General features: G+C 43.5%; 1 protein-coding gene across 1 annotated transcript; it reads right to left on the bottom strand.

The window, feature by feature from the left end:
• Nucleotides 1–4,814: 4,814 nt before the first annotated feature.
• LOC129343883 (neural-cadherin-like) lies at nt 4,815–100,657 on the bottom strand. The gene is made up of 33 exons (XM_055000266.1): nt 100,618–100,657; nt 79,927–80,124; nt 77,403–77,628; nt 74,906–75,110; nt 72,799–72,910; nt 71,776–72,025; nt 71,105–71,247; nt 66,972–67,144; nt 64,868–65,036; nt 63,114–63,284; nt 60,413–60,585; nt 58,583–58,750; nt 56,764–57,013; nt 53,132–53,259; nt 51,679–51,865; nt 50,618–50,761; nt 47,249–47,532; nt 43,731–45,345; nt 42,870–42,963; nt 39,379–39,563; nt 35,891–36,120; nt 34,515–34,792; nt 34,109–34,323; nt 30,895–31,022; nt 29,146–29,273; nt 27,502–27,625; nt 26,870–27,050; nt 26,080–26,246; nt 23,832–24,096; nt 22,037–22,211; nt 19,117–19,361; nt 13,133–13,287; nt 4,815–5,234 (listed from the first exon to the last, which is right to left on the bottom strand). The coding sequence occupies exons 1-33, from the start codon at nt 100,655–100,657 to the stop codon at nt 4,815–4,817; spliced, it is 7,626 nt and encodes a 2,541-aa protein (XP_054856241.1).
• Between the last annotated feature and the right edge of the window lie 1,932 nt (nt 100,658–102,589).

Raw genomic sequence — 102,589 nt, 5'->3', positions numbered from 1 at the left:
CCCCTTGCCTCTGTCTGCTGCACTTAGCTTGAGTAAGGTCAGCAGCTTGTCTTAAAAAGTTATTCAGAGGGCGCTAAACAGAAGATGCTTTTTTGATCCACCGGGATCAGCTGCTAGTCTTCCTAATGGTGATTTTTTTTTCACCCACTATTTTGGAAATTTTGTCTGATAGGGGAGAAAAGCCAGCCAAAAGTAGTTAATTGCACACGGTGTGCACTTTGGAAGTCAAAAGCGGATGGATGTAGGTCATGCTTTTAAAGATACCGCTGATACTTCACAAAGAGCCATAAAGTTTTCAGTCATACCCACTTCCCTGATTGGGCCCTGAAGTATAACATGGTAAAAACTATAGTATAGTGTAGGCCTACAGTCTAGGACAAATGCAAACTAAGAGCCCTGAGAATGTCAGTGAGTATATAGACACGTTTTCAGGTAACGTATTTTAGAAATACTGACTAGTCTAGACAGAGCAGGTCTGAATCAACATTTGGTTTCTCTAAAGAGAGCCAATTTGGTGTAGTGGTTAAGAGCAGCAGGACTCTAATCTGGAGAGGTGGGTTTAATTCCCAACTCCTCCGCTTGAAGCCAGCTGGGTGACCCTGGGTCAGTCACAGTTTCTCGGAGCTCTCTCAGCACCACCCACCTCACAGGGTGATTGTTGTGAGGATAAAAATAACACACTTTGAAAAATGCTCTGAGTGTGGCATTAAGTTGTCAGGAAGGCTGGTATATAAATGGAATGTAATTATTAATGTTATCATTACTATTAAAGGCAGAGACTCTCCAATACAAAGCAGCACGCCACAAGAGAAATTGCAGAAACCTGCTGATTTAAGAACACTGGTGACTAAAGGGGACCTCTGCATTCAGAGGCGGCAAACTTCTGACTACTGGTTCCAGGAAGCAACTTCAGGAGAAGGCCTCAGTTTCTACGCCTTGTTGTTGGCCCTGTATGGCAACTGGCTGGCCACTGTACGAGGCAGGATGCCAGACTAGATGGACCTCTGGCCTCATCCGGCAGGGCTTTTATCTTCTTAAACACTGCAAAATGCAAAAACTTCAAAACTCAGGCAACTCCAGGCTTCATCCAAAACTAAAGACTACGAGACTCAAAAGCCCCAACTTGTTTTTAGTCACTGCAATATCTTTGCTTAAAGCCTGATAAAGCTCACACTCCAATCCTGGGAAGATGTTTTGAGGTCCCTCAGCATCCCACGCCTGAGCTCCATTTCATTTCTGGCCTGTCATTTTTATAATGTGGAAAAGCCCCTGTGAAAAAACGAGTAGAGCTGACAAGCTGGCAGATTAAATCCGAACATATACAAGATTATTTAAATGTCAGACCCATAACACAATTTGGTATAGGAAATCAGAGTTGTTGTTACTAAATGTTAGCCTTTAAAGAGCTTGGAAGGAGATTAGTTCAAGTACCAGATTACTGAAAATCCAACTATCTAGGGACACGCTGATTATTTTTTCCTTCCCTCTCTCTCTTCAGCCGTAGGACTTTTAATCAAGCCCAATGTCCTCATTCTCGGCAGTACCAACCAGTGCAGCAACTTTCTCATGCAAGCCCTCTAGTGAAGAAATAGGCAAGGCCAGAAATAGAAAATGGGCAAGCCCTAAAACAAGGTTTGGGGGAGGAGGATTGCCTAGAACAAGCAACATGTTGATGGTGGTCTACAACGTGGCTGGAGGAAGGAGGAGGAGATCAACCTCCGCCCAGTGATATTTCATATCTGATATTTCAGATATCTGAAGAAGTGAACTGTGGCTCACGAAAGCTCATACCCTACCACTAATTTTGTTAGTCTTATAGGTGCTACTGGACTCTTGCTCTTTTCCACTGTATTTATTTAAAGTATTTAAAGCCTGCCTTTCCACTCTAAAGCAACAAAAGAAACAGACCCAGCCTGGACCTTCTTGGCAAGGCTGCCTCAAGCTAAGAGCCCTTTGCGTGGCTCTGCCTCCACCCAGCTTTAAGGACCTGCAAGGAAAAGACAAAAAGTTATCCCGGATGGAACTGGGTATGGGCTCTTTGTCACTAAGCTGTGGCGCTTTCTTATAAATCCACTTGAATATCACCAGACCATTGGCCTATCTGGGTTTAGGCTGCAATCGGAAGAATGCTTCCTCGAGAGTAATCCACACTGAATAAAATGGGACTTACTTCTGAGTAGACCTGCTTCGGCTTGCTGTGTGAGCATTGCCCACTCGGTGTGGTCTCAAGAAAATCCAATTCTTTCTTGCTATCTCTGAGATCTAACTGCTATCTCGGAGATCTTGCTATCTTGGAGATCTAACTGGGGATGCTAGGAATGGAACCTGGAATCTTCTGCATGTAGATGTTCTACTCCTGAGCCTCCTCACTTCATGCCCAACAGTCTCAGCAGTTTCCCAGTGTTCTGGCAGTTGTTCGGGGGGCTGGTTCTTGCCTCTCCCCTTTGTCCACGAGCCACTGAAGTAATTCATCGCCACAGTGGCCAATTCTCACATTCAGCTGTATGCAACAGAACGTGGGCCAAATGAGAGAGGCAGGGCTATATGTCGAGAACAGAATTTTATTCCATATGGGACACAAAGGGAGTACAAGGCATGTTACAGGCGACAAAGAATGCAAGCGCTCTCCATGAGTTCGAAAATGCAACCAAAATAATGGCGAATGGGATTTTTGGTAAGAAGCCATAATAATTAACACAGAGTAACCTCTTTCTGCATTTCAAAGGGCAGGCGCTTTGGGGGGTCATAATGGCAGCCAAGTCCTACAGCTTGTTTGTCACACTCACACTAACAAAACGTGCAACAATTGGCAGCACAACACAGCCTGCTTGGTCCAGAGTTAAAATCTATTTTGCTTTTGGCTTCCTGGAACTGGATTGTGTTTAGACAAGCTTCCTGCCTGCATAAATTAAAAACATTGATGAATATTCAATACCGACGAGCTTTACAGGTAGGCAAACCATGGGCTGTTGTGCCAGAGATTTCTGTAAGGCTTTTTCATATTATATCCTGATGAACAGTTATCCAGTGAGGACTCCCTCTCCACAAAAATGCATATATATTTGACACTCTGAGGAACTGATAATTGTCACAAGTGTATTTCCATTTAGCCCAGTCATAATGGTTCTGTACTAGCGCTGAACTCAATATATAACAAAACAGAATTCCCACTGTTTCTTTAAAAAAAACCATCAAGCTTTGAAGGGCATGCTCAATTTTAGAGTTCTTGTAAACAAGATCTGGAAATTTACCTCATACAGACTCACTCCGTAATGGCCATAAATACATCAATATTGTTATAAAATACGTGGGGAACTATTTTCAGTATGCATTCCTATATAGGAAATCCAAACGCTCTCCCAGAAACAGATGACTGTTTTTGGTCAACTTTCCTCGTACACTACTGTAGTAAATATAACCCACGTTTCTCAGCCAAAGCCGCCTCCACTCTCCAAACGTCAATAGAAAAATAGCCCACAGTTCAAGAAGGTAAACTGATTTGCATACCCAGCAAAACACCATCAGCTCTCAGAGAGACGCGTTTCCTCTCACCTATGCCCCATGATTCCAAACTGGGGATCGACTCTTCCAGAAGCAAGACAGTTGCATAGCTAAATAGTTCCCAAGTCTAAGAAAGGCGATTTTAAAAGGCTAGCTCCATGAAAAGTGTGCAATCCGGCCCCCCGTTTCATTTTCAAAGGCATGCAGAACTGCTAGTTTTGTAGAAGCCGTACCAAATGCTGGGGGATTATGCGCTGTGATAGCTTGTCAGGCAGCACCTGAACTCTTGATATTTACGTCCCCAACAATTCTAAGTAAAGGTGCAGGTTGCAGACAAGGTGCTTTTTAGATTCTATTCCCAGCATTGCATCTTTTTTTCAAGTTGTGGGCCAACTTTAGCCCATGCAATTGAAAATCAGTTAAAGAGCATTTATTGGTGGGGGCATGGAATATAATGTACTGATGGAAGTAGGGGGTTGTTTTATTCCAGACAACAGAAGCAATTCCAAACCACAATAATTGCAATGCCTCTGTGTTCAGCAATGCTGGATCGCCCAAGTATGCTGTCTCCTGCCAATCAAGATTGTTCGGGGTCTTGCTTTCCCTTCAATTGATTCCAAAATTAGGAACTCTTTGAAGCAGTCACCAGCATAAACCATTTCAATGGGAAACCTGCTTCTTTAGAAGCTGATTTCAAAGTTTTGTGACCAAAGCAAGTTCTGACTTCTAAAGGAATTTTAACCAAACAATAACCACAGGTTTCTTTTCAAGAGTACTGAAAGCCTGACAAGTCCAAGTTTAGACACTGGCAAGCCTGTAGGATGGGACTTTAAAATTCAAAATTAATTTCAGCTGTACGTTTAGTGATCGAAACGGCACACAACACATTTGACAATATGGCAGAAACTGTGCAAAAGACATAGGCCAGGTTTATGGAGCTGCTGTGAAACAAACAAATGCAGTTGGCCTAGCACTACCATTTCCTTCCTTCCAAATATGTGCACGGAAAAATTCCAATGGAAAAGGCATCCCTGCTGGCCTCCGATACATAGAATGTTGTCTTCCTGCAACCATTATGTCCATTTCAAATCCCATCTCTTTCATTTCCTTTCTTCAAACCAAAACTCATCAAAGGCATTCAGAGCTTTTCATCCTCCATTTTGCATTAGCCGCTTTCCTCAATACACCTAAGCCCTTGATGTGCCTCTGGGTTTCCTACCATTGTCTCTTAAACACCTTGGGATGTACAAGTTTATCAAAAGTCACAATTAAAAAAAAAACCCTAAGAATTATGCCAAGACAGATTCCGTAGTCTAGACGTCATCAGGCTCAGCATGAGAATAGAGTTCACTTAGTTTTTCAAACTTTGGCCCCCACTCCTTCATATTCCCGTACACCGCATCTTCATCCCATCCGCAGGACCCGAGGGAGCTTAGACTGCTGGCCTCCGAACACTCACCTTCCGTGTAAAACACTTGCAAAGAATCACAGGGCAAAGCCTGGTGCTGTCGATCAACATTTCTTACAATGCCCGATAAGTAAGACTCAAAATCTAGGCTTGAGAAGGAGTTCCCCTTTCCAGCCACAGCGGCTTCCGGTTGCTCCTTTGGACTGAGACGAAACTCGCAGCCCAACGGACTGTGGAGGTCTGTCCGTTTCCCTTTCTTCTTATAGAGGGAGTAGGCGGGGCTGGTTTGAAGAGACATCTGGAGCTCGGCCATGTTATATGCATCCTGGAAAAAGAAAATCACACGAACACGTAACGTTGCCTTGTACTAAATCGGGCCCTTGGTCTATTAAGGAGAGTATTCTCTGCTCAGACTGGCAGCGCCTAGCCAAGGTCTCAGGCATGGGTTTTCATGTCACCTATTACCTGATCCCTTTAAATGGAGATTCTAGAACATGGGACTGTGCACACAATGCAGATGTTATACCTTGGAGCCACAGCCCTCTGCACGTAAACGAACTCAGAAGCCATACATATGAAACTGCCTTATATTAAATCAAGATTAAAACAAGCCCATCAAGAGAGCCAGCATGGTGTAGTGGTGAAGAGTGTCAGACCTAGGTTCAAATCCCCATCTGCCACAAAAGCTTGCACAGTGACCTTGAGGCAATCGCATACTCACAACCTAAACGATAAAATGGAGGTACGGAAGAAGATGTAAGCCACTATGGATCCCCGTTGGGTAAATAAATATATAAATATATTTTACAAGGTTCCACGCTGTTAAATCTTCCTGGCTTGCACCAAATATACATACGGTGCATTCAATAAACAATACGAGAGGGGGGTCTTGTATTGGATGATGCCAGGTTACAACAGTTGGGGCTCACAAACGAAGACATTCTTGTGCTGGGTAAGGCAAAGACCCTATCTACTCTTAATCTTTGTCCTCTTGACCTTGATTACAATAGTATGCTGAAATGGGCTGGTAGAGTTTGTTCAACCCGATTTCTTGGTACTTTACTTCCACGTTCCTTACCATCCTACATGAGCTATTTAATGGCTTTTCATTACGTTCAGGCATTTGCCCTAGCTCGATTGAATGCTAATTCCTCTGAAGTACTGAATGGCAGAGTTTATCATATTCCATATGCAGATCGCCTTCGTTCTTGTGGTCAGGGTAAAATTGACACCTCATCTCATAAAATATTGGAATGTCTTCCTTTTACTGTTTTTAGGAATCATTGGATTTTACCTCTTTTAATTTGTGCTCTGGTTAATAATTTCCAAGGGAAGATTCTTCCCCTACCTGATGTTAGATAGTGATCCAAATAACATTGTTGGTTGCTAAATTTCTGTCTAGCATATTTATTTTCCATTGGAAATTAATTTATTATTCTATTCATCATTGCTCAAGATCATTTGATCGTAGGAGCTCCGAAAAGGAAAGGACAAGAGGCGGGTCATCTGAACTCACAGAATGTTGCCACTGAAGGCTACTACATAATATGTGACACAAGCTGGGTCAGACATCCCCCAGCCCAACTTATGTCATACGTATCATGTAGTGTGCCACCTCCGTGAACATGGAGATCCTTTGATCTAAACACTGAGGCAACCTCTATGTGAACCACGTGGACTTATTTTGCTATTTTACAAAATCAAGGGACATGAAGTGACTGGTGTGACAAACAAACAGTCAGTGTTTCTAACCCCCACCCCACCCCTCATAATTGTAGAGGGAGTTAATCTTATTAAACACTAATAGGATTTGAATGTTTAGCTCTCTGTGTTCCACCTTGAAGTTTAATATCCCTTTAAGTGCATAAAACACATTTACGGAAATTCATCAAAGTCTTCATCCAAGTGTGAGAAGTTACGGGTATAAAATGCAAACGAGTGTAGCGGTTATATTTGAACATTTTTAACCCCTGGGAACTGAAACATTAGGGATTTGTATATTTTCCTTTAGTTCTGCTAACAGTTGAGTTAGAGGCAAGCTTTCAAATACTGTCATACCATCTGGTGATAAAAATGATTAATCTGTAAGAATATTATTTTGTTACTGATGAACTAACATTCCAAGAATTGCTGCTGAAATTCATATTCTCTAGGCGTGGAATACAAACCCCAGCATTATTTATTTATTTTATTCGATTTATACCCCGCCCTCCCCTCAAATGGGCTCAGGGCGGCTAACAACATTAAAAAAGACATAAAAATCACAAAAATGTAAAATCAACAATAATTTTTAAAGAATCATTAAAATAGTCCAGGAGCAGTAGCTTGAATACGAGCATTATGACTCTGAGGTTTTTTGCACAATTTTTTTGCCAGAGAACACCTTCGCCTCTCCCTCCCAAATCCTCCAACCCAGCATACCACCAGCAGGTACCACAGTGTGCGCTCCCACTCAGCGCAGTGATGTCACTTCTGTAAGTGATGTTATCTCACCGGCCACAAAAGCATCCCCGCGCTCTGTTTGGGGCCAATTTGAACCCCAAATTGGAGACATGCGGAGCTCGGGAGCGCTCCCATGGCCAGTATGATGACGTCACTTACAGAAGTGATGCTGCTGCGTGCATGGCGTGGTAACGTCACTTCTGGAAATGATGTCATCACACTGCCACCAGAGCGCATATGCACTTTGCATGAATGAAGATTTAAACTGGACCAAAGACAGGAAAGTGCCAGGTCCCAACCCTCCCGGTGGGAGGCTAGAGGGACCTGGCAACCCTGTCCCCAAGGTGGCAAACATTAAAGTGCTAAAAACAATTTAAAAGAACCTGTGATCATTTTAAATGTGTGTGTGTGTTTAAATGCTTGGTGTGGTACATATGAAGAGTGGGAGTGCAAGGGAGTGAGTGTCACATGTATGACTATCTGCCTTCTGGTCAGAAGTCCTGGATGTGTGCTCGCTGCAAGGAGCTCCTGGTTCTCAGGGAACGAGTACGTACCCTTGAGGCCAAGGTGGCTGACCTGGAGAAGCGGAGACAGTTAGATAGGCACGAGGACAAGATTCTCAGGGACAGGATAGATGTGTCCCACTCTAAAAATGGCAGCGTTCTTGTTGTCAAGGAGAATGAGGATCTTGTGGAATCAGGGCACCGTACTGAGGATAAGGGGAACATGCCCTCAGAAGGGACCTCTTCTTCAGTTGGTGAGCAGGTTTCCTTTCGCATCAAGGAACCATCCCTGGGTGGGGCGGGAGGGAGGCTCTTGGTAGTTGGTGATTCGATCCTTAGACAAGTAGATAGCTGGGTGGCACAACCGCGTTCTGACCGTATGGTGACTTGCCTGCCTGGTGCGAAGGTAGCGGACATTACGCGTGTTATAGATAGGCTGGTAGATAGTGCTGGGGAAGAGTCAGCGGTCGTGGTCCATGTTGGAACCAACGATGTTGGGAAATGCAGTCGTGAGGTCTTGGAACAAAAATTTAGGCTGTTAGGCAGGAGACTCAAGGCCAGGACCTCCAAGGTAGCCTTCTCAGAAGTGCTACCTGTTCCACGCGCAGGGCCAGAGAGACAAACGCAGATCAGGAGTCTCAATGCGTGGATGAGACGATGGTGTAGGGAGGAAGGGTTCAAGTTTGTTAGGCACTGGGATTCTTTTTGGGACAAGCGGGAGCTGTACAAGAGAGACGGTCTCCACTTGTCCCGAGAAGGAACCCGGCTGCTGGCACTTAAAATCAAAAAGGTGGCAGAGCAGTTTTTAAACTAAATGCTAGGGGAAAGCCGACAAGAGATAAAGTGTCTCTGGTTCAGGATGGTTCATCTCAGAGAGATGAAGGGCTAGGTATAACACTTCTACAGGGAGATAGATTAGAGTTGTCAACTGAGATGGAGACAAACAGTGCAGATGACCTAACTACGTCTCGAGGCAAAGTGTGCCGGGGAAGTTACAGGTGTTTATATACAAATGCTAGAAGTGTCCGAGGTAAAATTGGGGAGCTGGAATGTTTAGTGTTGGGCGAATCCATAGACATTGTGGGCATATCAGAAACTTGGTGGGATGAGGAAAATCAGTGGGACACGGTGATTCCTGGATATAAATTATATCGGAAGGATAGGGAGGGAAGGGTTGGTGGTGGGGTGGCTCTATATGTCAGAGAAGGTATACATTCCAGTAAGATTGAGAAGGTAACTGAATTAGATTCGCTTCTGGAAATGCTATGGGTTGAAATTACGGGCCCAAATGGAAACTTAACTGTGGGAGTTTGTTATCGCCCTCCAGATCAGAAAATAGAGGAGGATTATAAAATGATGACAGGATTAAAGATGGCTGCTAAACAAAAAAACTGTGTTGTAATGGGTGATTTTAACTACCCACACATTGACTGGGCCAATGGGTGTTCGAATCGGGGGAGAGAAAGTGAGTTTCTAGACTGTCTCAATGACTGTGCTATGGAACAGATGGTTACAGAACCTACTAGGGGAGAGGTGATCCTGGATTTGGTCCTCAGTAATGCTGAAGACCTGGTGAGAGATGTAAATGTGATTGCACCACTTGGGAACAGTGACCATAATGTTATTGAGTACAACATATGTATAAATAGGAAATTGCCAAATAAGACCAACACAGCCATGTTTAACTTCAAAAGGGGTAACTTTTCTGAGATGAGGGGGTACGTGAAGAAGAAACTGAAAGGGAAAGTAAAAAAGGTCAAAACACTTGGGGAATCTTGGAGTCTATTTAAAACTACAATCCTGGAAGCTCAAATTAAATATATACCGCTGGTTAGGAAAGGCACAAATAGGTTTAGGAAAAGGCCAGCATGGTTAACAAGCAATGTAATAGAAGCTGTAAAAGGTAAAAAGGATTCTTTTAGGCAGTGGAAAACTAGTCGGAGTGAGGTTGATAAAAAGGAGCATAAGCTGTGGCAAAAAAAGTGCAAGTCTGTGATCAGACAGGCAAAAAGGGAATATGAGGAGCATATTGCAAAGAACATAAAGAAAAACAATAAACAATTCTTTAAATATATTAGAAGTAGGAAACCAGCTAGGGAGGCAGTGGGGCCCTTGGATGACCAAGGCGTAAAAGGATTACTAAAGGGTGATAGGGAAATGGCCGAGAAGCTGAATGCGTTCTTTGCTTCTGTCTTCACTGTGGAAGATAAGAAGTGCATGCCCACTCCGGAAGCACTGACTTTGGGAGGGGTTTTGAAAGACCTGAGTCACACTGAGGTGACGAGAGAGGAGGTTATGCGACTGCTAGATAATTTAAAAACTGATAAATCACCGGGCCCAGATGGCATACATCCAAGAGTTCTGAAAGAACTCAAGTGTGAACTTGTAGATCTCCTCACAAAAATATGTAATCTGTCATTAAACTCTGCATCTGTTCCTGAGGACTGGAAGGTAGCTAATGTTGTCCCCATCTTTAAAAAAGGTTCCAGGGGAGATCCGGGAAATTACAGGCCAGTCAGCCTGACGTCAATACCGGGTAAGTTGGTGGAAACTATTATCAAAAATAAAATTAGTGGGCACATTGATGACCAAAAGCTGATGAGGAAAACTCAGCATGGGTTCTGTAAGGGAAGATCTTGTCTCACCAATCTGTTAGAGTTCTTTGAGGGAGTGAACAAACAAGTGGACAAGGGAGACCCGATAGATATTGTTTATCTTGACTTCCAGAAAGCTTTTGACAAAGTTCCTCATCAAAGGCTCCTAAGTAAGCTCAGTAGCTATGGGATAAAGGGCCAAGTCCTCTTGTGGATCGAAAACTGGCTAATTAATAGGAAACAGAGAGTGAGTATAAACGGGCACTTCTCACAGTGGAGGGTGGTGAGCAGTGGGGTGCCACAGGGGTCGGTATTGGGTCCAATGCTTTTTAACTTGTTTATTAATGATTTGGAATTGGGATTAAGCAGTGAAGTGGCTAAATTTGCAGATGACACGAAATTGTTCAGGGTGGTGAAAGCCAGAGAGGATTGTGAGGCACTCCAAAGGGATCTGTCGAGGCTAGAAGAGTGGGCATCCATGTGGCAAATGAGGTTCAATGTAGCCAAGTGCAAAGTAATGCACATTGGAACCAAAAATCCAAAATATAAATACAAGTTGATGGGGTCTGAACTGGCGGAGACTGACCAAGAGAGAGATCTTGGAGTCATGATAGATAACTCACTAAAAACGTCAGCACAGTGTGCGACTGCCATAAAAAAAGCTAATGCTATGCTAGGGGTTATTAGGAAAGGGATTGAAAACAAATCAGCCGGTATCATAATGCCTCTGTATAAATCGATGGTGAGGCCTCATTTGGAGTACTGTGTACAGTTCTGGTCGCCACACCTTAAAAAAGATATCATAGCACTGGAAAAAGTACAGAGAAGGGCAACTAAAATGATTAAAGGGTTGGAACACTTTCCCTATGAGGAAAGATTGAGGCGCTTGGGGCTCTTTAGCCTGGAGAAAAGACGACTGAGGGGAGACATGATAGAGGTTTACAAGATAATGCACGGGTTAGAGAAGGTAGAGAAAGATGTGTTTTTCTCCCTTTCTCACAATACAAGAACTCGTGGGCACTCTATGAAATTATTGAGCAGTCGGGTTAGAACAGATAGAAGAAAATACTACTTTACACAAAGGGTGATAAACACATGGAATTCGTTGCCACAGGAGGTGGTGGCAGCTACAAGCATTGCCAGCTTCAAGAGGGGACTGGACAAATATATGGAGCAGAGGTCCATCAGTGGCTATTAGCCACAGGAGATAGATGGTATTCTCTTTGTGGGGAGGTGGTGCTCTGTTGTCTTGGTGCTGGAAGGAAGGCAGTGGGAGGGCATCTGGTGTCCTGGCCTCACTGACAGTCCTTTAGATGGCACTGGATTTCTAGCCACTGTGTGTGACAGAATGTTGGACTGGATGGGCCACTGGCCTGATCCAACATGGCTTTGCTTATGTTGCTTATGTTCTTATGAGATGATTGGTTGATGACTCAGAGTGTGGGCGGAGTGAACTGAGCAGAGAGAGAACATTCAGTCTGGGCGATGCAGGCATGCTGTGTGCAGCCTGAGGGTGTCTATGTATTTCTGAGAGAAACATTCAGTCTGGGCAAAGCAGGCAACCTGTGTGGAAGCCTGAGGGGATTCTCATTCTAGTTCAGTTAGGCAACCTGTGTGGAAGCCTGAGGGGATTCTCATTCTAGTTCAGTTAGGCAACCTGTGTGGAAGCCTGAGAGGATTCTCATTCTAGTTCAGTTAGGCAACCTGTGTGGAAGCCTGAGAGGATTCTCATTCTAGTTCAGTTAGGCAACCTGTGTGGAAGCCTGAGAGGATTCTCATTCTAGTTCAGTTAGGCAACCTGTGTGGAAGCCTGGGATTCTCATTCTAGTTCAGTTAGGCAACCTGTGTGGAAGCCTGAGAGGATTCTCATTCAAGTTCATTTAGGCAACCTGTGTGGAAGCCTGAGGGGATTCTCATTCTAGTTCAGTTAGGCAACCTGTGTAGAAGCCTGAACTGTGTGTGTCTGAAAGAACATTCATCCTACTTTCTGGTTTTGACAAGCAAACTGTGTGTGCACCTGAGAGAGGAAGTTTGTTTATATCTGTGTGACTGAGCCTATGAAGAGAAACTTTAAGAACTGATAACTATCTTTGAAACTATCAGGCTTAATTAACAGTATGAAACCGATATGCTTAAGTTTTGTTTTGTTTTTAATCCCAGAGTACTTGTCATTCCTCTATATCCCATTCCTATCCTCAGGGCCACATAGCCCCATGAAGGAGCCTGATGCTTGGGCATGTTATTAAAGAGGAAATTTAAATTTACTATTTTGGAATATAATTCCTGGTGGCAGCAACCTACCCAGTGGGTGTAAGAGAAAGGTTAAAGGAAAAATCTAACTGTGAAAGAAAGGGGATCATAACAGAACCATTTAAAACAACTTTCATTTAAAGCAACACTTAAGGAAGTGTAAAAAAAAATAAACACACACAAATATACAACGCAAAAAACAGGGAGCCAATGACAGCTATTGGAGATATATCAGGAGTTATGGCACCATGCCTTTAAGACAAAGCAACACTATTTTAGGCACTTTTCTGCTTTCCCTCTGAAGAAATACAATCAGTGTCTAGCAGTAGGGTCAAAGCACACAAGAACATAAGCAGACTGTTGTCTGTCTAGCCTACAGGTTCCGGCCACCACCTACCCTTGCACACTCCGCACTGGTGAAAGGAGGTTCTTACCTGATCCTGTTCTCCACCCCCTTCTTCGTTATAGTTGAGAATGTTTTCTCGAATGTCCTCCAGGTCATCGTGGCAGGTGGTGACGTGGTAGACTCCCCCATTCATACTTTTGTGGCTCTTCCATCGAGTCCACAGGAAAACACCACTGAACAGAACTGCATAAAATCATGGACAGAAGCAAGACTGACATTTGGAAAACACCCTACATGTAATGATTGACACATACAGTACGCTCTCGGCTTCCCTGTTGGCATATCACCATGTGCAAAGCAGCCCCTAATGTCCACCTATTGAATGACTCAGGTACGTTCACATGGAGGCTCTAATGTTTGAATTGATTCCCAAGTGTTTTCAAAAGCTACATTTTTCGTCCTTAGATAGTTTTAAGACCCAAATCAGTACTATCTCAGTCAAACCAATGGAATCCCACCACTTTAAGTGTGCACAGATTCAGATCTTAAGACAACTGAATAAATGCAGCAACTGTTTTTGCAGTGCCTTAAGCTTTCCTTTTGTTGGTCCTATTAATAACAGTAAATCAGCTAGAAGGGTAGTATTAATCCAAAGAAGGGAGAAGATGGATGAAGCCTTTTCTCAGTCACATTTTGCAATCCTAAAACCACTTCCTTGGAAGAAAAATTCCATTAAATCATTAGCACTTACTTAAATACATGTTTAAGGTCAGCATGTTACGAGCCAGTATTTATTTGTTATATTTTTATCTTGCCACAGCTGGCTCCTGAAGTGGCTTATAGGAATTTAAAACAAAATATAAATGAAAATTTAAATAGTATTTTTTTAAAAAATCTACCAGTCATGTACCTTGACCTGGATAGTCCAGGTGAGCCTGATCTTGTCAGATCTCAGAAGCTAAGCAGGGTCTGCCTTGGTTAGTAATTGGATGGGAGACCTCCAGTGAAGACCAGGGTTGCAGAGGCAGGCAATGGCAAACTACCTCTCTTAGTCTCTTGCCATGAAAACCCCACCAGGGGTTGCCATAAGTCAGCTATGACTTGAGGGCACTCTCCACTACCAGCAGCCTTGTATAAACTTACTGGAGGGTCTGTGCACATCACCTCCCACCCTGGTTCCCTTTTGGATAAAATAGCAATTGTGATGACCTACCTCGCATGGTTGTCATGGGAGATCAATGGCATGAAGATGGCAAAGCACTTTACCAGCTAAAAATGATACACAGTTGAAAGATGGCACAAATGGAGAAAAAAAATAAGGACACTGATTCTATAAAATCTCTATCAGCCACGTTTAGCTCACAATAGCAATACACTATATTATAATGCATTGTCCTTGTAGGGATGAAACTTGCCACGAATCGCAAATGTGTAGGAGAGGGGTGCAAAAATGGTGATAAAAGGGGTTGGGGAAACTCTGACACACAAACTGGCATGCCTGTTCTCCATCTTTCTTTCCTGAAAACTTCGAACCAGATCGTCCTGCACAATGATGTCAGCTCACAGGACCCCAACAGATGCAATCACTCGCTCGCTTGCTCGATCTCAAGGGAGGGAGAAATCAAACAAACATGAGTTCTATGCAAGGGGTACCTTTGCTGAGTGCCCACATAATTCAGTGAGATGCACAGGGAAGGGAAACAGAGACAACATACATCAGGAACAAAAGGAGAGGGAAGATTCATTCCCCCATGGTCTACTCAAAGGAGGAAGGAAAGGTATGCATAGGAATTAGCCAGGAAGAATTAACCCATCATTTACCAGTCTTAATTCAAGGTTCTGAGCCTTTTGTGGCAGTGGCCCCTATCTCCACCTCTCTGCTTATGGCTCCCCCATCTGGTCAGGGCCTTCTGCAGTGGCCCCCGACATTATGGAATCACCTGCCTGAAGAGGTCAGGAAAGCTCCCACTCTCCTGGCTTTCCACAAATGATGCAACTGAAATTATTCAGGAAGGTTTTTTCCACTCGGGTAATAGGGCTGTGCTGAAGGAACTGGTGCTGAGAGATGGATGGTTTGATAAAGGGACGGGGACTGTAGGCTATACTACTGGATAATGTCTGTGGATGCAGCTATGATCTTACTAGGTAAGGTTTCCATGTCGTTTAATAGCTCACGTCAGATTACTTGTTTTGTTCAGTAATCTTACATTGCTGTATTCCTGTAGTTGAGCTGTATGCGTCTTTTCAAATTTCTGCCATGCATACCTGATTGTACCATTCATTGATTGTCCCCAGCTGTTGATGGCACGGACTTACACTGTGTAATCCACCTTGGGTCTCAGTGAGAAAAGCATACTACAAATAAATAAATAAGTATGAAGAGTACAAAGAGACAAGGGAAATCAAGAGGAGCGACTTCAGATTATTCCAAAAGGACTTTCAGGTGCGAAGTTCTGATCTAAGTTCATGATTTTGCATATGGCTGGGAGGATGTGATCTTCTATACAGTGGCTGTTTAACTTAGAGGGAAATTTCCCACCAGGCCACTGCCCTGGGGGGGGGGGGGGTCGGCACTGCTTGGCGGGAGCAGGGTAACCCAAACTCTAGCAATTTCAGAGCCCCTCTATAGGTCACCTGGCTTACATCCATCAGCAGCCTCTCCATGCACTGCCATCAACGTGTAGTATCATACAAAGGGTGAGTTGATTCTGACTCTTCTTGGTGCCTTTTCAGTACTGTCTTTTTCCAATGCAGAGGTTACACGGCTTGGCCTCCCCTGGGGCTATTTCTACTTCCCAGCCCACTCCTCCTTGTGGAGAGGCCCCTGCTTTGGTGTGGATAGTGCCCCAAACATAGCCTTCGTTTGTTTTACACGAAACGGATATCACAAGGAACGAACAAATCATGAAAAATAAGAGAAGCTATGAACATAATATTAACAGGAGAAGAAAGTGGTGCATGACACATTTTAATAGAAAAATTAATCAGGCACAGGGTTTTATTGTTGCTTTTTTAACTACGTGGCTTCCATAATGGAGCTGAAGTTTAAGCGATGGCAACAATCAACTATCCGCTGCAACAGAGAACAAACTTCGGAGCTCACTGCAATGTGTCACCTTCACTGGTTAAGATTTTTTTTTAAAGTTGCCTTGGAATCCATTCTTACAAAATTGTATCAATAAAATCAGCAGAAAATGAGCTGTTTTTTCCCACAAAGCCTTCGTTCTTAAGTAAATGAGCATTTTCCTGATCCTTCTTCCCAGAAACTATAATCCAGAATTATTCTCGGTCCACTCTCAATCAAAATGCAATCATGCTGTGCAATCAGTTGACTCACAAAAATAAATCCCGCAGAGCACAATAAGACTTATTCCCAAGAAGAAGCACTTGAGTCAAAGCTTCAGGCTATGATCCTAAGCACTCTTGCTGAATTCCAAAAGGAACCTTTGGTAACTAGACCAAAGTATGTTTAAAGGATGCAATCCTATGCACTCTTATTTGGCAGTAAGTTCTCCCGAACTCAGCATGAGTTATTTTCAGCCAAACATGCGGAGAGAATCAAGTAGTAAGACTGAAATCCCATCTTGGGACCCCGCCAATGGAATGACCTGAGGAATCCCTTTTGTAGAAAAAACATTGAAATAGAATATCTGGTTCTGAGATACATGTTTCTAAAAGAAATATCCTGTATAAAATTTCTCTATACCCCTATCTAGAGCACTGGAGCACAACCAAACTGCTAGTTTGCTCACCCATAACAGGAATATCTATTAAGGGTACCTTCAGTTGAGGCAGATGTCCATTTGTGAGAGGGTCTTTTCAGTGGTGGCCCTGAGTCTGTGAAACGCACCTTCCCAGCTCTCTGCCTGGCACTCGAACTTTTCAGTTTCGGCACCAGACCACTACGTTTCTGGTCTTTGGTTCATTTTCTTCCATTGCTGTGAACTTCCTATTACTGTTGTTACATATTATATACTGACCTTGCTTGTCTTTTTAAAGTATTCTCTGACTTTATTTACTGAATTGCAATTTTATCCATTTTGTCCTTAACCCAGCGGCTGAGAGGCACAGTATAAATCTTAGAAACGAATAAATAAAATCAGAAGATCTAGTTGCCCTTCAGATGCTCTCCCAGCTGGGAGTCTCCTCTGGAGGAGTATCTATCTGCCACATGGATGGGAAAAAATTTAGATAACTCAGCCACAGCGATGAGGCCAACTGTGTCTTTTCCGTGCAGCTAAAACGACATCTAAAAAGCACCACGTTCAGGGTTTAAAGTCTCCAAGGGTAGAGAGTTTTGTTTCACGTACACTGCTCCTGGCACGAAAGCAGCACTCTGCAGATTACTAAAATCACCTCTTTGAAACAAGAGAAACACGGTGCTGGATATAGCTTTGCTTTTCTGGCCAAGGACAATTCTCACTAGAGGGACTCTTCTGATACCGCCCATCAGAAAGAGCTGGTGGATACAGGCTCTGCATCTAGATGCATACTTTAATGTGCATCAAACCAAACAGAGACTTAAATCAAACGTTCACAAGTTTTATCAGAAGAAAGCACATCAACATACCAGCCTCTAGGTACGGATGGGACCATTCATGACCCAGTTAAAAACAGTCTTTTTCTTGCCTCTTACTGTATCCTAAATGTCATGCCCAGAATTAGAAACTTGGGGAAGCAAAGCTTAGTTCCCCCATAATCTAACTGCAGCATAGTTTAATCTCATGTTTAATATTTAGAACTGAAACATTTACCAAACTGCCTACAAACTCTGTTCTGAAAGTAATTCTGACCTAGTTAGATGTATCTGTTGTCTCATGTTTGCACAGCAAACATACTCGTGCAACAGACTTTCAAACGCTAGGATGATTGATACCATACTCTTCCTACCCCCCAACCAACCAATTAATTCCCCAAGCCTTCTTGCAAAATCACTAGTAGACTGACTTCAAAAGAGCACAGTAAAAAAAAAGATCAGAATAGAGATGAGATACGTTAAAGGAGGTCTTGATTTTACAGAACCTTTTCAGCTCCAGGTGTGGAATTTAATTAAAGGTTCCAAATGAATGAAAACTTTAAATATTAAGTGAAAATGGAAGAGTTGGCTAAGACCTAACCTGAGGTTTTTAAAGACAAAACCATCAAACAGGGTTCATGCTTGCATTAGCAAGCATGTTGATGCATGCTTTCCCAGCAATCTCCCTAGCAGATAAGAGAAACCACTGTGATCCAGGGGGGGAAATCTGGATTTCAGACAATCTAAAGTAGTGTCGTGGCTGGCGTGCCAGACTGGGAAAACCTGAGTTCATCCTCCTTGAAGCTCACTGTTGTCATCTTGGGACAATCACTGTCTCAGACCAAACTGCCTTACTCAATGTGAAGATAAACGAGGGAGGAAGAACCCATGTATGTGTCCCTGAGTTTAGTAGGAAAAAAACAGGATTTAGAAAACAGAGAAACCTGGACTCTATCCCTTATGCTCTCTCAGTTTTCTCATCTGTACAATGGGAACAATACATTTCATAGGACTGATGTGAAGATAAAGCAGACTGTAAAGCACCTTGCAAACTAAACGTGCTATATAATAAATACAAGCAATAATGAATTTGCTGTAAAGAACTGATTCATGATAAACAAACCAGAAACAGTACACTAGAGAAAGGAGAGAATTTTTTGTCTTCCTCCAAATTGTTTTGTTTAGGGTGAGAAATCTATTTCGTGGACGGAATGCACTCTGAGAGCCAGGTCTCTCTGTACCGCTTTCTCCCTTTCTGCTGTCACAGAGAAGGCACACTCAACTTTTGCATCCTGAACCAGCTCTCGGCAAGGGAATGTAAAACGCCAGCGAACGCAAAACCCCAAAAGGGTCTTCCTTCCAGGATGAATTGAATGCGGATGGCAGACAAAAGATTGAAGTGATGAGAAAACAAAGACTGAAGGAGAAAACAATGAAGGCAACATTCAGCAGAAGATTTCACAGCAAGGTGACATGGTATGGACCAAGGACCACGTACTAGGATTTGCTTATGTCTCATCACCAAAGATAGAACAAAACGTAGTTGCCGTAACTACCTAGGAGGGCCAGAAAACAAATGCAGATGGCAAACATGGAACTAAAGCTCAGCCCAGCATCCTTGGTGAAGATCGCCAACGTGATTTCACAGTTGCGGCCGGTGTAGCCATCGGGGCAGTGGCATCGGAACTTGCTTGCAGACTGGGAGACACAGGTGCCGAAGTTGCAGGGTCTCTGAGCGCATGCGGTATAAATGCAATGCCGGCCAGTGGCGTTCTCCACCAACATGTGTCCTGGTGGGCAACTGAGACAGAAAGGCAAAAGAAACAACTCAGCATTCACCATCACGCTGTCGGCCCGTTCGAAATTTTGGGGTATCACAAACCCAAACAAATTTCTATCTTCATTTCGCTACAAGCAAGAGCCAATTCCAGCAGAACGCTGTTTGCTCAAAGATTATCTTCCTGAGGCCAGACTAGATTCTTGGAAAAGATTTCACCGGCAGTATTCTAATCCAGCAAATTTGAGTGCATCGCCCACAAAACAGTGTCCTGTGGTACCTTAAGACTTATTGTGGAACAAGATGTCACAAGCAAGGCTACTTCATCAGATGTTTGGAGTAAGAAGTGGAAATGTCGGGTATGAACATGGGTCAGGGATGGAAAGGAAACCATGGGACTCCCCCCGCCCCCTTCCCTGTTATGAAAAATAATCTGAATGTCATGGACAATCAGTTGCTGATCTAATGGTAGCCGTTAACCTGCAGAGGAATTTCAAAGGGAGATTAGAAAGAGAGGGTGCTGAACTGCAACTAATAACGAAGCTCAGGACAATGCATCCACCTGGATTGAATCAAGATATAGTCTTCCTTTTCACATTACCAATGCTGAATTCTCTACACCTACTATCCTCTCCGTACCCCACCCAATCCAATCATGCCTGCTATTGTCATTTACCTGCTATTGTAATTCAGCGTTTGAAACCATTCTACTCTCCAAGATATAAGGATAGATGGACTGACATTCTAGCTGTATATGAAGAAGTGAGCTGTGACTCACGCAAGCTCATCTCCTACCACAGGTGCTGCTGGACTCTTGCTCTTCTCTACTGCTACAGACAAACATGGCTACCCATCTTGATCTATCTTCATGGGAGGCCCCATAAACAGGTTATTCTCCCAGAGAAGGCCCTTCCAGCACTTCCTTCCACACAGAGGTGACAGAAGAGGAGGAAGGATTTGCCTTGGCTAGCAGAAAGGAAAGTGGGCCAGCCTGACTTTGCCTTCTCTTTGTGTGTGGTATTGGGGGTGGGGCAGAGGAAGTCTATAGAGGGGGTCACCTCCACCCCATCTGCCCTCCCTTTATTTCAGAGTAGGTGCAAGCTGGTCACCCATTGGGGGGCCAAGCAAGACTTTTTTGCCTCTGTGACTGGCACTATGTGTGTGTGGGGGAGGTCACTTACTAAACTCTGAAATGGTACCAGGAAATCCACCGGTTTCATATTATCCCATGACAGCAGTAGCACTGTGGGAAAAGTTGCTTGCGCGGTATGCAGTACAGCTCAAATGAGCATCCTGAGGTGTTATTCTGTACGCTGAAGGGACATCAGTCCCTGCATTGTCCTGGGACAGAAACACCTTGAGAAGTGACCTTAATCTTGACTCAACCACCCCACCGCTAGGGAGAAAGGACATGGCACACTCCCTCAAGCACTACAAAGGCTTTGCAAGAAGAAGCCTGAGCCATATGATGGCTAAAGGATTGGAGCCAGGGCAGCCTTGCCTGTAAAATCAAGGACGCACAAACTCTTCTGCATCCCACCAATTGCCAGCACCACAACTAGGTCTGGAAAGGCGTTGGCCTGCTGGTGCCTCCTTGACCAACATAAATAAATAAACCTGGCCCTTTAATTATCCCATCTGAAGGTTAAAAAAAGGTAAAGGTAGTCCCCTGTGCAAGCACTGAGTCATTACTGACCCATGGGGGACGTCACATCACAACGTTTTCTTGGCCAACTTAAATTTAAAGATTTGTCCGAGGTTCTCGACTTGCTCTCCGCCCCTGAGCTGAAAATCTTAGCAAAGACCTTCCACCTGAAAAACCCAAGTGCTCAAAAGCAGCAGCTCCTGGAAGAGCTCCTGAGGCTGGCAAAGCAGCGCTCCATCTTCAGCAGCAAGGCGTCGGGCATCAGAAGCATGATTCTGAAAAGGTGAAGTCCAGGCAGGGCAAGGCTGGGTGTGCGCTGACCTAACCAGCAGCCTCCAGATCAGCCACATTCCACGTCAAAATCAGATGCTGCTAATGAAACGCGTGTGTAAAGTGTAAAGTTTTAAAATTTGCACCATTTATTCTGTTTCTGGGTTTTTTTCCCCCACTCTAACCATACAGGAATTTCACTAGCATGAATTAACCCCACGCTTCCCACACATCAGTGCTTGTGGCCCCTTCCTACATGTCCAGGGTAATGCCAATCGCCACATTGGGGTCAGGAAGCAATTTTCCCCAGGCGAGTTCGGCTAGGGATCCTGACAATGTTTTGCCATCTTCTGGGCATGGAGCACTGGGTGTGTGGGAGGGAAGGGGAGGTAGTTGTGAATTTCCTGCATTGTGCAGGGGGTTGGACTAGATGACCCTGGAGGTCCCTTCCACCCCTATGATTCTCTGATTCCCAAACATCATCGGCTTAACCTTTGGTTGGGGGAAAAGACAGTGGAGAGTTCAGGGTAAAGCACAGGCTGTATGTGCAGAATGTCCCCGATACAGTCCTTAGTGTAGCAAGCTGCTTTGCTCAACTGCCAATCAGAGCAGAAAATACTAAGCTAGAATGACAGATGTTACAACTCTGTAAGACAAAATTGTACAAAGGTGTAAAGACTGGACCAGAATACAGATGCTTTAGGTATAACCTCTCATAGGCTGGGAGAAGAGTGGGTGTGGTTGAAGAGGATCCCTGCATAATGGGGGGGGGGTGAGAGTTTACCTGCACTCATACATCATCCACAAGTCAATACATATAAACTGCTGGCTGCAGGGATTGCTCTTGCAAGCACTGGAAAGGCAGTCTTTTTCCACTCCTTGGGCACTCAATACCAGCTCCTTAGGGGAAGCATCAAGCGGCAGCTCGTAGTTATTGAATCTGACATCTTTCATGCATCCTAAAGCAGAACACGCATAAAAAAAAGGCTCCGTCATGAAAAAGGTCTAGATGACGAGTTATTTTTGAAACAGATGCCACAGTGCTGCACGAGTTACGTTTTGCAGTAGATGTAAACCAGATAACTTCAGACCCAGGTTAGAATTAGTTCCTGGCACCCACAAAACACATGTGCATACACACACACAGAATGTGAGGGGTTTGATTAAGTGCTGGGGAGGAAAAGAATTTCAAGATTTGGATCTGAACTTCTTTACAGGCAAGTGATTTTTGTCGCAGATTCTGTAGAGACTGAAGACAGACATAATTCTTTAAGAGCAGCCACAGCAGTGTCTTCACACAGTGCATGAACAACGCAACGCAACTTGCTTTGTTGACGGGTGCACCAGAAACTCGGAAACGAAGCCTTTTCTGTCCTCCCCTGCTAACAGTCCCCTTTTTCTCTTAAGCAGTGCCTGTGCTTTAAAAAGAATTCCTTCACCTTACACCTCCCTCCAAAAATATTTTACAAATATGGGCCACGAATGTAGTGGGGTTTGTTGACATCCCAAGTACTAACCAATAGCCACCCTCCACCACCCGAGAACAATTTTTCCCTAACCTCCTTCCAGGTGAGAAAAAATGAGTATTTGTTTACAAAGAAAATGAAGACTCTATTAAACTAACACTACCACTCTCAAAACATCACATCTCTCTTCACTCACAATTTACAAGGTGTCCCAATTGCCTAACATTTGTAATGAAGAAGTTAGAATAACCAAAAACAGGGGAGGTGTGTGTGGGGGGGGGGGAGCTGTTGCTAGAATGAGCTAAGCTACAAGAGACGAATTACACAAGGAGGAGCACATGAAGGGGTCGCAATGTTAGCCGGGAAACTGAGTTTTAAAAGAGATCAGAAGGTTTTGTCAATTTCCCCTCTCTACAGAGCTAGGTTGATCCCTGGTCAGAGGGTTTGTTAATTTCCAATTTGTCTCCAGAAGGCTCTGTCAGTTTCACCTCCCCTTCTAGGAGGCAAAGAAGAAATTAACAAATCTTCTGAGGAGGGATCTCCCCAGCTCTGCAGAGAGGGGAAATTGACAAAGCCTTCTGGTCTCCTTTAAAATTCAGCTTCCCAACTAACATTGTGACTCCCTTCACGTGCTCCTCCTCGTGTAATTCATCTCTTGTAGCTTGGCTCAATGTCTCTTCAGTGTGGCAAGCTATGACTGTGTGAGAGCAACACAGCAAGAGCAGTGGATGCACCATCATAGCACACAAGACATCTTGCCCATTTGCTCCCTCTTTGTATCTTGAAAAACTAACACGTGAAGGAAGGAAAATGATGTGACAGAACTGAGAGAGGCACCACTTCTGGTTGCGAATTTCTGCTTATAACATTCCTCAGCATAAAATAGTTCATGCGAGTGTCTTTGCTGGCTCTACTGGTTTCTCCATTTGCAGGAAGTTTTAAACCCAGGTGTGCATCCCAAAGTGTGATCCTCCATCTGCTATCTGAAATGGTTTGATCCATTCTGCCACTTCAGCATTCCAGCATTCTCATTCCCCTGCATGTGTGAACGGGGCCTAAGGCACCAGGCTGGACATTTATTAGAAACAGTGGTGAAAAGGAGCCCTTTCTTACCTTGGAAACTGTGGTTTTGACTGGCAGGGTACGTGTTGCCAACCACCAAGCTGCTGGGGTCAACGTTGATCTCTTTATAGACGCCTTCCGCCTTCAGGATTTCTCTCTTCCCGCCTCCTCCATCCAGGCGAAGAATGAACTCGTTTTCATTTCTCTCCAGGGAGATATGATGCCATTCACCATTATCAATCCGGTAGGAAGGAAGGCTAAGAGCAACCACTCCGTCTCCCAGGTTGTAAGATACTGTTAACAACCCGTGGACCACCTTGAAGAAATCCAGGCATCTGCATTAATCATTTTGTACAGCCCACAATAATCTGGGTATGGCCAGAGAGGAAAAAGAGGGCTGAGTAACAACTTGACACATGGAACCATGAGGTCCAGACTGCCTATGTGTGCAGACGAATCAAACTTCAGCTGATTAGAAAAATAATAACATTTGATTTATATACCACCCTTCTGGACAACTTAACACCCACTCAGAGAGGTTTACAAAGTATGCTATTATTATCCCCACAACAATCACCCTGTGAGGTGGGTGGGGCTGAGAGAGCTCTGAGAGAGCTGTGACTGACCCAAGGTCACCCAGCTGGTTTCAAGCGGAGGAGTGGGGAATGAAACTTGGCTCTCCAGATTAGAGTCCTGCCGCTCATAACCACTACACCAAACTGGCATTAAATGACTATGAAGTGACCAATGAATGTGCATAAACACCAGTAGTTTGTTTATTTGATGTTTAGCCTATTTATATCCCACAACAGGGTCCAAGTATCCCTCACGGCAGCTTACAACAACAAAAATTAAAGGTCTCAGGAGGGCATACAGAATGTCAAACTGAAAGCATTAACAGAGAATTATGGACTCCACCTAGGTCAGTACTGGCAGTCACCAATAGAGGTCAGTAAATGCAATCCGACATTCTGCAAATTGTCCAAGTTAAAAATGCACAACCGTTATGTACTGCCCAAGCCACCTGCATGGTCCCCAAGCTGAAAACAGAGACATTGACCAACCACTTGTTAACAAATGAAGCTGCCTTATACAGAATCAAACCACTGGCCCATCACAGGTAGTCCTGTCTCTTCAGATGGCAGCAGCTCCCCAGGGCCTCAGGCAGAGGTCTTTCACATCATCTACTGCCTGGTCCTTTTAACTGGAGATGGTGGGAATTGAACCTGCGGCCTACATACAAAGCAGATGCTCTGCCACTGAACCACATCCTTCTCCACATCCCTTTCACCCCAGCCTTTGCAGACCATGTATGTCGACCAGATTATATGCAAAATTTACTGTTCATGCTATTTGTTTATGCGCATACCTCCTCCAGCTATCGCTGAGGGCCAAGCCACAAATGACACTTGAACGGCAAGTGAACAGACTCACATGTATTCCTCCCTGTTCACTTGCACTCCGCTTGCACTCCACTTGATCAAGTGGAGCACAAGTGAACAGGGAGGAATATATGCGAGTCTATTCACTTGCTGTTCAAGTGTAATTCGTCACTTCTAGCTTGGCCCTGAGGCTTATGAACAACATTCACTGAATTCACATTAGGCACAACAAATGCAATTCGCATGCACTTCCACAAGAAAATAAAGTGATGTCTCCATGGAACAATTCCAGTGTTGCAGAAAAATCTGAGTGTTGGACTAGCATCTGGGAGACCCAGGTTTGAGTCCCCACCCTGCCAGAAGCTTCCTGGGTGATTTTGGGCCCGCCACTCCCTCCCTTTGCCCAGCCTACCTCACTGGATTGTCAAGAGGCTAAAATGGAGGAGGGGGGGATGTTGTTTGGTCCCCCATTGGGGAGAAAAGCAGGGTATAAATATCTAAATATAAATATCTAAATCTAAAGTCTAAATAAGTCTAAATAAAATCTAAGTCTAAATCTCTATTGAATGGGTAACAAATTTCTTCCCTCCCACTGGACAATCAGTTTCCAACCTTACACGAATCTCTCTTTGCACGGTATGCCCTTGCATGCAGGAACATAGGAATGTGCAACTGCCCTTGACGCTTGGATAACAAAGACTCTTCCCTACTCCCTGGAAATTTTTATATGCTCTTTCGTTAGACTGTCATACTTAATTGTGTTAGGGTAGGGAGAGGAGGAGAAAAGAGGAAAGAGCAAGTCCAGGACAAAGATCAATCCCAAGCAACGAAGACAAATACACTGCGCTGGGAGACAGGCAACGTCTCTCTGCACAGAATGAATCTGGGATTGTCACCGATCATCACTCCTCATTCACCTGCAGAATGATGTGCTCATCCTTGTTCCGGGAAGACATGCTCATGACAACCCCGTTGGGCTGTCGCATCCTCACCATCGCCTCTATCAGGGTTTGGCGAGCCGATATGGCGACGGGAAGCTGGTAGCGAATGTAACTCCCTGGCCCAAAGGAATATTCTTCTGCAACTAGGACAATCAGACAAGAAAAGAGTTTTTAAAAAGTACTCTCTGCAGGGGAAAAAAATTAAGACACTGAGGTATATATATACAGAAGACTCCACCAGGACTACACTTTCATGCACTCTGTAGCTGCAGATACAATCCTACTGGGTAGTTTCCACATCGTTTTCATAGGTCACGTCAAATTACTTATGTTTTTGTTTCAGCAATCTTTCCCTCTCTGTATTCTTGTATTTGAATTTTCTGCGTCTTTTCAAATTTCTGCCGTGCACGCCCGGTTGTATTGTTTACTGAATGTAAATAAATCACCTAGATTTATACAGTGTAATCCACCTCGGGTCTCAGCAAGAAAGGAAGGCAATAAATAATGTAAATAAATAAAACTTTTATGATCAGGAGCTGGCCTGGTTGCCTTTGGCACCACTGCCAGGGAACCGGTCACAGCACTCTCACGAAAGCCCAAACTGGAGCCAGCCACAGCATACCAATCTCGCTCTGCAGGCTATGGTCGCTGCCTGAATGATCTCTGTCCCCGGTCCCTGCAACATTCATTTTCAAGGCTGCAGTTGAAGCTCAGCAAAATATAAAAAGCACTTAGGAGCCCAACGATGCATGAGGGTCCACTTCACCTTTGTCACACGTATGACCGTAGTACCCTGGCCAGCAAAGGCAGGTAAAGGAGTCCCACTCGCCGAGGCATCGGCCGTGAGCGCCGCAGGGAGAGGAGCCCCTCTTCTCACAGCTGCCATCTGTCAAGGAACAGCCAGGAGAGCTATTCGCAGACTCTGCTGGAGATCCAAGGTCATACACCTTCGAAGGAGGAGGGGAAAGAAAAATCAAAGTATTTATTTATTTTTTATTTATTTATTTTATCGTATTTATATTTCACCCTCCCCGCAAGCAGGCTCAGGGCAGATAACAACATTAAAACATTTAAAACATTCCATTAAACATTAAACATAAAACATTAAAAACATTGTATAAAGATTAAAAATAGCAGCACTCTTTTCTTGGTGGCGGCAATATCGTTGAGCACAGAAAGTGCAACAGTGCAATTGAACATGGCAGCAGCTTCAGAACAGCGGGGCGAGGAAAGCTTGAAAAGAGATCTGTAGTGATTGACTTTGTGGGAGAGGGAGGGTAATATTTAGGTCCATGTCACCATCTTATCACTTCCCCTATTTAAAAAATAAACAAACCCAGCCCCTAAAGTGATGCACGGGCACATTTCCAATGCACAATGCGACAATTTGTCACTTACTTGAGTATCCAAAATGAGATTGCGGATGCAGCCGGTAAAATGCTTATGCTTTAACTGGGGGTATGGATAGGGAATCGATTCTTTCACACCGCCCAACTGGAGAACCTGGTTCGTGTTCAAATACCTTCAAAACACAGAGGTGAAGGAAGGAATGAACGAACGAACGAATGAACGAACGAATGAGGTGCTAAATAAGAGATGAACATTAGAACACCACGCTACTACAAACAACACTGGGCTGGTAAAGCAGCCGCCGCTGCAAAATCTTCAAAAGCAACTCCCCCTCTGGGGTAAGCCATGGTCTCAAGCCACTTGAAATATTATTTGTTTCAGTATAACCTTTGTGGACTACAGCCTACTTGTCGTATACAAAAATTGCATACTTGTAGTATAATATGAAAGCCATCCTAAGCAGACCTACTCGGAAGTAAGTCCTCAGTTATTCAATGGGGCTTCCTCCCAGGAAATTTAGGACTGAAGCCTACGAGTGGCCTGTAGCTCACAAAAGCTTATGCCCAAAATAAAGTTCTGTTAGACGTTCGGGAGTTACAAGACTCCTGTTTTACTTCTCCCAGGGAAGGTGTTCTCCCATTGCAAGGATGGGCCAGATTCTATGACAGCATAACTCCATTAGAACAGCACTAAGAAATGAGAGCCATTATGAGAAGACATCTCAATGGTACTCGGCAATGACCCAATGCATAGCCTCAGCAGGAAGAAAGAACAGACAAAAATGCACATTCTATAGCACATGCAGCTTGGTCTATTCATGCCATCCGTGAGGCTCAATTCTTTGCTCATCTGCTCAGAACTAATAGCGCAATCCTAAACACCCTTCTGAATCCACAAAACCCACTGGGCTTAAGACTCTATAGGTTCAGAAGGGTGTAACCCTCCATAGGACTGCAGTGCCGGTCGCGCTTCACTGCATGGAACTCACTTCCAAACAAGTGTGCGTCAGACTGCAGTTGCGCAGTCCATTTCTGTGCACGGCTAGGCAAGGCTAACCCACTGGGATTATTGTGGCAAGGAGCGCATAGGTTGTTAAACCTATGTTAAAGGAAGGTGTTTACACATCTTAACTGAGAGCCTAACCAGATGTAACATTGCACACACGTACGTTTACAGGGTCGTGTGTGTTTGTTTTTGCCCCTGCCTTTTGGTTTAGGATCATTGAGAGCCGCAATAACAGTTCAGTCTAAGAAAGGGACAGGACTGGTGCTGCTACTGGCTGTAGCCATACTTCCAACTCTATCAAATTTCCATCTCAGACCCGGAATTACCAACCATTCCTTTTGTTTCATGGATAGTTTTTATGCTGCTTATGTCCGATCATGTGTTTTTAATGGCTTGTTTTACTGACTTGCTTTTAATGGCTTGTTTTACTGACTTGTTTTTAATGGCTTGTTTTACTGACTTGCTTTTAATGGCTTGTTTTACTGACTTGCTTTTAATGGCTTGTTTTACTGACTTGCTTTTAATGGCTTGTTTTACTGACTTGCTTTTAATGGCTTGTTTTACTGACTTGCTTTTAATGGCTTGTTCTGTCTGAGATAACAAAATGCTGCCCACGCACGCATGCCTGTATATAGAAATGTATTTCCAGCCACCCACCCGAATTCTGGAAGATAATTCGCATCTTACCTATTTGCTTGTGGGACGAAACTTACGACCTCACAGTTGGTTCGATCGTCACTTGACAGCCACTTCCCTACTCCCTCCACTTCCGACACGATCGCAGCCTTGCACTGGTCCAAAGTGAATCGAACATCCTGGAGAAACGCACCAAGGCATGAGCTGAGACAACCACTCCAGGGCGGCCACAGTGAAAAAAAGGCAGCCTGTGTTGACACCCAGCTCCTCCCAACGGCGGTGAGACGGTTGCGTGCGCCTGTTACACGAAGCACGTTTGGTTTGGGCCGCTTGCTACTATCCCACATTCATTTACTCGAAAACATTTTTATGCTGCCTTTCCACCCGACTTAGTGCCCTCCAGAGAGCAAACATTTCAAGGTACATATGCACAAAGCAATTCAAAGCGACAATTACAACGCAGATGGGAAGGAGGGTCAGGGAAGGAACACCAAACAAAAGAAACACCTTTTCCACCAGCAGAAGGCAACAGCCCTGTTCCCAAGCAGCCGTGAACACACTCTGAACAGTGTATACTTGATTTTTCTTACAGGGACATTAAGTAATTCTCATGTTACATTCAATACATGTACAGCTGAACGTGTGATGGAAATGGCACGTTTATCCAGGCATTGGTTTCAGGTATTTTATCCAGGTATTGGGGAATGTACATGGGCTCTTACAAACAGATGCGTCTTTGTACATACAGGATGTACAAGCACTCACTGTTACATGTGAACAGTGCTACTGATGAGGGGGCAACTGATGAATCTTCCTGGGGAGGGGCATGTTTCTCCTTCATTTTATGTATTTTCTATATTTCTGTACTGTTTTTCCTCATTCAAAAAGGTTTACAACCAACAGATTTTGGCTTCATTGCAGAAAGTTAAGATAGAATTTTAAAAAGATAACTAGTTTACAGATATATCATTAGCATATTCAGTTAATCCCCAAGTGATATCAGGCCCCTCACTGCCACGTTCCCGCACCTTCCCCCCACCCTGCCCCACCCCCGCCGCCAGCCACATGAGACCGACTGGGGGGGCTGGCAAGCCTAACCTACCTCATAGGTTGGTTGTGAGCAGGGGTCATTTCGTAGAAAAAGAGCTGGAGGGACTCATTAGCATAACTCATTAGCATATGCCACACCCCTTGCCAGCACCAGAAGTGTGTCGTTAGCATAATTGATTTGCATAAGCCACACCCCCTGACATCACCTATCCTGGCTGTTTTGGACCCAATCCTGGCCATTCAGGGCCGAAATTGGGCCCAAAATGACAAAAAGGGGCTGAAAATGGCTGAAAAGGGGCCCAAAACGGTCAGGATCAGGCCGCTGCTGAGTGGGAGAGTGATCTACCAGCTGTCAGAAGCCCGATTCGGGCCATTTCGGCCCCAATCCAGGCCGAAACGGGCCCAAAATGGCTGAGGGTCAGGTGGGCAGGGCCACCTGACATGTGACCTCTTTGGGGAACTGCTGGAACTGCATTCCTGTGCGTTCCCCCTCAAAATGAGCCCTGGTTGTGAGGATTTTTAAAAATGCAATAATAAAATGAGCATAATACATAGAATAAGCATAGTAGTAAAACTGGAAAACAGAATTTGAAAGTAATGCAATAAAAACAATTAGTAAAATACAACAAACAATACAATTAACAAATTACACAATATTTCATCACCTCTTCTTCGTCCCAATAATCATATGTAAACCATAAGTAAGAAAGCAATCATTTGTGTAAAAAAAACTACTCTGGAATAACCGACCTGCCCGTTATTTCTCACTTCAAGGCGATGCCACTTCTTGTCTGTAATGTTCACATAGCTAGGCAAGCGCAACTCCGCCGGGCCCAAGCCATGGTTTAGTTTCAGGACTGGAATGCCACTGGAAAGTTCTAAAGGCAATTGAGAAACCCAACACATACAGTTAGCCTTTGTTTTATGACTACCTTTCGCCCAAACACGAGCTTATCTCTCTGGTTTTGCAAAAATAGAGAGTGAACGTTCAGTGTCAAATGATACAACTGGCCAGAGAGGAATTGGGGGAAAGGCTGCTAGTTAGCAGCAGCTGAAAAACATCTCACATTTGTTCTCTCTGCACAAAGGTCCATACAAGGCCTGTGTGTGCCCAGAGGTGCAAGCCAAAGGGCTCTGCCTAATTTCCCACAGGAAGCCTTCACTGAGAGCCAAACTACAAGTGACGCCTGACACTAGATGGACACTTGTCAGCTTCCCTCAAGTTTCGATGGGAAATGTAGGCATCCTGGTCTTGCAGCTTGGCTCTCCAACTGCAGTCCAATGGACTTTTCAACTGTCACTTGTCCAACATTCCGCCAAGCTGCCTACATTTCCCATCAAAACTTGAGGGAAGCTGACAAGTGTCCAACTAGCGTCAGGCGTCACTTGTAGTTTGGCTCTGATTGGTCTCAAAGCTCATACGTACATATGTATGTGCCGTCAAGCCACAATCCACTTACGGAAATCCGAGCAAGGGGCTTTCAAGACAATTAAGAAGCAGAGGTGGTCTGCCATTGCCCTCCTCTGCAGTCTTCCTTGGTGGTCTATATTTAAGCAGCGACTGTGTTTGGCTTCGGAGATCTGACGAGATCAGGCAATACCATGCCGCCCTCCCTCCCTCCCTCCCTCCCTCCCTCCAAGCTCATACAAGTAGGTGATTTGAACCAATATAAAGATTAAATTTCATCACAACTGACCTGTTTTATATCACAATGCGTGGAAAATAATTACTGCAGCAGTAATTTTTCATTTGATTTCAGAAGATATATTTATACAATTGAGTTACATTTAATTCAACAAATAAAGAAAGGTTTTTTTAAAGCACTTTCGGGGAGTAGGAAGGGGGAAAGGAGAGCCTGGGGACAGAAAAGCTTTTTAGAAGAGGGCTTTTGGGTTCCACTGAGTCACATAAAAATAACAGCCAAGTCGGACTTCATTAATCATGTAGTACCTGCCTCCAAAGTAAAACTCAAAGCAGTACATGCTGTGCAGGGGGTTCCTTTAGATACAACTGTCTTGCTTGGTTTCTCTTTGATTAGATCAACTCTGAAAAGGACTCAAAAATGCTCCAAATGGGAGGTACCAAAGGATATTCGGCACATTCAAAAAAATCACTAGCATTGCAGTGAAAACGGTGACTTTACCCTGGTAACATCCCATGTTAACAATGCCCAGTTTGGCCCTAAGAAAAAAATCCAAATTCTGTGTCAAGGAAATCACAGCAGTAAGAGTACATTATGTAAATCCATGACTGATGAGAATGCAAATTTTTCACAACTCTGTCCACGGGCATTAAAAAAAATGTTTAGCTCTTCAGAAACAGCCCAAGAGAACGCAGCGCACATAAAAATGCATTTAATTACACAGAACTTAGACAGCATGGATTCTATACGCCAAAAAAATGCTTCAACATACATCCACATTTTAAAGAACTGTGAAAGCACAGTGGCTAAAAATGCATATAGTACTGTAGCCTTGGAAGTCCAAAAGTTCAGTTCTGCCGTGAACTCGCTATGTGGTCTTAGGCAAACTATTATATTCTCTACCCCATATCCCAGGGAGCCTAGAAGCAAAGATGACATTAACAAGCCTTCTGAGGAGCGATCTCCACTGGCTCTGTCTTTTTAAACTACCCTCCTATAGAGAGGTGAAATTGACAGAGCCTTCCAGGAGGAGAAGATGAAATTAACAAACCCTCTGAGGAGCAATCTCTGCCGCTCTTTCCGACTAACATTGCATCTGCCTGCCCTTGAGTGTCCTCATGTAAGATGTCTTGTGTAGAGAGACTCCAGCACTTCCAGATCCCAAGTACCAGATCCTTCTCTGCCTGAGATCTGGCAGAGTTTATGCCAATCTGTGTAAATACAGGATTAGAAGTGCCAGTAGTCTGGCACAATATAAAGTGGCTTCATTTGTTCATTTTCTTTTTTTTTGTGCAACTAAGCAAAGAGAAGTCTGCATTTAGAAGAAATTGTGCAACAGGTAGGAAGATTAACATTAGTTCTCACTTTATTCTGAACCTGGAAAATGTAATTTATTTCTGACCGGGAGCAGTGCTGAGACAGAAGAGTAACTGAATCTAAAAACAGGGGAAGATGTAGTCATGTAGCCTATACCGGAGGAGGGATGTGTAGACTAAAACCATTCTGGCTTCCTAAATACTGAAATATTTTGCAAACGTACTTCCCCAGAGTTCCATCCCTACAGAAGTGTTCCCATTCATTTAAGAAGTACTGTTGTTAAGTAAATAATTATATGGACAAAAAGAAGAACAAGTGTTCCCATTCATTTCAGTGAAGGGATCCAAGCCTTATACACTTAATGAAACACACGTAGGTCAAGTCCCTCGACTGGAATGAATGAACACCTTGGCATACACAACTTTTCAAAATATATTTGAAAGAAATATAAAGAAATGCAATATATTTGCTCTGTTTCTTCCTTTCTTATATGGAAGCTGATGTACTGAGCAACGTATGATAGTTTTCCAATCCTGGAGGAACAATGGCTGCACCAGTAGGCAGAAAAGACAAAAAAAGATGCAGGGTGCAAGAATTTATTGAGATCCCTAGGCGTTTTGCTTTAAGGCTTCGTCAGGGGATCTTCTATACAACATTTCAAGTCTCATCTTCAGCAATGGAATCTACTCGATTGCACTTGGGCTTTTTTCTTTTCAATTTTCCAATCCCTCAATTCTTCCCCCCCCCCAAAAAAAATTCCAGACAGGCAGAGGAGTGGTGCAGAGCTACCAACTCCAAGGTTTGCTTCCGACACCCTGTATGATTTCACCCTGCAGGTTATCACTGTCTATGCAATAATATCTTGGTAACGTGCCACCATAAACAGTGATACCTAGCTGCTTGATTAGGCTAAATAGCTGCAACAGGGGACAACATCGTTTGACCAGTCCCCTGTCCACTCTAATAAAAAAAGCTGGTGATATGGTGTTCTTCATATAAAATACCTATCACAAGGAAGTTCTCTGAATTCTCAGGCCCAGACTCTGACAGAGGGCCACTGTACAGCAAAAGCCCATCTGGAACACTGGTAATGAACTCCAGTGAAAGGAAGCTCTCGAAACAAGGCCTGATGGGACGGAACCACGCATAGCCATTTCCATGGAAACTGTGTTTAGTTTGCTGACAATCCGGTCCATGGAATGAAGCCAAACACTGGCACCTAAATCAAAACATGCATGAGAGAGAGAAGAAAACAGTGTTAAAACAAGCTTTTAGATGCAAAGAAAACTGAACCTCTTAAAGAGGCGCATGTATCACTTTACTGGATGGCGTGACGGTCTTGCAACATGTGACTTTAGAGTTGGCATTAAAACTTAAAGAGAAAACTTATGAAGCGTAGGTCTTTCTCACCTGTAGCCATGCAGCATGTCAGTGCAAGTCCCTCCATTGAGGCAAGGGTTGTGGGCGTAGGAGCTGCATGACCGATGGACTCTGTCTCTGGCTGCACATGTGCAGATAGCATTGACGCCAGTTGTAATGGAGACAAGCGACACACTTCCTGTGTCCGTCACTGTGGGGATGTCGCTCACCGTGATGTAGGCTGCACAGCCAGCGCTCCCGCTACAGTCTGTCCTGTGGCATTCATCTACATCGATCTGAGAAACGTTGACTCCTAAAGCCAACTGGATCTAAAGAGAAAACGTAGTTGGGCAAAACATCTCGTATGTTCTTTAGCCAAGAGCTTTCAGCTTCCCAACCAGTTCTCTACATCTGTGAGTTTTCATTAAGACTGAGGTCTATTTTAATGACCAATGTGAATGCTTGTTTAATATCTTAACCATATTACTTGGCATGGTGTGGGAGAGAAAAAGATGCAAGAAACCCCAGTACAGTTTTCACTTAAAACTCGACATGGTTTACCATGAACTTATATTTATACCAGGCAAAAGTATCCAATTATTCTCCAAAAAGGTGCAAAGATGAATGATGCTACAGTGATCATTTGCAATTGGATTGTCTTGTCTACACTGGAAAATCCCTTTGGGAATGATTGCTACAGCATAAAGATAGCACAATATCCAGTGATGTTATGAATGTAGCCAACAGTAGCAAATCAGATGACAGCATTTCCAATAGCATCACATAAAGGCAGAAAAAGTTGTAGAGCCATATTGCTCCACGCAAAATTCCCAAACAGTAACAGTATCAGCATTAATACCTTTTATTAGGACCAAAATGACATACAACTGACAGCTTGCGCAAAGTTTTGTGTCAATCTGATTGGTCTTAATAAAAGGTATTAAATGGATTTCGATCATATTAAGGTATCGGACATTTCATGCTTTGAACTGTCCTGCAAATGTAAAAGATGCCGGCCTACATAATTCAGTATACTCCAAACTGGCCTCTGATCTTTGGGTTGTGTGTACAACTTGTGAGTTGCACATGTAGCATGCCACAAAGCAAAGAGCAAGCCTCCAGTCATTGGGAGGCATTCTGTCCTGATGCCAAATTTGATGCTTAATCAGACCCACTCACGTCATTCCATACTACAAAACATCCGGTCTCAAATACTAGTCCCAGAGGAAAGCAAAATACTGTACCGTCCTTAAAATTGTATTTCCTGTGGTTCTCAAGACTGCAGCCCAGAGACTACCTGCCCTGCCTAAACAATACACTTACTCAATTTCTCTGGATAAAATTGCTGTGTGTTCTGCACTCTTAAAAGTACTTGTATGCAACCAATATCACACCAACCAAATTCGACAGCAAAGCTGTATCCTCACCTTATTTTTAAAAGCAGCCATCTGGCCGTGCAATTTCTCTGGCCTGTAATACGAAGAGCCATTGTGAACTGCAAGCCGCACGTCGGCCTGTCTCCCATGCACATTCGTCACACTGAAAACAAGGACATTGTCACGAGGGACGGAGAGGACTCCTGCTAGCAGGTCCTTCAACTTGTCGCATCTGCTTTCTTCAGGCTCATCTTTCCTTATGAACTCTTCTGCAGTTGTGTCTGATATGGAAAAATATTTTAACAGCAAAACCAAGGAAAGGCATGTAATTAACCCGTTCCATTCAAACTTAGCTAAAGAGGTCATTTCACATTTTCATGCCATTTACCACCAACAATGTACTCAGCAAGGAGCCACAGCCAACAGCAATGATTCCAGTTTGGGGGGAGGGGGGCTGGAAAGAGAACTACAGTGGCTTTCCTCTACAAAGCACACCATCCTCGTGTCCATGTGTACACACAACTAGGGCTTTTTTTCAATGGGAACATGGTGGAACGGAGTTCCGGCACCTCTTGAAAATGGTCACATGGCTGGTGGACCCGCCCCCTGATCTCCAGACAGAGGGGAGTTTAGATTGCCTTCTGCGCAGTGGCACGGAGGGCAATCTAAACTCCCCTCTGTCTGGAGATCAGGGGGCGGGGCCACTGGCCATGTGACCATTTTTGCCAAGGGCGATTTAAACTTTAAAAAACGCCCCCCTTGTTCCAGCTGACCCAAAGTGACGTCATTGTGCAGCCCTGGGTTCCACCACCTCTTTACCGAGAAAAAAAGCCCTGCACACAACCCCTTCGGCAGGAGGAAGGGAGCATCTCTTTTCTGTATCCCTTTAAGCCCTAGCAACACTGGCAAAGTTGAATGTGGCAAAGCAGCCATCGAGCGGCACCTCAAAGACGAACGACATTTATTCCAGTATGAGCTTTTCTGAGCTGCAGCTTTCTTCTTCAGATACGTGAAAGAAAATCACACTGGAAGTCCTACTTAAAGGAAGATTACAACGGGTGAGAAGGCAGAGGGTGGATTCTGCCATGAATCTTTCAAGGGTAGATGGGAGCGGGGAGATAGGTGTGACTCTCGTGAAGAAGTTAAACGTAACCTGCAAGAGGAGATACTCTGCCCAGCAGGCACCTCTCCCAGCAAGAAACAGGAGAACATACCAGAGGCCCCAGCCAGGGTGGATAAAAATCAATGATATTTTTTAATAAATCCAAAAAATCGAATTTTGTCATTTAAATCGGATGTTTTAATTTAAATTGGCTTTAATAAAATCTATCTAAGGATAGATAGAGGAAAAAATCTATCTAAAGATAGTTTTCTATTTAAGATACATTATAGACCAAAGGTTATCATCATGAAATAAGGATTAGTTTTTAATTATGTAGCATGAGGCTCTATATTCATGCAATGTTTAAATTTTTTGGTAAACGAATTCCATTAATCCACTCACAATGTCATGCTCTTCCAGAGGTTTCTGTAAGATGATTGGGCAATTTTTCTATCTAGGAAATAGCAGTTTTACAATTCTCAAAACCGTGAATTTGTGTCTGCAGAGATCGCGTCTCTTTTTCCCAGCAAAAAGGTTATAAAATAAACATACACAGTTGAGAAAAAGGCCTTAATCCCATTGATCCTTTGCAAATCTTTGTACACAGAACCAACCCCTTACCTCTTAAGTGCTAAGTTTCAAAAATTCAATGAATAGAAGATTGTTGGGAGTAGAATAGACCTGCCCAAGAACCTAAGTGTGAGGAGTCTTTATGTAGGAAAGAATGAGTCTGTCATGTCTGTGTATAGCCATGCCATGATTGTTTGGTTGTTATGTCACTGATGTCACAGTATGCTGAAGTTACACTGCCTTAATGCTAACCTGATGTTTTCTCTCTTTAGCCATGTTCTCTCCATATTGTAATTGTTACTTTCCCAGACCCAGACCAGGCCTCATATTACCTCACAGAAATATGCATCTCCTAGTTAGAAATGACCTTGGGTTGTCTAGATACCAGCTTTGCTACTTTGCCCAGATGCTAGGAACGCATTATTGTGTACTGGATGTTTAGCTATAACTTAGAAGGGTTCTCACAGGATCCATGCTGAGTAGCAAACCAAAATCCTGACAGTTGTTTGAGAGCAGGAAAATCAAGTATAACAACACTTATCTGCTTTGCCTTGTCACTTCTACCAAGCTCCGTGATGGAGTTCAGACCTGAACTGCAAAGATCCTAATAAAAGCTTTTCTTCTGGAATCAATGTGTGTTCACTGAATTGGGGCTGAGGGACCTACCTGGCAGGAACTGACAGAGTCTTTATGTAGAAAACCATGATTTAAATTTAGTCTTACTGACTAGTGATTTAAATCATGATTTAAATCAATTCGATTTAAATCAAATCCACCCTGGCCCAACAACACTGCAGTTGCCTCTGAGGAAATCTCCACTTACTCACAGGAGCAGAAGGGTAGTCTCTAGAAGATGACAGGTAGTAGACTTTGGAAGATTCACCATCATGCCAACACCTGATATCAGCCTTGACTGTTCAATCTGTGGTTCCCTGTCAAGCATCCTTGCGCAATACACTTCTTTGCAAACATGGTCCCATTCATAATACTTTTTTAGAGTAGGTAAAAAGGTAAAGTCTTATATAATCTTAGGTGGTGGTGGTGGAGAGTACACTCAAGTCATAGCTGTCTTATGGCGACCCCTGGTGGGGTTTTCAAGGCAAGAGACTACCAGAGGTGGTTTGCCATTGCCTGCCTCTGGAACCCTGGTCTTTGTTGGGGGTCTCCCATCCAATTACTAACCAAGGCTGACCCTGCTTAGCTTCTGAGATCTGACGAGATCAGGCTTACCTGGGCTATCCAGGTCAGAGCATAATCTTAGGTATATATACCTTTTAAAAAATAACATATGAAATGGCCCAACAATACAAGGAAACCACTTCTATGACATTTTTCAATGTTGAGAAACCTCTGTTCCTTGAAGCTGTTTTCTGAAGCCAGTCACAGAAATAAGATCTCTAAAGACTCTCTTAAACATTTCAGCATTTTAAAAAACATCTTTTGTAAAGTTCACAGTTACAAAGCTAAAAACAAACAAAAACAATGCATGTGTCGGTAAATACTGCTAATTGCTGGGAATTCAGAAGAACTATGAATAGTAGATGCTGCAGTGAGCGCAAATGGATGAATGGGTGTGCGTGCACAAAGGTATTGACCCTACAAAAAGACTGCTTCCTACTTGCTCTCTGTTAACCTCCCCCCATATTCCTTTTCATATCTTGATTAAAAAAAAACCCAAATGATAACTACTTACAAATTCAGCAAAACCAAAAAACCCCACACTAGAAAAGGCAAAACGAAGCAATTTGAAGAAATCTTATGGTGAATAGCATAGCTACACAGAGTTTGGCCTCTTGATAATACCTCTTACATATAAGAGTTTTTCAAGTATCGTAGCAATCAGGCAGAACTGATAGATGAAACTAACCTGCCAGGCGTAGCGTTGCTGAATTCCGAACGGCTTCATGTCCCAGTTCTTCGACATGTATCTGCACAGTGGCTGTAACATCAGGCCAGACTCCATCTGACACCCTGATTTTCATCTCATATGTTCCCTGAGGAGCATTATCCACCATTACCAGGGAGCCAGTCCTTTGATTCAGCCTGAAAGATCTAAAAGCGTAATGCACACACGCACACACACATATACACACCAAATCAATACAAACCTCATGAACGCTTCACCTCAAAAAAAAAAAAAGAGGCTATTCTAGCATGTTCAAATCTTTTGGTTAAAGCATCTTAGGATAATGTTTTCGAGAGCCACTGTGTTGTGCTGGTTTATGGCATTGGATTAGGATCTGGGTTCGAATAGCCACATTTCCATGAAGTTCATTGGGTGACCTTGCTTGGACCAATCATTCTCTACACAGTCTAGTCAAATTCTACAGAGCTGTTTTGAGGAGAAAATGAGAGTGATCCACGTACACTTAATCTGGTGTAGTGGTCAACAGCAGAGGGACTCTAATCTGGAGAACTGGGTTTGATTTCCCGCTCCTCCGCTGGAAGCCAGCTGAGTGACCTTGGGTCAGTCACAGCTCTCTCAGAGCTCTCTCAGCCACACCCACTTCACAGGGTGATTGTCGTGGGGATAATAATGGCATACTTCGTAAACCAGGGCAATTTATAAATCAAATGTTGTTGTTGTTATTAAGCTCCTCAGAAAAAGGGAGAGGTTAAAACAGTCACTTTTTGAGCCACAAGTTCTCATTAAGACACAAGGAAGATTAAAATAGAAAGAAATGTTCTTTGCATTCTATTTTGCTTCCATTTTCTCTCCACAGCTTACTAAGGGTCAACTAGCATTGTCAAGATAAATTCTCTTAATTCCTCTTTCTTCATTTTCTCCATGAAATCCAATAATCTGTTTCTTTTCCTCATTTAAGGAATAGGGAGTTATTTTCTAATTAATCCCATTTTGATCAAAGAAAAGGAGAAGAGGGGCAGGTTCTGCATAATTTTAGAATTTTGCTCTGCAGGTGCTCAGAGGCAGGAAATGTCTTCCCAAATCTTCCCTTGCTCCTGCTAGAACACCACCCTGTGGTGTGTAACAGAAAACAACTGCAACAACTGAAGTTACAAAAGGGAGCACTGATTTCTCTACAAAGGGAAATCAAAGAGAAATTAAAGTTAAAGAAATTAAAATTAAAGAAATTAAATTAGAGAAACAATTGCCTGTATCTAAAAACTGAATTTCAGAAAAAGAAATTCTCCTTCCCATAAGAACGCTAGGGCCAACTCTGATGTCTTCTCAAGGAAGATCACACTACCAGGGAAGAAAATATCCTCTTGATGAATCCAGGTGGGATGCATGTATAGGAATAATACATGAAGATGAGCCAGCAGGATCTACATGATATTATTCTCTGGAAAAGGGCTCATTTCGAGGGGGAACGCACAGGAATGCAGTTCCGGCAGTTCTCCAAAGAGGTCCCATGTCAGGTGGCCCTGCCCACCTGACTCTCGGCCATTTTGGGCCTGGAATGGGGCCAAACCAGCCTGGATTGGATGGGTGACAGGCAGGGGAACCCTCCCCTGCCCAGCACTGACCCAATTTGGGCCATTTTGGCCCCAAACCAGGCCAAAAAGAGCCCAAAAGGGCCACTTTCAGTCATTTAGGGCCCCTTTTGCCATTTTGAGCCCAATTTCAGCCCTGAATGGCCAGGATTGGCTCCAAAACAGCCAGGATAGGTGAATCCTGCCACAGGGGGTGTGGCAGATGCAAATCAGTCATGGTAATGACACACTTCTGGTGATGTCAAGGGGTGTGGCATATGCTAGTGAGTTACGCTAATGAGTTCTTCCCGCTCTTTTTCTACGAAATGACCCCTGCTTCAGAAAAGCCACAATAAATTTTGCATTTCCAGTCCCTCACATATAACCCAACCACCTTCAGGATGTTTTACTCACACACATCCCATCATTCTTGTTTATGACAGGGGCTTTGGGCTTTGTGGTGCAACAGTATCTGCCATGCCCACATGGTGCTACATGGGCAGGCACTCCGAAGTACAAATGATGGACCAAGGATCCTGGCCTCAGTTTGGAACTGGGCTAGGTTAAACAAGAGTTTGTCCAAAAACACAAAATCCCAAACCCTAACAAATCACTTTTTTATTTCCACGCTCAATTCTGAGCTTTCCAGTTCTGAAATTGTCACCAGGTGTATCATAGGCTATACAAAATGGATATCCAGCATCCTGTGAGGACTACATTCCCCAGGGTGCACTGCTATCCTGATGCTGTCAAAGCAGCAGGGAGGGACAGGCAGGGAGAGGAGACTCTTTTGTCCTGCTTTTCAACTACTTCTGCCACCAGCCGGAGCAGAGAAAGTAACAGCACTAGTCAGATAAACTGGGGATGGAGAAAGAAGAGGAGGAGTTGGTTCTTCACTTTGGAGATGTCATTTGAGCCTTCAACCCCATAAGAGTTCTGATGGGACTGGGGAGCATTTCAATGAGATTCTTATTCTAAGCCTATAGAATACAAAACAATATCCCTAGGAACCACATCTCTTAAACACCTGAATACCTGTGACTGCTATGCTCGATTGGGCTTTGGCAAAAGTCCTCAACCTTGATGACCTAGGGGGCACTACCGGAATTTTGAGCACGAGCAGTGGTTTTAGGACCAATAAAAACGGCTGCCATGAGCCCAACCACAAAGACACTGGGAGAACCCACCGAATGTCAAGAGATTCCAAGCTGAGCATCCCATCGCAGACGCAGCTGTTTGCAAATGGGTACTCCCTGCAGATGCAAAGGTGATGTATTCCGGTCTCTTCTGAAGCTGCTCCAATGAAATGGAGAAAAACCACAAATGGCTCTTTGCTTTAAGGAGATGCTTTGGGGAAGAAGCACGTGGGCACTAAGAAACACAACGGCAGGCACCACAATGTCCAATGGGCACTGCATTGGAGATCAGTCGCAGAGCAATCCTAAGGAGAGTTACTCCAACCTAAGACTACTGAAATCAATGGGCTTAGATTGGAGTAACTCTTCTTAAAATTGTACTGTCGATTATGGCTCCTCAAGCCATGTACTCATATGTTTAAGGACATTCATGCATCCGATGCACATTATCAATGGGAAACACTCATACGAAATGAGAAGCCATTGCGAGACCGGAATCCTATATTAGGCCCTCTTCATAGCTTTGGTAACAGCAAGGTAGATCTTTGGCTTCACTCCCAAGTGTTTATCAGCAAAAAAAAAAAATGTTTGTGGTAGAATAGCAATGGAACAAAACCATTCCCAGCCAACGACAAATGCAAAATACAAGCTTAGGAGACTGTCGTTTCTGTGTAAAACAATAATACCAGCTTTACGCATCTAACATGTGCACAAAAAAGCATAAGAAAATAATTACAGGAGCATAAATATTAAATATTACTGAGCTTGACACAAATACAATCCTCACTTGTGCATTTTTCCTTCCAAGACAAATGTTTTATTGTCCCAGTCATCCCGGTCTGGTGCAAACACTTCCCCGAGCCCTGTTGTTGACCATTTTCCTGTTGAGATAAATTATAATAAATCTGCATTAATTTTTACCCCCACCCTCAACGAACTTTCTATTCCTCAGCATTTATTGCCTCATTTTATCATTTTTATTGCTGCCTAGCTTTCAAGAAGGTTATGATCCAAGACATTTCAAGTAATGCAATTGCATATAGCCTGATCTTTCATGTAAGTGCAGCAACAAGGGTAGACTGCAAATGTGACACGCAAGGACCAAGCAAACTCTTTAAAACATAGATTTTTGTATCAAGTTAGCCCCAACATGTTGAATAAATGCAGATAATAATAAGATAATAATATAAAAATAACAACTATTACTACTGCTGGCTTCATACCTAGTCCCTCCTCTAGTGGATGAAGGCCCTTCCCAGTTCTGGACAAAGCCTGTTTCCACACAGAAGTTTCACTCTGGTTTGGTATCCAAGCCATAGCAAGTCTTTTTTGGAGCATCCACACAACATTGTCCCTAATCATCCCACTTCTGTGTTTTCCCCCTCTGCTGCCATCTTTCCCAAACTTGATTTGGTACGATCTTTTGGGAAAGACTGTAGCCGAAGCTCCTTTGCAAGCTGTGTGGATGGGAAGGTCTCATTTCTGTAGGTCCTAACCACACCAGCACCATGCCACCACTCCCTGCAACACCAGGGGGCTTTTTCAGTCTTCGCACAGTGGGGATTCTAACCTGGGTCTGACACTCAAACCACTCCACTGCACTGTATTTCTATAGTGCCAATACACCCAAAGTCTATGTGATACCTACCTCTGTGTGTGTAAACAAGGATTTCTTTATGGCCAGCTTCATGACTGTTATCGTTTTCATCACCAATAGTAATAGTCAAAGTGTTCGTAGAACTCATTGATGGGTTCCCACTATCAGTTATAATAACGGGCAGGTGGAATACCTTTTGTTTCTCTCTATCAAAAGACCTCAAAGCAGTAACCGTTGCTGTATTATTTCCATTGTCGGTAACAGAGAAATCCAAATTGTACCGATAATCCGGTGGCACAGAAAACATAAACGGTGGCCCGTTGCCATCACTGTCTGGATCAAAAGCCCATAGCAGATTGGATGTAGGGGTCATATAAACCAGCTGAGGTCCTGGCGTATTTTCCCAGATCACAGGCATGTACAGTGCCTCAAACCTTGGCCCATTGTCATTAACATCTAGCAAGTCAATCAATATTGTAACACTTCCAGTTTGGGCCGGAAGACCCTGATCTGAGGCCTGTACAATTAAACTATATTCCTCGGTGACCTCCCGATCCAATTCTTTCGCCACTGCCACATGACCTTCTTGGTCTATTGCAAACTGCCCATCAGGATCCGACTCCAACTTGATGGAATACCGAACGTCCCCATTCAACCCTGAATCCTCATCGACCGCTGTTACCGTGGCAATGGTAGTGCCCACAGGTGTGCTTTCAAAGAAAGGGCTCAACTGGACAACCTGAGAACTAAAAACAGGGCTGTGGTCATTACAGTCTTCAACTTCGATCAAGCAAAAGGCAATACTGTAAAAATCCAGATCCTCCACCTTAATCGTGAGATTATAGTATCTTTCCTGAGATTGTTCATAATCCAGACTCTTTTTCAGCCTGATACTGGCACGCTGCCCTTCTTTATGGCTTTCAATGTAAAATTTCTCTTCTGGGTCTCCACCAATAATGCTGAATGTTAAATCGGCATTTTCCCCACTGTCTCCATCAAACGCCACCACTTCCAGAACCTCCGAGTTGATGGCGCTGGTTTCAGGGATTACAGCATGCCAGATTTCTTGTGTGAAACTAGGGATGTGATCGTTGACATCTGCAACCCAGATGGTGGCCGTACCTGTTCCAGTCAGTCCTCCTCCATCTTTGGCTTCAACACTAAGGAAGTATTTCTCGGCCTTCTCTCTGTCCAACATTCCTCCTGCTACATAGATGTTGCCAGTTGCGGGATTGATTTCGAAGAAGTCTTCCTCAAGCTCGTTTTTCACATTCTCAATTATACGGTAACTCAAAATAGCATTGAGACCTACTTTGGAGTCATCCATGTCTACAGCTGGCATCTCCATGACCAAAGTATTGTCGGGGGAATTCTCAAAGACGCTCCCATTGCAGTCACTGGGCATACACGTGAACCTTGGGGCATTATCGTTTATATCCCAGACATTTATAACTACATCTGCAAATCCAGTGAGCCCTTCTCCCCCTTCATCAGTTGCCAACACAACGAATCTCCAAAGGGCTCGCTCTTCCCGATCTAGCATCTTCTGGGAATAGATGCTGCCAGTGTTCTCATCTATTGCGAAGACATCATCTGCCCCATGTCCATGTAAGGAATATCTTATATCGCCTCCGTCCAGGCTACTATCAGGATCATTTGCTGCAACCTAGAGAGTGAAATTAAAAACAAATCAATCTAATAACCACAGAATATAAATATTTGGCATATGTTCAACAATACGGGGATATATACATTAAACTACAGAGAGGCAGAGCAGATAGCACCTTTATGAAGAGGTGACACCAGCATCTTTCAGATGGGATCTGCCAACCCTGATATACTCCCACAAATGCATTATGCGCAGAACACATCGACGAATATATCCAAGAGGACAACCATCAGTGAGACAGTGCCTCCACAAAACAGCCTGAATTTACTTTTCATCCAAAAAACACCTTCACAAAAATTGAACCCTGTAGGTCCCTGGAATCCTTGCCGTGACTAGTAACCTGTGCAGCTAACGTAATCAAGATTGCTTATTACGGAAAAAAATGAAAACTTTGCATAATCTTGATGTCCCTCATAGGGAACTGAAAAGATACATGTGCAGATAAGCGTGCCTGTCAAGTCCCCATTCACCAGCAGCCTTATTTAGGAACTGCTTCATTTATGAGTACCTGCAATATGAAAGAGGGGGTCCCCACAGCGTCCTTTGCATCCAGCATAATCACGAGATGTGGAAGCTACTGGTGCCACTGCAAGGTAGCCTATACTTTCCCTCCACTATGCCACAGCTGCTGACAAGTGAAGAAGCATTGCCACCTCAGTCCCCTACCATCAGTGCTGGGGACAGATCAGGTCTCTCCAGGGGTCATTTCATAGAAAAAGAGCTGGAGGAACTCATTAGCATAACTCATTAGCATATGCCACACCCCTTGCCAGCACCAGAAGTGTCATTAGCATAACTGATTTTCATATGCCACACCTCCTGATATCACCTATCCTGGCTGCTTTGGACCCAATTCTGGCCATTCAGGGCCGAAATTGGGCCCAAAATGGCAAAAGGGAGCTGAAAATGGCCGAAAAGGGACCCAAAATGGTCAGGATCAGGTTGCTGCTGAGTGGGAGAGTGATCCACCACCCGTCAGAGGCTCAATCTGGGCTGTTTCAGCCCCAATCCAGGCTGAAACAGGCCCAAAATGGCCGAGAGTCAGGTGGGCGGGGCCATCTGACATGTGACCTCTTTGGGGAACTGCCAGAACTGCGTTCCTGTGCGTTCCCCGTTGAAATGAGCCCTGGGTCTCTCTTTCACCAGCATGGGGCTGCAAGCTTGCAGATCCTCCGCCCCTTCCAGAGACGAGCAGCAATGGGCAGAGGTAGACGGGAAGCCAAATTGACAATTTCCCCCTTCCTCCCATCAATGGGAGAATGTAAGAATATAAGAGACCTGCTGCACCAAGTCCATCTAATCAGTATCTTGTCTCACACGCAAACCAATTCATTCATTCATTTGCTTGCAGTCAACGACCACTGACATATATTTACAACACGAAACTTGGCTATTAGCCTGAAGATAATTGAGTTTTCATCTATTAAAAGTTTCTCCAAACAGGCCTTATCCGCAAGAACTGCACAGGTAAAACAACGGGGCATAGAGGCCAAGGCCTTCCCCTGAAGTTGCCTCCTGGCACGGGCAGTCAGAAGTGTACTGCCTCTGAATGTGGAGGCTCTCTTTAGTCACCATGGCTACTAGCTACTCCTAGACCCATTCTTCATGAATCTAATCCCATTACAGCTGTCTATGCCTGAGACAGTGAATTCCACATCTTCATCATTCACTGTGTAAAGAAGTATTTCCTTTTGTCTGTTCTGTATCTACTGCCCTTTGGATACCCTGGAGTTCTAGTATTTTGGGAGTGGGAGAAATGTTCTCTCATGGGTGGCTTGTGTTCCTTCCTTGGCTTGACCTGTTGCAGCTGGAATGGCAGCAGGGACTAAGGCTATCTTTAACAGGCCTTGTTGTGTTGGATCACGCTCAATCTATTTTTGGTGAGCATACCCAAACGTACCTGAAGAACAAAGACTGGGAGACCATCTAGTTCCTCGATCACACTTCCATAATATTCACTGAGAGCAAACACAGGCGCTTCATCGTTTTTATTGATGATGTTAATGATCGCAATGGCATAATCCTCCCACTTCCCGTCGGAAGCCAAGAGGTGAAGTTCATACAGCTGCAATTCTTCGTAATCCAGCGGTTGCGCAATGAAGACGACGCCTGTTTCTGGTTTGATGTCAAACACTCCTCCAGCATTCCCAGCTGTTATCTGATACCTTAATTTTGCATTGGCACCTGAAAATGCAACAACAGTGTTTTTATATAAGGCAAGGTTACATCAATTAGGCACTCGTATGAATTCCTTAAGAGCATTCAAATCCAGATTTCGTATCACTTATGCAAAAAAACTATCATTATTAATCATAATTATTGCTTCTAACCACAGTCCTCTGACTTAATCACACCAATGTATTTCATTCTTTATTAATATCTGCTTGTATTATTAAAGTTCCATTTCACTGTCAAAGGTTTTTTTGGCAACTGCATATAATTAACGAATAAGAGCAGGGCATTAATGCAAGGTTGCATCTTTTAAATAATGCACATGCAATATAAAAATTGAATAACACCTGCTCCCTGCTTTCCACATACATCCCGACCCACTTCAAGCCGCTCTGCTGGCACATAACGGTCACAAACATTCTAGAACTTTCAGGGACAGAATGTTCAGGGACCAATAGAACGTTGACACACAGTACAGCTTCCCATGCCTTGGTACAAGGTAGAGAAACAATGCGCTGTCCTAACTACCTTTTGAAGCAAATCTTTTTTCAAGGTGTGCATCTTGTCTTACCTGTTCAGGGTCAGCTTTGAAAATGGGGCCACGGCTGTTGGGATTTTAGCAAGTGTCCTACGTTCAGTCATGAAAGAGTTAAATTGTTGATCTGTTTGTTTCGTTCGATAGTTAGTTAACACAGGACCACTTTTGGCCTCGGAGTAAAAGTTCCCACCAGAAAAGGGGGAAGTATTATACTTAATGAAGAGATCTAGGATCCACCATTGGGTAACCAGTTTATTGGGGGGCAATTAACTAGCAGCATATACTAAGTTTTTATTGCTCACTGTTCATTCTCAGTCTTTGTCCAGTCTCTCTTCTCTGCTACAGAGAACTGCTGTAGCACAGTGGTTCGGCTGTGACTCAGCACTGGTTCAAATCCAACTACTGCCCTGAGTATTGTCGAAGGCTTTCATGGCCGGAGAACGATGGTTGTTGTGGGTTTTCCGGGCTGTATTGCCGTGGTCTTGGCATTGTAGTTCCTGACGTTTTGCCAGCAGCTGTGGCTGGCATCTTCAGAGGTGTAGCACCAAAAGACAGAGATCTCTCAGTGTCACAGTGTGGAAAAGATGTTGGCAGGTCATTTATATCTACTCAGGAGGGGTGGGGTTGAGATGAGTCATCCTGTAAGAGTTTCCCAGGGTGTGGAATGCTAATGGCAGGAGGCTTCACTGTATCCTGAGGAGGTTCTTTTGCATATGGATTGGTGCTTGATGTGCTAATCTTCTCTGTAGGGCTATTGTCGAGTATAGAGTGTTTTGTTAGCCTGGTGTTTTTCAGAACTGGAAACCATGCTCTGTTCATTCTTAAGGTTTCTTCTTTCCTGTTGAAGTTTTGCTTATGCTTGTGAATTTCAATGGCTTCCCGGTGCAGTCTGACAAAGTAGTTGGAAGTGTTGTCCAGTATTTTGGTGTCCTGGAATAAGATACTGTGCCCTGTTTGAGTTAGGCTATGTTCAGCCACTGCTGATTTTTCAGGTTGTCCAAGTCTGCAGTGTCTTTCATGTTCTTTTATTCTTGTCTGGATGCTACGCTTTGTATACCGAAGGCCTGATCCTGATCAGACCCATGGGGGTGGGGGGAGAGGTAGGTGATCTTCTCTCCCTCCCCCATGCTTTTTCAAGTGTTCAAACAGCCTGTTTCTGTACCTGAAAAGGTGAGGGGGGGAAACAAGATCGCCTGGGGGGGCCCTGCACCGCAGATCCATTCAGGATTGGGCCCTTGCTGCATTTTTTAACTCTGTCAAACTCTTCTATAAAATGGTGACAGCAACCATGGATAAAACCCGATCTGATACTAAGTCCCAGTGAATTCAATATTACTAACTTCTAGATAAGGTTTTACAATAGAAGCTTTTGCGAGACACAAAGCAAAGCAATATGAGGAATTACCAAAGCTTCTAAACCTGTACAAACAAGTACATTTATGGCTGAAAGAGAAAATTTCAGCTTGCTGTTTTATCCCTATGTTGATTCTTTTTATTTGCTTGTCCTCGTAGCGGCAGAAAAAAGTCCAAAATGCAGACAAAACACAAGAGGCTCCAAATCAATGCTTACAGCAGTGTTTTTCCTCCCCGTATTCAAGTCAAGACACAAAAAGGAATACCATCAACAATGATCCCCAACATATAGCCCGTGGGCACCATGGCACCGACCAGTAGGTGTCCTGTCTCACCCATTAGCTTCTTTGACAAACCACCTCTTCCCAGAGCAGACCACCAATCCTGGCTTTCCTCCATCTCACTGAAGCAAGAGATACTTCGGAAGAATCTGGGATGTACCATCTTCATGTCTGCAGGGAGCACTCATTTGAAAACAGTTGCCTCCATCATTTTGGGGATGCGAAACTCCTAATAATGTGTGGAGCCTTTCAACATAGCCATTTTGTGACTGGTTCCACCCACCCCGTGGCAGCCATTTTCTTGTGCTACCCACTCTGCCTAATGACTAACAGGTATATTGTGGCAGCAACTTTTTCATTATCTTACTAATTCTTACTATCATTGTGTAAAGCAGGCCCATATTATTATTACAGGCAGGAAGGATAACGGAACAGCATCTTGCCTAAAGCTACTTGTGGTCTTAACTAAAGTGAGATTTAAAGAAGGAAACTATAGGCTCATGGCGAATCCTCTTTCCACTCCATCAGCTCTTATTCTTTCGATTTAGAAAGATGTTTACTCTGTTAATGTTACAGAATCCTGTTGTCTTTAGAAATAATTTTCGTAACTCTACATCCAGCTTCTCCTCTGTTTTGAGAGGGATATACTGAATAATGAACATGACATTGCCCCCCCACCCCACTGAACTGAACCTAATGCATGGTCTGCCATAAATAGAGTTATTTGGCATAAGTCTCACAGGCCTTTTATAATGCTCAGAACCTGTCATGCTCAGACAGACTGAAGACTGTTTTTTTAAAAAAAAGCAGAGAGACATATGAGACATTTTCTTTCCTGCTGCTGCTCAAATATATCTCCCCACTCCTGAAAAAAAATTACTCATTAATATTTCAGATGCCGCTACTGGGAATTCCAGAGATTTACCTTCGTCTTCATCATTAGCGCCAACAGTAATGACAGTCGATCCCACGTCTCGGTCTTCATCTATGTTAACTTCATAGACACTCTGGGTGAAGACGGGTTTGTTATCGTTCACGTCACTGATAAAAACACGCACGTAGGCCGTGTCTACAGAGACGGGGAAACAAGAGATTAAAACACTCAGCTGTGCTCCTTCTGTCAGCTGCAATTCCTTAAACTGTCTAGCCAAACGTTAAATGAAGACGAATAACGCAGATGATACAGAAAAACGAAAAACCCTTAGGGTTGTGGACGATTTATAATACCTACATTATTCCAAAAAAGAAGAAGAGGAAAAGCACTTGGGTATCAAATGAATGTCACATCCAATTTGTTTAAGCAGATAACATGTGTGTTAACTGACACCTATTATGACAATTGTCTAGTCATATTGTAACTTTCCTGTCCTGAAGTCGACAGCGTCCAATTTTAACTCTTCTTTTAAAAACGCAGCCAAGTCAAATTGCTAATCAGATTACCTTTTTCTTTTTATTAAAATGTTGATCTTTTCTGTAGCAGTGTGTCATTACTGACCATGATGGTTTGAGCAACTCCTCCACAAGATTGCTCATGCAGTTCACAAGCCCTGCATAGATACGGTCCTGTGTAAAAGCTTATGCATGGTGGTAGATGGCTCATGGAACTGTGTTTGTTCCAGGCTTACCTAAACTCTAGATATTGGATATTGCACTGGAATAAGGACCCATGCATATATGGCTCAATGCATGGAAGCCGGACTAGAAAGATTGTCATCTTTCAAAATCAGACGGGTACAAATCAAATTGACTTAATTACATATGTTCACATATAGCCCCTTGAACAGCAATATTAGTCTACCTTAAGTATGGGGCAACATGAGCGCAACCCCAATCCACCACTGCGCACAAGCTCTACCCACTTAGGAAGAGCCCCACCCAAATAGGAATGTATTTCATTGTGTGCCTCCAGATGGTAACTGAAAGGTTCTTTTTACTATTACTACAACTACTACAATGGCCAATTACCGATCTCCAATTTCTTCTTACCAGAATTTGGCTGCCCATGCTTTCCAGGACGAGCCGATTCCGAGCCATCAGTCGATTTGACTTCTAAGAGGTACGATCCTTTCTTTTCCCTATCAAACACAGAGGTAGTATAGATTGAACCCGTTTTAGGGTCCAAGCGGAAAAATGTATAGTCTCCACTGCGGTCAGGTAGCAGAGAATAACTGATCTGAAAGATAAAAGGAGACACGGCCTACAATGAATCTCGATATGGGTGGGTGGGTTTGTTTTTCCCACTGGGCAGGCTTGAAATGGGGAATAAGTAACCGGCAAGAGCACATTGGCACATATCCCCCCACCAGCCCAAGGTTTTCTGAACCCACTCTCTTTCTCTCCAGTCTCCAAGGGAGGAAGGCAGCCATACTGCCTTGTGTTGTACAGGAGAAATGACACCAAGTAACCTCCAGCAGATCTCGAACCAAAGCTGGAATCAGGGAGCAGACGCCAATGCCCACATATTCCCCATATGGTGTTTATATGTTCTCATTGAATTATTACATATATACTTTATTTTAAATATGTCTAATGTTGAAATCTTTTAATGTTTGACATCTGCCACCTTGGAGACCTTATTTGAGTGGAGAGGCAACACACAAATGCTTTAAATGAAATAGAATTTTAAAATAAATAAAATAGGGAAGTCCAGGGAGGCACACGAGCACCTGGCTGGTGGCAGCACTTGCCCTCTCCCCTTGCATGGAAGAAAACTGCCGACGGCAGAAGCACAGCATGAGACTAGGAATAATAACAGTAACATTTAATTTATATACTGCCCTTCATGACAACTTAAAGCCATACTCAGAGTGGTTTACAAAGTGTGTTATTATTATCCTCATGACAAGGTGGGTGGGGCAGAGAGAGCTCTGGAAGAGCTGTGACTGACCCAAGTCACCCAGCTGGCTTCAAGCAGAGGAATGCGGAATCAAACCCAGTTCTCCAGATTTGAGTCCTGCTGCTGTTAATTGCTACATCAAACGGGAAAGACTATGAATCCTTGCCCAATCCTTGCTACTGCAGGCGGCAGCGGCCTCTTGGGTTTATCAGTGGCTACTATTCATGATGAAGACCTACTCCCTCCAGTACCAGAGGCAGCGTTCCTCTTTTTATCAGTTGCTAAGGAACACAGGTGAGCAGATGCTGTTGCAATCATATTGCTTGTGGGTTCCCTAGAGGCAGCTGGTTGTCCACCGTGCTAAGAGAATGCTGAACTAGATGACCCTTTAATCTGATCCAGCTTGACTCTTCTAATGTTCTTATGGGTCAGGGAAGCTTGGAAGAAAGGTTGGCAACCAGTCAGTTGGCTGCTGAGGATGGTAACCCTCAACACTGACCCTGGTCGTAATTCTTAGCATCACTGTTCACAAGGTAGCTTCTTAGACAGGTTTCCACTGTTGCCGAACACAAATTCAATGCTTTATTTATTTTTTGCACTCACCTTGCCATTTGGACCAAGGTCAAGGTCCGTGGCAGAGACCTGCAGAACTGAAGTCCCGATCTCTGCTCCTTCTGTGACCGAAGCTTCATAAACAGATGAGGTGAAGAAAGGGACGTTGTCGTTGACATCTGAGAAATTCAAACCATTGGCCTACATGTTTAACAATTAACGTGCTTAAGTTTTACTTTTATAGAGATTGCTTTATCTGGAGGACTCCAGACGTCTTATGCTATTAAAAAATAGTAATAAGCGCAATTAAGATACTGATATTTTATTTATGAAACATCTGATTGTGCTCTTTGAGTGCCAAGAATCAAACTGAAAATCTCTCATCTGCTATCCTGAAACTTTTTATGATGTCTCTAGACAAAAATTGGTTGCCTGCTTGGGTTAGACATCAGGAAACCTACCAATTACCTTTCAGTCTTTGTACTAAATGATAGACTTCCTTTTGTAACTGGTTTAGGGGCAAAATATGCAGGGCTAGATATCAGTATTAGATTTATCTTTCTTGACGTTACCAGCTGTAAAGGTCACTACCAGTTCACATGTATACTTAATATTGATGGTTTTGCTGGATGCACGTTTTCTGATATGTTGTATCAACAGTTGCAGAGTCATATTAGTATTTACAGTGCAATCCTAAGCAGAGTTACTCCACTCTAAGCCCACCGACTTCAATGGGCTTAGACTAGAGCAGTGATGGCGAACCTTTTTGAGCCCGAGCGCCCAAACTGCAACACAAAACCAACTTATTTATTTCAAAGTGCCAGCACTGCAATTAAACCTGAATACTGAGGTTTTAGTTAAGAAAAAACAACTCATACAGTTGTCCCAACTATTTAACATCTCTCTCTCTCTCTCACTCACTCACTCACTCACTCGCTCAAGAGCCACGACTGAAAGTAAAGCAAGTTAAATCAAAGCAGTTTGCCCTTCTTTAGACCAGCAGCCCTGCTTGCAAGCACTCTCTCTCTCTCTCTCTCTCTCTCTCTCTCTCTCTCTCTCTCTCTCTCTCTCTCTCTCTCTCTCTCTCCCCCTCTCTCACTCGCTCAAGAGCCACAACTGAAAGCAGAGCAAGTTAAATCAAAGCAGCTTACTCTTTTTTAGAAAGCCAGCCTCAGCAGCCTGGCTGCTGCCTCCACTTCCTGCTGCTAAAGAGACGGGCAGCAGGGAGGCAGCTTTGAGGAAAAGGAATCTCGTGGCCAGGGCCAAAACCCATGTGATCTCTGCTCAGAGTTACTGGAACGCCGTTGCAGGCGTTCCCCCTCCAAATGAACCCTGGACCTAGTGATCGGCAACTTGGCTTGCGTGCCCACAGAGAGGGCTCTGCGTGCCAGCTGTGGCACGCATGCCATAGGTTCGCCATCGCTGGACTAGAGTAACTCTGTTTAGGATTGCACTGTTAGTCTTACATGCTTTTGGCATTTAATCTAAAGAATACTGGGTCACCTTCAACTATTTGTGATCCGATTACTAAGCACTGTATAACCAAATGCCTAAAAAGGAACTTGAGTCAACCATAATGCATTTCTAATTTCAGCAGCCTGAAGCAAGTATGAAGAATCAATATGCAAAGTCACTGTGAAAAATTCAGATTAATGATTTACAATGCACATATTAAGGCTAGCCCAGAAGCCAGCTTGGGTGTTCTCTCAAACAGCATCTTATTCATTAAAAGGACAGATTGCAACTCAAGGTAGAGCTCTCAAGGTTGTTTATAACAGATAAGACAATACTATCTAATTCCAACGGGCAGCCCTACCATACAAATCAAATGATATGGAGAGGGTAAAAGTTTCTGAAAATCTTAAGGAATCCCCTAGTTTGCTGAGAAGCTTAAAACTGGCAGTTACAAAAGGTTTTTTAAAAAGCAACAGTAAAAGTAACAGTAAAATAAAAAAGTTAAAGTTAAAGCAGTAAAAACAACAGTAGTGTCCGTATGGGAGGGAAGACAGCATGGTATAGCCAGATTTTGGAAGCTAAGCAGGATCAGTACTTGGATGGGCAACCACCAAGAATGACTCTGCAGAGGAAGGCACTGGCAAACCACTTCTGCTTCTTACTTGCCTTCAAAACCCCTTGCTGGGGGTCGTCATAAGTCAATTGTGACTTCATGGCACATACGCACACCCAAGGTCTGCACATGTAAAAAAAAGGTAGGGAGTGGCCAGTGCGGGGAGGGGCAACCCATGGGCAACAGTAGGCTTTCCAACTTTGGTTTGTGAAATTTCTGGAGATTTGGGGGTGGTGCCTCAGGAGGGCAGAGTTTAAGTAGGGGAGGGAGCTCAGCAGACATGTGATGACACAGTGGCCGATTCCAGACGGCCCCCTGCCTTGCGAAACGTCACGCGTCGTTGCGCGTCGTTGCGCAGAAAACGCGAAATATCGCGTTTTCTCGCGCGAGTTTTGCGCGACATCGCGATATTTCGCGTTTTCTGCGCAACGACGCGCGACGACGCGCGACGTTTCGCGAGGCAGGGGGCCGTCTGGAATCGGCCAGTGTCTGCAGCTTGGGTTTCTGTTTTACTTTTTAATTTATTTTGTGGTTTAGACTACCAGCCTCCAAAGGAAACCAGTGGCCCCTGGGTCTTTCCCGCTGCATTTTTTTTAACCACCCAAAGCTTCTAAGCAGTTTTCAAAGGCAGCCCGATGTAAAGTGTACTCTAGTAGTCAAATCTGAATGTGGATAGCTGCCGATTAAATTGCGTCAATCAAGAAAGAGCCACCGCTGGAGCAGCAAAAGAAGTTGGCTGAAGGGAGAAGACCAACAAACACCATCTCATGGTGTCAGGTGGGTAGCCATGTTGGTCTGTAGTAGTAGAACAAGGTTCAGATCTGGTAGCACTTTAAAAACCAACTAAATTTCAGGCGGCTGAATGTGGTGCCTTCCATGAAGGTAGTTTCAGGTGGGTAGCCATGTTAGTTTGTAGTAGGATAGCAAGTTTCAGATCCAGTAGGACCTTAAAGACCAACTAGATCTCACGGTGTTGGATGACAGAATTAACGGATAATTCTTTATAATGGCCTAAACTGAAGACTGATCTCTTGAATTCTGGCTTCTGAAAAGACCCTTTGCCATCCTGAGGATGTTAACAAATCCTTAATAGCAGCTACTGAGGTGTTTAAAACATCCTCCCTGTTTGGTGACAGATGTGGTGTTAAGAAACACTTGGATCCAATCCGTTTAACCTATATCCTTATTTTCTAAATGTGACTGGGCCGTAAAAATAGAACTGAACAGGCACAAAAAACAGCAGGCCGCTAAGGCAAACTGAGCAATGTTCACTGAAAGCCAACAGGCCCCTCCCAAGGAATGCCAAACAACACTCAAAATTTGTTCATTTCTTCAGAAGGGAATTCCAAAGCTATGGATCAGCCAAAAAGTAACTTCTCTGTACGACAGCGACAGAGAGACTGACAGCGCCTTCTAAGCAGAATTACACATTCTAAACTCATCAGCTTCAATAGGCTTAGGAGACCGTAACTGCTTAAGATGGCACTGTAATTATATTCAAGTGGACAGTCAAGATTTCAGCGGGCATCAATGGATTGAGGAGTGAAAGGGGCTCTCCTAGGTCAGTAATTTGCTTCTGGTTGTTACACCCAACCATTATAGTAGCATCACTCACCTGTCACGTTAACATAGACCGTTGCAAAAACAGCTAATGGTACTGCGGCAACATTCTGGGCCCGAACTTTCAACAGAAAGGTCTTGGTAGTTTCATAATCCAAAGGTTCAGCAACTAGAATAGACGCGGAACCATCCTCTCTGTTTGGAGTCAAATAGAATCTGACAGGCATGTTGGTCTCTGGAACCAGTCCCTCTTCTAGACTGTATGTTATACGTGGGTCGCCAAGGAGAGACGTGGCTTTAATTGTCTGTGTTTTAAAATGTTCACAGAATCAAATTACTATTGTTTTTTAAAAAATCATATACAACACCCCTCCCCCCAAATAAGAATCCCCCTTTCTCCTGATAGATGGATGGAACATCTAACTCAGTTTTGTTAACTCAGAGCCAAGCTACAAGTGACGCCTGACACAGGTTGGACACTTGTCAGCTTCCCTCAAGTTTTGATGGGAAATGTAGGCATCCTGGTCTTGCAGCTGTAATGGAGAGCCAAGCTGTAAAACCAGGGCGCCTACATTTCCCATCAAAACTTGAGGGAAGCTGACAAGTGTCCAACCTGTGTCAGGCGTCACTTGTAGCTTGGCTCTCAGAGTAGCAACAGATCTCTAAACAGGTCAGAGACCCACTGTGGTTGTACTCGTTAAAGTGTCAAAGTAGGATCTGGGAGACCTAGATTCAAATATCCACTTTGTCGTGGATGCTCAATGGGTAACCTTCAGCCAGTCACACATTCTCAGCCTAACCAACCTCACAAGGTTGTTGTGAGGACAAAATGGAGGAAAGGAGAACAATGTAAGCCACTCTGGGTCTCCACTGGGGTGAAAGGTCGGGTATAAATGAAGTAGGTAAATGAACCAATTCTTCAGTCTCTCCCAGAGTCTGAGATCATTCAACTTCATGTACAAACCTGAGGCCTCACAAATGTCAAAGACTGCTGCTCTAGAATCTTCCTGTAGCTGAAAGCATTCTTGTCAGGTCTGTTGCCCACAGCTCTTCCATATTGCTTGCCTGATGTATTTTTCCAGTAGTGTTTATGTTCACAGGAGCAGCCTGGTTCCCGAGACAGCCTTATCTAGGATGGCTCACCACAGAGAGACCTTGAGACAACTCCTTTCGCTTTTCCACCTTCTGTACTTGTTGGGTAGACACCGAGGGTGGGGGCTGGACGAAATGGGTGATATACTGTAGCAAGCACTGAACACGTCATTCTCAACGAGAGATCTGTGTACAGCCAAAGCTGCTTTTAGCCTTTGGATTATCTATGGACACTTGTACTTTCTGAATATATATTCTCTCAATAAATAACCTTTGACTCAAGAGACCTTGGATTTCTTGCTGCAAGGGGTGGGAGATGAAATCAGAGTATCCTGCTTTCCACAGACTGACAATTCTCAGCTACAGTCATGAGGCTTTAAACAGATACGGTAATAACATAATATTCAATTTATATACCACCCTTCAGGACAACTTAACACCTGCTCAGAGTGGTTTACAAAGTGTGTTATTATTATCCTCACGATAATCACCCTGTGAGGTGGGTGGGGCTGAGAAAGCTCCGAGAAGCTGTGACTGATCCAAGGTCACCCAGCTGGCTTCAGTCGGAGGAGTGGGGAATCAAATCTGGCTCTCCAGATTAAAGTCCTGCCGCTCTTAACCACTACACCAAACTGGCTGGAATCGGAAAGAAGGAAAATTTGTTTGTCCTCTCCAGTGAGGATACAAAGCAATGGTTTTATACCACAAGGAGGGCAGATTTAAGTTAAATGAAACATAAGGCAAATAACAATTGTCTTTCATTAGAAACCCCCCAAACTTACCACAACGGATGTATCTCTGGTTGTATTCTCCGGAATGACAACTTCGTAACTGTCCCTTTCCCACTGAGGGGGCTGGTTTTTCGTACTGGTGACAGTAACTCTAACCTCAATCTTACTGCTCCTATTCCCTCCATCCATTGCTATGATTTCTTCAGTTATGAAACTCTTCTGAGGCAAGAAAGAAAAGAACTACTTTATCAGACAGCAATTTTTACGATAAACATCTCTACCACTACTTATATCATCGGTTCCAAATTTTGCCAAGTGCGTTCAGACTTTTATTCTGGGACAAGTTCCTTTAGGAGGAGGAATAAAAGCTGGTAATCAATGGGTCTCCTTCTTCCGTAGGCGAACGTCCTCTTGTTATTCAGCCCATCTGTTTGGAGACTGAAGAGTTTCTGAGCTGATGTACTAAGTTCTCTCTGCTGAAAAGCTGCCTGGAGATCTCTTGCCTATATCCAGCAACGTATGAGGCTGACAGCTTTAAGTAACTGGAAAACTCTACCATAGCAAACAAGACTGAACAGAGAAATTTGAACATAGCTGTCAGCAGTGAGCAGCTCTTCCCAGCCACTATCATGCATCAAGAGAGAGTCCAGGCACCTACGAACCTCCATGACGGTACTCACTTCGAAACAGAGAGATACACAGATGGAAACCGTATTTGATGGCCGTAGGCTATTTCAACCCTGATGTATTATAAATGTACCCGCAGCAGGCAGAAGGCAGAAAAGTACAAATGGAGTTGCACTCACTGAACATATTTTTTCCCAAATGCACGAGGCAGCCTCCTGCACACCTCCAGCCATCACAGCTAAAGAAGAAAGTCTACCAAAGTCACGGAAGTGGAATTGTATCCAACTCAACGTATTTCCATACACACCAAAACACAAAAAGGACGAATGCAATATGCACATTCACAAATATGTGACAGGTTTGTTAAGACAATCACTATCCATTTTAAGCCCACTGTCAGATTTTCCCTTTCCACTACCACAACATCTATTGCCTTCCAGTCCCTCATTTGCCAACTTCCAAAATATATTTTAGATTTTTGCAAAAGCTCAGATTTGGCAAACCTGTGACACCATTTCTGAATACATGAAGCTCCCCTGTCGATAATACCTTTATTTTTTATTTATTTGTTTATTATAGTCCACCTTCTCGCTGAGATCCAAGGTGGATTACAACAGTGCGAGTAAAAATACAATACATTTATTCTGTTTATAGAATTGGGAGTGGAAGATCTAGTTATGTAGTTGAAGGGAAGGGCTTGAATTATAGCCGAGACGGGGGAATCTCCACCCCCATTTCCTTGTTACGACCAGAGATCTCTTTTATCATTTCCACCAAGACAGGCATAACAAGGTAACAGGGATGGTGATATTATAATTACTGAACCAATTCATTCAAGAGAAGCAAGACCCCAAGTGGTAGAATAATAATGATAACAACAACAACATTCGATTTATATACTGCCCTTCAGGACAACTTAACGCCCACTCAGAGCAATTTACAAAGTATGTTATTATTATCCCCACAACAAACACTCTATGAGGTGGGTGGGGCTGACCCAAGGTCACCCAGCTGGCTTAAAGTGGAGAAGTGAGGAATCAAACCTGGTTCTCCAGATCAGAGTCCTGCACTCATAACCACTACACCAAACTGGCTCTCCCAGACACAACCAGAGCAACACTAATCTATTACAAGCAAAGCACCACGATGGTCAAGCCCCATTTCCGTACTTTATGTCCTTCTGCATCTACTGGTAATTTACACCACAAGCTAATATTGGGCTACACACGCACAAAAAGGCTGCACCATCCATACCTGCAATACGGGTTGGCTTACATAAACCCAACCAGTGATAGGATCAACCTGAAAGTATTTCATTTTCCCACCAGCTGTAGAATACGTAATGGCAGCGTTCGAGCCATAGTCGTCGTCATGGGCTGCAACGCGAAGGAAGCTCGTCCCAATGCTTGTGTCCTCTCTCAGGAAATCTGGGGGTGTAAATTTGACACTATTTATTAGCACCATGGCACCACAGAATGTGGTAGACAATGTTTTAAGAACGGACACGAGTTACAGATGTACTCTCAGTTTTTCTCCTGGGACAGTGCAAACATCCAAGGAGTTGAACTGCATGGTTCTCACCCTCCACCGATTCCTCACTTCTCATGTATGAATCTCTACCCCTTTCTTCACAACAGTACCCACACTTGCTGTATGTACATAGGTGCCAACAAGTCACAACCAAGTTATGGCGACACCAGCAAGGGGCTTTCATTGCAAGTAAGAACCAGAGGTGGTTGGCCACTGCCTTCCTCCGCAGAGTCTTCCTTGGTGGTCGCCCATCCAAGTACTGACCTTGCTTAGCTTCTGTGATCTGATGAGATCGGGCTATACCATTCTGCCTTCCTTCCAATCCAACCTGCTGCACCAGTTGGAAATTTTGGTTAAGATGAAGATCCTAGTTAACTGTAGTTATTTGTTAGTGCCCGTGTAACCTTCAGCCACGGATAAAGGAAGACGTTAATGGAAGGAAGGGTGTGGCCATGAGCATGCAGCTCACTCGTACAGTGCAATCCTAGGCATGGCTACCCAGAGGTAAATCCAGCTCTTTTCAATGGGGCTTATTCCTAATTTAAGCATGCACCCATACAGTACAATCCTAGGCAGAGTTATACCCCTCGGTTACTTGGATGGACTTAGAAGGGAGTAACTCTACTTCAAATTGCACTGCTAATCTCATAACCAGGATCTATACCAGCTTTTTGTCCCAGAATCCAAAAATTGTAATAAAAAAAAAATCCAAAAAGAAAAAAAGTCATTCTTTAAGACCAATCCACTTTTCGATACTGAGTGATCTGCCTGGTGAAGACTGAGGAAACAGAAAAGATTTAAACATGACATGTGGATTTAGGTAAACCATGATAAAGAGTCAGAAAAAACTACCTCTCGTTATTATGACTGTGAATAGGTAAACCATGGAACTCCTTTCAAGTAAAACCACCCTGGTCCAAAAGTCCATGAGTGTATGAAGCACCTCCAGAAAGAGGGTTCCCATTCACTTCAATGGAGATTGAACGGTTTCAGGCACACTGGATGGAGCTGCTTCTTCCACTCAGAGAAATGGAAACGTCCTTGGAATGCATAGCTCTGAGGTCTTGTTTGTATATTTTATGACTGAGGTATTGCCTGGTATGAAAGTGTTAGAACCCCCTCAGGGAGGAATTCTATCATAAGGCGAAAGATAGTGCAGGTAAAGAAATATACCTTTGAATTACAAAAGATTTAAAAATGCATGCTGAGTTTCAAAATGAATAAAATGAATGAATAAAACCTCCAAAGCTGCCATGTATTTTGTGATCCACTCTGAGCACACATGCGGAGAGAGCGGAATATTTAATAAAATAAAAATAATTTTTCTCCTGAGGAACTGACCTCTGTAGCCTGGAGACCATTTGTAATTCTGGTAGATCTGCAGGCCGCATCTGGAGGTTGGCAACCCTAAACATATACAGGTTTGCTTTCCCTTTTTGGGCCATTTAAAGAGAACCACCCTGTGATGATCCTGGGATCACAAAGCTGATTAATTTTTTTTTAATGTCCCCGCATAAATCCTCACATCCATCAACAGTTTGTAATTAAAAGGTGTCTCAGTTTTCAAACCATCCTTTAATAAGCAGTTTAAACCACAGCAATTATCAGCTGAAAATTGTCGTGGAAAAACTTTGCCGACTAATTTCGGCATAGCAAACCTATGTTAAAGGGCATAGATAAAGCCATATTGGGGAGGCAAGGGACTGGTAACCAACTGTGGTTTAAACACTGTAGTTTGTTTCGTTGTCGATGTTTAGCCCATTAGGGACACCGTAGTCTGGTCTGTTCCTGGGCAGATTAGACCTCTCAATATTGAAAGGAAAAAGGGCAGAACAGGAGGTGGAAAGAAAATAGAAGCAGAAGAGGGCTATAAGAACAATAAAGTTAAGAATCCTGCCTACTGTTGTTGCCTTGCCTGCACCAAGCTACACAACAATATAATTGATATATTGTCGAAGGCCTTCACGGCCAGAGAACGATGGTTGTTGTGGATTTTCCGGGCTGTATAGCCGTGGTCTTGGCATTGTAGTTCCTGACGTTTCACCAGCAGCTGTGACTGGCATCTTCAGAGGTGAGAGATCTCTGTCTTTTGGTACTACACCTCTGAAGATGCCAGTCACAGCTGCTGGTGAAACATCAGGAACTACAATGCCAAGACCACAGCTATACAGCCCGGAAAATCCACAACAACCAATATAATTGATGATATCCAGTGGCTCATTCATTCACACTAGATACGACAAATGCTGTGGTTAACCAATATGTATATGTGAATCAGTCTTTCACACCTTTACAAATTATGTTAAACTAATCAGCTGTTGGGGTTACAAAGGGGGAAGGAACAGAAACACCCAGACAAAAAACTTAGACATCAGGTAAGCTCACACTCAGGAAACTGAAACGTTATCCAATGATTCGCAATTACATTCATAGTGAGTGTTTTCAAATCGGGGGCTGTTATCATTTACATCCAAGATGACCACGTTGATCTGGCAAATCCCAATGAGAGGTTCCGCCGCCTGGTCTGTCGCCGTCACAGTGATAGGATATTCTCTCTGCTTTTCTCGATCAAATATCTGAAGTGTGGTCAAGAGGCCTGGAAACAAAACCGCAAGCAGAAGGAATGAAATGCAGGACTGGTCCACTGTATCCCATTTTAGTTTCCAGATGATGAGGTTTGGAGAAAGTATAAAAGAGAACTGAAACTTATCGAAAACCCATCAGTGGAAAAACACAGGTGTAATCTGATCACCTGCAACTGGGTTGTTCCAAAACCCATCTCTGCAAACTTGTCATCAATAGGATAGACCATTCAGAATATTCTTAAAGGAAAACAGAGCCATTTGGAAGCAGGAATACAAGGACTCGGGGCTTTTTTTCAGCCAGAACACTGTGGAATGGCATTCCAGCACCTCTTGAAAGTAATCACGTCTGGTGGCCCCACCCCCTGATCACGTTTCCTCCCCAAGCAGCCGAAGTGTTGCTGCTTTCAAAGCCACCGACAGGAGGGGGATTCCCCTCCCCTCAGCTGAAAAAAGGGCATTTGAAAGCAGCAACATTTTTCTTGCCATGCAAGAAAACTGTTGCTGCCTTCAAAGCCTGCAGCTTTTTTCAGCTGACAGGAGGGGGATTCCCCTCCTATCAACTGAAAAGTGGCTGGCTTTTCCTTTTCTTGGAAAAGGAAAATCTTTTCCAAGAAAAAAAGCCCTGCAAGGACTATATAGTCTGGAGAAATCGTACACGAAAACAAATAAATCCTAACATTAAATATATGTTGATGAGAGTCTGAACTGGCCAAGAGTGAGCAGGAAAGAGATCTTGGTTTTGCAACAGATAGCTCAATGGACATGTCGAGTCAGTGTGGAGCAACAGTGAAAAGGATAAATTCATTCTAGGGATAATAAGGAAAGGACCTCTCCCATAAAACTATGACCAAGGGATGCCTAATGAAGTTAATGGGCAAAAGATTCAGGGTAGAAAAAAAGGAAATCCTTTTTTAACTAAAAATAAGTAATTAAAATGTGGAATTCACTGCCAGCAGACATAGTGATGGTCACAAGAATAAACAACTTCAAAAGACAGATTCATGAGGAGACGACCACCAACAGATACCAGCCATGATGATAAAGACAATCTCCAAATTCAACGGCAGTGAGCTTCTGAATCTGTGTGCTAGGAGGCAACATTACAGGAAGACCTTGGCCTTTATGCCCCCTTTGTAGGCCCTACAGGGAACCTGGATGGCCGCTGTGTGAAACAGGAAGGTGGACGAGATGGTATGATCCTTCAGAACACCCCATATGCACGTCTGAGCCCATGAAAATGATGCCGCGTGCATATACACCCACTGTGATACATACAAGATGCTAGCAAGTAGAGAGAGAGACAGCGGAATGCCCTTCACCTAGCAATTCACTTAGTATCACGTTTGGCTGGTTATGGTGCCAGGCCGAGATTTTTTTTATTCAGGCAAGCTTTTCATTAATTGGATTATTAGCCCATTAATGGGATGCCCCCTGCCCATTTGGTCATCAAATAAAGTGCCCTAGCAAATGACGTGCCATGGCAAATACAGCCCAAGGAATATCCAACACGGTAATAATGAGGGACCCACGTACCCAGCTGCCGCTTTCATTTACACTTGTGCAAGTAAAGCTGCAATCCAAAAGTTGGCCTTGCCTGTGTCTGGATGAATGTTAAATGAAGGAAGGGCACCATCTCTGTGCATCAAGCCGTATTTCACCCTGCCGTTGGCGCCTTCATCTGCGTCTGTCGCCTCTACTTGTAACACAAACGTCCCCACGGGCTGGTTCTCCAGCACAGAAGCATGTTCTCGGTAATGCTGACACTGGCAAAAGGACATAAAATACACTTAAATACAACCTGACATGTGACGCAATTCTCTGGAACCAGGGGCTTAAACCAACAGCAAAAAAAGAGAAAGAAAATGCCTCAACAAATGATAAAACAGTTAAATTAGAAGGTCCCTCAACACCCTCTCTGCCAAGTGGTACTGACAGATTTTTCTTTCAGTCTCTGAAGGACATTTTAATGGCTCAACTGAACTATCAAATATATAAACAAAGCTGGAACGTCCATTTACCAGAAATCTAGCCATATTTGTCAGTAGCAGCACAATTAACAACAGAGTAGAGGTGGTGGCTCAGTGGTGGAGTATCTGCTTTTTATGTAAGAAGGTCACAGGTTCAATTCCTACTATTTCTAGCTACAAGGATGAAATAGCAGGTAATGTGAAAGTCCGCTCCTGAGATTGTGAAGAGCCACTGCCAGCCAGAGTAGATGGCAGGGCTTTTTTTCAGCTGGAACGTGGTGGAACAGAGTTCCGGAACCTCTTGAAAATGGTCACATGGCTGGTGGCCCCGCCCCCTGATCTCCAGACAGAAGGGAGTTTAGATTGCCCTCCGCACCGCTGGCAATCTAAACTCGCCTCTGTCTGGAGATCAGGGGGCGGGGCCACCAGCCATGTGACCATTTTCTTTGAGGGCAACCCACTGAGTTCCACCACTTCTTTTCCCAGAAAAAAAGCCCTGGTAGACAGTATTGATGTTGACAGATCAATGGGCCTGGCTTAGTAGAAGATGGCTTCCTATGTATTCTAGCATTGTATAACTGCTGGCAGCATGATAAACTAATTATTCTCCAACTGGCTGCAGTAACTCGTGAGTTCCTGCGGGAATCCAAAGCATCTTGATACCATCATATGCTGGGGATCACTTTAACAAGTGGATCAAAGTCAACTAATAAGTGAGATCACACCAATTTAGGGCCAACAGCCTGAAGAACAATGTTGCCGTTCCTTTCAGAGCTCTGAATGGACTCGGCAGGGAAATATTTAAGAAGGGGGGTGTCACTGAGCAGAATGGCAGGGGTTTCTCGGGGCCGGTCGTTCTTGTCACTTCGTTACACTTTTAAGATGCGGAGAAGCAGTCACACCGCTGGTTCATCACACAGAGGTGTTAACTCAGGTTGGCTTGGATGTGTCAAAAATTAACGGAATCAGTTTGGGTAGCCTAGAAACTCTTCTAGAGTAGTCCAGGCAAATCACATGAAGACAGCCACAAATAAAATCAAAGCTTTGAGAGTGGCTGCAGTTATATTGAATGCCCTTCATGGGAAGTGGTTCTATGCAGGAAGAAATATGAATTTAGTCAGTCATATTGGATATAACTCGTTGATTTTGCTGCATGTATATTGGAAGAGGGAAGGCACAGAAATATAGCTCGAAGGGATCCCCCACGGGTCATCTAGTCCAACCCCCCACACAATGCAAGAAATTCACAAGGCAGAAAGGTAGAGCCCAGTCTTTTCAGATCTTGGAAGCTAAGGTGAGTAGCCATGTTGGTCTGCAGTAGAACAGCAGGATTTGAGTCCAGTAGCACCTTAGAGATCAACAAGATTTTCAGAGAATAAACTTTCAAGAATCCCAGTTCTGACTCTCGAAAGCTTACATTCTGAAAATCTTGTTCATCTCTAAGGTGCCCCTGGACTCAAATCCTGCTGGAAGTTAAGCAGGGTCAGTACTTTGGATCACCAAGGAAGACTCTGCAGAGGAAGGCAATAGCAAACCACTTTTGGTTCTCACGTGCCTTGAAAGCACCTTGCTGGGGTCACCATAAATTGGTTGCAACTTGACAGCAGATATGTACGTAGCTATACTGGCGAGGCATATGCAGTCATAAAATTCCCAGCACTCAACGAAACACATTAGTGATTCAAATTACGCTCTCCAGATGTTTAACACAGTTCAGGGCAGCATAGTTACCTTCTGAAATACTGGCTTGTTATTGTTGACATCATCAACACGCACGAAAACCAGAGCGGCACTAGAAAGCGAGTGTGGTCCCCCAGAGATGTTGTCATCAGTAGCTGTAACATTAAGTACATACTCTGGCCCTTGAAGCTTAGGGGGTGGATTCGAACGGAGACGGATTAAGCCTGTAAAAGGTAAGAGGTTGTTTTTTAAATATCATTCAAAATATGTTCTCATTCCCTTTACAGTTAAAAGTACCAGTGAAACGTTATGGAGAATTGGATGTGGACTAAGTAGACAGAGGTCCAAATCTCTGCACAGCCATTTTGTTTCCAGGGATAGCCTGGACTACTCAATATTCTTCAACCAAACACGGTTGTTGTGAAGCTAAAAATGAATTAACAGTCACATATTCTGCCCTGAGTTCTTTCTAGAAAGAAGGGATAAAAATTTAGAAACAAATGCATACATACAGAATAATACAGTTTTGGAGAATAAATAATCAGGACTTTTTTTCAAACATCTGGATTACAAAAGATGTGACATCTTAAATTCCAGGTGAGGAGAAGTGTCTTTTGCAGAAACACTGGGTTCAGATCTTGCTAGACTTGATCAAGTTAGGCTGCAGGTGGGGAACTTGCATATCTGAATGCTCTCCACATGAACAAAAAACCCTCTCCTTGCACAGAGAAAGTTAACACAGTTGTTGTTGTTGTTGTTGTTGTTGTTGTTGTTGTTGTTGTTGTTGTTGTTGTTGTTGTTGTTAACAGTCTGCCTTTCTCACTGAGCCTCAAGGCAGATTGCACAGAGCAAGTACATACAATACAATGAACAACTAGGACAAACACTGAAAAACAAATTTGATGAATCTTGCAAAAAGCTCTCCCCTGTCCTTCCAACAACCAACATAAGAATATAAGAAAATAAGAGAAGCCATGTTGGATCAGGCCAATGGCCCATCCAGTCCAACACTCTGGCCGTTTCCACACGGCTTGCCTTGTTCCGGAAAACAGCGAAATCTCGCACAAAATCGCATGAGAAGACGCTGTTATCGCGCACAATTGCGTGAGAAGACGCTGTTATCGCGCGAGAAGACGAGATAACAGCGTCTTCGTGTGCGATTTTGCTGTTTTCTGGAACAAACGGAAACGGCCTCTGTGTCACACAGTGGCCAAAAAACCAGGTGTCATCAGGAGGTCTGCTAGTGGGGAAGGGATACTAGAAGCCCTCCCACTGATTGCCCCCCCAAACACCAAGAATACAGAGCATCACTGCCCTAGACAGAGAGTTCCATCTATACCTTGTAGCTAATAGCCACTGATGGACCTCTGCTCCATATGTTTATCCAACCACGCAAATGGAGGGACCACTGCTCAGTGGTACCTGATTTGAGTGTAGAAAATTCCCAATTCAGTCCCTGGCAACTTCTCAGGTAGCAGTTGGTGATAAAGACCTCTCCTTGCCTCAAAGCCTTGATTGAGAGCCAATGGAAATATTGAACTAACCAGACCAACAGTCTGACGCAGAGTTAGGCAGCTTCACATGAAAAGTATAACTATTTTCAGGACAGGTTGCGCAGCTTGTAATAATATGCTTTCCCATCCTAACACGGCAAGTCTCTTCTTGCAGCATTTCAAGCACTTGCTAACTTCCCACTCTAAGTGAAGCAGACAGACACTCGAAGGAGCCTCCGAGTTAGGAATCCCAGACCACAAAAACATCTCTGGACCCTGTGGGGTCACATAACAGCTGCCCAAACCCCAAAAATAAATAAGGTCCTTTTAAAAGAGCCTACTGGAAAAAACTGAAGTGAGCAAATGTAATTCTTTTTATACTAACACCCATCATGTCCGCTATTCATACAGCGTAATAAAAAGTGTCACTTGCCATTATATGACAAATGTCACTCACTTTCCTTTGCATGACTTTACATGATTGTCGTTACATGACAAATGTCACTCACTTTCCTTTGCATGACTTTACATGACTGCTGTTACATGACAACCGTCACTCATTTTCCTTTGCAAATGCCACATCTCTGCCTTAGCTGCTTATTTCCGACACGCATCTCAGCTTCACCCAGGCATTCTGGGATACTGAGCACATTCACTGACAGGGTGCCATCTTCAAACAGGAGACGGTACGGTTTGGGAGAGAAAGGAGGAGGATAGTCATGAAAACACATCGCAAACAAATGGTTCTTACAGGAAGAAAGGCACCATCCCCTTAAAAGCTAAAAACTAAAATTGACAACCGAGGATTTATTTTTCCGGCGGAGGAACTGTGTTTAATTTACTGCAAGGAGTGGCATTTGGCATCTTATTGATAAAAATACATTTACTGTGGCAGGCACTTTTGCAGGTGGTGGCCTACTTCCATCGGAAGCCATTCTTTCCGCTGATATTGTTTTGTTTTGTTTTCATCCTTAATTAGGACCTCGTTTTACCAATGGTTTCCAAGGCTGCTCTTTCAGCGCTACCTTGTTTCGGGGTGGAAAACATCACTTCTGGAACACAACAGGCCAATAAGCCTTACCAGTGATGGAAGAAGGTGGGAACCGCTTTCAGAAACTTATGCTTGTATGTATTGCCACGTTTGCTCAAAACAGTAATTGGAGCCAAGGGAATCTTGGGAAATGTAGTACCCTGCATCTCCAGACACTGTCCCACACTTTTACATACAAAGATCCTGGAAACTTTGGTACTAGGTGTTCCCAATTGCTCCCAGAGAACTGGCACATAGCTACAGCAAGAATATGCAGCAGCATCCTGGAAGTTTGTCCTCTTTGCTCCTTAATAAATTTTGAAAAGAGAGAATACAGACAGGCTTCCTAGTAACATGGCAAGCCAATTAATTTCAAATCAGGCCCATATTTCAGGGGGTTTGTGCCAAGAGGGATCCAGCAGTCCAAAACTTCAGTAGCTGTCCCCCACCCCGATCCCAATTTCCGATTCTGCCCCATCACTAGTTCTGCTCCATATTTCACAAAGCGATATTGAGAAATTCAACCTTGCAGCCTAGCAGCAATATTCAAAACCAAAGCCACAGTGGTGAAACAAGGAAGGTTAAATGGCTTAAGGACTAGTGGAATAATGTATAATTGGCAGCGATTTTACCAACACCTGCGTTATTTGGTTCACCATGCAATGCTACTTAAGTATTTGCAAAACAAAAGAACTCATAAAGCGGTTCAGAAAGTCATATTCTAAACAAGATGTTTGAAGCAATTCCTTGTATAATAATTTGATGGCATCTCTTTCTGGAACACCTCTGATACGCATTCAGATCTGGAGCATTAATATTGCAAAAGCACGATTTGCACTAAAATTAAAATTTCATGATAAGTGAACCCCTAAGACAGATCAAACGAAGAGGAGGACAGATCTGTGGATTCTTCTGTACTTCTGATTAGCTCCCCGTGCTCAGGAGAGAGCACACAAAGCCAGGGTAAAAATCTGACTGCAATTAAACTAGGCAAAGTCATCATAGTAACTAAAAGTTACTGCTCAGTTATTTCTGGTTCAGAACGTTGCTTTTTGCTAGATGGGCTGAACTCAAAGCATTCCCAAGTATTTAAACAGATATGTTAACCAACACAGAGAGTTTGAGTGAGATGATGCTTAAGGGCTGGAATAGAAGACATCGGTTCAAATCTCTCCTTAGCTATGAAATAAACAGGGAGACCTTGAGCCAGTGGCCGGGTGGTGGGGGGCTCCCCCAACACCTACCTCATAGGGATGTTGTGAGGGGAGAATGATGAACTCTGTTCTGAACTCACTGGAAGAAGATCGGGATAAAATGTGACAGATAGAAACTCAGATTATGTTCCCCTCCCTTTCAGTTAAAACAAAAGATAATGCAATTCTGGTTAAAAGATAATGCCATTTTGATTTAGTGCAGTGGCAACACATGGAATTGCAAGAAACCCCTGCACAAACATTTCCAAAATGACTTCAGATCTCGCAGAATATCTACTGAACTTTGAATTCACTATGTCAGGACATGAATGAAGAACAACTCCAGACACCATGGAAACAAACTATTGAAGTCAGTGGCCCTAGAAGTCTAAGGATTTAGACATATACATTCATTTTGGACACAACTGTGTGCAACAACTAGCATCTGCAGCAAATTGTCAATGTTACCTTTCTGAGGGTCAATAATGAAGTTTCCATTTCGATTCCCTCCAGTAATGCTGTAAGAAACACCATCTCCATCGGGGTCTATAGCATGAACTGTAGCAATCAAGGTGCTGGGACCGGCATCTTCAGAAACGAAACTCCTATAGCTATCAGGGCAAAAAAAAAAAATTCTCGGTGTGATTATGGACACTGATAAAAGGATCCAAAACTCAAGAATTAAAATACAGTAGGAAATCCTATTTGGAAAAAAGTTACCCTAATTTTAACCTGCCAAGACTCTGGAGAGCCATCATCGGTCACATTACTGGACCAATAGTCTGACTAAGTCATCTTCATATATATCTATGACTTTCTAGTTCTTTGTACTCTGAAAGCTAAACATGAGAAGCCCGACACGTGTCAGGTTCCCACAAGTTTACCTGGGAAGTGTAGTTCTGCCTGCTCCCAAGCTCCTGGAGAAAAACCTTAGTGGAGCGAAATCCACTTGCAGGAACCCGACACGTGTTGAGCGTCTCATGTAGTTTAGTTCTTAGTCACTACACCGTGCTCTCTCTTGCTTAACACCCTGAGTTGGAGAAACACTGCTGATGTACCAGCAACATAAATAATTGGGACTGCCATATGAGAACAAGAACAAACAAAAGCCATAATAAAACTCAACAATATGTATTTACATTGTTTGGGAGAACTTGGGTGCTTCATCATTGACATTTGAGACTCGAATCCTGACAGTTGCTGTCCCGGTTCTTGGTGGTTCTCCTTTATCTATAGCCATAATTACAAACTCATAAAGATGGTTAGGACGCTCGTAGTCCAACTCGGTTGCTGGGAAGATAATGCCATGAGTAGAAATGCTGAAATCGGAGCTCAGAGTATAATAAAGTATTTCTGCATTTTCTTCAGAGTCACAATCACTGGCAGACACTGTCGTGGCAGAAGAAAAACAATGCTTTAAGTGTTTTGCTTACAACCAAGTTCCAGAAGAGAATAAGCAAAGGACAGGAAAGGAACAATCGTCACAATCAATCATCAAAAGATAGGATGCTTGAAACATCTTCATTACAGCACAGGAGTGGTGGATTCCTACACATAACTGTCACACACTATAGCTGTGTTTTTTCTGTATATAAGCATAAATTCCACCCTTGACATTCAAGAAGCACATCTCCAAGGGTTCGTATCTGATAGCTCGCATAAAGGGCAGGGGGGGAGCAAAATGCAAGACTTTAGAGGTGTCAGTGAGTGAGCTGCCATGAAACTCTGACCAGAGAATACGGCAAAAATGCTGAGAGGAGCCAACCATTCATTTAGCAGACCATGTGACGTATCCCACCTTCTGTAATAAAATACCCCACAAAGCTTGGCTCCATTGTACGAAGAAATAATGAACTTGGCTTGCTATTATTCTCTGGCACTCACTTCCTGTGTGCTCCTTGGTCTTGCCAAGCTTTGCCACAGACCCGGAGCTTCTGAGCACCATCAAAGACCTCTGGAAAAAGATTCCCCCAGGTCCCCTTCGCCCAGACCCCACCATTACTTGTCTGGCTCAATGAATGCCTAGGATGACCGAAGGATTTTCCTTTCCCAGCAGCCTCCACTTAACCTCAGATCCTGAGACACCACTCAAAGTATTCTCGTTCAGTGGCCCAACTCCGATAGCAAGATGTGAAATACTTCTCTGGAGAAAGGCATTTTACCTTGTAAAAGTGCAGTGGTTACAGTCACTGTTTCAGGAACATTGTCTTTGGTGTAGATGGACTGCTGGAATTCCGGAGCACAATCATTCATGTCTGTAATCACAACCCAAACCTAAAGGGGGGGAGACAAGAGAAGATGAAGATATATCGAAGTGGGTCTCTGCTGTGTCTTCATTAGTACAGATAAGTCCGATGCTAGATTTTTCTCAAAATAATAATCTTCAGAGGATTTCTAGAAATCTGTAATCTCAAAATAAAAAAGAAATATTTAGTAACTAAGATAGTTCTTCCTCCTCTGGAAGAAAGTTAGGTAAATATCAGGAACCAAGTTGCTTGAGCATCTAGAAATGCGGTACCAGAGTCTCAGAGTTGAAAATATTTTTCTAATCCTCTATAACCATAAAAGATTGAAACAAATCTCAAAGCTAATGAAAATCTGACACTTAACTGGATGGACAAATGATGTTCTCTAAGAATGCTTTAATATAACATGCAGACATTTATTGATTTGGTGTGTTTTTTGGTGTTTTCTATGCGGCGCTCTCCAATAAGTTTTGCTCAAAGCAGCTTGAAAAGAAAGGGTGAAAATCCACATTACTAAGTACCTAGAGATGCTCAAGTGAACCTCATTTCACATATTCCCTCTCCAACTTTCCATGCACTCGCTCACACAGTCACACTTCAATTTGCTCTGCATGAATACATTCATGTGTTCAATATCAGTTCCTCCTCAACTGCTAAAAGTATCCCTGTTTCCCACACCTCCTACATCCATTCATCGAAATGCAGATCTTGACACTTTATCACACCTTAAAGAAATGCAAATTGGAAAGTCAAAGGAGCCTACAGTACTTGTTCTCACAGTGAAAACCGAGCTGAACTGGTGCTCTTCTTCTGGACACACTTGCAGATGCAATCACACAAAGGGAGCGCCTGTGAAAGCAGAATTCACGTGCGCCGAGCAAGAACAGCCTGCATGTGAATTGACGACCACCCATAAAATCCCGCACTTGAGCGTCCCCAGGTAATTCACAACTCAAAGACGACAACATAGTAAAACAACAAAACAACATGAAAAACACAAAGGAGCAGTTTACAAAACAGGAAAAAGGCAGCCAAATAAGTTAAAAAGAAACTAGCAGCACAGCTAAGGAAAGTCAAAGGAGGAGTTAATAAAGGAATCAACAATTTACAAAATGCAGAGAAAAGACTACATTTTAGCCTAAACTTGGAAAGATAACAACTTTGGCACTGGGTGAAGGGATTGGTAGCAGGTTTTCTACGGACAAGGTGCCCCAAAAAGAAGGTCTCATCCAGCACAGTCACCAGTCTCACTTCTGATGGAAGCAACACTTGGGTAGGCTCAAATCGGAGCAGGTGGTCCCAGGTGGGCTAAAATTCAATACCTAAAAAGTCATTGCAGTGACTTAACAACGGCCACATGCAGATATCACAATAGGCTGGGATTAAACTTAGATTGGGCAGCAAATGCAGTTTGCTGCCGTGCTGGAATGCTCCTGCCTGCTCCTCCCACCTCCATCCATGGATGGAGCTAGATGCACAACCACCTGGTCTGACCAAGCTCTAATTCTCTGCAATGTCCAATTTAGGCTGGAGATCTCCTGGAATTATAACTGATTTCCATGTGACAGCTAAGTCCTCCCAGAAAAATGGCTGCCTTAGAAGGTAGACTCCATGACATTATGCCCAGCTGAGGTCCCTCCTCTCTCCAAACCCCGCCCTCCCCAGACTCCACCCCCAACATCTCCAAGAATTTCCCAACCCAGAGCTGACAACCCTAGTCTAAAACTCAGGCGAACTGGAGTTTGTTTACTCACCACATATCAAGACTTTTAAACTGTGATTAAACAGAGGTAAATAAGCTCTGCCAAGGAGGCTACATTTGGATGTCACAGCTAACTTGGGCTTGATCAGAACTAGGAAGTTCCGAAGGGAGGGACTGGAGGGGCAAAGGGACCATGCAAGCACAGCGACAAGCCGTGTTCAAGCCTTGTCTCAGCTTAGCTGCAGAGTCAGAACACAACCGGTGAATGCAGAATAGCAGTGAAGGGGGAACAAATATGCAACATTACTGAAGAGCACATACCTCAGCTGTACTACTGAGATGTCCCTGGTTTTCTCTCGCTTGAACCAGAAGGAGGTACTGATGCTGATCACTCTCATAATCCATACTGCGGCTGAAGTGGATATCTCCTGCTGCTTGGCTAATGCCGAACAGGCCGTTTGGGTTGGCTATAAGGCTGTAACTCAGGGACTTGTTTTGATGAGACAAAGCACGGACCGTCAAAAACCTGAATCCAAGTTGAGGAAAAATTAAAAAGAAAAAAAATCAAATGAATATGTGCAGTAAATCCAGTTTCCAATATTTTGTCACTCCATAGCGGGACAAAGAGACAGCAAGGATGGGACTGCAAAGATGGGAGCAGGCTCAGTTCTCCACTTACAACAAGCCCTTTTCAATCATTATGATTCTGGCACTCCTACTTTGTATACCAGGAACTATAAATCATCCCTTCAATATGTGGTGCCCCCATTTTGTATAAAGAAGGGAACATACATATTTTCCAGCTTTGGCACACACAACTGGAAACCAGGTGTTGTTGTTTTTTCTGACTGCAGGTACCCAAGCTCGAAAATATATGCATTGCCCCATTCATACAAAATGGCTATTGCATATATCGAGAGGATCATGCATTCTCCCAGTATGTAAAGTACAAGTCCCAAAATTGTAATGACTGAAAAGGGATACAGCTATAGCTGTGAGCAAGGCAAGGCCCTTTATTCACGAACAGACCATTTCCAGACCTCTATTTATTTTTATTATTTTATTATTTCATATTTATATCCCGCCCTCCCCACGAGCGAGCTCAGGGCAGCTAACAACATTTACGGGCTCAGCGGGCTCAGGGTGGCTAACATCTATGGAAGCTCTGGTTTTGAGGGTTGATAAGAACCTTGTTCTCATCGACAGACTACCTAAGGAATGGAGCAGAATTCATACACAATCTTACTCCAGACTTTTAAGATAAGCACAACCTTTATTATCAGGGGTAAGCAGTGACCAGGAATAGGGAAGCTCTGGTTTTGAGGGTTGATAAGAATCTTGTTCTCATCGACAGACAACCTAAGCAACTGTGCAGAATTCATACACCATCTTGTTCCAGACTTTTAAGATAAGCACGACCTTTATTATCAGGGGTAAGCAGTGACCAGGAACAGGGAACGCTAACTCCATACTATAGACTCATTACAGACCTAGTGCAGTGTTATGAGTGTTTAAGTAGAAGTGGGAAGATCAGGTTCAAATGCCTACTCTGCCATGAAGCTGCACGTGACCAAGTCAAAGCTCCAAGTCTATAGAAGTTTTGATGCTAAAATAGAAACCCTCGTGTTTTCTGCATTGTTAATAAACAAGATTCCTGTTTATTTTGGACGCCATATGGCCCCTGTATGCTTGAAGAACACAACTCACAATCATCCCCAAGCTGGCCAGATACTGGCTGCACGAACATATGTTCTCTTGGTTTTCCAAGGAGCAGTTATTAAAAAAAAAAAAGAAATGACAGTTCTTAGAACACTGGCACAACAGATTGCAAATCGGATAGTAACCCATTTAAGTTAAAGCCTCGATATCTTCCGATGGCACATGAACTAAAATTATAACAGACTGTCAGATCAGATCCAAAGTTCAGCGAAGTGCATGGGAATCTCATGGACTTTAATGGGACAAGACCTATATCTGTTAAGATGGTAATAATACTTATCCTGGAAAGAGGACGAGTTGCTATATAATATGTTGCCTACCATAAGCAGTGATTTTCATCTGTGCTTCTGTCTTAACTGAAAGGCTCCAAAACCATTCAACCCACTTGCACACATGGGGTATCATTCAAAAGCCCAGGACATCTGGTAATAATTAAGGGAGTTATTTTAACAACTTTGGAGTTGCGGGGAGAGAGTCCAAGGGTATAACTTTCCTTCATCTCTGCACTCTGACTTCTAACCACTGGGAGAGCAAAAGCCTGTGTTCTTTCTCCCAGGGAGCAGACCAGAGGAGGTTTCTGCTAGGGAGAGAGGCCCTCATCCAGGTAGGGTGAGAAGACAGGCCTGGCAGACAGAGGGACAGGGAGTTCAGTTGCGCTAGGGCCTTTGGTTTATTTCACTTTCACCCATCTATTGTTGTTAATGCACCTTGCTTGCTTGTTTGTTTGTTATTAACTGACCTCCTTGTAAATAAATCCTTTTGTTTGTTGTTACTCTGCTGGGTCCTCACGCCTGTTTACTGGCCAAGCTACGGAAGTCAGAAGGGTTGGGAGGGTACTCTGGGCCTTCCCAAGGGACCCTAAATCCCCGAGTGGTGGCAGCGTAAGGTGGCTCACCCCACCTGAGGCATGACAGCTCCTCTTATGTGGGGATTTGAACCCATGTCTCTCAGGTCATAACCCAACAGATCAGGACACTATACCGGCTCTCTCGAATTTGAACTGGATAAGATTCAGTTGTTCCTTGCAGCAATGCTTATGGATTCTGGTTGTAGAATCTGATCTTTTTACTCAAGAATTTTATCCTCCACCAGTACTCACGATTTTCCCTGTGGTATGTTTTCAGGAACGTAAACTGTATATGACATATTGGCAAACTGTGGCGGTCGATGTCCAACAAGTACAGAAACCGTGGCGGGGGACCCTTGGAGGCCAGGTTTGTCAGCAGCTAGGACACTCAGTAAATATTCCTTCTCCTTCTCCAGAGGCAAACCTGTTGTTTTAACCCACCCGCTGTCCCTTTCGACTTCAAATCTATCTTCTCCGCCTACAAAGAAACAAAGAGAAAATGCAAAGGGAAAATACAAAGAAACAACGGGGAAATACACTGAGATCAGTGGAACAGGCCAGTTGTATTAACACATCGCTAAAAAACCTTGACTTTTTCTTGACATTAATTATTCTAATGTTCTTGATGTTAAATTATTCTAAATCCTAGGCGGTGGGCTCTCCTTCCATCTGACCAATGACAACCTGGGTTAGAATATCTTCGATGTAACCACAAGTTGCTATGAAGTTAAAATGCAGCTACAGCAACCAATTGGTTTGTTTCTTGCCCACAAACCACAGCCCAATCCCAGTTTTGTAGGTAAAAGCCAAAACCCAATAGGTTAATGCCCCCAAATTTGAACAACACAACAAAAGTAGGAAACTCCACATGCACAGGGAGAAAAGGGAAAGGAAAAGAGAGAGGAAGAATGTGAGTTCACGAATTTGGAGTTCATTCATCTCACAAACAAACTACTGTTTATTTGTGAAGGCAGCATTTGTGAATTAAACCTTGCTTGGGATAACTGGGAAAGGCCATATTGTTCCTTAGCAGCTCAAACCCTTGTCAGTTCATGAAACTAGATAAGGACAGAATTAAAAGAAGACAGTCATAATACCCTTCTCATACTGAAGAGGAGTGGACCAAAAGAAGGCCCAACTCGCTATCCCGTGCTGGGTCAGATCTGGGCTCCAGGAGGAGCAACCAAAGAAGTCTGCCTTGTTCTCAGCACGGTCTTGGAAGAGCTAACACAACTAAGGAAGACAGGCAAATACCTCCATGTGTCAACTCTGACAGCCATAATCAACATCATGCCTAATATAGCATAAAACCATACAATAACAATGGATTCTGGGTGCTTTAAAATAATAAACCATCAATAAAACACAGTACTAAATAAAAACTCAGTGCTAGGAAGGCCCAGAGAATCCAAGAGGTACTAGAGCATAGCGACTAACAGTGCTGTCCTAAGCAGAGTTATAATTTTCTAAGCAAAGGATGCCAGGCTACTGTGCTGACTACCCCCAGAAAACTCTGGGCACAAGGACAGGAGAGGCGGCGGCATGCCCGCAAAACAACGCAAGTGACATCATGGTATCAGTAGAGCATAGCCCACAAAGTCAAGACGTCACTCCCAGTTTTCTGGAAGAAATGATGGTACATGCTGGACCCTCTTTCCCCCATTTTTCTCTCCACTGGCAGCCAATGGAGGGGATTGCTGGGAAATCTTCCACCATAACAGGAGATCTGGCTCCCGTAATCTAAGCCTTCAAAGGATTTTTTAAAAAGTATTTTTATTATTTTTTCCATTAGAGGTAAGAGGAAGGAGGAAAACGAGAGACAAAAATATCATACATTCTTCTTGAAACAGCATTCTGCTTATCCACATTTTCTACACTGCTCATAACTGTGATTACTAGTAAGAAATTACAATTTTGCCTTCATATAATTACTACATTCATATCATTACAACAAATCTTTATATTTGTTTCTCATCCAGTTGTAAAAGGGGTAGCCTTCAAAGGATTTAGAAGGTTGTCGTTCTGTTTAGGATTGGACAGTTAAGTAACTGAGCTGCAAGACACCTGGGTTCAAATCTTGCACCTGCTGGGAAATTGCTACTTTAGGCAACTTTAGGAAAGCCAGGCTCTCCCCCTCTCAGTCTCCCCCTCCAAAAAACTTCAATATTTATAGGATTATTATATGCATTGCCGAGATTATGAATTCACTTTTTAAAATCCCACTATTCCTTCAAGGAGGAAAGGCCAGCACATGTGGTTTTCTCCTCTCCTTGTCAATTTTCTTTTTACAAAACACTGTGTGGTAGGCAGGTTATACTAGGAGAGAGACTAGCCTGAAGTCACATAAGATTGCATTCACAGGTCACCAAAGAACAGTTAAATAAACCTCTACTGCTTTCCTCATTCTGTAATCCTAGCCCAATTGCATGGTTCATGCCTGATGCTGTTAGAGCGCATTGGTTTTTTATTCTTTCCGGTCGGCAGCCATGCTTATCTGCTATAGAAAAGATTCCAGTAACATCTTAAAGACCAACAAGATTTCCAAAAGTCAAGCTCCCTTTGTCAGATATTTGTTGTGCTGTTGGTTTTCAAGGTGTTCTTGGACTCAAATCTTGTTTATTTTTCAATTCGGTAATCCACCTTGAGTATCAGCAAGGAAGGCAGGATATAAGTAAAGTAAATAAAAATAAACTCCAGTTCCTAGCAATGATGACCGGCCCACTACACGAGAATAAAGGTATGCATACACGTGCTAACTATGGCCTTAGTTCTTTACCTTCCACCAAGAAATACTCAATGGCGCCGTTCTCTTCTTCATCGTCATCCTTGGCCAAGAGCTTGTACACTTTAGTACCAGCTGCAGCTTTAGGCGACACTGCGGCCAAGAAGGGAAAGGGCTCCATAATCCATTTGGGGATGTTGTCGTTCACATCCGTCACTGTGAGTTCTAAATGCACCAGGTACCAATTCTTTCCTGTTGGTTAGCAGGGAGAGATGGAATTCTTACAATATCCTCATATCAGCAAAAAAACTTTTGTTACAGGTTATCACAGTCCCACATCTGAGACCATATAGGGAAAACTAAAACCTTAATTTCACAGAGAGCCAGTCGTTCTCCATTAACAAACCAAGCTGAGCTATCCCAAGATTGTAATTATTTTTCCAACAATTATGCTAGCTGATACACATTGAAGAATATACGTTGTGGGCAGGGCTCATTTTGAGGGGGAACATGCAGGAACGCAGTTCTGGCAGTTCCCCAAAGAGGCCCCGCCCACCTGACTCAGCCATTTTGGGCCCATTTCGGCCTGGATTGGGGTCGAAACAGCCCAGATCGGGCCTCTGACAGGTGGTGGACCACTCTCCCGCTCAGCAGCGTCCAGATCCTGACCATTTTGGGCCCTTTTGGGCCATTTTCAGCCCCTTTTTGTCATTTTGGGTCCAAAACAGCCAGGATAGGTGATGTCAGGGGGTGTGGTATATGCAAATAAGTTATGCTAATGACACACTTCCGGTGCTGTCAAGTGGTGTAGCATATGCTAATGAGCTATGCTAATGAGTTCCTCCAGCTCTTTTTCTATTAAATGACCCCTGGTTGTGGGCATTTGAGAATGAAATGTCAGAGTTACTGTGAAAGTTCATTTTGTTTGTAGAAGAGGAGGACGTTCACGAATGTTTGGGATATGGGCAGCAGGATGCCCAAATGTTCCAAAATGTTCTCCTCTTCTCAATTAAAATTCTCAGACAACCTGGGGTGGGATGAGTGGGGGGCTCTGGCTCAGTGGAAAAGTGCTTTGCATATAAAAGATCTCAGGTTCAAACCCTGGTGTCTCCAATTAGAAGCTATTAAGTTGTATGGAAAACATCAGCCTGGAGCGCCACTGCCAGTTAAAGTAGGCAGTGCCCACCTAGATGGGCCTAGGCTTCCCAGATGCCTGCCAATGGCAAACCATCTCCCAGGGGTTTGCCCCATTGCCCACTGATCATTGGCAATCAGTGGGAGGTGGCAAATCCCCTGAGAAAGTGCACATTAGGAGAGCACCCAGCAGGATGCAATGTCACTTCCATTGCGCCGGCCACAGGCATGCCCTCGTGCTTCGCTGGGGCCAATTTTGCACCTAAACAGGCTGAATTGGCCCCATGCGAAGCACAAGAGTACGGCCATGATGTCACTTCCTGGAAATGATGTCATTGCACAAGCCCTGGGAGTGCGCGCGCACAAAGCACACATGTGAAGAGTAGACTCGGGGGAGTACCAAGTAAGTGCCAGGTCCCCCTCTCCCACCGAGAGGGTATATGGACCTGGTAAACCTAGATGGGCCAATGGTCTGGCTGATGCAGTGTAAGGCTGCTTCACGTGTTTAGCAGCAAAGGAGTCACATTTGTCCACTTTCACTTTCCAGTCGTCTGATTAATAAGGTTGGTTTTGTACAGCCACGAGAGGCCTTGGTCTGATTCTAATATAAGTTCTCGCCCCCATCTACTGTGTAGTTACTACACTATCATCTACCAGACAACATGATAAATGTCTCACAATGAAATACGCACAGAGAATAAAAACAAAAATATTTGTTTCAGAAGTAAGTTCTGGGACTTATTCGTTACTTTTCAGACCATATGCATGCACCTTTGTAGTAGCAGACTATTAAACCCACTGTGATATTTTTCCTGTCTATGTTTAAGACTATTTTCTTTCAACCCTCAATAATCTAGCCCATAAACTGACAACGAGTAACTAGAAGTTCTCGGAGAAACAAAAGTAGATCGGTGGCATTTCTGAACTGTTTGAAATTGCAAACAGCAAAGAATGGCTGGCTACTCAAACCACTATAAGCCTGGGCTCACAGGAGTAGATGAAGTATGACTAGGGTAGACTGATAGTCAAAAAGAGTTACTTAAAAAAATATTTCACTGGATTCACTATCAGATTTTCTGTTTCAAGATAGCACCACCTTTCGAACAGCATTCTTAGACTAGCAATCTAAAACTGCCACCTACGCCGTTATCTTTGACACCCTTCAGACCAGCTATCAAAAACAAAACAAAAGCAAAAAACCCCATAAAAATGGGTCCCATTCTTTTCTCAACTCAAGCAGCATGAACTCAAAAGACAAGAATAAGGCAGTAGCACAAAACAGGTGTTCATACATTTCAGGCCCACAAGAACCCCTATTTCCCATCCATTCAATACTCAGGCAGTAATAAAAGAATATGTCCGAAACAGTTCTGCGTTGATTTAAATGTTAATGCTCCACACCAATGCAACTGAACTACACTTGTGCTTGGTGCGCTCCATATGACGGCTTTACACCTTTGAAAGCCCCGGACGGATCACGTACCTCAGTCTGAATGCCTATGACATCTCTATGCCAGTGCTGTACACTCACTTGCTGGAGAGATGCTGCCATTTTGAGCTGACACATAAGGAAAAGACCTTTCGATTGCTACAACAAGCTTTATGGAGCACCACCACACAGAACTGCTTTGGGCTGTCTACCACATGAATGCCGTCCTGTTTGAAGCTAGCTCTGAATGTATCACAGAGCTGTCCAAAACGGACTGAGCTTCTACTACTGTCTAGAATTATTTTTCAGCACATATAAGCCCATCTTTGCAACAACAACAAAAAAAAATTCATAATCTGTCATTCGTTCTGGGAGGTACGCTTATTATAATATCCTAAATTAACATAGTCAGCAGAAACTGCAGCATTCTTGGTGAACTTAAAATAGCCGTTTGTTAACTGAGCAATCAAGAGCACGGAGTGCACTAAATATAAATCTTCGTCATGTATGCTGAACTCGTAAACAGTATTATCTTCTTGAAGTCCCGCATTAACCCTGAAGCACCTCACACTGCAGGCACTGCATGCACTTGATTTCCTTCTCCACTAGCTTCCATATTGAAAAAAAAGAAAGGATCTTCTTACTGGCTCTAAAACGTCTGTGTTTATTTTGCAGTGTTTACTCTGCCTATCATGTTTTCCTGTTATCTCTTTGCTTATCCATTCAGAGGCATTAATATTTATTAGTGCAACATATCCTATGGGAAAGGTTTCTTGGGATGTCTCACAGCAATGTTTCAAAGTTAGCACGCACAAACCGTAATCTGCTCTCTATAAACAACCAGTAAGTAGATTCTGGTAAGGAAAATACCCCGGTGCGGTGATTAACTATGTCAAGTTTAAAGTCCCTTCGTGCAGATGCCAAAGTCTTAATGTCTTACAACCTGCAAGTACTTTCTGTCCTTTCTAAAAATAAGTGGCGCTCTGAAGATATTCGTGAAGCTCAGCTACCTGCACCATTCACACTACACTGAAATCCAATCAACCACACAGGTGCAGACTAAAATCTGCATAACCAAGGATACAATCTGGCTTTTGGTTTAGAAAATTATTTTCAGAATCTCTATCTGCAAACAGCAAGATGTTTTTGAACAAGTGATAGGTGGTTTGAGAGGAGGAGTTCATGAATGTACCTGCTGCAACAGAAAAAAGAGGGCATGACTCATGTTCACTAAAGTAATATACATAGGACAGAAAACTACCCTCCACTTGGCTGGTATTGTAGCGAACCAGAGCCATTTGCTAATTTGTCCCTGCCTTCTCCGAAATGCTTCACTGACATTTTTGGTTTCGTTCCCATACCTACAGCTGCAGTAAGAACTACAAGCAGAGAAACTAGACAGGACTGAATTTCTACTGCATCAAGGTCTACAAATATGACCAGACAAGCTGTGGAAATAAATCTCACAGTATCCGGTGAAGCATAGTAAGACAAGGGCTTGCCAGAGGACAGAGAAAGCGTTGAAGAAACTGACATGGACAATAATGTGTAACACGCGGATGGGAGGCAGGACAGTATGGTAAAGAATTTCCACGTCGTTTGAACAGGCCATCAAACAAACACCCCAAAACCTCACACAAGACGTGCCAGAAGGTATTTCAAACGGGGTTAGCGCTGGTTAATTCATACAACCCCAATCTGGATATATACCCCAAACTTTGAGATAATTCTGTAGTCATTGTAATAGTTTGTGGGCAAAACTCTTGCGACAAGACGCTATCTTCCGCGTTTTTTGCGCTGCGTTTCGCGATGTTCTGGAAGCAGGTATGTAGCGTGAAAAGGGCCCTGGTCTAAATTGTTACAGTGGTTGAAATTGACTACTGAAATAGAATACTGCAAAATATACTCATTTACTCACTGGAGAAGCAGAAATTTAAAGAATAACCTCCTTCACACTAGCTGGTGGCTGGAGATCTCCCAGATTTACAGCTGATCTCCAGGCAACATAGATCAGTTCCTCTGGAGAAAATGGTTACTTTGTAATGTGGTTTCTATCGCATTATACCCCGCAGAGGTCCCTTCTCTCCCCAAATCTTGCCCCTCCAAGCTCCATCCCCAAAATCTCGAGGAATTTCCCAACCCAAATCTGGTAACCCTACCGTACACACACACACACACACGTCTCAAATCAAGTTACTTAAAAAACTGGTAGAATTTTAGGAGCCAAATCAATTGCTTCCCACTACTATTTTCTTTTAACCACATGCACTGTACCTTCTGGTCTTACTAGATCTACACACATACAAAACTGTACCGCTTTGGTTCATTTTTTGAATCATGGGTCTGAGGCACAGAAAATGGTTGGAAACTCCCTACGAGAAACAGCTAAACTTTGGTGCTTTTTAGTTTAGACAAATAGTGGGGCGGGAGGGGGGGAGAACCCAATGCAGTTTTTTAAATGACGCACAGTGTATTGCATAGAGAGAATTTTTTTTCTTCTTCTCTGATAATACCCACTAGAACTCACCCCAAAAAAGTCAATTAGCAGTATTTTCAGGATGGATAAAAGACACCACGTACATAATATAATTAATTAATGGAAGTCACTATCACAGAATGGGTCACTGGTCAAGAAATCCCTATAAAAGGACATTGGACAAATTCATAACAACAACAACAACATTCAGTTAATATACTGCCCTTCAGGACAACTTAACATGCACTCAGAACGGTTTACGGCTATGACTGACCCAAGTTGGGTTGCCAGGGCCCTTAAGTCCCCCCAGTGGGAGACTGGGACGCTGGCACTTACCCTGCACTGGCTTCGGGCGAGTGTGATGGAAGTGATGTCATCATGTGAGTCAAAGGGCGGCCCGGGAGCACGAGCGCACTTCCCAAAGGGTGACTCCCCCCCCCACAGGCCCAATTCGGCATGAAATGGGTCTGTTGCGGGGTGCAGGAGCATGTCGTGGTGGGGCGTGGGGGTACACCGCGCTGCCCAGAGGTGCACCTGCACTGCCGGGGGGGCACCCTGGGGGGGGCGCCCTCCCACTGGCTAGGTAAGTGGGGGCAGGGGAAGACGTGGGAGCAGGGGATCCCCTGCCCCTGGCAGGAGAATGGCAAGCCTAACCCAAGGTCACCCAGCTGGCTTCAAGAGGAGGAGTGGGGAATCAAACCTGGCTCTCCAGATTAGAGTCCTGCCGCCAGATTAGAGTCCATGCCATGAAGGATGAACTACTGGGCATGATATCTAAATGGAACCCCCATGTTCACAAAGGCAACCAGCTGCTAGAGGAAAACAGCAAGGAAAAGATATTAGCGTTCTGCTGATGGGCTTCTCATAATGTGGGCACGTGGATGGCCTCTATGGGCAACAAAATGTTAGGTGGAGCTTCGGCCAGATATTTTTTTATTTATTTATGTCATTTATAGTCCACCTTTCTCACTGAGACTCAAGGCAGATTACATAGTGTGAGATTAGCAGAGTCAGTATCGAGGATATCTCAACAAACAATGCCATCGGGTAAATAAATGCAAGCTTACAAAGACGTATCAGCAAAAATCCAATACAGAGTTGAAGAAATGCTGAAACAGCATAAGGAATTCTAGGAACGATGTTAGACAACACAGAACTTTGACTCCCTTCCACTGGGTCTTCCTTCAAGGGAGAAAGACTTGCTGAAATGGAGAATGACTTTTCAGATGGGAAAAGGCTTCCTCTGATGGAGAAACATCTTCCATGGTTGAAGGAAGCCTTTCTCTGTTGGCGGAAGACTTGGTGGAGGGAAGTCACACGCTTCAGTCCGCTAGGTTTAATATGACTTGCGGGGAAACCCCACACCTGGAATCACATAGACTACGCCGTTTGTGTTGGTTCCACAACCACCTCATACCCCAGGTATACAAATAGAAGACAGTAGGAAGATACAACAGTACGGTGACTATGGGCCAAGCTACACATGACGAAAGACACTTGCCTGGCAAGTGGATTGAGTGGAGGGCAAGTGAACAGGGAGAAATACACTTGCCGTTCAAGTGTCATTCGTCACTTGTAGCTTGGCCCTATGTTGACCAGCAAAGAACTAGATAAACCTCCACTCTGTTCCGTACCCTCCACAGATACAGGCGCTAAGGAATTTGGTCTTGTTCGCTTTTCTTCTGTTTTTCTTTAATCAAGCCATGACTTTGTGTTACTAAAATCACAACTGCCTATTTTCACATTTGCACATCAATACAGCCCCACTGCAGGTTCATAACGCTTCAAGGAGTTAAATGTTATTCAGGCTACTAAACTCTCTTTTTATGTGCAATGCTGTTTTAATATACAAATATAAAAGACCAAGAAATTTTTAAAATATAGCTAGAGAGCTCCCTCTTGGCTACCCAGCTGAGAAAGGTCAGAAGCCATGAGTCTGGAATTTATTTGGGAGTACTGCTTCCAGGTGACTTCTATGTAAGCAAGGAGGAGGAAAAGATTAAGCCAGGACATCTCACACATATTCTGGAATGATGGTATTGAAGCATCATATCTAAGACTGTATGCTTTTAGCCTCCAAGCAGTCATTTTTATTCCTGGTCTCCAAGGTTTTGAAGCCCATAAAGTATATTCCCTAAGGTTTGTTGACAGAAAACGTAAAAGGGAGAGATAGAGAGAAAATGAAATATTTAAAAACAAGAGTTTGACCTTTAATTTCTGCTGCCAAAGGACAGAAATTTTTCATGCTTCTGTTTTGGGCAAACAAACAGCACTCGTCATAAATCTGAGAGATCGGACAAAGAATGCATGTTTTGATTTATTGCACATGCTGGAAGGTCTATAATTATTGATGACAGCCAATCTTTCTCATCCAAATTAGTTTGCCGCAGTTTTGGATTCTCAAACGTCTCTGCAAATCAGGTTTTGCTTGGCCTTGCAGAGAATACAGAGTATCAGACTGGAACTGGAATTTACTCGTAGTTGGTATATTTTTATCCCATTTTTCAACCTCTCCAGAAAGTGACTAACTAAAGATGCTTACATCCATTAAATATGGACTGTGTGAAATATTAATTGAAATATACCATTTTGAGGTTGAGGCCTAGGCATAGTAAAATGATCGCCGATTGCTCCCTTTTCTTCTCTTGCTCTGCATCTCTCCTCCTCTGAGGGTCAAGTCGGACAAGACAGCAGGACAATTGTCCGGCATGTGAGATCATAATGGCAGAGTGGTGGGAAAAGGAAATTTAAACCCTGCCATCTTATGTTGTTTTTCCCATTTGAAATGGCCCGAAGGAGCCGCTACTGGCCTTTATTGGGGGGCCAATACAGAGGGATACATATCTGTACCTGCAAGTTTCTCCAGCGGGGGGGAACACAGCACCTTCCTGTGAGCCAAGCTACAAGTGACGAATTACACTCGCCTGGCAAGTGAACAGACTCACGTGTATTCCTCCCTGTTCACTTGCCCTCCACTTGCGCTCCTCTTGATCACTACGTGGAGGGCAAGTGAACAGGGAGGAATACACGTGAGTCTGTTCACTTGCCAGGCGAGTAATTCGTCACTTGTAGCTTGGCTCTAAGTCCGTTTCAAATCAGTGGAATGTCGAAGAGAGAAAGCTTAATGACTACTCCAGCTCCAGTGCACACGCTGTGGTCCCAGTCAGAATTGGCTTGCCTTGCCTACTTTTAAAAAAATAATAATTTACATTATTTATAGCCCACCTTCCTCGCTGAGACTCCAGAGAGATTACACAGTGTGAATCAGTACCGTCAATAGCAAAGACATATCAGTAGAATGCTAGGAAGTTTCAGTCGCAGGGCTTTCAATGCCTCGTCTGATCTGGCCCTCACGAGCAACAGCTAATAAAACAAACGGCACAGTCGCTAGTACCTTAACTGGAGTTTCCCGATTCTTGCCTGCAGCAGGCCATGAAATCGGAACTTACAGCACGGTGGCATACACTGTGCCTCTGTTTTCTGACTGGGTTGCCAAGTCCCCTCAACCTCCTGGCGGGAGGCCTGGCACTTACCTGCTGGGTTCCTCTTTATGTGCGTGTGCTCTCAACCCATGCGATGACATCACTTCCAGGAAGTGACGTCATTGTGTGGGTCATGTGCTACCCTGGGAGCACTCCACAGGGGGACAAATTGGGCCCAATTCGGACCGAAAGCCGGCCACTACGGAGCACAGGAGTGATCCGCACCACCCGGGAACATAACCTGGGAGCCACATTTCCCACCCATCCCTGCCAGCAAGGTAAGCAGGGACAAGGGGGTGGAGGGGGGCAGGGGACTGGCAACCCTAATTCTGACTCCACCTGGCCCTTTTTGGTAGCACCCGTCCCGCCTTATGACTTGGATATCGGGGCTGATGGATTTTCATTCCAATTTTTATCTGACTAAGTGAGCTTTGACTCATGAAAGCTTATACCCTGGGGAAATTTTGTTGTTCTTTAAGGTGCTACCAGACTCGTATTTTAGCACAATGACATGGTAATGTGTTAATCACTAGAAGGGAGAAGAGATGATGGAGGCAGACAGAACGACTGCGGTGACTGAGTATCCGACCAAACTCTTAATTCCAGCCTCAGACCTAAGAGCTATACCTTCTTCATTTGACTAGAAGTTTCAGTCGATTTGGTCACATCATCAACTTCCTCGCTTTAAACAGTTAGATAGATCGTTTGGATTTACAGTTTGGTTTCAAAGACTGCTACGGGATAAAAATTTTACATTACTTCAGACATGTATGTGTATTGTTGCTTTTCTTGGGTTTTCTCCAACAGATGCCCATCAATCCATCTCAACAGTGCCTTTAATACTATTGTCTCTTTACTTCTTCAAGCAGGGCTCTAGGGAGGGAACCTTTATAGTTTTTAAATAAATAAACCAATATGTTCAAGTTGCCTTCATGGTTGGCAACCAGGAGGTAAGGAAAGACAACTAGATGCAAAAATACATCCACTACAGGTGCTTCAGACAATTGTAAAATAGCAAAGAGTCCAGTAGCACCTTTAGGACTAACCAACTTTATTGTACCATAAGCTGTCGAGAGCCATAGCTCTCTTCGTCAGAGCTGTGGCTCTCGAAAGCTTATGTTTCAATAAAGTTGGTTAGTCTTAAAGGTGCTACTGGACTCTTTGCTATTTTGCTACTGCAGACTAACACAGCTAACTCCTCTGGATCTGAGGGCCAAGCTACAAGTGACGAATGACACTTGAACGGCAAGTGAACAGACTCGCATGTATTCCTCCCTGTTCACTTGCGCTGCACTTCATCACATGTGATGAAGTGCAGCGCAAGTGAACAGGGAGGAGTACATGTGAGTCTGTTCACTTGCCGTTCAAGCGTCATTCGTCACTTGTAGCTTGGCCCTCAGACAATTGTTTGGTTGGAGGAAGGGGCAATGTTTTCTACCCGTGTATCATCGATACTCTTCAAGAAAATCACGAATACCAATCAACAACATGAAGTCCAAGCATGGAAATGTTTGCACCCATGCTAGAAAGTAAGTCGCTTTTAACAGGTTGATTGTTTTTCAGAAGACCACAGTAGAATTTGCCTCTAGACTTGTCATCTCGCCTTGTCAAATCATTAAAGATGCTGTCCATCTACAAAATTCAACGTATTTTCAGACTTCGGATTTCATTAAATCTTGTATCAGTTTAAACCGCCTTCTCCACAAAAACACTCCAACGGATGCTTCATAAATACATTCCCTTTTATAAAATCAGGAATACTGAAGTCATTATAAATATAAGCTTCTATGCATCGATATAAATTGGGGGCAAAAAATCTGACAGTCTCAGTGATTCCAGAGAAGAAACTGACAATACAGAATATCTTACTTGGGTGAACATGTCTTCACAATTATAGATTCTATTCTGCATTCTTTTATTTAACTGAGGGAAGAGGTATTTTATTACTGTGATTAAACAATAATGGGTGAAGAGACAGGTTGATCCTGGCATTTTTAGGTCATTTCAATTTATTTTTTGTCAACCCAAAAAAAGATTGAAGGCAATAACAGTTTGCAAGTCTTTAGGGTTGACATTTCCACCCATTCGTCAACAAAAGAAGATATTTAGCATTTTTATCATGTGTAATTCACAGTCATTTATTACTATTTGATCTTGTGTCAAACGAAGGCAGAAAGAAGTTTTAAATAGTAAGTTCCATTAATGTATTTGACAAGAATATTTAAGATGGAGAGCTGCCTTTTAAGGCCTTTTTTGATACTGTTCATAGAGTATTTCTGATTTTCATTTACATTCGATACATTTTTACTGCTGTAGTTAAATTATTCGTCATGTTTGTTCCCTTTTATTGGTTCTTATTATATTGCTATTTTACTGCTTTAAAACAGCTTCAGATGTAGTCAGAGTGAGAGACAGGATATAATATTTCAACTAAATAAAACAAACTGAATTTTATATTTTAAAACGTCGTACTGTGGCCGTCAAGTGAGGTAAAGAAGACCTCTTTAGTGAAAACTGGAGGATTTTACTCAATGAGCGTTGATGGAGAGAAAGTTTCTTCAATGAGAACTGATAGACAGTGTGGCTACTAGCAGCTCAGCCTCAATCTTCTGAAACATACCTTCAAGTGTGCTCAAGGTCTGAAATTAGGGAGGCAGCAACCTGAGAGAGGTCCTTCTTGGTTGTGGCACCAAAACCATGGAATTCTCCCCAGGGATATTCATCTGCCTCCTTCTATCTCTGTCTTCCTCTAGAAAGCAAAGACCTTTTTGTTTCGTTTGGCATTCCCTCAATGATCCCTCCTTCTTGCTAATGTTTGTGCTTTTTGTTTTAGTTTTTAGTTTGTATTTTAGTTTTAGTTGTATGTATTTTAGTTTTTGTTGTAATTGTTTTATGATGCATTTTATAATGCTTTTTTAAAAAACTGTTAGCCACCTTGGTGGCCCTGACAAGGCAGAATGGTGGCATACAAATTTTGTAAATAAATAAAATAAATACACCTTCCAAGAACCCTGGGAGGACCCAATATCAGTGATTACCTGCCTGTGTGGGTAGCAAGAAAGAAACAGATTGGTTTTTGGAATGCAGTCAACAACAAAAGAAGAAACCTGAGTTTTACAGTTGACTATGAAACTGCAAGAATGGTATATGAGTGTGTGACAAACTAAAGATGCTACTTTAAAATTTCAGGTGGGTAGCCATGTTGGTCTGTAGTAGAAGAGCAAGATTCGGGTCCAGTAGCACCATAAAGACTAACTAGATTTCCAGGGTATGAGCTCCCTTCATCAGATACAAAGAGTGGAAATTTTCTGCACTTTGTACCCATGCTCTACCAAGCTAATTATGTATTATAGCTAGCTTCCAGACACTCTAATTTACAATATCCCTCCCACCCTCTGCCTGGATTACAGAAACTCCTTCCTCTTTCCACTCCTTGTATCTGATGAAGGAAGCTCTGACCCTTGAAAGCTTATTCCCTAGAAATCTAGTTGGTTTTTAAGGAGCTACTGGACTCAAACCTTATTTTAAAGTTGTGTCCAAGCGCCATCCCACTCCCCTCAAGTTCAATTTGTACATTTGTTAACAGATATAACAAAAGTATCCTTGTAGGATAACAGATCTTGTAATCAATGATCCTGATACTTTCAATGGTTCGTGAAAATGAGGAATTTGTATTAAATTTGTAGAACAAGAGAACCCATGCCTTTGACTGAACCAAATGCTGGACAACACAGAAAAAAGGAAGGGAGGGAAGGAGGGATGGAGGGACAGACCGACGGGTGGACGGACAGATGGTTACTATACTCCCAGGATGATAGTAAATTAATAAAAAGGAGTATTGTTGGGGAGTGGGAGACAGGATTATCCAGGGGAAATCTTTCTTCACCTTTAGGGGAAAAGTCTACAACAGGGATCCCCAACCTTTTGGCACATGGGGGTCGCATTAGAGTGCCCAGTGCCTAAAGAGGGCCACAGCTTAACTCAAAATGCAACAAAATTGCAGGGTGATAGCAGCAAATAAGCAGGTTGGAGGGCCGCACAGAAAGAGCTTGGGGGCCGCATGTGACCCGTGGGCCGCAGGTTGGGAACCCCTGGTCTACAACACAAGGTTCACTCTAAGGTGGGATTCGGTTTCGTTTTCCCGGCCACGTCCGACGCTCCTCTCCGCAGGTCCGGGAGGAACCGTCTGAGCAGCCTGACCGGGCGGTTGACCCGTGAGGGTTAACCCCCAGGACTCCCAGTGAGGGAGCCAGGGTCCGGGGCGCCGCGGGAAAAACCCCCTGGAAGCAATGCAGGGGGTAAATTGCCCGTTTGCTCCAACGGAGGCCGGCAGACTTGCGCAGCACTCCGTGTGCTGCCGGGCCATGGAGAACGGCAATAAGCAGATTTAAGGTGAAAACCCGTAAGTAAGCAAATCCCTTCTGATTTTCAAGCGTATGCGAAGGATTGGTGGGAGTTGTAGCTAAAAAGGCACGGATTTCTTCCCCTGCACCGAGTTTCGGAACTTAGTTGGCGCCCCCCCCTAAGATGGCGACGAGAAAGCAGAGCCCAGCAATGAGTAAATCGGTGATGGCGACGTTACAGGGGAAGGGGGAAACTTTGGAAGAGATGGTGAGACGAACAGTTTTTGATGCTGTGCAGCCCTTTGTCGCGAAACTGAATGAAATGGGGCAAAAGATTGATTCAGTGTAGAGCGAAGTGAAAGCCATTAAAGAAACAAAATCTTCATGAGCTTAGATAGTTTAAAGTGATAATGACGAGTTATGTCTGTGTGAATTGGGTATGTTCAAGTGTACAGTTCATATTTTGTTGGTGTTTGTATGGCTTATGGCTTCGGCCGGAAAAGCAATAAACATATTATTATTATTAAAGAAACAGCGACCGGAGCAGAGCAGTCTGCACACGAGAACGCAGTACTCATGAAAGCAACAAGTAAGGAAGTGAAGCTTTTGGAGAATCAAATAATAGGATTACAAGTGGACCGTGCCCAAACGGTACTGCGTCTTCAAAATGTAAAAGAAGAGCAAAGTGAAAATTTAAAAGACTTGGTGTCTGGACTTTTAGCGCCATTCGCAAAGGCAACTAAAGAAGAGCTAAAAAGCGATATTTTGGAAGTCCGGCGGACATCTTCAAAGTATGTAATAAAGCGTCAGCTGCCTCGCGAGATTATAATTGACTTTTCATCTAAGAAGATTCGGGACACCATCTTATATAATTCGTACAATGTGGACTTGGATTATTTGGGCAATAAGGTTAAAATATTGAAGGATGTTCCATTTTTGGCTCGTAAAAGAAGATTCAAGTATAAAGGACTTGCGGCTTTCTTGAGGAAATGTGATGTAAAATATAAATGGCTGTTTCCAGAAGGCGTCTGGTTCAGATATAAGGATCAAACCTACAAGATTACATCGGACGTGCAGCTGACAGATTTTTTGTTCAACCATCAGGAGTTTCAGCAAGAAGAAAGTTCGAAGTCTGAAGGGGAAAGTGGGGGGGGGGGGGAGGAAAGAACGGGCGCAGCTGCTCCAGCTGCGCAGAGAGAACTGAGACCGAGACGCAAGGGGGGGGGGAAGAAGTCCTGATCCTGAATATAGTCTGTATTGTATAAGATCTACCAACCTGATAGCATATTAGAAAGTTAACTTTAAAGAAAAATTGCAGCATGAAGGGAATACAAGACATGTAGTGTAGCGTTTGTTGTTTGTATGTTGCTTTTCCCTTTTCCCAGTCCCCCCTCCCTTTTTTTTCCCCTTCCCCTTATATTTTTGTAGTTTTTTGTAGTTTTTTATGTTAGACATTAAAAATAATTTAAAAAATTTCAAAAAAAAACACCAAGGTTCACTCTAAGGTATGGGAGTTGTTCAAGGACATTCCTCAGTGGCTCTAACCAAAGTTACCAGTTATTGCGACAACTTCTTTTTAAAAAAAATCTTTTCTTAAAAGTAAAACAATGTACACTTGTCAATTCTGGGAAAGCCAGTGACTGATCTTTCCTTTTAAGTACTGTACTTTGCTCATTCATAAAACATAAACCCTCCTAAAGAAATAGACAGCTCATGCTCTTTCCTCCGACAGCTTACCTTATTCATAGGTAAAATAATATCACTTTGTCATGTCTCTGCTTTTTACTCACCTCATGTTTTAAAAGCTGGAGCACTTAAAATGAACTAGAAGCTAATGGCAAATGGAAATATTTCTGGACAGTAAAACCTTGAATCCCAAATGTCTCCGAATGGGGGGAAATTCAGAGCATCAAACATTTCAGTGCTCAAGCTGCATTCAATGAGTGACTTCAAATGCTTCTGCAGGACAGCGGATTTCTCTGTCCAGGTGGAAAGGAGTTGCTTGCTGGTTCTACAGAGCAATTGTTGCATTATTGCCATTAAATGCACCTGTGTTACACGAAGCTTGTGTTTGTGCATGTGTGCGCGCACGTATGCACCTTCCTGCCCTGCAAGGTATAAACTGGGGAAAGAAAATTAACAAAGTGTTTTCAAAACACGCCACTTTTTGCAGTTTATCCTTTCAAAGAGCAAGCCATTGATCTTACTGAATTTCATATGCCCCTCTTTCATACTGAATTTCATATGCCCGCTTTCCCCTTCAACTGAATTCAACATGGTGTCCATGAGGAATTAAATAAAACCGTCACTAGTTTGGTCCATTTCCCTGCATGAATAGTATTTGCACCTTATGACACACCCCTGAATCTTCTATTATATGCCATGACAGATGACCAGTGTGTTCTTTTGGTACTTGAGTCAACTCAGCAAGTATTTCCCAGAGGGGAAAGATATGAAACCATTAGATGGAAGGGAAGGCAGCATGGCTATCAATGGCAGAAGAGAATGTGGCTATCAATGGCAGAAGAGGACAGTGAAGGAGGGACAGTGATGGCAGAAAGAGGGTAATCTGGGGAAGAGGAATACTCCTTCCAAAATTATTTTTATGGCCAATTCAAGGGCAAATAATTAATATGGCAAATATTTGATAGGTTTCAAATATATCTTTAGGAGGATATGCACACTTCAGCTGTTACAACAGGGATTCAACACTGTGCATCAAAAAATCTTCATGTCTAATGATAAAATACCATGCTGATATAAAATAGGGAACATGAACAAAAAAATCCTGCAACTTTATCCAAAGTACTTTGCCAGCAGTTCTATTAACCTGCGTAATTATCCACGCAGTTAAAGCCATTTACACAAGTACACTCGGGTGTGAAACGGCAAACACAGGAAGAATAATTCCTAGGAAAAAAAAGCAAAGTAGAGATATTTGTTCCTACATGCACCACTGAAAAGATTAAACATCCAGTTCTGCTTATAACACATACCAACCAATCAGTCAGGATTTTAAAAACATCAATAAATCACTCCTCTTGTCATAAATAAATAAAATCTTGCTTCTGTATCTCTATCAAGTGAAGGGAGGATTTAAAAAATTCCTAAGCTCTTGACAATTACAGATGCTTTTTCTGCAACTTTTACAGAATGCATTACACAGAGGCCCCAAAGAAGTTCCAAATCATTTAATAAAACATTACAAGATAGAAGTGACACTGGGGAAGGCTAACAAGAAAGAGAGAAATCAGAGCAAACCACATCCAGACAATCGAAGGGAAACCATTTCAAGGAAAGCCAACATCGTCTGTTCTGGACTGGCTGCCCTCTAATTTAAAATGTTACCAACCAGCTTTAAAAACAGACAGACTTCATCCATACGGTTGACAATTTACATCTGTCACCAGATTAACAGATTTGCAGTGAAATTCAGTTAGATCTTCCTTTTAAAAAAGAGAGAGACAACAATCTCTGCGGAAATTAAATGTCTGAAAGAGGCAGAAACACCAGTTAGTTCTAAAGAGCAAGTCAAACGCAAGTCCTTTCACAAAGGTGTTTCTAATCCGACTGCCTGCAGTAAAAGACGTCCTATCTAAATCCCCTGTGTGTATCAGTTCAAAAGACCACAGAGAACCGGCTTTGTTCCCTCAACTTGGCCTCAGTTGCACTGGAAACTGGAGACACGCCAAGATTATGAACGGGAAAAAAAGAAATATATTCTCACAGCATGAAGGAAGTGAACCTATGGTTATTCTGTATTAAGTTTCTGGCAGACCATCTGTTTTTTAGGAAGATTGCTGATTACAGTCCAGGATGATCAACGATTATTATATCTCTAGGAAGTCATGCTTAGGGAATTATTGCCTCCCAATAGTTGGAGGTCTCCGGCCAGTGTTTTGCATGAGTCACCCAACGGAACTTGGTGAAGTCACTCACTATCCAACCAGTTGAAGCGACAAGGAGAGGGGCAGCAGGAAAGCACAGTTTTGAATGGGAAAAGACAGGGAGAGCCAAGTGTTCCTAACTAGGGAGAGCTGGAACAAGTTCTATGAATAGCGCCCTGGAGATCTACTACCTGATGGAAGAGCATCAATTTGCTTCCTTTATGCTCTGCTTGCATACTTGTACATAAAATAAGAATTTAAAATACATCACGAGTCTCCAATTTCCCTGCACACAAAGGCAACGATGCTGTCCCAAGCAGTGTTACGCTCTTCGAAATCCACTGAAATAAATGGGCACAGAAAAGTGTAACTATTGCTTAGGACTGTACTGTAAACCTGCTGCCTCATCAACATTTCCTTGTCTGAGGAAGTAGGGAGCGTGTAATAGTTTCGTATGTGTCTTGATCACAGCAATACTCTGTTTGTAGGGTTACTAGTCCTCCAGTGGTAATGGGGGATCCCTTGTTTTCACCCTCTGCCCCCCCCCCACTACCACTCACCTGACTTTTGGGGTGAAAGGCGTGGGAACGGGCTTCCCGGGCACACTCCTGGGACAACACAATGACATCACTTCCTAGGAGTGACGTTATTGTGCCACCCTGAGAGCACTCCCACGCTTTGCAATAGGCCAATTTAGGTCCCAAAGTGGCCAAACTGGGCCCATTTGAGGCCCAAACGGGTCCACTGCAAAGCACACGCATGTTCGTGCACCTGCACAATGACATCACTGGAAATAACGTCATTGCACAGGTGCGGGAGCATGCACACACAAGGTACACGGAGAAGGTGAGTGACAGAGCCTTCAAGGCAGCGAAGATGATATTAACAAACCCTTTGAGGAGCAATCTCCGCTGGCTCTGTCTTTTTAAATTACTCTCATGTAGAAATTGACAGAGCCTTCAAAGACGCGAAGATGAAATTAACAAACCCTCTGAGGAATGATCTCCGCGGCTGTCTTTTTAAACTACGCTTCCCAGCTAACATTGTGTCTCCCTACACTGGAGCATCCCCGTGTAAGATGTCTCATGTAGACAGACTCTATGGTGATCATAATATCAGGCCCTTCTCTACCCCAAGGCTGTCTCTATCCCTGGGTCAAGCTTTGTATGGGTCATGGCACATATGTGCAAATCAACAGCACTTGTAAGAGACAAAAACCTCAGATAAAACCCATGATCCATCGCCTTCATTAAATCTCCATGCTATAAAATATTCAAATACTAGCGCTGGAACTCTTCACAGCATACATGGCTTAAGAGATAGAAATATGCGCTTAAATAAAATATAACAAGATCGGCATTACCTACTCAGAGGACATGGGGGGGGGGGAAGAATCACCCAAAGTAAATCCCTTGATAAGAAAAGGGGAAAAAAAGAAGTGAACGAGAGGGGATTACGAAGCTAATACCAAGGGATGAAGGAAGGTCATAGAAGCCCAAGATGACAGAGGATTAAGGAGAAAGGATCTTTCATGTATTCCACCCAAACATTAATGGAAATCTGGCTCCTTCTTAAAATTAAATGTCAAAGTAATATTAAAACATTAATGCTCATTCTTTAGCTAAAGCCCCTTTTCACGTTCCAGAACAGCATCTATCAAACATGTTATACAGATATTAGTACACAGTTCACTTTTTTATATAGCAGATAATGCTGGACCAAAGATATTTTATCAGGCATAATAAAAAGGCAGAACTAAAAGGTGGCAGAAAGGCGAGCAGTATGATGGCTAAGTGGGTGTCCTGTGAATCAGCAAGTTCAAATCTCATCATGAATAAAGCGCTTATAAGGTAGCCTCAAGCCAAAGACTCGTCCTCCCCGCCCCGCTCCAATCTACAATATGAGGATAATAATACTGGTTTAACTTACAAGGAATATTACAAGGATTACTGAGATAATGCATACGAAGTGCTTTGAGCCTGTGAAATGTGCTAAATAAATGCTAATTATTGTCAGAGTTGAAAGCATGCTGTCTAGAAAAAAAACAGCCATCTTTGTTTGACATAAGCAGCTGTCAACATTAAGAATTCAGAATGTAAGTCACTGAAATCACAACAAGTAACTGACGTCACACACAAGTAAGGGCTTGAAGTCATGACCCAATCACAAGAGAAGTTCTCTATCCTGTAAAATGGGTGGTTTCCACCCGAGAACAGGCTTGTATGGTTTCCCCATTGCTAGTGCAACTGCAGACGAAGCGCTGCAGTAATGGGGATTCTACATGGCCAGTTTCCCCCCAGTTTCCCTCCCCCCCCAGCATTGGCTGTGCCCATCTTCCTTTGGACTACTGGGACTTTTTCAATTTTGTTTTAAATTGTCATTTTCATGTTTTTATACAGATAAATAATTATAACCATTACCATGTTTCGCTTTTTTTAAAAGCCACTAGTCTCTTCTGTTGCAAAGACATGCCTTTTCCCTTACATCTCCGCAATAAAAGAGGCTAGATATTTGCTTCTTGTTTTTTTTTTAATGAAAGCTGGGAATTCCCGGGACCTGTTATTGTTATAACTGTATATTGCTATAACAATAAGAAATTGACATTTTTTTAATAAAATAAAAAAGCCACTGGTGGTAGGGGGAGGCAACAGCTGTTTTGGGGACAGAGGCAAAGGAAATAGTTGTTGTGTGGGTAGGGAAATCTGAACTTTCCCATGCGTGTGGCAGCTATCCCAGCTTTACTAGGATTTTTCCCAAACACTGCACCAAAACGGGTTTGAGAAAGATTAGAGAAAAGCTTCAGAAACCTCCAGAGGAACATGAATGCGTGACGATGCTGGGAAGAAGCATTTTTTAAAGAATCTGCTTCTGAACACACACCATTGAATCCAGGGCAAAGAACCTGTACAAAAATGGCCAAAATGTGGATTACAAGCCAGTTCCATCTCCTCAGACAAGCTTATCCCAGTGGTCCCTGCTAAATTTTAATTAAGATGTGGTAATTAGTTTCCCCTCAGAAAACATTTCACTCACCAAAAAAAACGGACAGATGTGTTCAATAGAAACATTGCATACTGATTTTCATTGCTCTTTGGGCTTTGAGTGTAATGTACAGGGAATTCTCTATTATATACGCACACCAGCCTTTTTTCTTTTAAATATTGTAGTGTTTTTCTGTCAGCAATTTACTGTTGCTGGCAATACAGCTGCTTCATGGCCGTAGGATAAACCAGTAGGTTTGAAAGCAGTTACTTCTAGAATCAACTGTTTTTTCCCCTTGCGATGTAATGTTCTTTATCTACTAGAGCTGCTTCAGCTGACAAGGACTGCCTGAAAACATTATAGAAAACAGATTTGCCGTGGAGCAAAAAAACAGTCTGTAGATTAAAGACACTTCAAGAAGCTAACCCAACTCTTTCAAATAAGCCTGTGGGGAACTGAAATGGCAAGATGGAAACCACTGCTGGAAACTTCTCTCTTCCTAACAACACTAATGTCCTCCTGTAGAAATCTTTGAAGCTCAGGAAATGACACAATATCAAGAGCCAGTTTGGTGTAGTGGTTAGGAGTGCAGGACTCTAATCTGGAGAACTGGGTTTGATTCCCACTCCTCTGCTTGAAGCCAGCAGGGTGACCTTGGGTCAGTCACAGCTCTCTCGGAGCTCTCTCAGCCTCATCCACCTCATAGGGTGTTTTGTTGTGAGAATAATAACAACATACTTTGTAAACTGCTCTGAGTGGGCATTAAATTGTCCTGAAAGGCGGTATATGAATGTTGTTGCTGTTTGTTGCTGCTGTTGTTATTGTTAAGATATGCTAGTCTAAGTTTCATTAAATAAAACTTAAAGCAAATTCCATGAAGGTAACCTCCTAGTGGAACAGACTGTTCTTAGAATAAGAGACAGTTCCTACCCCATCCACCTCCAAAAGAGACTTCTACATATGGTTGCCAGGTTCCCTTACCCTCCTGGCAGGAGGGGGACCCAGCACTGACCATATTCTTCCTCTTTGCTCATGCGCACCTGGGCCTGCATGATGACATCACTTCAAGGAAGTGATATCATAACACAAGTCTGGGAGCACTCGTGCACTTCGCACTGGGCCGCTTTGGGGCCCAAACGGCCCATTTGGGCCGTTTTGGGGCCCATTTGGGGCTAAAATCAGTCCGATGTGGAGTGCAGGAAAGCTCCTGGTGTGGTATAATGACATTACTCCCGTGAGCAATATCGCCATGCCGCCCCAGGAGCATGCCCTAGAGGCCTGTTCCTCCACCTTTCCCCTCCACCTGCCAGGTGAGTGGTGGCGGGCAGCAGAGGGTGGGGGCAGGGGATCCCGCACCCCCACCAGGGTGGGGTGCGAGTACTAGTGAGTTGAGGCCTAGTCGTGGGTTTGTACCCAACAAAACAATTCAAAATTTGAGGCGTTGGCCATTTTCACATGCCTTTAAAATAGCATGATACTCACAGAAGGCTGCCGGCTTCCTTGCATGACTTTTGATGCCATCCATTTACAAAACGGAGGCAGGTAGTGATGATGGCGTTTTCATGGCATTTTCTAAATGATGTCAAAAATCGTGCAAGGAAGCCCAGCAGCCTTCCATGAGTTTCGTGCTATTTTAAAGACGTGTGAAAACGGCCTTAGTCTACAAATACAACAGAATTCTGAGGTGATAAAATAGGCTGTGGCTACCTCAGGCTGTGGTAGAGTTGCTAACAAAGTCCAAGGAGGTATGGACATGAGGGGGATACCATCAGTGACAGTATGGGAAAATGCAAGGGTTCCCAGTCCCATCATGGGGCCAGGGAATCCCCTGCTCCCAGCCACTGTCTCCCACCACATCTTACCTGGCTGGGGGGGGGAGGTGCAGGGAATGGGAACTTCGGAGCACGCTGACAACCCTAGAAAATCAGAAATGACACTAATCTTTTCTAGGAATCATTGGACATTCTACTGTAACCATAGAGTATTCAGTGTTTCCTAGAGAGGACTAACACAACTTCCGGGTTTCCCCCAAAAGTGATGTCACGCTGTTGCCAAGAGCAGTTCCCCCCCATTATTTCCCTCCAACTGGCTGCAGGAAACAAAATCTGGAGGCAGGGAATCCCCACCCCAGTAGAAAACTGGCACCCTGAGCTGTGGGAATCACACGCTTGACAGTCTCCCAAGCAAAACTTCCCATAAAATTAAAAATCAGTACATCAAGCAGAAAGATTCTAACCTATCTCTTTGTAGGTTGGGCTAGGTTTGAACTACTTATAGCGAGTTACTCATGTAGGAGAGCTTCAAAAAATGTAATCCGTCCCCCACTGAAGTGGAACAATCCAGTTTACCACCTCAGCTTTCTAACACCTCATTACCAACTAGCATTGTCAACTGCCCTAGAGAAAAATGTCCTAGGATATTATTTAACTTGATGCCATGAAAAACTTCAACTGCCTAAATTATTTCCTAAATTATTTCCACATATTATGGTTCTATTAAAAGGGCAGGAAATTTTTCTCCAGGTCAGTTGGCAAACCTATGACCAAGCTGTTTACACCAGACCTCAAATTCTCCACCATGAGCTCATGTCCCCAACTTCACCCATTTTGAAGTAGCGAATTCCCCTCCTTTTAACAGTGCCATGAGGGACTGGTTCTGGTTGGGACCACCACAGTGTGGAATGAGACTCCTTCCTTCCCCCTTGCACTTTTTTTCCAACCCAAAATGCACCAGGCGATGCTATTTGCCAACATGCCCAGCTAGCATCGTTTTGGGTTGAACAAATGCCACAGAGGGAAGGCAAGAGGCCCTCCACACCACAGCAGTCCCAACTGGAATTAGCTTCCCATCGCACTTTTCCAAGGAGTTCCCTGGTGGGGGCTCACTGCTTGCCCAGGGTGGACTCAAGGACACGGTCTCATCCATTTCAGCCCATGAGTCAAGAGCCGTAATCCTGTCCCTGCAATTCAGCCCAAAGAGCTGGT

Source organism: Eublepharis macularius, chromosome 16 (genome assembly GCF_028583425.1).
Source record: "Eublepharis macularius isolate TG4126 chromosome 16, MPM_Emac_v1.0, whole genome shotgun sequence".
Taxonomy (NCBI): domain Eukaryota; kingdom Metazoa; phylum Chordata; class Lepidosauria; order Squamata; family Eublepharidae; genus Eublepharis; species Eublepharis macularius.
This window is presented reverse-complemented; position numbering and strand designations above follow the sequence as displayed.

Bases quoted from the DNA above. Each gene is read 5' to 3' on its own strand.
- LOC129343883 (XM_055000266.1), bottom strand. From the start codon at position 100,657: ATGCAGGCCCAGGTGCGCATGAGCAAAGAGGAAGAATATG. The intron at 60,586-63,113 runs GTAATTGCGAAT...TTACACCCCCAG, and splicing joins TGAAAACACTCACTATGAAT to ATTTCCTGAGAGAGGACACA. The intron at 22,212-23,831 runs GTAAGAAAGGGC...GTTCTGCTTTAG, and splicing joins TCAAAACCACAGTTTCCAAG to GATGCATGAAAGATGTCAGA.